Consider the following 144,179-nt stretch of genomic DNA (forward strand, 5'->3'; position numbering starts at 1 on the left):
CCCTGCTGGCTCACATGATCCTTACCCACCAATCAGACTAGCCCTGCTGGCTCACGTGATCCTTACCCACCAATCAGACTAACCCTGCTGGCTCACATGATCCTTACCCACCAATCAAAAAGCACCCCATGCCAACTGTCAAATCCTTCAACCATTAAACTGTCATAACTGTCAAACCACCCCCGGCTGTATGAATATGCAGAGCTGTTCTTCAATAAACGGGCATTTTCTCCGACGGCAAGCCTTGATCGTTCTTTCGTTGGTGCCAAAACCTGAGAGAGGGAATGCCTTGCTGCTCGAGGGCCCCCTCTCTTGAGGCTTGCCATCCTCGTCCATTTTTTCAAGCACTGCTGCTACTCACACACACCGGCTCTTCAGTAGGTGAGTTTCCCTATCGAGTATCCAACTCCAGACAGGCTATATGCCAGGGCTTTGACCATGATCGTCCAGCAAACCTCTGACACCCAGTCTGGAGGAGAGAACACACCCCACCATGACCTTCATGGTCATGGTAGATTCTCTGGAGCCCAGTTATAACCCGACTGGGATTATAATATTCAAGATGGCATACAGAGTAGGGACCGATTCTCCGCATGTATTATTGCTGGTCTCAAAACAGCGGCACGTAAGGCTGTCAATTTCCAAAAATTACAAGAGACCCCATTGGAATTTTTGGATCAGCTTATGAAAGCCCTTCAGCAGTAACCTAGATCAAAGAACCCCAGATGGCCATCATGTCCTTATCACACATTTCCTCTCGCAGAGCTACCCCAACATCCGGGCCAAACTAAAAAAGCTCAAACAGGGCCCTGCCACCCCCCAGACTGAGAAATTTTAGATGCTCACCCAGGCCCTGAAGGGTGCTTTGTTGGGTCACCACCCATCACCGAACCGCCCCCCACCCCGGGTGCCTGCTTCAAGTGTGGCAAGGAGGGACATTGGGCCAGGGCATGCCCTGCACCACGCACTTCACATACTCCATGCCCTAAATGTCAACAACAAGGTCACTGGGGCTCTGACTATCCTAGATCCCATAGGAGGCCTATGGCCAGGGAACCCTCCGACCTTCTGGGCATGGCAATTGATTGGTGGTGCCTTGGGTCCTTGTCTCCGGCCATAACAATCAATAGACCAGAACCCAGGGTGCAGATTCAGGTGGATGGATGCAAGGTTGAGTTTCTCCTTTGACACCAGGGCTACCTTCTCAGTCCTGACAGAATTCTGGAGGCAAACAGTGCCATCCACCTCTCCTATTGTCAGGGTAGGAGAAAAGACCATCTATCCAAGAAAGACTCCCCTATTACTCTGTTCCATAGACAACTTCCCATTCCCTCAGACATTCTTAGTTATGCCCCAATGTCCAGTTCCTTTGCTCGGCCAAGACATTTTCTCTAAATTCAATACAACAATCAACATACAGGCTCCTGGCATCAATCAGGCCCCAGAATTGGCCTTTTCATCTTTTCTGGTCCTTTTGGCAGAAGACTAGCCATTCTGCTCCACTTGTGAGGCTGACATGAAATACCATACTAACCTGGTTGACCCGATTGTATGGGATACCCACACCCCCTCCACCATTTCCTGCCCACCAGTTAACATTCATTTCAAAGATCCTAACACCTTCTCCAATCAGGCTCAATACCCCCTGTTCACAAAAGCTCTTCTGGGCCTACAACATATTATTAAGGAACTTCTTAGCAAGGGGTACCTCTATCCTGCTCATTCCCCTTAAAATACTCCCATACTAGCGGTAGAGAAGCCCAACAGGTCCTATTGCTTAGTTCAGGACCTACGACTCATCAACACCTCCATTAGACCCATACATTTTTTGGTTCCCAACCCATACACTCTGCTGTCTCAGATCTCCCACACTGTGACCCTTTTCTCGGTCATAGATTTAAAGGATATCTTTTTGCCTTTAACCTAGACTGTCTTTCCTCAGGGATTTTGAGATAGTCCACACCTCTTTGGACAAACCTTGGCTTTTGACCTCCAATCTTTTCACCCCCAGTGCCCCAAATCCACCCTCTTGCAATATGATTATCGTCCTGCAAATCTCTTTGCCCACCTGCGGGGAGGAAAGCACCCCACCACAGCCTTTAAGGTTATGGTGGCCCTCAGGGACTCCTTCTTTGGGCAAATTTGAAAGTCCTAGTCCTCTCACTTTAAGACTCAGCCACTGGAGAAACACTTAATCTCCCCTTCCTCTCCCCTCTTTCTGGCACTGGGAGTATCCGGCCTCTCCACGAGGGGTCCTGAAAAGTCTTGGCCAAGGTCGCCAACTGCTCCAGCTCCGGCCAGGATGAGAGCTTTGACTGTCAGGATTTGGTGACTACCAATCTCTGCAGCTTCAACCTGCCACTTAGGCACTCCTGATTTTTTTGGCTCTAATGGGGACACCACTTTTGCCAATAAATCAGTTTCCTCCTTCTCTGTGTCCTCTTCCCTCCTCCTTACATGGGTAATGTGTCCTCTCTGCCAGTCAACTCTTCCCTACAATGCCTCTTGGATCAATATAGCACCCAGGCCTGGCCCACTTATTCCTTAGACAAGCAAAGCACATCTGGGACATCAGGACCCTTTTTGGGTCCCTGGATCCCTCCATTCTAAGGGATCTCTTCCAGGCTTTCTTCCTGCTCCAATCCAATCCTGCTCTCTGCACCTCTTGCAAACTCTTCCTTCCCGTCCAAAGGGCACTCAACAAATGACAGTGTTCTCCTACTTAAATTCTTGGCCTTAAAGAGATATCAGTCCTCTCCACAAAAGGCCCAAATAGCATGTATCTAGGGTTCTCTATCTCTCAAGGGGAAAAGGCCATTACAGTAGACAGAAAACAGCTTATTGTGTCTATACCTACACCAAAGACCAAAGATGGCTCTCCTTCTGTGTTTGGCTCTGTACTTCAGGGCCTGGGTTACTTTTGAATTTCTCCCTCCTTGCCAAACTGCTATATAATCTGGCCAAGGGCCCCCAAGATGAAGCCCTACTCTCAGAAGTAGGGAAGCTCTTTAAAAAGGCCCTCCTCTGGGCATCCGCCCTGCATCTCTCCAACCTCTCCCGACCCTTCACACTCTGTGTAAAAACAGGGACAAAGTCAGGGTGTTCTGGGTCAGGAATATGGCCCACATTTGCACTAGTGGTCTACCTATCCAAACAGTTCAACTCTCCGTCAGGGGCTGGCCCCCATGCCTCAGAGCCCTAGGAGCGGCCCATGACCTCCAGAAAGAAGCACACAAGCTTACCTTTGGCTCCCCACTAACCATCTCATCTCATCACCATCTAAAGGATTTCCTCACTTACAAGGGACTACAGTCACTTCCTCCTTCCAGGGTTCTATCCCTCTTTATCTCTCCTTGAAAATCCCTCCCTCTCTTTTCATCCCTGCTCTCCATTAAACCCTGCCTTCCTCCTCCCATCTTCTCCCTCACAAGATCCCGTCCACAAATTCCTGGAGGTATTAGACATGATTTTACCTGCTATACCACAATTTCTGATGGAACCCTGCCCTCTTTGGACCTCGTCTGGTTCTCAGATGGTAGCTCCTTTATACACGAAGGGGTTAAAGTGGCGGAGTATGCTGTCATTTCCCTCTCATCCTTCATAGAAGAAAAACCTCTCCCACCCAATACCACCAACCAACAAGCTGAACTCATAGCTGCCACAAGGGCATGCAAGCTAGCAGAGGGAAAAACCCTCTCCCTAAAGAAAGGGGGCTATTGACCACCAGAGGGACGGCAGTCATTAATTCTACACTTATTTATGGCCTACTACAAGCCTCCAGGCTGCCTTCCCAATTCGGAATAATCCATTGCAAGGCTCACCAAACTGACTCCTCCCTTACTACTATGGGGAATTCCGAGGCCGATTAAGTGTCTTGATCAGCCACCCTACAGAGCTTTACCTCCTCTCTGCTACTCTTCATTACCACCAGGGATTGTCTCAAAGATCTCCAACAACTCTTCCAGTTTCTTCACTCTCTATTCCATTCTAGTCCACAGAGCCTCACTACTTTCCTTTACTCCTTGGTCACCCTTTTCCACACGATAAGACCCTCCTACAACACATCACTTCCGCTTGTCAGATCTGCCAGAGAACCAATATCAATACTCCATTAAAACCTAAACCTTTCCCTTCTCATCAGGCCTGCGGTCATACCCCAGCTGCAGACTGGCAGATTGATTTCACCAACATGCCCTGAGTAGAAAACAAGCCTTTCTCACTTCTAACAAGCAGGGCCCTATGGTAGTTGACTCACATAATCCCCCATTTCGGTATGCCCACTTCTATCCAATCAGACAATGGCCCAGAATTCACCTCACAGATAACTCAGGGACTGGCTCACACGCTATCACTCCCTTGGCATTTCCATTGCCCTTACCACCCTCAGGCTTCTGGAAAGGTTGAAAGGACCAATTGGACCCTTAAAGAGACCCTCACCAAGCTCTCCATGGAATTAAGCCTGGACTGGGTCAAGGTGCTCCCCTTGGCTTTATTGCCCATTAGAGCCTTGCCAAAGAAGCTTTCTAATCTCTCACCTTTCAAAGTCATGTATGGCCATCCCCTCATTCCTCCCGGACTGCCTACAGAACCCCTACCCATCTCTGAAACCTATGCCCTGCCCCTCCTCTTCCATCTATGCTCTGAACTCTGGCACTCTCAAGACTGGCTCCTTCCTGACCCCAGTCTTTTTCATAATCCTATCTCCTTAACACCTGGTCAACTTGTTTACTATTGCCCACCAGGGGAAAAGCCCCCTCTAAAACCAAAATGGGAGGGTCCTGCTCAGGTAACTATGTGCTCTCACTTGGTGGCCAAACTCAAGCTAATAACCAACTTACCCGTTGGATTCACATTTCCGGGCTTAAGCCCGGCGCTTTTACACCTTCATCAGAAGAGCCAATGATCGTCACCTGTCAGGCACTTTTACACCTTCATCAGAAGAGCCAATGATCGTCACCTGTCATTAGGTACTCTTGTCATCCCTCCCCACAAGATCCCTCAAGCTCTGCCTCTCCCATATCTCCGTTCTTAGCCCAACACCTGAGGATGTTCCATAAATGGGTTCTCCTAATGCTCCCTTTCATTTCTGGCCCCTCGTGGGTCCTTTCTTCACCCTATATCTGGAATTCAAAGCAAGTGACCCTAAGGGCCCCCTCCAGCCAGACACCCTTCTCTTCCTTACAGAACCCCTACTTGCTTAGATCTGGCCAGTAGTGGTACCATTGTGTGTTGTCCTTCTGACAAACCACTTAGGTGTCCAGAGCATGGTGACCCCTGAATAAGTGTGATCATAAGAGAGTACTTTACCTGTTGCTTTTGGGCATAAGGAGGAACATGTGTGCCTTGTTTACCCTCCCAGTTTTATAAGAATTTCAAGTATCAGTATTTAAAGTTGACGTGTTTCACATAAAACCTGGAGAGATCTACTGCTCTCAAAGAGAAATAGGGTAACAATGGGCCACCATCCCCCCGTGGCCACCTTCGAGAAAGGCAAAGAGAGAAGCGAGCTGGTACACCCAGTTAGGAGAAAGTTTGAAGAGCAGCCTTAATAGAGAGGGGAGGGAGCAAGATTGGACTAGGAATGAAGAGTGGAATTGAGGGTGTTAGGTGCAGGACAGGCTGGTCTGCAGGGCATGCCAAACAAAGTTAGCTGCAGGATGACCTGGCTTCTCAAACCCTCTGTCTGGTTCTTTATCACCTGTTTGCTTCAAAACCAAATGCCCAAGCCCCTGCTCAAGGCTGATCACTTAACTCGCCTTGTGCCAACAAAGCAGTTTGCAGACCCTGAGACCCCATTAGATTTGGGCTATAAAAACTCCCTGTGCCTGTTCCTTCCCTTTATCATAAAGTTCATTCAGACTCAGGTGGGTCAAAATTTTCTAATGAAGCTTTTAACCAGCTTCTCCTCAGGAATTACCAACTCCTGGCTACTGATGAAACCTCCAGTGGAGACCTATGCTGAATGGACTGACATCATCATGGATCTGTGGTGGCAAGGTACCTTGTTGATACTGTGGTAGTAGGAGCAAATGTGACTCCATTTTGTTTTATGACTTCATCCTGTAAAACAACCATGTCAAGTAGAAGAGTCATGACTGGAGCAAGATGTTCTTTTCCTTTTGGTATAGAAACCTTTAAGAACATGGAACTACCTAATGGGGTATTGTTTCTGTAACTAGGGTAACGGGGCTCTGTTTCTGTAACTGGGGTGACTGGGATAACTGTGATTGGTTAGGCTCCCCTCCACTTGACTACATTGTCCCGCTTCTGTAACCGGGCTTGCTTGCATTGGCTAGACCCCCCAAACATCCCTTTTGCAGTTTTCAGGTTATAAGGAGTGCCCTTGCAATTGTTCGGGGACTTATGTTCTGGTCAGCCGCCACCGGTGTGCTTCAATAAAGGCTTGATTTGATTATACATGAGTGGTCTGGAAGTCAGTTTATGAAACCCTGGGACAAAGCTTTAACTATAACAATACCAGTCTTGTCTGCCCTCCTGTTGGGGCTCCTTACTTTCCTCCTCCCATGCGGCCCCATCTCAACAGGAAGCAGCCAGAATGAGTTGACACCCACTCTCATTTAATAACAAAGAGGGGGGGAATGTTGGGAGTTGCCCCAGCTCCAAAGACTAACTTCCCCAAACCCCAAGAAGAGACATCCAATGGTGAGCCGTGGTGGCTCACATAATCCTGCCATCCAATGGTAAGCCCTGCTGGCTCACATGATCCTGCCATCCAATGGTGAGCCCTGCTGGCTCACATGATCCTTACCCACCAATCAGACTAGCCCTGCTGGCTCACATGATCCTTACCCACCAATCAAAAAGGACCCAATGACAACTGTCAAATCCTTCAACCATTAAACTGTCATAAATGTCAAACCACCCCAGCTCTATAAATATGCAGAGCTGTTCCTCAATAAACAGGCATTTTCTCTGAAGGCAAGCCTTGATTGTTCTTTCATCACCTCTGATCATTCTTGTACTGTTTAACACATGAGCTTTTGGGAAATACCTCATATCTAAACCATAACAGTCAGTATTCATTCAAAAGAATGAAGTATCTCAAACAAATACCTCCACTTCTACATTTGGTACATTATTCAAAATAGCCAAGACCTGGAATCCACCTAAGTACCTATAAACAGATGAATGGATAAATAAAATGCAGCACATATACACATTGGAACAGGATTCATCCATAAAAATAGATGAACTCCTGTTCTAACCAAATGGATGGAACTAAAGGTCATAATGTTAAGAGAAATTAGCAGATAGAAAGACAAGTGCCACATGACTTCTCTCCTGTGTGAAATATAAAAATTTTAATTTCATCAAACTGAAGATTCAAATATGAGGGATGAGTTGGTTTGGGGGAGAGAAAGTTGGAAAAATGTTGGCCAAAGAATACATATTTCCATCAGATAAAGAGGAATAAGTTCATGAGCTCTACTGTACAACATGGTCAATACAGTTAATAATATACTGAATCTTCAAAAGTACCAAGAGTAGATATTAAGCTTATTAAGTAGATATTAAGATTGTCATTCTGCACCACAAATTATAAATCCATAATGTATATGATGATAAGCTATATTTAGTCATTCATATGTACCTATATATGATATGTACATAGGAATATGCGCATATAGACATATATAATTGAAATGTACATATATACTCAGAACATTATGGTTTAATAAATGAATACAACTTTTTCTGTCAATTTAAAAAGGTAGTCCACCAATCAAGTCTGGGAGCCTCAAGATCAACTGGGTATTAGTTTCAAATGCACAATCTCTGGGCCACCCTGACCTCCCTGATCATAATCTACATTCAAACAAATCCCCAAGTGATTCATATTTGCATTGACTTTGGAAAACTTCTGGTCTAGAAAGGATGTTTCTCAACTCCCCATGTTGACCTCTGTGTGAGGGAACCCTGTGGTGTGGCCTCCTGTGCACTGGGAAAGGATGAGTGACATCCTTGGCTTCAGTCCACAGTCAAGACCCAAAGTGGTGGGTAGGGCTGGACAGTCCTTCTGCACAAAATGTGAAAGTGATGACTAACTGTAAAATATAAAACAAGGTCTCCATGGGGCAGAATCAGAGAAGAAAATAGTTTATTTTTCCAGTGACACCAAAAAGTTTGTGAATTATATTAATTTGCACCAGAAAAGGGAGAAGCAAAGTAATTTGATGCACCAAGAAATATCAGTTTTATAGATTTTCCCAAGAGTGGAACATAGTAAAACAACTGAAAAGAGTCAGAAAATCCTTACTGTGCCTAGTTGGAGCCATGAGTGGGTCAGAGATGGTGTCCGTGAGTCCAGCACAGCACAGGGAGATGGACTCAGGCTCTGAGCTGCCTGCCTGGGTCCTGGGAGGACGTCCCCTTCAGCACCACCATCACTATCTCCCAGGAGCCGTTCAATGCTGGACTCATCACAAGGGTTGCCAGGAAACCCTTGTGATGTCACAGGACCTGAGCCAATGAGGAGCAAGGTGATGGTCACAATGGCAGCTATCTGTGGAGCATCTGCTCTGGGCAGGTCATTTCCTGTGAGCTTTAACCTTAGTTCACACAGAAATTGAAGGGGAAATCTACCAAGTATGTCTATAAGGAGGCTATGTTTGTAAGTTTGATTTCCTGTCACAAGGGAAGCCTTCAAGAGGCTGGTGTCAACTTATTTAGGCAGAAGCCAAGCAAGAGAGTCCAGCCTCTGACCACCTAAAATCAGAACTGAGGTTATGGAGGCCTTCATGGTGGAGAAGGCCTTGGAATGCCTGCACTTGGCTCTATACTGGACCACAGCCTCAGTGCTAATTAATGGAACCACCATGTGACCCTGCAGTCTCACCACTGGAAATGGTCATCCAAGAAAATGAAGGTGGCATCTCAGAGACTTCTGCACTTCCATATCACTGCAGCATTGACCAGAGTAGGCAGATATGGAATCCACTTAGTTGTCTTTTCATGGATGGATGGATAAGAAAACACCTTATGTATACTCAGGCGAGTATGGTTAAACCATAAAAATGTAAGAAATCCTGTCAATTGTGGCAGCACAGATGGAAATGGAAGTCCCTAAATAAGTAAAATTAGAGAGACAGAAAGACAAATGCCACATATGGAATCTCACATGTAGAATCTAAAAACACTGATTTCATGGAAATAAAAAGAGTGAAATGCTGGTCACCAGGAACTGATGTGGTTTGTGGGGTTGTGGGAGAGAGATTTTGGTCAAAAGATCTGAGGTTCAGCCAGACAGGAGGAAGAGTTCAGAGTTCTACAACTTGGTGACTCTAGTTACCTACAGAATCTTTAACAATACTGAGTGGATATTGAGTGTCTCACCACAAAATATAACAATTATGTGAAGTGATGCACCTGACAGTTAGCTGAATTCAGTCACTGCACAATGCATGTGTTCATGAAAATGTTCTGCATAGGCCATAAACACAATTTTCCTGTGTATTTAAGAAGAGTTATCCACCACCAAATGGCAGCCTCAATGCCAACTGGGAGCTCTTAGACAAACACAATCTCACCTCACTGACATGCCAAATCACAATCTGCATTTCAACCAGATCCCCAAGTGATTCACATTCACACTGAAGTTGGAAAGATTCTGGTCAGAAAAGTGTGTCTTAAACTCCCCACCATTGACATTTGAGCTAAACAACACCTTGGTGTGTGGGGTTCTGTGCTTTGCTGGACACTGAGGAGCATCCTTGGCCTCAACCTGCTAGGCACAGTAAAAATCCCAAGTTGTAACAACACCAAACTTCCTCAACCTTTGCCACTTGTCTCCATCATCTTGCCTGGTGGAAGACCAGTGCCCTGGAGCAAGAGAACTGGAACGCCAGGAGGAAAGCTCCTTCTTACTCAGTTCATAATTAGAGGCAGATCTGTTAGCCTCTGGGCCTCATTTATACAGAAGTAAAAAAAATTAATCCTCGTACATCTGTAAAAATGAAATGAAGCAATCCTTGTGAGATTTTAACTTCAGTCTATGCTGCACACACTCAAGAATATCTCTAAATATATCTCTAATAATTACCTAATGTTTTATAAATGAAGGCATAAATGACCATTTTTAACTTGATATCCAAGCATGAAACTCATAAGTGCTTTGAAAAAGCATCATGAATCCAAGGTTTCTGGCAAATTCCCATGACTTTAACAAATGAAGACAGTTTTCTCCCTTGATGAAGAGGGAATAGCAATTTCCTAAAGATAATGGGAAATGTGCCCCTCTACAAGACCGTGCTTGGGAGATCCAAAGCCAAGTAGCTCAAACATTTGAGGGAATTGTAGCTAAGGGTTGGGCACAAATGCTAAGAAGTTTGGACTTCTGGAATGTGGAGGATATTATGGACAAAGAAAAGCAAAACCTAGTTTCACCTAATTGCTCTGATCTACTGGGAACATAGAAGGAGCAGGAACATTTTCCTTGCTGCTCACAACAATGTCCCCCAGGGAAGTCAAGTGCTCAGGGGAAGGAGTTAGGAAAGGACTGAACCTAATGAGCAGAGACAGGGAGCTACGTGTAGAGGCCCTGATGTTGTCCCTTAGAGCAGGCAATCGCAGGCTGAGCAGAATGTGGTGGCTTGTTCTGGAGTCCTAAGTCTGGCTCGGGGGCAAGGGCTTCCCTCTCCTGCTGTCTTGTCAGGGGACAAAGCTTCAGTCTCCACTCCACCATCAACTAGGCAGACTCCAGACTTCCACAGGAAGACCTTCTCAGAGACACCATCCATGTGAGTCTCAGACCTGGTAGGTCCTGCAGGAAATGTTCAGCAAGAACAGAAGCTGACAACATCCACCCAGCCAGCCCAGAGCTGAGAGAGCTGAGTGGTGACTCACTCATCTGCAACTGGTTAACATTTTAAAAAAAGAAGCATCTCACAGACTCTCAATGCTTAGATCACTGCTGACAACATATAACGGGAACAGAGTCCAATTGGACAAGACTGGAAAAGTGTATCAAGTATTTTCCTTAAAATGAGAACATATCCAGGGAGCTCCCCAGTAGCAGGTTGGGCAAAATGAGTCTCAGGGGTGGTAGGTTGTGCAGTGAGCTGAGGGCATTTCTTTCTTTAATTTAAGCCTGAAGAGTATTCAAGCCACTTCTGTATTCATTACAAAGGCGAGACTAATGGGCTGCTCACAAATACTGCCTTGCCACCCTCCTTCAGGGACACACATCTCACAGTATCCTCTCTCATGCTGGGTGGTCACTTGAGTGAAATAGTTTTTATTTGATGGGTCAAAAGAGAAAATTAAAGGGCTTTATTTTGCAGTTCTTTCCTTACTGCCCAGGGTAAGTACATTTTTTAGCTTGTTAGCCTTTTTCTTTTGGTTTGCAATTGGAAATACTTTGCTTTTGTGGGAACTGGGCATCTTTATATTCTGCATTCAAAGAAAGAATTGAAAGTTATTTTCACTAAGATTGCTGCTTGCCATTGAGCTCTTTATATATGTCTTGAAATTTAGAGTGGGAACATGTGAGTTTATGAATTTCATGTAGCCAAATCTAAGAGTTGGTCACACTGCTAATCCACCCCACCACTGCTTTTTATATTTAATCTTCCTCTGCCTGATCTGTAATAATCAAGTTCCTTTTTTACCATTTTCATCTAATTTCTTATCTTTTTTCCTTATTATTCCCTTTTTCCTTGGGGTGGTTCTATTTTTATGAGTAGCAACACCCTTTCACCTCTTGTGGAACATATTTTCAAGTGAAAATCAACTGTGTCTTTCTCAGAAGCCCGTGTTTCATACACAGGAGTTTCATTACGTCTACAGAGATGTCCTCTCTGCACAGTTGGAATAGGCACCTGGGCTCACAGATTTACTGCTGGGGATAGGTGGGAAGATGCAGGTAGCACTCCTGGCCCACGTGTGTGGTGGGAACTCATGAAGGGAGCGTTGGTGATGCTCTAACCATGGTGATTACTCACTCCATCATTCTTGCCATTGTGTCCAGTGTCCTAAGAACATTTGGATCCACTTATGTTTTTGTAGGTTGAAATTATAACTTGGAATACCACTTCTTTCACTGCTCCTAAAAAAGTATTTTTTATTATTTTATTTCCAAGTATTTGTCAGTCTTGAATTACTCATGATGTTGGTTATTTTAGTTATTTTTTAAATTTTTTTATTCTAATTAGTTACACATGACAGCAGAATGCATTTCAATCCATAGTACACATATAGAGCACAATTTTTCATATCTCTGGTTATACACATTCATGTCTTCATATATATACTTAGGGTAATAATGTCCATCTCATTCCACCATCTTTCCTACCCTCATGGCCCCTCCCTTCCCCTCCTTCCTCTTTGCCCTATCTAGAGTTTCTCCATTCCTCCCATCCTCACTGCCCCATCACTATTATGAGTCAGCATCCACATATCAGAGAAAACATTTAGCATTTGGTTTGGGAGGATTAGCTATCTTCACTTAGCATTATATTCTCTAAATTCATCCATTTACCTGCAAATGCCATGATTTTATTCTCTTTTAATGAAGAGTAATATTCCATTGTGTATATATACCGAAATTTCTTCATTCATTCATCTACTGAAGGGCATCAAGGTTGAATCCACAGTTTAGCTATTGTGAATTGTGCTGCTGTAAACATTGATGTGGTTGTGTCCCTGTAGAATGCTATTTTTAAGTCCTTTGGATATAGACCAAGGAGTGAGATAGCTGGATCAAATGGTAGTACCATTCCAAGTTTCCCAAGGAATCTCCATACTGCTTTTCCATATTGGCTGCCCAAATTTGCAGTCCCACCAGCAATGTATGAGTCTGCTTTTTTCCCCACATCCTTGCCAACACTTATTGTTGTATGTATTCTTAATAGCTGCCATTCTGACTGGAGAGGGATGAAATCTTTCAGTGGTTTCGATTTGCATTTTCTAATTGCTAAATATGTTGAACATTTTTTAATATATTTGTTGATTGATTGTATATCATCTTCTGAGAAGTGTCTGTTCAGTTTCTTGGCCCATTTATTGATTGGGTTATTTGTTGGGTTTTTTTTTTTTTGGTGTTAAGATTTTTGATTTCTTTATATATCCTAGAGATTAGTGCTGTATCTGATATGTTTGTTGTAAAAATTTTCTCCATTCTGTAGGCTCTCTATCCACCTTATTGTTTCTTTTGCTGAGAAGAGCTTTTTAGTTATAATCAATCCCATTTATTGATTGTTAAATTTAATTCTTGTGCTATAGGAGTCTTATTAAGGAAGTCAGGCCCTAACCCTAATCCAACATCATGAAGATTTGGACCTAGTTTTTCTTCTATTAAGCACAGTGTCTCTGATTTAATCCCTAGGTCCTTGCTCCACTTTGAATTTTGTGCATAGTGAGAGATAGGGCCTTAATTTCATTTTTTGCATATTTGTTTCCAATTTTCCCAGCACCACTTGTTGAAGAGGCTATCTTTTCCCCGACATATGTTTTGGCACCTTTGTCTAATATGAGATGACTGTATTTATGTGGGGTAGTCTCTGTGTCCTCTATTCTGTACAAGTCTATAAGTTTATTGTCTACAATTTTATTTTGGTACCATTTTTGTCACTATTGCTCTATAATAATATTGCAAGTCTGGTATAGACTTTCCACCTGCTTCACTCTTCCTGCTAAGATTTATTTTAGCTATTCTGGGTCTCTTATTTTTCCAAATAAATTTCATGACTGCTTTTTCTGTTTCTATGAGGAATGCCAATGATATTTTGATTGAAATTGCATAAAATCTGTATAGGGCTTTTAGTAGTATGGTCATTTTGACAATATTATTTCTGCCTAACCAAGAGATTGGTAGATCTTTCCATCTTCTAAGGTCTTCTTTAATTCCTATCTTTAGCATTATGTAGTTTTCATTGTAGAGGTCTTTCACCTCTTTCATTAAGTTGATTCCTAAGTATTTTTATTGAGGCTATGTAAATGGAGTGATTTTTCTCATTTCTCTTTCAGAAGATTTGTCACTGATAAACAGAAATGCCTTTGATTTATGGGTGTTGATTTTATTTCCTGCTACTTTTTTTAAGGAGTTCATTCCTTAAAATAAAAAAGTCAACAAATAAGTGACCTAACATTACATTTCAAAGATCTTAAAAAAGAACAAATCAACACCAAAAGCAGTAGAAGACAAGAAATAACTAAAATCAGAGCTGCAAACCAATGAAATTGAAACAAAAGAAACAATTGAAAAAATTGACAAAACAAAAAGGTGATTCTTTGAAAAAATAAATAAAATTGATACATCATGCTAACAAAGAGAAGGACAGAGAAAAATCAAACTACTAACATCCATGATGAAAAAGGAAATATCATGATAGAAACTACAGAAATACAGAAGATAATTAGAAATTATTTTAAAAATTTGAATTCCAATAATATAGAAAATATTTAAGGCATCAACAAATTTCTAGAGTCATAGGATTTGCCCAAACTCAATCAGGATGATATACACAAGTTAGACTGATCACTTTTAAGCAATGAACTAGAAGACGCCATCAGAAGACTACCAACCAAGAAAAGCCCAGGATCAGATGAATACAGAGCTGAGGTCTATATTAGTTCTTTTGATGGAAGTTTTATTTTAGTATTGTTTTACTTCAATGTACTTCTTCCTCTCTAACCTCTCCTTTGTGGACATCTGCTTCACCTCCACCACCATCCCCAAGATGCTGGTGAACATCCAGACTCAGACCAAGGCCATTACCTATGCAGGCCGCTTCATACAGATTTACTTTTTTATATTATTTGTTGAGTTGGACAACTTCCTCCTGGGTGTGATGTCCTATGACGAGTATGTGGCCATCTGCCACCCCCTGCACTGCATTGTCATCATGAACCACAGGGTCTGTGGAGTGCTGGTGCTGGCATGCTGGGTCACAAATGTCCTGAATTCCTTACTAGAAACTTTAATGGCATTGTGGCTGTCCTTCTGCACAGACCTGGAAATCCCACACTTTGTGAACTGAATCAACTGGTCCTGCTTGCCTGCTCTGACACTTTTCTTAATGACACAGTGATGTATTTTGCACCTTTGGTATTGGATGGAGGCCCCCTCATGGGTATCCAATACTATTACTCCAGAATAGTGTCTTCCATGAGTGCTACCTTATCAGCTCAGGCAAATTATCAAGCATTTTCCACATGTGTGTCTCACCTCTTCGTGGTTCCTTATTTTATAGCACCTTCCTGGGGGTGGAGGTTAGTTCTGCTGTGACCCAAAACTCATGCTCTACTGCCACAGCCTCAGTGATGTACACAGTGGTCACCTCCATTCTGAACCCCTTCATCTACAGTCTGAGGGATAGAGACATCAAGAGAGCTCTGGAAAAAAATTCAAGATAAAACTATAAAAGGGCCCATATTGTTGGGTCTGAAAGATTTTTTGGATCACAGAGCTCAAAGCCTCAGGGCAAAAAATTACAATATTTTCATCTGATTTTAGAAGGACAACTTGTTCCTTCTATTCATTTTCTGGAGTTTCTCTTCCTTTGATCTCAACTTCCCTATGAAAATTATAAAGCACACCCTGATAAGCTTTCTGTTCCCTCTGAGATATGAACAGTGTTCCTCTTAACCACTTGCATACTTATTCAAACTATTTTCAATCCTGGATAGAGATATTGGAAATTCCCTTTCATCTCACAGGATGACATGCATTTCTGAAAACTATTTTTTCCCATGATGGATCATATGGAGTAATTTTTTATTGATACTAAACCACACAGTCGTGCATGGTACTCCTGTGGGGGAAATGCATTTGACAGTTAAGACGGCCTGTGTAATAATCCTATACTGGAGGGAATCCCACAGCATGGCTTTGCCCTGTGGGTCCCTCATGCCTCCGCAAGTCCCCATCTCAGCTGCTCTTCCTGATGAGGCAGATTCCAACAGACCAGTGAGCTTCATGGCTGAGCACTGGCTTTTCTTCTCACCATTGGGATTCTTTTCTCTTGCCCAGCTTGGTGTCCACAGCCTCTACCATAATCACTGCAAAGCTTATTTTCATGTATTTATTTTGTTTTTTTCCAAGTTCAAAGACTTTATTTTTTTTATTGGTTGTTCAAAACATTACAAAGCTCATGACAAATCATCTTTAATACATTTGATTCAAGTGAGTTATGAACTCCCATTTTTACCCCAAATACAAATTGCAGAATCACATCAGTTACAATTTCACATTTTTACATAATGCCATATTTGTGACTGTTGTATTCTGCTGCCTTTCCTATCCCCTACTATCCCCCCTCCCCTCCCCTCCCATCTTCCCTCTCTACCTCACCTGTTGTTGTTCAGTTCTCTCCCTTGTTTTTCCCTCCTTTCCCCTCACAACCTCTTATATGTGATTTCGTATAACATTGAGGGTTTCCTTCCGTTTCCATGCATGACTCCACTTGACGTCTAGATGGAAAGAAAAACTTAAAATGAAAGTTTGGTTACTTTGGTCTCAGAAGCAGAGAGGACATTAAATATGATGAGACAAATCTCTACATTACACATTGTATTGCTATGTAAAATATGTCTTTTCACCTGGCAAATACAATCACGGAGGTGTGGTAGGTTGGTGTTTGTGTATCAGGGGTTTGATCGTTGAGGTTAGTCGGCATTTTCTAGGTTGCACTATTGAGTCATTGATGTGTTTCTGCTTCAAAATGTCTAGTGCTGCCTAGAAATATTAATCCTTCCATTGTTCTAAGTGAAATATTTTCCCCTTTCTGAAATTTGCCACAGCAATACAAGTGCAATACCCGTATGCTCCAATATGTGTGTCTTCAGGCTCAGAATGACTTCAGTCCTCAAGATCAAAGGATGGCTCACAAGGGAGCTTGATTCCTGCCCTTCATGTGATTTCTGGCCACAGGCTTTCCTAGGAACATGAATGATCTTTTCCTGAGTCAGACTCAGAAAATCCCAACAGGTAGGTCCCATAGGGTAATAAAAAAAACTTATTAAACCATTTGCATTGAGGACTGCTTGTTTCTTTGGTATTTGTTCTGATTTTAAAGACAATATTCACAGTTGGATATAAAAGGTGGGGTAAAGTAGTCACAGGTTGCAAAGATGAGAGCTTGGACACCTGTGGCGGACTGTCCTTCTGTCCATCACATCCCCCACTTACCCAGCACCTCTGACCTAGTGAAGCTCATGCCAACACACACACACACACACACACACACACACACACACTAACATGCTTCTCACCTTGCCAACTTGCTTGAATGGGGAACCCAGCAAACTTCTGTGAAGAGGCAGATAGTCAATGTCTTGGGCTTCACAGGCCACATGGTCTCTCACAGTGACTCAGCTCTGCCATGAGGGTGGCGGCATCATAGATACCAAAGGAGCGGGTGTGGCTGTCTCCCATCGAAACTTTACTTATGGAGACCAAAATTTGAACTTGATGCAAAACCACAGTGAGATGCACTGCACACTCCAGAATGAACATAGAGAGGCAAAGACTGCAGAATCCTCCTTGGAGGTGGAATCCAGAAATGCTGGTGTCTGGGGAGTAGAGAGGAGACTAATGGTTACCAGGGCTGAACAGGGAAGAGGAAGGGTAGTGAAGGTCGTCAACAGGCACAAAGTCACAGTTAGGAGGAATGCTTTCTGGTGTTCTGTTGCATACTAGAGTGACAAAAGGTAATCATAAAGTAATTTTGTAAATCTAGAATATTTTGGATAATCTCAGCACAAAGAAGTGATATATGTTTAAGGTGATGCATGTGTCAATTACCCTAAAGTGATCATTACACATTATTTTTTAATATTTATTTTTTTAGTTTTCAGCAGACACAACATCTTTGTTTATATGTGGTGCTGAGGATCAAACCCGGGCAGCACACATGCCTGGCAAGCGCGCTCTCACTTGAGCCACATCCCCAGCCCGATAATTACACATTATTGACAATGGGTGTCAATAAGTAATATTAAAAGTAACAATTATTTAAAAGAAAATAAAAATATTGGTGAGGATGGGGAGAATTTTGAATCCTCATACATTTTTCATGGTCCGGCCAGTGTGGAAAACAGTTTGGCAGTTGCTCAGAAGGTTAAACATAGAATTATCACACCACACAGCAACTCCACCGCATAAGTGTGCACTCCAGAGAATAGAAAACTGGGTCTCAAATAGATGCTTGTATACTAATGTTCATAGCACATATTTAGTGCTGAGTTGCTGAGGCCGGCTTTATACTTCCAATCCTCCTGCCTCAGCCTCCTGAGCCATTGGGACAAAGACAAACTTATATGTTCTTAACTGAAAAAGAAAAATGAATGGCAAATAAATACACAGCAATCAAGGAAACTGAAATTAATTTTTTAAAAAGGAGCTAAAATTTCAAGCATTAGTTTAGGAAAAATCTACCAAATTGATTATATTCAATAGTTGCTAGACCAGGGGTGAAATGGATATTCCTATATTGTAGGCACTAGAGAAAACCTACATAGACATTTTATTCAGCAATTTGGTACCAGTTATGAAAATTTAATCTGGATGTACCTAAGGCCCAGCAATCACACCTCTTTTAACATATGTCACATTAAACAATCCCATGTTCACAGAAAGCTATTTATAAGGTTTACTGCAGTATATTTGCAAGAGTGAAAAATTTCACTACATATAAGCAACCATCAATAAAGGATAGCAAAATGAATAGGATATATCGGTATAAATTTTAAAAACAGGATACACCTGTGCATGATATAGCTCTTATGCACATATTGAAAAGATCTCCACTATTGCCCCCCTGCTATAGGGCATAAATGCATTCTACTGTCATGTATAACTAATTAAAACAAATAAAAAATTAATTTAAAAGAACCTCTAATGCACGAAGTTGAATAGGAAAGGCAAGTTGAAATATAATCCATATGGTATTATCAAGTTAATATCTACAGTATAATATTGTATCTTTCTATAAATGCAAGGTGAAGAGCCTGAGTTTAGGAGCAATGATTTTAAACATAACAGCGCCCATTGGTAACATGAGATTTTTTTTCAATAGTACATATAATTATTAATATTATTTCATTGTTACAAGAGTTGGCTTAGGGCTTATAAGGGAGAGCACACATCATATTCATAATAGATGAGACTTCTGCCTAGCAATATAAAATTGAGCCAGGAAACAATACAGAATTTGGTATAACCTGGGGATGGGGACATTCAAACTTACAATGTATGGATTTGTCATTATATTCCCCACAGCACACTAGTAACTTAACAATAAAGACTGAAAAGAATAAGATGTCTACCAGGTATTTGAAAGAATAGTTTAATTTTTCACAGCAACTACCCATTTTTCTTTCAGTGTGATTATGAAAGATAAATAGAGAAGTATACTGCTAAAATTTATAAGGAACAATAGTAGTGTGGGGACCAGGTGGCTCTGTGGGAACTGCCTTCTCAGACTTTCTAAGTGTGAGTGTTGGGAATGCAAAGTCTTGTCTCAGGCTGGGGACACAGTGCTTTGGTGGAAAGGAAATGGTAAGACATGAGCTTACATAGACTCTCTCTCTCCCTGCCCTGGAGGAGAGTCACGTTTGGGCTGTTTGACTTCTCCTAACCCCATCTACTGGAGCCCTGAGTTCTATATTTAATCATGACCCTTGTTTTCATGTAAGTTACACAAGTAAGTCTAGGGATAGGTAATAAATAGATAAGTCTATTCATTCTGAACCAAGGTCCTTATGCAGAAGAAGACCATGAGAATGATCCTTCATGCTTGAGGCTTCTAATGTACAGTGTCCCACCTTCCTGTCTCAGAAGATGTGAGTCACCCCCAGGAGATCTTCAGCACGATTATTACCCAAACTAAGCAAATATTTGGAAACAAACCTCTGAGTTCTGAGAAATTCACCAGGGAACTGATCGGAGGAAGAAAGCATCCAGACTGTGATTTCCTCTCTGTGGTCAACTTCATCACGAGTCATATTTAAACTGGAAGCATTCTGAACTCCAACCAGAACCAAACGTCCTCCATCACTGGGCTGGCTGGTCTCGACACCATGAGGAGCGGATGTCTAAGACTGGTCCACGGTAAGTGGAATCGTGACCATGTGACAGGCAAAAAAGGGACCTAGGAGCCACCAGCAAGTCCTTTGCTTATTTCTGCCTAGTTTTCTCACTGTCCCTGTAAAGGAGAGCAGGGAGGGTATTTTTAAAAGATATCAGCTCTTTTTTTAAAAAATTAAATTCTCAAAGGAGAAATTTATTCCTAGAAAGTTACTCTTAGTAAAAACTTTGGGACTTAGCAGAGATTTTTCATTATATTCCCCACGTGCAGCAGGGTTCTCCAGATAAATAAACCAATAGGGCACTATACAGAAAGAGGGAAGGATGATTATTTTAAGGATACGCTCATGCAGTTGTAGAGGCTGAGAAGACCAGACTATACTGGGTATGTGGCAGGAGGGAGACCAGGGAAGAGGTTGAAGAGTGGAGACTAGGAAAGAGGTACAGAATCCAGACTAGGAAGAGGTGGCAAAATGGAGACCAAGAAAAGGGGTAGAATGATGGAGACCCAGAAAAGAGGTGGAAGGATAGAGACCCAAAACAAGATGACAGGATGGACCAAGAAAGAGGTGGCAGGATGGAGGCCCAGGGAAGAGGTGACAGGACGGAGACCCAGGGATGAAGTGCCAGGATGGAGACAAGGAAAGAGATGACAGGATGAAGATCTAGGGAATAGGGGTCAGGATGGAGACACGGGGAACAGGTAGCAGGATGGAGACCAAGGAAGAGGTGGCAAATTGGAGACTCAGAGAAGAGGTGGCAGGATGGAGACCAGGGAGGAGGGAGCAGGATGGAGACCAGGGAGGAGGTGGCAGGATGGAGACCAGGGAAGAGGTGGCAGGATACAGACCAGGGAGGAGGGGGCAGGATGGAGACCAGGGAGGAAGTGGCAGGATGGAGACCAGGGAGGAGGTGGCGGGATGGAGACCAGGGAGGAGGGGGCAGGATGGAGACCAGGGAGGAGGGGGCAGGATGGAGACCAGGGAGGAGGTGGCAGGATGGAGACCAGGGAGGAGGGGGCATGATGGAGACCAGGGAGGAGGGGGCAGGATGGAGACCAGGGAGGAGGGGGCAGGATGAAGACCAGGGAGGAGCTGATGTCCCATCTCAGGTCCAGAAGCAGTCTGGGCCAGAACTCCGTCCTCCTCCGGGGGCCAGTCTTGGTCTCTTAGGGCCTCCATGGGTTAGATGAGCTCCACAGGAGAGGGGATTCTGCTTTCCTTGCATCTTCACATTCAATGGGGCCTCCTCTGATGAAGGCCACATGGCAATGTTTAGAGCCTGACCAGCTGTCCAGGCAGCGCATTAGATAAACTGACCAGGAAGGAACCACCAATACCCCTAGACTTTATTTTAGGGATTGAGAACCAGACTCTCTTTGACTCCTTGCCTGTCTCTCTGTTGAACAGCAAGAGGCTCATGTACCTAAGGCCCCACTGATTGAGGAGGGTCCCCAGGATGTGCCCTGGGAGGGGGCAGCTGCTGAGAGGCAGGAACAGCAGGAGGAGGCCCCCAGCCTGAGCCCAGCACCTGCCCACAGCACTTTCCTGTTGGGGGGTAATAGGGCACCACGGGGTCCCAGGACAGGCCGTGGGCTGACAGTGGTGGTGGCAGATGTGGCTCTCAGGTGCTCCAGCCACAGCTGCAGGCCAGGTGGCTGGTGTGGTGTGTGTCCCTGAGGAAGGGGACAGGGCCAGAGCACCTGAGAGACCAGGCAGGGGACCTGAGAGAACAGCTGTCCCTGACCCTCCCTTCCCACCTAAAGGTCAGGGATGGTGGTAAACACCCTGACACACTGGGGTTTGTTCCCATGTGACCCTAGGACGTGGGTGTCATCTTGTCCCCACTCCACAGAAAGGGAAACTGAGGCAGGGCAGTGAGGCAGCCTGCCTGTGCTCCAGGGTCTGACCAGGGCCACCAGGCTCCAGTCCCCCACCCACAGGCCAGGAGAGCCACGGCTGGAGCCCAGAGTTTGCCAGGCTCAGCCCCTTCCCATCCCCCAGACCCTCTGGGAGGCGCCACCTGGGTCCCTCTGAGGAGTGGACCAGGTCCGAGCCCAGGAGGGTCCTCAGCCCCTGCCCTCCAGTGCATCACCTCCAGCCTCCTCTTCCTGCTGGGCCCGCTGACCTGCCCTCTCTGTGTCACAGGGCTGCTGTGTGTCCTGCTGAGTCTCTCCAGAGCCGGAGCCTGGGACTTTCAGCGTGAGTGTGTGGGGAGCAGCGTGTCCACAGCCAGAGCCTGGGAGGGGCCCTGCACCCCAGCCCAGGGAGGAGAGGCCTGGGCATGGAGGCTCAGGGCAGCTCCCCACATCCTGGGATCCTCTTCTGGGGACCACATTGCCCCCTCCCAGCCTCTGACCAGTCTGTGCCCCTACAGCCTGTAACCCCTGGTGCCCTCGTAACTCAGAATGTGTCAACGCCACCGCCTGTCGCTGCAAGCCGGGGTTTGCCTCTTCATCTACAGAGATCTTCACCAACCCCCTGGTCACCTGTCATGGTAAAGAGGCTTGGGTGGGGGGGGCAGAGGCACATCAGAGATTGTCTAGCAGGTGTGAGTCCCTGGGCTAGTCTCCAACTCCAGGGGAAGAAAGGGGGAGAGGTGGAGAGTCATAAGGAGGGAAATGAGATCCAAAGTGTCATTTCCCAGTGTCAGTGGGGGTCATGGGTAAGGGTCAAGGGTTAAAAAGCCTTTGACCTCAAGGCCATCATCAAAGACAGAAAAGAGAAAGGAAATAGTAAGATGGCAGAGAGACCAGGGAAATGCACAGAGAGGACCTGGGCCTCAGGAGTGGGTCTAAGCCTGCCCTTAGGTCTGGGATGCTGACATTGAGCTTGCTCTGGTCCTTGCCATGGTCTGGCCTGACACCATGATTCCCAGGAGGAGTAACTTCCACACATGAGCAGGATTTGCCTCCTTCCAGGAGAAGGTGGTTAGGCAAAGAAAGCTGCTTCCAGCATCCATGGGGCCAGGTGGAATCCAGGAGTGGGTGGGCAGGAGCCAGGACCCATCCCGGGAGATGCTAGTGCCAAGGACACAGAGAGAAAAGGGAAAGTGCATGAATGTAGGAGGTACACAGGGCTAAACTGGGGATCCAGGAGACTCTGAGGACCCAAGGTCCCTATGGGTGCACATTGTGCCATGTGTACATACCTTGGCCAAAGGATCCAGAGGGCTGTATGGAAAGATCTGGGTCCTGGGAAAGGAACAGGGATTCTGACGGGAGGCTCCAGAGGGTCCTGGGAAGCAGCAAAAAACTACCTGGGAGACATATTTCTGCAGCCTCACAACCTGCGTCAGTACAGGGAAGGCCTGGGACACACCAGGGCTTGCACACTCCTCGAAACACACACAGGAGTGTGGGTCACTGGGTGGCAGCACCGCAGCCCAAGCAGGGCACTAATGGGGGAAAAGGGGGTGGAGATCTGTTTGTGGAGAGCACTGGTCCTGGCTTCAGCAGGAACCAACCCCTCTCTCTATGTCCCCAGATATGGACGAGTGCAGCTCCGGGCAGCATAAGTGCCACCGCTCCACCACCTGCACCAACACCTGGGGGAGTTACTCGTGCCAATGCCGCCCAGGCTGGGAGCCAATTCCTGGGAGTGTCAATGGCTTCTACAACAATATCTGCAAAGGTACCCAGCCCTCCCTGACCCCAGAAACTCCCCCACCCCACACACATATGCACACCCACGTGCACATGCTCATACACACCCAGGCACGCACACCTGTACTCCTCCTAATGAACCACTGTCCTGTCCCCGCAGTCATGCCCTTCTTCACCAGGCCTCTGCCCCCTGGAGTCCACAGCCAGGTGAGCGCCCCAGCCAGGACAGGGAGGTGGGGATCCCTGGGGCAGCACCCTGTCCGCCCCTTGGCCCTGAGTTTCCGACTCACCTGTGACCGCCCCCCCCATCTCACCTCCCCAGAGTCTCTCCCGTTTCTTTGAAAAAGTCAAAAATCTGCCCAGGGATTTAAAGTCAGCCATGGCCAAGGACACCATCCAGGTAAGGGCAGGATCCAGGGGAAGCAGGTGGAAACCTCCCACAGAGGGAGGAGGGCAGCTGTGGTCTGGGGGGAGGAGACAGGCCCGAGCACAGTGGGGTCCTGCTCTGAGCTGGCCACTCTCCCAGGACAGGTGGAAGCGGACACTGGGAGACACACACACTGTTGGACACCCACATGCACTGTCTGTCCTCTTGCTCTGATCCTGGTCTTTGTCATCCTTGACAGTCATGAACCAGAGCTGACCTCTAAGGAGCAAGGGCCACCCAGGATGTCCCAAACCATGCTCTCTCTATCCCTAATTGGACAGTGTCTGGGTCTGTTCTCTGGGGCTGAGTGGTCAAAATCTTTGTGTGGTGTTTCTGGCCCAGTTCCACCTACTCTGTGCCCCCATCCCTCCAGGAGATCATGCAGGAGGTGAATGAGCTGCTGGAGACCCCTGGGGACCTAGAGACCCTGCCCCCCTCACAGAAGCACTGCGTGGCCACTCACCTGCTGACAGGCCTGGAGAGTGCTCTGAGAAACCTGAGCAGGGGTCTGCCTGAGGGGACAGCAACCTTCAATTATTCTGCAGGCACAAGTAAGTCTCTGGCTCTGCACCAGCCCCTGTTCCTTGCCTCATTCTCTTCTGATCCCACTAGAGCTGAGCAACCACACTGTGTCTTTGCTCTCTGCTCATTTGCTGTCTGTTCTGAAATCAAGAAGTGTGAGTCCTCCACCTTTGTTGATCTTTTCAGCCATGCTTTAACTACTTGGATCTCTTGCAATGCTATGTTAGTTTTTAGGTGAGTTTTCCATCTAAGCAAATTATAATGTTAATGGGCTGTTGGGACATTGATAGGATGACATTGACCCTGTAGATTTCTTTGGAGAGTGTTTCCATCTTACCAATATAATGTTTCCCAATCCATGAACATGAGGTATCTTTCCCTTCATTTAGGGTCTCCTTTCAAAACCTTCAATCGTTCTCTATGTACAAATCCAGAGTTTCTTAGTTAAATTGATTCCTAATATTTGGTTACAGATTGTTGTATCTGTGTTCATAAGCAATAAAGTCTCTTCTTGTGACTTCTTTATCTGCTTTGGGCATAGGAGTAATATTGGCCTTCAGGAATTACCAGGTGGTGTCCCTCTTCTGTTATTTGAAAGAGTTTAAAACTAATTCATGTTCATTCTTCCCTATATGGTTGGTGAATTTCACAATCAAGACCATCTGATTTCAGATGTTCATTTAGGAGATTTTTCATTTTTGCTTCAATCCCTTTACCCATGATAGGTCTCTTTAGATTTTCTACTTCTTCTTGAGTCAGTTTTAGTAGTTTCTGCGTCCCTAAGAATTTCATCTAAGTTTTCTAATTTGTTGGTGCACAATTGTTCCTACAGTTACAATTCTTCATAACTTCAGATTTCATATACATGTGTGTATGCACTCATGTATACACTATATATATATATATATATATATACATACACACACATATATGAAATCTGAGGTTACAAAAGATTATATACATATACATGTGTCTTTATATACACTTGAATATATGTGTGATTATAGTAAATGGGAAGTTAAAGAAACACATGTATATAATGTGACACATGTACATATACAATATTCACATATACACATATATATTCCTAACATATCTCTTCTTCTTCCCATGACTCAGAACTGTCCCTAGAGGTACAGGAGCGAGGAGATGGCAATGTCACCTTGAGTCTGAATCAGGCAAAGATGCAGCTGAACTGGAGTCTGGCACAGGAATCTGATCACAGAGGTAACATCTGAGACGGGGAGAAGGTGGATGTCCACCACACACCAGCACCATACTGTTTGGAAGAGGCCTCAGGGTGGGAAAAGATGCCAAAAATACAGAATTCAAGATTAAAGGATGATGTGGGTGGGAAGAGGTCACTAGAAGAGCGTCCAAAGGGGAGGTTCTGGGGAGTGATGGGGCCACATTCTGTTGTGTGCACCTGTGAATGTGGAGCAGCAAGTCCCACTATTGTGTATCATTATAATACAACAATTCAAAAGGGGGGAGGCCATGTAAGGAGAGGCCCTGGAGGAGACACTGAGACTCACCCGTGGCCTCGTCCTGCAGGCCCTTCTGTGGTGGGCTTGGTCTCCACCCCAGGGATGGGCAAGCTGCTGGCCAAGGCTCCCCTGGTCCTGGAGCTTGAGAAGCAGGTGGCTCCCCATGGTACACACAAGGACTCACTGCTGACAGCCTCACCTGTCCTGCTCTCGGATGTCATCTCAGTCTTTTTGAGCAGAAAGGACACCCAGAACCTCAGCTCGCCAGTTACCTTCACCTTCTCCCATCCTGTGAGTGTGGGGGTGTGGGAAGAGCCCCAGGCCCAGGCACACCTTTGTTGTCTGTCTTAACCTTGAGATTCGGTGGGACTCCCTACAGGTGCCCCCCATCTAGGAAATTCAACCCTTCCCAAGCCAGCCCTAAGGGGTCCAAGCACAAAAAGACCAGCTCACACCTCTGTTCTGTTCCTACAGCTGGTGACCTCTGAGCCAAAGCGTGAAGTGCTCTGTGTCTTTTGGGACCATGGCCAGAATGGATGTGGTCACTGGGCCACTGCAGGCTGCAAAATATTGGGCACCAAAGATGGCAGCACCACCTGCCACTGTACCCGCCTCAGCAGCCATGCAGTCCTCATGGCCAGCTACAACGTGCAGGTGAGAGGCTGCCTTCATCATTGACTGCTGCAAAACAGTTTTATGCAAATGTTGCTGCTTAAGTAAAAACAAATTTGTTATATCACATTTCTGTGGGTCAGCAACCCAGCACAGGGGGGATAGGTTCCTTTCACATGGTCTTACAAGGCTGAAATGATTGCATTGCCCAGGGCTACAGTCTCACCTGGGACTCACGGCCTTCCTCCCAGCTCCCTGGTTGCAGGCAGAATGCAGTTCCCTTCTTTTAGCAGCTTTCAGCAGGGGACCACACTCCCTTCCTAAGAGCCACCCACATTTCCTTCTCATATGATCTCTTGTAGGCCTTCTTCACCAGGCCTCTGCCCCCTGAAGTCAACAGCACGGTGAGCCACCCCAGCCAGGACAGGGAGGTGGGAATCCTGGCATGGCCAAGCATCCACCCCTTGGCCCTGAGCTTCCCACCCACCTGTGACCCCTCATCTCACCTCCCCAGAGACTCGCCCGCTTCTTTGACAAAGTCAACAATCTGCACAGGGATTTCAAGCCAGTTGTGGCCAACGACACCATCCAGGTAAGGGCAGGATCCAGGGGAAGCAGGGGGAGACCTCCCATAGAGGGAGGGGGGCATCGTTGGTCTGGGGGAAGGGGGACAGGCCCAAGCACAGTGGGGTCCTGCTCTGAGCTGGCCACTCTCTCAGGGCAGGTGGAAGCGGACACTGGGAGACACACACACTGTTGGACGCCCACGTGCACTGTCTGTCCTCTTGCTCTGATCCTGGTCTTTGTCATCCTTGACAGTCACGAACCAGGGCTGACCTCTGAGGAGCAAGGGCCACCCAGGGAGTCCCAAACCATGCTCTCTCTATCCCCAACTGGACAGTGTCTGGGTCTGTTCTCTGGGGCTGAGGGGTCAAGCTCTTTTTGTGGTGCCTCTGGTCCGAGTCCACCTGCTCTGTGCCTTCATTTCTCCAGTGGATCATGCAGGAGGTGGATAAGCTGCTGGAGACCCCTGAGGACCTGGAGACCCTGCCCCCCTCACAGAAGCACAACGTGGCCACTCACCTGCTGACAGGCCTGGAGAGTGCCCTGAGACACCTGAGCAGGGCTCTGCCTGAGGGGACAGCAACCTTCAATTATTCTGCAGGCACAGGTAAGTCCCTGGGTCTGCGCCACCCCCTGTTCCTAGCCTCCTCCTCTTCTGATCCCTCTAGAGCTGAGTGGCCACACTGTACCTCAACGTGACTCACATAAATAATCACAACAGTGAAAAAGGCAGAAAACCACAAATAGTACACATGTAGGTAGCAAAATACAAACAGATTCAAAAAGCTAATGTGGAAGAATACAAATGAATCTTTTTAAGTATGCTATGTTTCCTTGTGAAAAAATTCACATAACATAAAATTCACCATTTAAGTTCACCATTTATCATTCACCAAAAAATAAAATATATAAATAAAATCCACCAGTTCAACATTTCAGTGGAATCAAGAACATTCACAAACTAATGCAGCCATCACCTTCGTTTCTAAGACATCTTTCTCCAAAATCAAAAAATATGCCTCAGCTTTCTTCACTCATTCCTCCCACCAACGCTAACATCCACTCACCTGCTTGCTGTCTTAATGGAGTTGCCTGTTCTACCATTTTGTAAAAAGTGGTGTGACCTGTCCGCCTATCTTCTTTCACCTAGAATAATGCTTTTGTAAGCAGAGTTTAGAAAGAATTTATGTTCATCTGTCCCTATATGATTATTGAAATTCAGCCATATGGAATTGGTGAAAATCTGATCTTTCATGTTCATTTAGGAGGTTTTTCATTACTGATTCAATCTCTTTAGCTATTATAGGTCTCTTCAAATTTTCCACTTCTTCTAGAGTCAGTTTTTGTAGTTTCTGTGTCACTAAGAATGTGCCCATTTCATCTCAATTTTCTAATATGTTAGTGAACAATTGCTCCTACTGTTACAATTCTTCATAACTTCAGATTTCATACACATGTATGTATGCACACACATGTATACACAACACATATATACACATACATATAAAATCTGAAATTACAAAGGATTATATATATATATATATATATAATATATATGTATGTGTACACATGTGTGTCTATATATACACATATACATGTGTGTGGTTATACTGAATTGGAAGTTACACATAGGTCCTTGATATATGTGATATGCACATGTATATATACAATATCTATACACACACACACACACATATATATATATATATATATATATATATAATATATATTCCTAACATAACTCTTCTTCTTCCTGTGACTCATAGAACTGTCCCTAGAGGTACAGAAGCAAGGATTTTGCAATGTCACCTTGAGTCTGAATCAGGCAAAGATGCAGCTGAACTGGAATCTGGCACAGGAATCTTGTTACACAGGTAACATCTGAGATGGGGAGAAGGTGGATGTCCACCTTACACCAGTACCATCCTGTTTGGAAAAGGCTTCAGGGTGGGAAAATATGTCCAAGGATGTGAAAAAATACAGAATTAAAGACTAAAGGGTGATGTGGGTGGGAAAAGATCACTACAAGAATGTCCAAAGGGGAGGTTCTGGGGAGTGATCGGGCCACATTCTGTTGTGTGCACCTGTGAATGTGGAGCAGCAAGTCCCACTATTATGTATCATTATAATACAACAATTCAAAAGAGGGGAGGCCATCTAAGGAGGAGGCCCTGGAGGAGACCCTGAGACTCACCCGTGGCTCATCCTGCAGGCCCTTCTGTGGTGGGCTTGGTCTCCACCCCAGGGATGGACAAGCTGCTGGCTGAGGCTCCCCTGATCCTGGATCCTGAGAAGCAGGTGGCTCCCCATGGGACACACAAGGACTTGCTGCCAAGAGTCTCGTCTGTCCTGCTCTCAGATGTCATCTCAGCCTTTTTGAGCAGCAACGACACCCAGAACCTCAGTTCGCCAGTTACCTTCACCTTCTCCCATCCTGTGAGTGGGGGGTGGGAGACCATGGTGTGGGAAGAGCCCCAGGCCCAGGAACACCCTTGTTGTCTATCTTTACCTTGAGGTTCAGGGGGACTCCCCACAGGTGCACCCCACACAGGAAAGCCAGCCCTTCCTGGGTCAGCATCTCTGAGCACAGGAAGACCAGCTCACACCCCTGTCCTGTTACTACAGCTGGTGACACCTGCACCAAGGCATGAGCTGCTCTGTGTCTTCTGGGACCACAGCCAGAATGGGAGTCACTGGACCACTGCAGGCTGCAGGACAGTGAGCACCAGAGGTGGCAGCACCACCTGCCACTGTACCCACCTCAGCAGCTTTGCCATCCTCATGGTCCACTATGATGTGCAGGTGAGAGGCTGCCTTCAGCATCGATTGCTGCAAAACACACTTATGCAAATGTCGCTGCTGAAGTAAAACAAATTTATTCCCTCGCAGTTTCTGTGGGTCAGCAACCCAGCACAGGGGGATGAGTTCCTTGTACAGATTCTAAAAGACTGACATGATCACATCAGCCAGGGCCGCAGTCTCTTCTGGGTCTTGCAGCCCTCCTCCAGCTCCCTGGTTGCAGGCAGAGTCCAGTTCCCTTCTCTTAGCAGCTGTCAGGGGGGACCACACTCAGTTCCTAAGAGCCACCCACATTTCCTCTCCTATGACCCCTGGTCGGCCTTCTCACAAAACACCAGTGTTCCCATCTGAAAACCAGCATGAAAATGTCCCTTATATAGAATCCCTCTCAAGTTTTGAATCTGTTTTCCCAGGAAGAGTCCAGATGTTTAAAGCAATTGCCTGATTACACCAAACCCAGAATAAACTCCCTAATCTAAAAGTCAACAGATCGAGACCCAAATTTCACCTGCAAAATCCCTCTACAGCAGCACCTAGTTTATCAGAGAATTGAAGAATTAGAAGGAGGTTAGTGTAACAGCAGGGGGTGGACATAGGAAGACCAAGTTAGAATTCTGCTTACCACCAGGGTCTGTAAGTCAACCATGGTCAGGTTTCAGGTTTACAAAAAAGGAAGGTCTGGTGAAGGTGGAGGCCAGAGGGGGTCAGGGGAGTCAGGGAGGATGGCTGGACTGGGGGCTGTTTACCTCCTCCTCTAGCCAGGGGAGTGGACACTTCTGCTTCCCCAGGTTCAGACTCTCAGGTGAGCCCACTTATGGGCATTTACTGTGAGCACCTGTGACCATGAGCATGACAAGGATCTCAGCCCAGAGCTTTTTATATATTATGGAAATTAGATTTTGCCTTTACATCACAAGTTCTCAAAATTCAGCACATGTTAATATCACTTGGAGGACTGTTTATTTTTAAGTGCTTTCTTAGGAAACAATTTCTAATTTTTAGATATGTTTCAAGAACAAAAATAAAAGAAATAGATCAGATACTTGGTTAAAGGAAGAAAGTTAATGATGATGGTAACTTAAAATTTACACTTTCCCACCTATTTCTCCAAGTCCTCTTAAAACCGTGAGAAAATGAAAAGAGAACCCCCCACCCCATTATTCTTTATCCAGAGGCATCTATTTTGAAAGTTTAACCTTCATTTCATTTATCAGGTGTCATTTTTCCCTCTGCTCCTCCTCTGTCCTGCCTCCTAATTTCCCAATTTTGTCTTTACACCAGAGTCTCAAATGTAGGATGCATAAATGTCACCTGCAGGGTTTGTACTTTGTTTTCAAACATTTTCTTTGGAAACCATTTCAAATTTACAGATATGTTGCAAAAACAAAATCCACACAAACAACATCTGTGTGCACTTCATCCAGATGCACCTGCTTTGAATTTTACCTTCATTATTTACCATTTGTACATTTCCCCTCCCTCTTTCCTCTTCTCTCCTCTTCCCCTCAATTACACTGAAAAAGAACTGATGGTGGGCTTTTAAATGTCCTTATGGCTTTAAGATGACTTTCAGAAAGAAGTGGGGGAAAGGTGAATTTTAAGCTACTGTTATCATTCATTTTATTTTTTTAACCAAGTTTCTAATTCTAACTTCACAGGAATTTATGGCCAGTAAGGAACAGGCAGAGCTGGACTGAGGCCAGGGGTGTCTGGGATGGGAGTTTAACACCTGGACACTGAGGTTCAGGTTCTGCCCTGTGGCCTCGTAAACAGGGACAGAGGGACCTTCAGCATGAGCTTCACACACATACACACACACACACACACACACACACACTTACATATCAACATACCACCTTTCTGTGCCCCAAAGTCAGGAATCCTCCTTGACTAAGGACTCTACACATCCGGGCCCTTCTAGCCACTTAGCTGCTCCATTCAGAAAACCTAACAGTCCAACCTTCTGAACCTAGATCCCCTCCCCGATCAGCTTCACACCTAGACCTGGTCCCTCTGTTCCTGAATCTGCTGCACTAAATGACACAGATAGCGGAGGGGTTCCTACCCCAGAGCAGGGCACGTTGCTCTGAAGGCTCCTCCCTCTGCCCTAGGACAATGACCCTGTGCTGGACTTCATCAGCTGCGTGGGGCTGGGCGTGTCGCTGCTGTGCCTGGTCCTGGCGGCCCTCACCTTCCTCCTGTGCAGAGCCATCCAGAACACCAGCACCTCCCTGCACCTGCAGCTCTCGCTCTGCCTCCTGCTGGCCCACCTGCTCTTCCTCACAGCCATCGACAGAACCCAGCCCAAGGTACACAGGTGTCCCTGCCCCGCCCGCCCAGGGGTGCTGAACTCAGGAGCCAGGTCCCAGGGCTCCTAATCAAACAGCCTGGGCCCCGGGGAAGTCCAGAGGAGGTTAATGCCCATTTCACATTGAAGGATTCAATGAGAAAATGAACCCTCTTTACAACCCCATCACCTACATCTCTTGTTGCTTAGCAACAGGGCTTGCATCCTGGGGAAGTTCCTTCATTAGGGGACCCTTAGAATGAACTGACACAAACTCTAGATGGCATCCATCAATCACTGGACGTGGCCTCCTGATTCAATCAGGAGACACAAAATAGGCGATGGGGCTGGCGTCACGCAGCACCCCATTTTACAGTAGACATTTTATACCAGGAGAAAAAGGAGGTTCTACTGAAATTTTAAAATGGTTCATTGAGTCCTTTGTTTACAAAATTCCTATTTGGTTCATTTTTATAATCTGGATTTAGTGAAATCATCCTCCACTTCCTGTATCTCCTCCAAGTTCATTCCTCACATCTTCTTTTAGCTCGTTCAACATTTTAACTAGGAGCTTTCTAAATTCTTCTCCAACATTTCCTCTGCTGTCGTGCCTACAGAGTCAGTTGTTGGATTGCTGTGGGCTGTGTGGTTTGCTCCCTTGCTCTTTTCGGCTGCTTCTAGGTCTGCCCAACTTCTGGGTTGATTATCTTCTCTGCTTTGATTCAAGAAATTACTTAATGAGCTTCTGTCTCTTAAGAGCCCAAGGATGGGTGAATATCCAGCTACTGATACTGTCATTCAATGTGCTCCCACAGCTGTTCCCAGAATCAGCACCATTTGGAGAGAAGATTCTAAACCCTGTGAACTACAGTCACTTCTAAAATAATGTGAAAAGCATAGAGCAGTAAATGCATAAGCCGCCACATGATCATTGGTTGCCATTTGTAAGTAGTAGGTCCTGCTGGTCATTGTGTGGGCCTGCTTTTTGGTAACCAGCATTGCAGGGGGTTTGTACACAAGAGCATCACCACTGCTGCATGAGGAACTCCCCAGGGACCCCCTGGGAGGCTGTAACGTCACTGGGCAGCAGGACCTCTCCAGCTCTGCTGTGATCTATGGGAGCACACACGCAGCCCATGGCTGAAGCACCACAGTGTAGCACCTGGTGCACAGCAGAATCCCTCTCCACAGGGCGCAGGGGGCGTCCCGGGCCATGCCCAGACCCTGACGCTGCCCCGGGGTCTCTCTCCTCCCCAGGTGCTGTGCGCAGTCACCGCAGGCGCCCTGCACTACCTCTACCTGGCCTCCTTCACCTGGATGCTGCTGGAGGGGCTGTTCCTCTTCCTCACCGCGCGGAACCTCACTGTGCTCAGTTCCTCCAGCAGAAACAGGCTCATGAGGAGGCTCATGTTCCCTGTGGGCTACGGGGTCCCAGCCACCATTGTGGCCGTGTCTGCAGCAGCCAGACCTCACCTGTATGGCACCTCTACTCGGTAAATACTCACCCCACTTGTCCTTCTCCTCTCGAGCATGTCCACGGTCATCACTTGAGCCAAAGTAGCCTTTTGAGTATTTCAGAGCTTAAGCAGTAGAGTGTACTGTGACATATCACACATACAGGGAGTCTGGCTTACGTCCTTGTGGTTATGTGTGGTGTGGAGTGACTCTGGTCGTGGATTCCTACATGAACACAGCAAAGTGATGTTGTTCTCTCTCTTGCTCAGCTGCTGGCTCCGTCCAGAACAGGGGTTTATGTGGGGCTTCCTTGGACCTGTCTGTGCCATCTCTTCGGTGAGTAATGTCATCAGAGTTCCTTCCTATCCATCTGAGGGTCAGTAGAAGCACAGGATATTAAGGATGGTGACAGAACAGGAATACTCCTGGATTGTTATGGGTTGCATTGGGTTTTCCAAGATTTCTACATCTACAAATTCTAACCCTATTGTCAAATACTAAAACCCACTCAGGTGCAGAATTGATGCTGCAAGGGTTAGAATGGAGAGAGAACAGATTTAAATTTTTATTCAGTAAAAATTTTCCATGGGGAATGGGGGTGTAGCTCAAGGGCAGGGAGCTTGCCTGGCATACGCTAGGGTCTGGGTTTCCTCCCCAGGACTGCAAAAGAGAAAAGAAAATATTAATAAACCTCCTGCGATTTCTTTTGGTAAAAAGAAAGAGAAGGTAGAATCCATTCTGATACAATTATACAAGCATGGAATATACCTTATCTAGTTAGGAGCCCATTCTCGTGAATGTACATGATAGTGGGATTCACTGTGATGTGGTCATATATGTACACAGGAAAATTATGTCAGGTTCATGCTGCTGTCTTTCCTCTGTGGTTTCTTGAAGGTCAATATGGTTTTCTTCCTGATGACCCTCTGTATTGTGAAGAGCAAGCTGTCCTCCATCAACAGAGATGTGTCCACCCTCCAGAACACGAGGTGAGATGGACCAGAGGACATAGATGACAATGATGCCCAAGAGCAGAGCTATGTGCCTGAACAGCCCCTTATGTCCCTCCTCTGGGGCTTCTGAGTGGCCCACAATTAAGAAATGCAGCTGCGCTTCTATGGCTGCCATCTCAGACTCAGGGCTCTGCTGCTTACTCCAGTTGATCCTCCATGGGGCAGGGTTGTTCCTTCACTCAGCATCTTGTGGAAAATTCATGCTCTTTCTTCTGGGTTCCTCAGGTTAACCTTTCAAATTTTTGCATATCATCATTTACTTGTATTAGACACTTGAACAGAGCATACGATTAATGAAATCAGAACTTTTGCCCTGTATTTATTTCTGAGATACAGTCTCACTATGTTTCCCAGGCTGGCCTCCAATTCCTGGGCTCAACTAATCCTCTTGCCTCAGCCTCCTGAGTAGCTGGGGCAACAGGTGTGCACCCCCGCTCCCAGCTTCTCTTTGTGATTTTTTATGTCCAAGCCCTAGCACGGGGCAACCTCAGTAATGCTGGATTAATGAAATTAGGGATCTTCATGGAACATCGTAAAACTCTTTGAAGTAAGCTGTCCTGGGTCCAAGTCAAAAAGCTATCCTGGCCCCAAAATGGCATTTCTACTGTCGAGTATCATTGAGAGTAAAGATCAGAGTTCAGTCCAATAAATCGCTTACAGGGAATAGTAGATGCATTCAGGGTGGAGAGAGGAATAGCCTGATTTTGTTGTGGGTGCATTATAAGCCTCCATTCTCCCCCAAACTAGGGTGCTGACATTTAAAGCAATGGCTCATCTCTTCATCTTGGGCTGCACCTGGTGTCTGGGTGTCCTGCAGGTGGGCCCCATTGCCCCCGTCATGGCCTACCTCTTCACCATCGTCAACAGCCTGCAGGGCGTCTTCATCTTCCTGGTGTACTGCCTCCTCAGCCAACAGGTACCCCTGCCCAGCTCCCACCCATGCCTCCCCACCCACACCCCTCTCTGTGAGCTGACCCAGAGCGTGGGTTGCCTCTGCAGGTCCAGGAGCAGTACAAGAAATGGCTCAAGAGGATCAGGAAATGGACAACTGAATCTGAGTCCTACACTCTGTCTAGCAAGGTTGTGTCCGACACTTCCAGACCCAGCACGGTAGGGTCACTCCCTGATCCCAGAGCTCATGTTCCCTGGTATTGGCATCATTTCTCTCCTCCTGTCCACAGACCATGCTTCCCCTGCCTCCTAGACTCCACCATCATGCCTGCCTGTGCGCTCACCTTACATGATTCTCTCTCCCTCCCTCCTCTCCACCTCCTTCCCACTTATTATCATTGTGTACCCACCCTTATCTGAGTCTCCTAAAGACCCTGGTGATGACCTTAGGCTCACCTGGACAATCCAGGATGATTTTCTCATCTCAAGATGCTTAACATGCATGATCCCACTCATATGTGAAATGCAACATTGATCTCATAGAAACAAAGAGAAGAACAGTGGTTCCCAGAGGCTGGGGAGGAGGGGGTGGGAAAAGCTTGATCAGCAGGTACTAAGTTACAGTCAGGAGAAAGAAGCTCTGCGGTGTGTCGCACAGTAGGGCCACTAGACCACAAAGTGTGCTGTGCCTTTCCAACAGCTCTGAGGGGCTGGGGGCCAATCCGTAGGAGGCACTTGCCTGGCATGTGCAAGGTCCCGGGCTCCATCCCAGCACCAAGTCTCTTTAAAAGACAAAGAAAGGATTTTCAGAGTTTTTACCATAAATAACTAATGCATGTTGGAGGAGAAAGTTATGTTTCACCTGATGTAAACACTCACACTGTAGACAGGCAGGGAAACAGCACATTGTACATTAATATGTGCCATCTAAATAGATTTAATGTAAACTTAGATTTTTAAATCTTTAACATAAGCCTACTTGAGAAGTTCCTTTTCCAGGCATGGTGACACTCACAGGCTGTGGGATAAGGGTGTGGACGTCTGTGGGTCATTATTTTGTCTATCACACCAATTACGTACGTTGGCTTTCTCTCTCATGGAGCTGTCAAAATCTGCCTCATGTTGTAGATAATTTAATAGATTCACCACCCCCTCCCTCCACCACAGCCGTAGGAATTCTGTTCACATTGAGGAAAACAAACAGGACTTTTTGTCTAGAAAATAGGAAGCCATCAGATGGGGAAATTCAGGTGTTTCTACCACCTTGGGCACTAGACGGCTGTGTTGGTTCCCTGATGTCATTTTATCTTCCAATGTCTCCTTAAACTGGGCATCTCCAGGGTTTGAGTTATTGGAGTATCTTCCTCTCATTTTGGAATCCCTCCCTTGGCTCATTTAATAAATACAAAACATTTGTCTTGTAATCAGCTCTGAATAATTTTCTGAAACACAGCATTCATAAGGCTCGAGTGAGGTTGCCCATGGAAAACACTAGAAGTGTGTCGAGCTTCCACAGACGCAGGAATAAATAACTCCCTGGGGACAGGGAAGATATGGAAAGAGAATTCATCACTCCTTCCTTTAGTAGTAGGTGATGGGCAATAGATAACAGTGGCAGCCTTTCCTTAATGTTCTTCCTGCTCTCAGACAGAAGCCAACACAAACCCTGAAGTGGGGAGATCAAATCCAATCAGATCCATCTCTTTTTTTTGGCAGAGAGGTACCAGGGATTGAACTCAGGGGCTCAACCACTGACTCACATCCCACCCCCACACTGTATTTTATTTAGAGACAGGGTCTCACTGAGTTCCTTAGCGCCTCACAGTTACTGAGAATGGCTTTGAGCTCATGATCCTCCTGCCTCAGCCTCTCAAGCTGCTGGGATTACAGGCAGGGACCACCATACCTGGTTCACATCCATCTTTTGAAAGATACATTTTTTGTGCGTTTTTGCAGCACATTTACCTGCTCTTGTCTTCTGTAACTTAAGGGTTAGGAGATAAGGAAGATGAGACTTCTGAGAAAGACCAAAATCAACAAAAATAAATCCAATGTAGCCTGTTGGTCAAGCCCTAAGAAATCCATCAGGCAAGACAATTTTGGGATTGAAATCTTCCTTTGAAATGTGTGTGTGTGTGTGTGTGTGTGTGTGTGTGTGTGTGTATTTTTGTGTTTGTACGAGAGAGAGAGAGAGAGAGAGAGAGAGAGAGAGAGAGAGAGAGAGTAAACCCCATAAACATATATGGTTATTATTTGCTGACTAAACATTTCAAAACTAGGGAGCAGGATGGTGGATAAGATCTGCCAGTGGTCATCCCCCAGGCACAACAGTTTTAACAGATATAATTTTAAAATTCCCTGTGTATATTTGAGGTGTGCCACATGAATATAGGATACATACAGAAAATAAAATGGTTACTGTAAAAAAGCAAATTAACTTATCCACCATCTCATATTCCTTTTTATAAACCAAGCAATTAAAATATATATAACCAATTCTTCTTTCCTTTGTTAAACGAAACTTGTAAGTTACTTTTCTACAATCTTATATGTCATTTTTAAATAATTATCATTCCAGACTGATTAGAAAGACCATGAGCTACAGCCTCCTTCCCCATGGACACTCTGAACCGCCACTGGGTCACTTTTTAGCCATTAGGAAAGGACAAAGTCTCTGTGCTGTGTGTTTCAAGAAATCCATGGTGTTGGCCATCTGAAGGGATTCATGGAGGACATGATTGACATTCAACTCCTGCAGAACCTGAAGTCTGTTCATGCCCGACATGGTGCTGAGCAAACTCAACATCCAGATGCCATCTGCAGCCCAATTCCTCAGTTTCTCTGTTAAAAGTACTTCTACTGCCCCCTCTTCCTATGAGGCCTCTTCCATGCAAAAATTCTAGAAGCAAGAAAACCAGCCTCCCACAATGCTCACATCCACAACCTTTAAAAGGACTTGAATGTGCTTTAAACTTTTTAACAAAAAAAAAAAGAAGAAAAGAAAACATAAAAGGTTTGTATGGAAATATTGCGGTGTCTCCAAGGAAGATGGCATGCCCTATGTGGGATTTGGACTTTTCAGGATGTGGAAGGCTCCCAAGAATGCTGTATTCCACTTAAATCTTTCATACCGGTGAAGTCGTGGCCAAATTGCCAAGAAAATAGATCCCCAATAATGTCATGACAGATGTGTTAGTGAAATCAGGAGGAGGAGATAAGACTGAGCAGACAGGGAGATGGGCCTGGGTCACTTCCTGGGCAGTGAGTACAAACAGCACCTGCAGATAGTTGCTAAGACTCTTACAAAAAGGCTATTTTTAAGCCAGGACCTATGTGACTCTGGTCCTTGCCTCTCCACAGAAGAAAAAATGCTTGATGGATATTTTGACTGGACTGAAGGCTGCATGGACACTGCGGGCCATGCCAGAAGTGGGCAGGGGGTTGACTTCCTTAAACCTCTAGATCTATATAAACCCCTAGACAACAGCCACACTTCAGTGTCCCTCTCTGGGACCCCTCCCTCTTGGGGAGCTCCGCTTTCTATTTCTCTAATAAATCCTGTTACTTTGCTCTCAATCTTGTGTCCATGGAAGTTTCTTTTTTAAATATATGAGAGAAAGAACCCAACCCCACACTCTGTGCTACATTAGTAATAATATTGTTTTCATTCCAAAAATAATTTAAATCAGAATTTTTTGCCTTAAATAAAATCCATTAAATATGTTAATCCTTCCAATTTTCTAAATAAAATGCAGATACATATTTTTCCAAATGCAAAATGTTTATCTCTGGTTCATGAGTTTTTGAATGAATCTTTGCTTTTGACATTTTTTAAGCCTTTAGGCAATGGGATAGGTCACTTTTGCAATAGGAAATAGCCAAAGTGTCTCAAGGATCATCATGCCTCTCTTCACCACAACATCACAAAGCATGAAGTGTTTATGTAAATGGACATGCTGTTTGTGTCAGTTACGGATTTGTACTCCAGTTAAATAAATAAAAGCACCCACATTCTCTCCTATTCTTTCCTCATAACCAATGTCTTGTGTTAGTACGAAACATATTCTTTTCATGTAAGAAGAACTGGTTTCACCTGCTGGATGTAAAAATATGAGACACATGCTAACAAGTATTCTGAGAACAACCCAAATGTTTACACTTCCACAAACCCACAGCTAACTGACGAGGGGCCACTGTAGGAATGAGACGCTGACAAAGGCAAGCCACCTTTCCTGATGTTCTCGTTGCCACTGTGTGTCCTTTTGTGCACAGCAAGTGAGGAGCTGTGCCTGAAGGCTTTCTCACACTGATTGCATTGGTAGGGTCTCCCCGAGGTGTGGGTTCTCACGTGCACAATGAGGTGTGAAGACTGGCCGAAGGCTCGCCCACACTCCTGGCACGCATAGGGCTTCTTGCCGCTATGAGTCCTCGCATGTTTCCTGAGGGACGAGGGCTCACTAAAGGCTCGTCCACACTCCTGGCACTGGTAGGGCTTCTCTCCGGTGTGAGTCCGCATGTCACTCTTAAGGGTGGACAGACGACTCAAGACCTGACCGCAGGTCGCACACTCATACAGCTTCTCCCCCGTGTGGATTCTCTTGTGCACGTTCAGGTGTGTGCTGGTCCTGAAGGGCGTCCCACACTGAGTGCACTCATAGGGTTTCTCTCTGGTGTGAGTCCGCAGGTGCGTCTTCAAGGACGAGTGTTCCCTGAAGGCTTTCCCACACTGGCTGCATGCGAAGGGCTTCTCTCCAGTGTGAGTTCTCACGTGGCTCCGGAGAGATGAGGGCTGGTTGAAGGCTTTCCCACAGTCCTTGCATGCACAGGGCTTCTCTCCTGTGTGGTTTCTCTGGTGCAGAATTAGGTTGAAGTTCCTGGTGAAGGTTTTCCCACACTGACTGCATTCAAAGGGCTTCTCTCCGGTGTGAGTTCTCAGGTGTCTTCGCAGATTCGAGGAATACTTGAAGGCCTGTCCACATTCTTGGCACTGGAAGAATTTCTCTGCAGTATGAGTCTTCTCGTGCCTGAGAAGGTCAGAGCTGTAGCGGAAGGACTTTTCACACTGGTCAGATGCATAAGTCTTATCCATGCTGCGGAGTTTTTCAGGTGTGATTAGGTGAGTGTTCTGGAAGAAGGACTTCCTGCTCTCTTGACATTCATGGGGTGAGGGGTCCCTCCAGAAGGAATTGTCTGGTCCTGAAAAATTGGTCTATAGTATTAAAGGGTTTCCCTGGCTCAGTATATTCACAGAGATCTTCTCCAGGCTGTGGTTGCTCCTGTCGGTTAAGGAAAACGTGAAGACAAAGCTTTATCACACTCAGAGATCATGTTCCCCATGGAAGTTGAATTCAGGAGAAAGTCAGTCCTACATCTACTCAGAGTTCCCTCGAGAGGCACAGGGTGGACACTCTCCAACAGAGCTTTTTTCATTACTTTCCTAGGGATTCTTAGAGGATTTTTGAATTGTTTAAGCAAAATTAAGTTTTGAACACCCAATACCTGCATGCAATCTGTGAAAATGGTTACTGAAGGACACTCTGAAGATTCAAGGGTTTCTTTCCAGGGCTGGGGATGGAACCAAGGGTCTTTCAAATGCTAAGTCCATGTACTATCATCTTCACCTTGGCACCAAGACACAAGTCTTAATCTACATTTAAAGTTTTCTCCAACTTATGACATTCACTGACTTAAGAAAAAAAATGATTCCTCCTGGGAAAGCACCCTTTGCCACCAATCTCTCTCTCCGCTCTTAGGCAGCTTGTCTACCCTATGGCAACCACAGACTTGTCCTACTATAGAGATCCAAGAGTAACCCCTTGAGAATCTTATCTGTTTTGTGTCAATGGAAAAAATCCCCACAGAAATATCTTGGCTAGGAATTGATTCTTGGGGTTGAAGTGGAGGTTCTGAAATGAATTAGGTAATAAAAGAATTAAAAATAGAGAAAGAAACTCTGGGATCAAGATGACAAAAAAGCATAAAAAGGCTTGTGTGGTTTATTTTTCAATATTGATCCCAAACATAGGAAGACTATTGCAAAGAGGAAGAATGTATCAGAGAGCCAAGAAAAATTACCGGTGGCCTTTGACTATGTGCAGAATTATGTAATCACAGAACAAGGGATAAGAATCATAGACAATATGCTGAGAAAAGATTCCATGAAGACTGGAACTGACACTAAAGGGAAATATTAGCAAGAATGTATAGTGGGGAGGTGCGGATAAAATACATGCATAAAAGTAGTAAATATGAAGAGGAGGAGGGACAAATATTTCTACCAAATCAGAGGAAAGTATTAAAGTTAAAAAGGAAAGGTTGATTTTCTAAAGGAGCTCAACCTAACATCCCTCTCATTCAAGGCACTGAGAATGTCCCCTGTTGACAATTTCCAACTCTTACGCCCCTTTTCCTCCTAGAGCTGGTGCTCACCAGGTCTGCCTGAACTCACCTAAACAGGTCTCTGGGAAGACTCCTCTTTCAGGGCTCCACAGCTCCTCTCTTTGCTCCCAGGGGTACAAAGTACTGGGTTTGCCTAGTTCATCTCCTGCTTGTGGGAAAGAAGATGCCTAGTAAGGTAAGACCATGCCCTACCATGACCCAGAAGTCCACTGACATCCCAAAGTCCTTGAGGTTCTAGAAATTCATGCCTGAATCCTGAGGGACACAGCTAAGGTCTTTCACTAATGAACAGAATCCCAGCCTCCTCACTGGGACATAAAGGACAGGGGGATCCCTGGTCCCAAAACTAGGGCCAGGCTCAGAGACATACTTGAGAATCCTGGAAGCTTTTAATCATGGAGAGATAAAGCAGAGGACAAATATTCACCTCCATGGGGAGGTAACATGAGCATCATGAGGACGTCTGGCTGGTCTGTCTGCCTCTGGATCTCCCAGACCTCCATTCAATTTGTTGAACCCCGTTGCTTGGAAGAAATTCTATGGACCATGGATGCATTCTCCTTGCATTTTTTGAATTTCCTAACTTACTGCTTTCTTATATTTTTCTGTAGTAATTACAGATAGACTTCTTTACCTTTGGGAAAATACAAAGGTGAACAGAGCAGATGAAGTCTCTGCTCACCTGTATCTGGTTTTATCAGGTCATAGACTGAGAACAGAGAGATAAATGTGTTCTAGCACAATGCCCCCAGCCATGGGAAGGGAGCAAAGGGACAGGAGGGTCATGACATGTGCATGGGTTTGTGGAGAACAGCTGGGGAGACCTCTGCTGGTTGGCTGAAGGCCAGAACCAGGGCCAGAGGGCACCTGTGGGCTTTGTTAAAAAAAATCAAAATCCAAACCCAAAAAATAATAAAGAAAAGATGCCACATGAGAGAAGTGAGGAAGAGGACTCCTCAGCCACCAGGTCAAAACCAACTGGTCAAGGAGACCTGGAAGAGGCACAGGAAACCCAAGAGGCCTTCTATCATATAAAACCATGACAAGATTCTATTGTACTTTTGGGGAACATTTTCTAAATTGTTAATTTATTCACCTTCATCCTTTTATATTTGGATCATTTCTATATCACTTTGAAACCATAAAAACATCTCTGTTTCTGGCTTTGGATGTGTTTATTTCTGCTCCTTTCTTATTTTGCTGGGCACCCAGGAGACAGGGCTGGAATGCTGCTGGAACCAAGGGAGCGGTTTCCTCCTGTTGGTCTCTCAGGGACCCTGAGCTTATTACCTCACCCCTCCACCCCGTGTCCATTTCATCCCACTACTTTCCTGTCTATTGACATCTTTCTCCATATGTGTGTTTCTTTAAATGCAGGGTGTAATCTAGCAATATGTAACAGTATTTGCCCTGTGTTTATTTGTCCAGCGGAAGCATGCAAAATGAACATTCTGGCTGACATTTCTACATTAGGAGAAAGATAATTTGATCTCTCCAGCTTGTATTGTATACACTAGGAGTCTAACAGTGTGGTGTGAAGGTCAGAGGCCACAGGGATGACAGTGTGATGTGTGTGCATATGTGCCGACCTCAAGGCAGGGCACTGGGACTCAGATAGGCCAGGGTGATGGTCATAGAACATAGATCAAGTCAACACTGGCTGAGAAGCACTTGTTTGAATTTAACAATAGCAACGTATTCTTGCAACATTGATATCATAGTGAATTGATGAGAACAAATATGAAAGGCATAGAAAGTACAAGTAGCACGATACCATTATGAAATATTGTGCATCCTTTGAAATACTTAAACTGCATGGAGTTAGTTGTCTGCAGAAAGTCCACAGGAATTATGGAGTGAGAAGATAAGGGGGGATAAACTAGAAAAGAATACTGCACCACTGCAGAGAGCATTTATGATGTGCATAGGACTGTACTCATGTGTTTGCATAAAAGTATAAGAGCATGTGTGTATGCATAATATAGAAAGAAAAGCTTTAAAATAGCCTGAGAATTTATAGAACAGAGAATGGCAGCATAAATTGAAGTAGATAAGTATAGTGCTTTTTTCTATAAGGCATGAGACTATGGTTTTATTTCTATCTTAAAAGTTTATTTAATACCCAGACATCAATTTATTCACCATGTTTTAGTTTTTGTTTTCTTTGGCAGGGCTGGGTCTCAAGCCCAAGGCCTTGTGTATGCTAGCCATGCTCTATACAATTGAACTTTAGCCTGAATTGATACACAATACCTGTACAGGGTACAGTGTGAGAAATCAGTATAGATATTCAATATGCAATGTTCAAATCAGAATAATCAGCATTTCCTTCTCCTTCAATATTTATTAATTTTCAGTGTTGGGAAACTTCTAATTTTTCTCTTCTAATTCTTTATAAGAATACATAATTAAAAGATGGTCTACTGTTTTGAAGTAATTTTATGTTTTTCCTATAAATATAAAATTATGGCTATAAAAATACAGAATAAGATGAGCTTTAGTCACTGTCCTGTGAACATCAGGATTTATGGCTCTTATGTTTCTACCCACCAATAACTTCCTCCTCACTCTCCTCCACACTTCCTCCCCTCTGCTGAGCACACATTCTACATTTCACTATTTAATTTGTTAATTTTATCATTTTTATTTGTATATACGCATTGTGCATATTAATGGGACTCATGTCACTTTTCAGTACAAGCATACAGCTCACACTGATTGAAACAAAATTGAATGAAAATCAAATAGAAAAATTATGAAATATTAATGATTTAATAATATCAACTCGGGTTCCTAACTCAAGAGTAAACTGCCAAAAACTCATAAATATTAAACTATGAAGGAAATCCTCCACAGTGTACAGTGGTAACAATACTGAAATTCTGAATTGGCTTTATATAAAGGTAAGTGTATCCTAATACACATGATATAAATAGGACGAGCTTTAATCAAAGGGGAAGGAAGCTCGAATGCCTTCCCAGGTAGGGCTGAAGCCAACGCCTCTCTGGGAAATGTACCTAATCACAAAAAGCTAAGGGTCACAGTAAGCAACAACAGACATGTGAAAACAAGTTGGAAATACACAAAAAAAACCACCACCAGAGATGCACAAGAACAGTGAAGCAAGAACTCACAAGTAAAGAATACCAATTGCTGTGCTCTTTCAGAAATAAAGTGGGAACATAATCCAACTGACAGATTGGACTACACAAAGTCCATAAATTTTCACACATTCCCCACAAATATCTCTATACACACATGAAACAAATAAACTAAAAGGCAATCAGGAAGTTTGGGGTGAGGGCACTCCAATACTTTATAAGAATGCCTAAGAAAATTGGAAAAATGTCACCTGTGTCTCCAGGGAGACATTTTGCAATACAGAGGTAACTGGCTACCAACCCCCACAAATATGCCACCTCACAGATATTGCAAAGTAATACTCTTAGACATATCTATAATCAGCTGTGACATAATGCTTTTCTGTGTGAATATCAAAGGGAGAGACAATACTATCAGAAGTGTGTTCATGAACTTCTGTTGCAAGATAATACTTGTAAGATCCTTAATATGGATGCTTGCCAACAATACACAAACATACTATTATTGTAAGAAAACACATTTTTGAAAAGCCCTAATCTGACTTCTTGTACCTCCACAGTTGAAGCCTGTTCCTCTTGCACAATGGTAACAATACTGAAATTCTGAATTCACTGCAAAGATTCTTGGGTCTCTGTTCTTTCTCTGGAAGCTCTGGACGCCTCCCTCCCATCCTTTCTTCAGCCTCTGTTAGCTCCATTTCATGGTCAGCAGAGAACCCTGTGTTAACCAGTGCAACATTCACTTCTCTGCAAAGTGTTATGAATCAATGCAGCCTGTGAATAAATCATCCATCAGGACAGCAAGTGGCCACAGCAGTGCGGCTCCTGGCTAGTTCAGCCTGGCCCTAAACTGACCTCAGCTAAAGTGTCTTGGGCTCTATTCTCCCTTCTGATCTCCTTCAGTGTCCACTGAGATCTCAGACTCACCTGGAGACCAGCTCTGGGAGGAAGGTCTCTCTGTGGAAGTTCAAGGTCCTGCCTGGGTGGGCTTGATGATGACTGAAGATCTGTCCTCAGATAACACAGCAGGAAGGAGTCAAGTGCTGAGCATACTGAAGACCTCAAACGACACCACCATGTCCTGTCCAGCACAGGGCTATTCACTGAGGGACCACATTAGAGCAGAGAGCCACAGCTCCCTAAATCTGCTCATTAGCTCATTTCACTCTTATTCCCCCGAGGGACACTGGCCTGGAAAGACAGGAAATTCTTCCTGCGGATTCTCTGTTCCCAGGAGACCCATTTATAACACAGAGAACCTAGTTTTTATTGCTCCTCCATGGATTCATCTGCTGCCTTCCAGGGGTCCAGCCTCCTAGAATACCCCCAGAAAATGGTCATGCCCTCTTTACCAAGGGTGAGCATTATGTTCCCATGGTATAAAGCCTTGGACACTAAACTTCTTGCCTTCATGGTCCTTTCCCAAAGAATCAGGAAATTTATAGGTTTTTTTACATTTTTATTTTATTTGTTCTTCTTAGATATACATGACAGAAGAATGTATTTTGGCATATTATACATTCATGGAGTATAATTTATCCTAATTAGGATCCTATTTTGCGGTTGGTGGTGGGGAGGGGAAGAATGGAAGTCCACTGGATTAGACAAAGTGTAATGAAAGGAAAGGAGGGAGAGGGGAATAGGAAGGACAGTAGAATTAATCGGAAATAAATTTCCTGTCCTTGTATTTGAATACACAACCAGGGTAACACCACCTCATGTACAACCAAATTTATAGTTTTAACATACTTTAAGAGCTTTTTAAAAAAAATATTTATTAAGAACAGATGAACTTAGTTCTTTACTCTGCACCATAACCCGAGATTAGCACCTGATAAGAATAGTGCAATTTCATATTTTCTAAACTCTATTCCATGAAGTCTATTTTGTGTAGCGACACCACTGTGAACTCCATCTCCACTGCAGAAACTGGGCTGACATGTGATATTACATTAAGGAGAAATGGGACCTTCATTTCAATTCTGACATGATGTTTCCGCTTCTCAAAATATGGGCATCTCGAATTCAACTAACTACATATATTTTTCCCTTAGGGATATTGGCAATGTGTGCAGGGTGTACTAACCAACCAGGATAGTTCCCAACACAAATAACTACATTGACCCAAAATTTCAGTAGTTAGAAGGTGATCAAAATGAATTCTCAACCAACTTCATTATGTAGAAGAATTACCAGGGATGTGATTTCCAGGGCAAATTTTGGGGTTATGGGTCTCCTGAAACTCTGTATTTCAGCAAGGTCCAGAGTAATCCTGGTTCTGAAGGTCCTGGTCCGTGGACCTAACTTGGAGTAGCAAGACTGTGAAGCTCTGTGGAGTCTGGTGTAGGTAGTTTTACATCCTCTCCTCCCAAATTGTCTTTGTATGTTATTCTGAAAGGAAATGCATCCACTCACTTTAGAGATTGTAATGATTCCTTTTTTCTGTTATTATTATATATTCTCTTGTATTACTGGGGAGTAAAGCCAGAAGGAACCTATCAGTGAGCTACACGACTTTACCATGCATTTATCTATTTATTCACTTATTTATTTATTTTGAGCCAGGTTTCTCCCTAACTTGCCCAGGATGGCCTCAAAACTGCCACCGTCCAGCATCAGCCTCCAAGTCACTAGGAATAAAGGTGTGCACCACCATTTCCAGCCAAGAATTCCATACAAGGGTTCTTGAATGACACTAATGTAATTCTGAAAAAGACATTTTACTAGGCAGAATAATTATCTCCTCAAGATGTCTATAAACTAACCCAAAGAAACGTTGGATATGTTACATTAAAAAATAAATTATTCCATTCCATTTTTAATGATTTATTCATACATTATAGTTATACATTATATTAGTACATTAGAGTGATATATATTACAGTGGTGCTCATTTTGACATACTCACGCACACAGAATATAATATGCTCCATCTCAGTCCCCAGGACTCCCCTTTCCTGGCTCTCCTCCCTCCTCTATTCCCCTTCCTGTACTCCAGTGGTCTTCTTTTATTTATTGATTGTGTTTTTAGTTGGAACCTTATACATAAACATGAAGCTGGAACTCACTGCAGTGTGTCCATGTGTGTGCGTGACACACTGGGGTCTATCTCACTATGCAGTACCCCCTTTCACCATCCCTCCTCTCTCCACCTCCAGCTCCTTCCTTGACACTACTGTTCTCCCTTCTAGTTTCAAGAGATTCCCTTTCTATTCCTCATTTCTCTCTAGCTTCCACATGGGAGAGAGAACGTTTGACCCTTGACGTTCTGAACCTGGCTTGTTTCATTTATAACCATGTTCTCCAGGTCCATCCACTTACCAGCAAAGTCCATGATTTAATTTCTCTTTGTGGATGAATAAACTCCATCATATGTATATATACCATATTTTCTTTATCCATTTACTGTTGAATTTTTAAGACCTTAATAACTTGTAACAAAATGCATTAGCATACTAAAGACAAATGTTCAAGAAAAGTAGTTAAAATGCTGACACACACAGGAACAATAATGCAAAACAGAGAAACTGTGGCCTCAGATTTTGCTCAAGCACAAATTGCAAAATTGTTCTCAGGTGCCCAGTGCTGCTGTTTCCATGAACATTGTAAAAGACATGACTATTTTAAGAATGAAACAGAAAAGAACCTAAATCAATACAAGATATGTCAGGTGGGAAGAAATCATTTGTAAGAAACTTTGTCTCTCTGTGACATAAATGTTTCCTGTTTGGAAGAAAAGGTGAGTAGACAAAGTGCAAAACCTGTTGCCTGTCAGAGAAATCAAGAACCTGGGTAAAGAGAGCAGTTACACTGCACAGAGGTCAAAACCAGAATCATGTAACCTCCAGGAGGTAAACTGAATGAAAGGGTGTCACATTCACAGTCATATCAAAGATCCACAACTCTGGCTCTGAGGCTTTGCTGCCTGCAGTCCTGGGCATGTGCTCCTGAACCTCAGGACAAGAGTCTTTCATAATTTCCCTCCAGAGAGCCTTAACAGGGCTCCTTTCATATCCTTATTCCTCAGACTGTAGATGAAGGGGTTCAGCATGGGGGTGACCACCGTGTACATCACAGAGGCTGTTGCACTGGAGGGTGAGCTCTGGGCTGAAGCAGAACTGAGGTACACACCAAAGCCTGTGCCATAAAATAAGCAGACCACAGAGAGGTGAGATGCACAGGTGGAGAAGGCTTTGTACCTGCCCTGAGCTGATGAGATTGCACAGATGGAGGACACTATCTTGGAGTAGGAGTAAAGAATGCCAGTGATGGGGCCACCTCCCAGTAGCACAGTTACAAAATACCTCACCAAACCATTAAGAAAGGTGTCAGAGCAGGCAAGCTGAACCACCTGGTTAAGTTCACAGAAAAAGTGGGGGATGTTTATGTCTCTGCAGAAGGACAGTCTCAAGACCATTAAGCTTTGCAACAAGGCATGCAGGACACTCAGGATCCAGCACACTAGAACCAGAAAACCACAGAGCCTGGGATTCATGATGACAGTGTACTGCAGCGGGTGGCAGATGGCCACATACCTGTCATAGGCCATCACAGTCAGGAGGAAATTGTCCAACTCTACAAAAATAAAGAAAAAGCACATCTGGGTGATGCAGCCTGCGTAGGAAATGGCCTTGTTCTGTGTCTGGAGGTTCACCAGCATCTTAGGGATGGTGGTGGAGGTGAAGCAGATGTCCACAAAGGACAAGTTGGAGAGGAAGAAGTACATGGGCGTGTGCAGGTGGGAGTCTGAGATGGTGGCCAGGATGATGAGCAGGTTCCCCAGCATAGTGACCAGGTACATGGACAGGAAAAGGCCAAAGATGAGGGGCTGCAGTTCTGGGTCCTCTGAAAATCCCAGCAGAAGGAATTCTGAAATTCTTGTATTGTTTCCTGGTTCCATGACGGGGTGTCACTACCAGAAAGAGAATAAATACATGACTATTCTTCACACATATGGACACTACAGATATAATTAAATGTTACAATTTTTATTTTCCAATAAAGAAATTTTTTTCTATTGTTTCTGGTCTTGTTCCCTAGGGCTTCCCTGTCACCATTACTGTTTATAAATTCCCATCTCACTCTAAGTCTTCTCCCCAAGAGCTCATGCAGTATCTGTTTAAGTAAAAATGATTTCTTACCATGGAAGAGCACTTGGGGAGTGCTGGCCACATTCCAGGCACTGCTCAGGCCTCAGCAACAAAAGCTCCTACATCCCAATGATGGGAAAAGAACATATGTAGATAGACGAATCACAGGTCTGTTTTTTCTTTTTGCAGAGGGTATGGCCTATATTTGCATATGCGTATTTCTATTTTCATATGCATCTCATATTGTACATTTTAAATGCATGTGGTCCTTTAAGTATTAATTATACCTTAACAATGCTATTCAAAAAAGAAATCAAGATATATCATAAACATAAGTTCAAGGAGCCCAGGAAAACAAAAGAACATACCACCAGAGAAAGTAAACAGGAAGTGCTTTTTAAGAAAGAAAGACAGAGAGAGAAAGAGTGTTATGCTAGGTGTAACTTCACACATTTTCTGTTCTTGTAGGCACTCTACACTAACAAACACCCCACCCCTGGGGCTTCTTTTTCATGGTTTTCCAAACTAAAAGAAAAAAGAAAATTAAAGAACTGAAAATCATATTATACACATGCAGAAAATACCACATGAAAAAAAAATAGTAATTAAATTGATCAAGACTTTGCACACTAGAATATAACTTATACTGTTCCGTTGACAACTGGCAGGTGATAAACGCTCAGTTATCCCTGGTTGAATGAACCAGAAATGAAGTCCAGTGTATGTGAACACTTCAAATAACATAGTTATGACCCCTTCCTTTTTGACAGCAGAAAATGTATCTGGACACTGCTCAATGTCCCCTGGAGCACAAATATCATTTGTGACTGAGAACCACTTTGAAACTAATCATAGCAAAGTATTTTTTGCAGCACTGATGTAATAGTAAATCAATGATTAAAAAAATAAGAAAGACTACCAAAAGCATGGGTATCACAGCCCCATGGTAAAATATTGTGCATTCTCGGAAATATGTAAAGGGCATTATCTTAGTTGGTTTGAAGGAACTCAGTAGGCATCTTTGAGAGAGAGGGAAAGAGGGGACAAGCTACAAAAGACCCCAGAACTAAACAGAGGGCATGTGCAATGTGCATGGGAGCCTTCCTGCATTTGTATGAGCTTGTCAGGATGCAGAGTATAGGAAGTAAAGCTTAAAAGTAACTAAGAACTTCTAGAAAAACAGTGACAGTGCTAGTAATTTTGGTATAATATAGTTTTTTAATTTAATGCAATGACTTTATGGATTTTCTTTTTGTTTCCAATTTTTATTTAATATCTCACTTTGATTATTAGTTAGTTTTCTATTGAGGGGGCCTTGCTTTTATGTTTCTTATTTTTATTTGCATCGCTGGGGGTCAAACACAGGATGTTGTACATAATAAGCAAGTATTCTGCCTGAGCAGCACCTCAACCTGTTTTTTTAACAGACTCAAAATAACTGTACATACAACAGGGAGAGTGTGAACATTCAATACATATATGCAACAGAGAATGCTCAGATCAGGATAATTAGCATTTCCCTCTCTTTAAACATTTGTCAATTCTTTGTTTTGGGAACTCTCTAACTTCATTTTTCTTCTTTTTCATAAAATGTGTGTTATAAAGCTAGTGTAATATTTTGGAGTAATTTTAAGTTTGCTTCTTATGATTATAAAATTTGAATGTAAAAATGTGTGAGAAATGGATTTGGACTGCAAATGTCCCAACGTGTGCTGGGACAGGGGGCCCCTTTCTCCTCTGACTGTGGACTGCTGTGGTTATCAGGCCTCCCTGGCTCCTCCCCCTGCCTTTCCTGCCTCTGTTGACCACCAGCCTAGATTTCCACCCCAGTGAGTCTTAAATTTTCTCCTATTTTTTGATTAAAAATGCCCTCTGTACATGTTCACAGGGTTCCATGTCACTTTTCAATACATTCATTCAGCAGGCACTGATTGAAACAAAATGGAATGAAAAATATAAAACAGGAAAAGATGTAAAATAGGGATTATTTAATGACATGGGGTTTGAATTTAAGATTAAGTTAACAAATGTCTAAAATAATACAAAATCAAGGAAGTCCTATAACTTTCATGGGTGTGTAAATATGTAAAGTTTTAATATTTTTCATACAAAAAAATATGTGCATTAGAATATTATAAAGACAGAATGAGCTTGGATCAAGAGGGAAATAAGCATGAAACCCTTTCAATGATACCTTAAGGTGACGCCTTTCTGAGCAATCATCTGATCAGAAAAAGACCAAAGACACAATAAGCAACACAGAATCAAATGTGACCTAGCACTAGGGATGCATGAAAATATTCAATATCTTTTTATTTAAAGCAAAGATTGAAAAAATATTAGTCACTCAATTTCACACAAAAAAGCAAAGTACAAATACAGCTAATTGATAAAATTGAATTAACAAATGCATCAGTTTTCACCATGAAAATAGGCTGTGAAAAAAAAGAAAGAAAGAAACTCCAATAATCTCCTATACAGAATACAAGGGGCTGGGCATGATGGTGCACCCCTGTAATTTTAGTGGCTCAGGAGGCTGAAGCAAGAGGATGGCAAGTTCAAAGCTAATCTCAGCAATAGCAAGGTGCCAGCAAATCAGTGAGACCCTGTATCTAAATATAATACAAAATAGAGCTGGGGATATGGTTCAGTGGTCAAGGGCCTCTGAGTTCAATTCTGGTACTAAAAAATAAAGAATATTGGGGGGTCAGATAAAACTTGCTAGTATACAACAGAGAAACTGGCATAGATGTTGCAGAATAAGAAGCACATGGCCAACAAACTCACATACATATTCAGGCTTGCAGATATATGAACTATTACAAAGTAAGGCTCTTAGGTATGTCTCTATTCACCTCGTAAATTATTTTGTTAATGAGATTACAGAAAAAAACTTTAAAATGTATGTCCCATGAACATTTGCAGTGAGATAATCTTACTCAGGAATTGTCGACACTACATAAATATAATCAAATATTTCTCATCTTAAGTGCACATGCATCAAAATACACCCTAACTTCACAATTTCACCCTCCACAGTTTAATCCCTATTCCTCTGCTCTCTTAATTGCAAAGATCCTTTAGCTTCTGTTCTTTCTCTGGGAGCACTGGACGCCTCCCTCCCTTCTTCTCTTCAGCCTCTGTTAGCACCACTTCATGTTCAGCAGTGAACCCTGCGTTAACCAGTGGAATGTCCACTTCTCAGCTAAGTGTTATGTATCAATGCAGCCTGTGAATAAATCACCCATAAGGACAGCAAGTGGCCACAGCAGCCCTGCTCTGGGTTAGCTCAGCCTGGCTCTCCCCTGACCTCAGCTATAGAGTTGTGGGTTCCATTCTCTCTGCTGCAATCCTGCAGTGTCCACTGAGCTCTCAGACTCACCTGGAGACCAACTCTGGGAGGAAGGTCTCCCTGTGGAAGTGCAAGGTCCTGCCTGGGTGGGCTTGATGGTGACTGAAGCTCTGTCCTCAGATAACACAGCAGGAAGGAGTCAAGTGCTGGCATCCTGGGCAGACTGAAGACCTCAAAGATACCTCCACGACCTGTCCAGCACAAGGCTGTGCACTGAGGGACCACATCAGAGCAGAGAGCCACAGCTCCCTATATCTGCTCATTAGCTCATTTCCCTCTTGTTCTCCTTGGGGACACTGTTCTAGAAAGACAGGAAATTCATCCTGCTGATTCTCTGTTCCCAGGAGACCCATTTGTAGTCCAGTAAACTTAGTTTTTATCATTCCTCCATGGATTCATCTGCTGCCTTCAGGAGGCACTTCATCCTTCCTGTGACCCTAAGTGTTTTCTGAGTCTCACGCTGATGAGCTCATCATGACCAGAGCTCATGTGTCTTAAAGCATGGACTCAGGCTGGGCAGTAAGCACCTGGTATCCCCAGAAAATAGTCATGCCCTCTTTAACAATGGAAAGAGTTGGGTTCCAATGTATAAAGCCTTGGGCATTATACTTCCTGCCTTTGTGACCCTTTCCTATACTATCAGGAAATTGTCCTTTTGATACCAGCTAAGACCTCCCTTTCAGTCCTTCATTTAAAAATGTTTATTAGGAAGATATGGGATTGGTTCACTTTATCCATCATACTCTGAGCTTAATTCCCAACAGGAACCAGAAAACTTCATTTTATTGAACTCTATTCTATTGAGTCTATTTTATTTAGTGATATTATTATGACTTCCGTCTCCATGGCAGAAAATGAGCTTACAAATGCTACAGCTTGAGGAGGGATGGGACCTTCATTTGAATTCTGACATGATGCTTTCTCTTCTCAAATATAGGCCTTTGGTTTTCATCTACATATATTTTTCCCCTGGGGATAATTAACAATGTCTGAACAGTGGTACTAACCATTTACAACACCCAGAGCAGCTCCCAACACAAATAATTATCCTGCCCCCAAATGTCTACAGGGAAGAGGTGATCAAAACCCATTCTATACCTATATCATCATGCAGAAGAATTACCAGGGATGCAAGTTCAGATGCAAATTATGAGGCCATAGTACTCCTGTGGTTGCAGAAACTCTGCATTCTAACAAGGTGGTCCTGGTACTGCAGGTCCTTCTCTGTGGACCTCTTTTCGAGCAGCAAGGCTGTGATGCTCTGTGTAGGTAGTTTTAGGTTTTCTCCCCTTAGTATGTTATTATTTTTATTTATGTTATTATTTGCCCTTATATGTTACTATTTTGTGTATTTTCTGAAGGAAGATGTTCACTCGCTCTAGAGTCTGTATTGATTTCTGCATATTGTTGTTGCTGTTGTCATCATCATTATTATCATTTTGTGGTTTTGAGGATTGAACTCAGAGGTGGTCTACCACTGCACAACATGCCCTAACTCTTATTTGTTTATTCATTTAGCCGGGTCTCTCTAACTTGCTCATGCTGGTTTCACAATGACCATCCTCCAGCTGCAAGCTCCACACTCTTGGTTTAAAGCTGTGCTCCACCATGCCCAGCTGTAATTCCATACAAGGGCTCTTGAATGACAACTAATATCATCCTGAAAAAGAAATTGTAGTAGGTGTAAAAATGATCTCCAAGGGTGTCTTGATCTAATCCAGGGAACTTTTAAATATGTCAGCTTGAAATTTTTAATTTATCTTTAAGACCCCAATAACCTGTTACAAGAAACACTACAACACTCAGTCCAACTCATCAAGAGGAATAGTTAAAGCATTCACACACACAGGATTGACCATGCAAAGGAGAAACACTTCACTGTCACATTTTCCTCTACTAAAAATTACAAAACCCACCTCAGGTGCCCACGGACAGAGCAACACACATGAATATTTTTCAGTAAAACAAAAAGAAATTAATCAATACAATATTTCAAGAGGGAAGAATGATTTGTAATACTTAATCCCTCCTGTCCCATGACACCAGTGGGCATTTACACAGGTTTTTGGTCCAATATTTAGAAGAATTTAGAAAATCAAAAGAAGTGAGAAACTATTGAATATCAGAGAAACCAGGAAGCTGAATGAAGGGAGTTGTTAAATGGTAGAGAGAGGTTGAAATCAGAGCAATGAATCTGCAGGAAATAAAACAGAAGGTAGAAGCTTTACATTCCCAAACTCATCAGAAACCCCAACTCTGGCTCTGAGGCTTTGCTGCCTGCAGTCCTGAGCATGAGCTTCTGAACCCTCCTACAGTTTCCCTCCAAAGAGCCTTCTCAGGGCTCCCTTCACATCCTTATTCCTCAGGCTGTAGATGAAGGGGTTCAGCATGGGGGTGACCATGGTGTACATCACAGAGGCTGTTGCACTGGAGGGTGAGCTCTGGGCTGCAGCAGAACTAAAGTACACACCCAGGCCTGTGCCATAAAATAATAAGACCACGGAGAGGTGAGATGCACAGGTAGACAAGGCTTTGTACTTGCCCTGAGCTGATGAGATTGCACGGATGGAGGACAGGATCTTGGAGTAGGAGTAAAGGATGCCAGCGAGGGGGCCACCTCCCAGCAACACAGATGCAAAATTCATCACCATGTCATTCAGAAAGGTGTCAGAACAGGCAAGTTGGATCACCTGGTTCAGTTCACAGAAAAAGTGGGGGATTTCTGAGTGTGTGCAGAAGGACAGTCGCAACACCATTAAGCTCTGTAACAGGGCATGCAGGACACTCAAGATCCAGCACACTAGAACCAGCAAACCACAGAGCCTGGGATTCATGATAACAGTGTAGTGCAGTGGGTGGCAGATGGCCACATACCTATCATAGGCCATCACAGTCAGTAGAAAGTTGTCCAACCCTACAAAAATAAAGAAAAGACACATCTGGGTGATGCAGCCTGCGTAGGTAATGGCCTTGTTCTGTGTCTGGATGTTCACCAGCATCTTGGGGATGGTGGTGGAGGTGAGGCAGATGTCCACAAAGGACAGGTTGGAGAGGAAGAAGTACATGGGCGTGTGCAGGTGGGAGTCTGAGATGGTGGCCAGGATGATGAGCAGGTTCCCCAGCACAGTGACCAGGTACACAGAGAGGAACAGCCCAAAGATGAGGGGCTGCAGCTCTGGATCCTCTGAAAATCCCAGAAGAAGAAATTCTGAAATTGTTGTATTGTTCCCTGGTTCCATGTGGTGGATATGCCTACAAAGAAAAAATAAATAATAGGACATTTTTCACACATATAGACAACACTGATTTGATTGAAATGGAAGAATTTAGCCAGATCTGGTGGCACATACCTGTAATTCCATCAGCTCAGGAGGCTGAGGCAGGAGGAGTGCAAACTCAAGGCCAGCCTCAGCAACGTAGAAAGGCCCTATGCAACTTCCCAGGACCCTGTCTCAAAATATAAAACCCTGCAGTGTGGCTCACTGTGCCACTGGGTTCAATTTCCATTACCCCCAAAATAAATAAATAAATAGAAATGAGACAATTTCTAGTTTCCAGCCAAGAAATTGATTTATATTTTGTTTCTAGGTCAGATCATCCTCAGATATCCCTCGTGCCATTACTGAGTAAGAATTTCTGTCTAACTCTAAGCTTTTATCCACAGCGCATGTTTTGTATATTTTTAGTGAGAAATTACTTCTTACCATGGAGGAGCACATGCAGAGTACTGGCCATGTTCCAGGCACAGGTTAAGCCTCCTCAACCAAAGCTCTTACATCCCAATGATGGACAGAGCACATCCATACAGAGGCAAATCACAGTCTATTGCATTTTGGTGCTAATCACATATCACATGTATTGGCAACAGTGCCTCCTCACTGAATTATATACATTACTCCATGTGGTCCTTTAAATATTAATTAAAACTCAATAAAGTTGTTTTAAAAAGAAATAATCAAATAGCATGCCTGAGGGTGAAGCAAACATGAGAAAAACAAAAGCAGGTACAATGTCGATTAAAGGTTCTGTGTGTTTGTGTGTGTGTGTGTGTGTGTGTGTGTGTGTGTGTATGTGTGTGTTGTGAACTCTTGGCCTTTTCTGTGTTTGCAAGTGCTCTACACTAACCAACATCCTGAACCACTGGAGCTGCTATTTTCATGGTTTTCCAAAAAAAAAGAAATTGAAAAAGAACTGAAAAAAAATAAAAAGATGATATACAGCACTTTAAAAATATCAGCATGAAATAATCATTAAATGACAAAGACTTTTACACACTAGAACATAGCAGATAATGTTCCTATGAAATTGTTGCAGGTGATAAGTGCTCAATAATTTCTTAAGAATGAATTTAGAATGATGTTTAGTGTGTGTGGACATTTCATATAACACAGTTAAATATCCATCTGATAGGAAAATACTAGATCACAGAATAAATCCTTATAAAATGGCCATCTGTCTCAGAGAAGATGAAGTTGATCTCCTAGCTCACACATTTACCAATAATAAGACACATTAAAGACCTCAGTGTAAAAATGCAAAATATATTTGAGATGAAAATGTATTTGACATTATATATAAAATCTATACTGAACCATTACATTGTAAGGCAAGAAATTCAGGTATAAAATGGTAATCACATATCATTAAATTCAATATGAAACTACTTAATAGTCAAAAATTACCCCAATAGTCAGTGGAGGAACAGTAATTGTAACATACCTTGAAATGCTGATAATGGTAGAAAAATAGGCAGAGATCAATCCTAGGGAGATCAAAATGGTGATGATAAGATCAAAGATTAGCTCCAAGCTGTGAAGAAAACAGCAAGATATCACTTTCACACCCTTCTGCCTTGGAAAAGACCCTAAAGAGCCCTTAAACTGGTGTGATTGGAATTTTCAAACTGAAAAGATGAACTCTCTGAGGTGGTGGGAGACAGGTGACTTGGTACCATGTCCTGGTGAGACATGCTGCAGACAGGGATGAATATTAAAGGTGAACATATTCTTTTACCCAAGGCTTCGTAATATTCTCGCTGACAACATTCTGCTATGATCACTCTTGGAGACAGGGCTGCCCTGTACATTGTAGGACATTTAGAAGCATCCCTGACCTCTCGTGAGAGGAAAAAAATCTTTGGACACCACCCAATGTCCCCTGGGGCACAAATATCACTCATGATTCAAAAGCCACTTTGAAATTAACAGTAGCAAAATATTTTTGCAGCAGTGATGTAATAGTAAATCAGTGTTAAAAAACATAAAAAAGACAACCAAAAGTATGGGTATCACAGCCCCATTGTGAACTGCTTGGCATCCTTTGATATATCTAAAGTGCATTATGTTGGTTGATTTGAAGGAACTCAGTAGACATCTTTGAGGGCGAAGGGAAGAGGGGACAGGCTAGAAAAGACCCCAGCATTAAACAGAGGGAATGAATGCTGTGCACAGGAGCCTACTCCTGCATTTGTATGAAGGGTTATGAGCTTATCAGGATGCAGAGTATAGGAAGAAAAGCTCAAAAATAACTAAGAACTTCATAAAAACTGAATTACAGTGATAGTAAGCTTAGTGTAATTATTGATTTTATCTAATGCAATGAGTTTATGGATTTTTGTTTTGTTTCTAATTTGATATAATATCTCACATTGATTATTGATTTTTCTTTGCAAATGTCTAAAGGTGACACCTTTCTTTCATTTTGGCTTTTGGCTTTTTTTCCATTTTGTTTTGTTTTGTTTTACTTTGCTTTGGGTCTTTTTGCAAGGCTGAAGTTAAACCTAGGAACTTTTACATGATAAGCAACTGCTCTATGGACTTCAGCATGACCCTAGGTTTTTTTAACTGACACAGAGAAGCTGTACCCACTAGCAGGGCCTCATGTGATCATTCAATATCTGTATGCAACATAGAATGCTCAAATCAGGGTCATTAGCACTTGTTCCTCCTTAAACATTTATCATTTCCTTGTGTTCGAGACTTTCTAACATTTATGAAAAACGTGATATCAAAAACTAGCATAGTGTTTTGTAACTAATATTACGTTTTCTTCTTAGGGTTATAAAATTTTGGACATAAAAATGTGTGATAAATGGTTTTAGACTGCAAAAATCCCACTGTGTGCTGGGACAGGGGCCCCTTCCTCCTGTGACTGCTGACTGCTGCAGTTACCAGGCCTCCCTGGCTCCTCCCAGTGCCTTTCCTGCCTCTGCTGACAACAGCCTACATTCTACTACATTGAGTCTTAAATTCTCTCCTATTTTTGCTTAAAAATGCCCCCTATACTGGTTTACAGGGTTCCATGTCACTCTCAGTACACTCATTCAGCAGGCACTGACTGAAACCAAATGGAATGAAAAAATCTAAAACATCCATGGGAAAGATGTAAAATATGAGTTCTTTAATGATATCAACATGGGTTAAGAATTCAAGACTACGTTACCAAATGTGTAGAAAAAAATACAAATGAACTGCTTATCGTGAAAATATGTAAAGTTTTAATATCTCTCATAAAAATATGTACATTTAAATAGGCTCAACAAAAATAAAATGAGCTTGTGTCAAGAGAGAAATAAGCATGAATGCCTTTTAATGTCTAAAAGTGATACCTTTCTTAGCAATGCATCAGATCAGAAAAGACAAAAGACACAGTAATTAACACAGAGATGTGAAAACAAGTTGGAAATGTATATCTCAGGTGATGTAGCACTAGGGGTGCAGGAGAACCTCCAATACCATTTTTTATTTAAAAGGAGGACTGAAAAATAAAAATCTTAATCACCCACAGCTTGAGAACAAAACAATGAGCAAGCAAATACAATCAATTGATAGACTAGAAAGTACAAAACTCACAAATTAGCAAACAGTCCCAATCAAAACATCTCTACTCTAGCCTACATGAATATAGGCAGGATGTGGAAGAAAAACATCCAATAATCTCTTTAAAAGTATGTATTGGAAAACAGTGCAGGGAGGACTCCTATCAAGTACATCACAGAGAAAACGACACAACCCTTTGCAACACACAGGAAATAGCTAACACACCAAAGGGATCCTCAGCCTCACAGGTTTTAAATCATTCGACAGTAAAGCTATAGGCATATCTCTAATTGCCTGCAAATTATATTTTTCAATGTTACTATAGAGAAAAGAGTACTTTAAATCTGTTACCCATGAGCTTTTGTGGTAAGATAATTTTTGCAAGATCTTACTCAGGATTTTTGTAAATAATAAGCAAACAGAATCTGCATGACCTATGTGATTCTCCAAAGTGAACAATCAACACAATTAGAAATTATACCCCGTTTATGTATGATATATCAAAGTGCATAAATTCATTCTATTGCCATGTATAACTAATTAAAACAAATAAGATTTTAAGAAGTTTAAAATGATTATATTGGAAACAGTGGGTGGGGGAATCCTATCAAGTACACTATAGAGAAACTGGCAAAGCCCTTTGCAACACACTAAGAAACAGGTAACAAATAACGGGCATATTCAGCCCCAAAGATGTTCAAATCGTTCTATGGTAATGCTCTAGGCATATCTCTATTCACCTGTAAAATTATATTTTTCAATGTTACTGTAGAGAAAACAATACTTTAAAATTTATGTCCCATGGACTTTTGTGGTAAGATATTTTTTGCAAGATTTTTACTCAAGATCTTTTTATTCCTCTACTCCTTCAATTGCAAAGATAATCGGACCTCTGTTCTTTCTCTGTGGGCACTGGACGCTTCCTCCAATCTTCTCTTCAGCCTCTGTTAGCTCCATTTCATGGTCAGCAGTGAACCCTGAGTTAACCAGGGCAATGTCCACTTCTCAGCAAAGTGTTATAAATCAATGCAGCCTGTGAATAAATCATCCATCAGGCCATAGCAACCCTGTCTGGGCTAGCTCAGCCTGGCTCTCCCCTGACCTCAGCTATAAACTCGTGGGTTCCATTCTCTCTGCTGCAATCCTGCAGTGTCCACTGAGCTCCCAGACTCACCTGGAGACCAGCTCTGGGAGGAAGGTCTCCCTGTGGAAGTGCAAAGTCCTGCATGGGTGGGCTTGATGGTGACTGAAGATCTGTCCTCAGAAAACACAGCAGGAAGGAGTCAAGTGCTGGCATCCTGGGCAGACTGAAGACCTCAAACATACCTCCACGTCCTGTCCAGCGCAGGGCTGTGCACTGAGGGACCACATCAGAGCAGAGAGCCACAGCTCCCTATATCTGCCCATTAGCTCATTTCTCTCTTGTTCTCCTTGGGGACACTGGTCTACAAAGACAGGAAATTCATCCTGCTGATTCTCTGTTCCCAGGAGACCCATTTGTAGTCCAGTAAACTTAGTTTTTATTATTCCTCCATGGATTTATCTGCTGCCTTCCAGAGGCACTTCATCCTTCCTGTGACCCTAAGTGTTTTCTGAGTCTCACGCTGATGAGCTTATCAGGACCAGAGCTCATGTGTCTTAAAGCATGGACTCAGGCTGGGCAGTAAGCACCTGGTATCCCCAGAAAATAGTCATGCCCTCTTTAACAATGGAAAGAATTGGGTTCCAATGTATAAAGCCTTGGGCATTATACTTCCTGCCTTTGTGACCCTTTCCTATACTATCAGGAAATTGTCCTTTTGATACTAGCAAAGAGCTCCCTTTCAGTCCTTCATTTAAAAAATGTTTATTAGGAAAAGATGGGATTGGCTCACTTTATCCATCATACTCTGAGCTTAATTCCCAACACGAACCAGGAAACTTTATTTTATTGAACTCTATTCTATTGAGTCTATTTTATTTAGTGATACTATTATGACTTCCGTCTCCATGGCAGAAAATGGGCTGACAAATGCTACACCCTGAGGAGGGATGGGACCTTCATTTGAATTCTGACATGATGCTTTCTCTTCTCAAATATAGGCCTTTGGTTTTCATCTACATATATTTTTCCCCTGGGGATAATTAACAATGTCTGAACAGTGGTATTAACCATTTACAACACCCAGAACAGCTCCCAACACAAATAATTATCCTGCCCCCAAATGTCTACAGGGAAGGGTGATCAAAACCCATTCTATACCTATATCATCATGCAGAAGAATTACCAGGGATGCAAGTTCAGATGCAAATTCTGAGGCCATAGTACTCCTGTGGTTGCAGGAACTCTGCATTCTAACAAGGTGGTCCTGGTACTGCAGGTCCTTCTCTGTGGACCTCTCTTCAAGCAGCAAGGCTGTGATGCTCTGTGTAGGTACTTTTAGGTTTTCTCCCCTTAGTATGTTATTATTTTTATTTGTTATTATTTGCCCTTATATGTTACTATTTTGTGTATTTTCTGAAGGAAGATGTTCACTCGCTCTAGAGTCTGTATTGATTTCTGCATATTGTTGTAGATGTTGTCATCATCATTATTATCATTTTTTGGTTTTGAGGATTGAACTCAGAGGTGGTCTACCACTGCAAAACATGCCCTAACTCTTATTTGTTTATTCATTTAGCCGGGTCTCTCTAACTTGCTCAGCCTGGTTTCACAATGACCATCCTCCAGCTGCAAGCTCCACACTCTTGGTTTAAAGCTGTGCTCCACCATGCCCAGCTGTAATTCCATACAAGGGCTCTTGAATGACAACTAATATCATCCTGAAAAAGAAATTGTAGTAGGTGTAAAAATGATCTCCAAGGGTGTCTTGATCTAATCCAGGGAACTTTTAAACATGTCCACTTGAAATTTTAATTTATCTTTAAGACCCAATAACCTGTTACAAGAAACACTACAACACTCAGTCCAACTCATCAAAAGGAATACTTAAAGCATTCACACACACAGGATTGACCATGCAAAGGAGAAACACTTCACTGTCACATTTTCCTCTACTAAAAATTACAAAACCCACCTCAGGTGCCCACGGACAGAGCAACACCCATGAATATTTTTCAGTAAAACAAAAAGAAATTAATCAATACAATATTTCAAGAGGGAAGAATGATTTGTATTACTTAATCCCTCCTGTCCCATGACACCAGTGGGCATTTACACAGGTTTTTGGTCCAATATTTAGAAGAATTTAGAAAATCAAAAGAAGGGAAAAACTATTGAATATCAGAGAAACCAGGAAGCTGAATGAAGGGAGTTGTTAAATGGTAGAGAGTTGTTGAAATCAGAGCAATGAATCTGCAGGAAGTAAAACAGAAGGTAGAAGCTTTACATTCCCAAATTCATCAGAAACCCCAACTCTGGCTCCGAGGCTTTGCTGCCTGCAGTCCTGAGCATGGGCTTCTGAACCCTCCTACAGTTTCCCTCCAAAGAGCCTTCTCAGGGCTCCCTTCACATCCTTATTCCTCAGGCTGTAGATGAAGGGGTTCAGCATGGGGGTGACCATGGTGTACATCACAGAGGCTGTTGCACTGGAGGGTGAGCTCTGGGCTGCAGCAGAACTAAAGTACACACCCAGGCCTGTGCCATAAAATAAGAAGACCACGGAGAGGTGAGATGCACAGGTGGAGAAGGCTTTGTACTTGCCCTGAGCTGATGACATTGCACGGATGGAGGACACTATCTTGCAGTAGGAGTAAAGGATGCCAGTGAGGGGGCCACCTCCCAGCAACACAGATGCAAAATTCATCACCATGTCATTCAGAAAGGTGTCAGAACAGGCAAGTCGGATCACGTGGTTAAGTTCACAGAAAAAGTGGGGGATTTCTGAGTGTGTGCAGAAGGACAGTCGCAACACCATTAAGCTCTGTAACAGGGCATGCAGGACACTCAAGATCCAGCACACCAGAACCAGCAAACCACAGAGCCTGGGACTCATGATAACAGTGTAGTGCAGTGGGTGGCAGATGGCCACATACCTATCATAGGCCATCACAGTCAGGAGAAAGTTGTCCAACCCTACAAAAATAAAGAAAAGACACATCTGGGTGATGCAGCCTGCGTAGGTAATGGCCTTGTTCTGTGTCTGGAGGTTCACCAGCATCTTGGGGATGGTGGTGGAGGTGAGGCAGATGTCCACAAAGGACAGGTTGGAGAGGAAGAAGTACATGGGCGTGTGCAGGTGGGAGTCTGAGATGGTGGCCAGGATGATGAGCAGGTTCCCCAGCACAGTGACCAGGTACACAGAGAGGAACAGCCCAAAGATGAGGGGCTGCAGCTCTGGATCCTCTGAAAATCCCAGCAGAAGAAATTCTGAAATTCTTGTATTGTTCCCTGGTTCCATGTGGTGGATATGCCTACAAAGAAAACATAAATAATAGGACATTTTCACACACATAGACAACACTGATTTGATTGAAATGGAAGAATTTTGCCAGATTTGGTGGCACATACCTGTAATTCCATCAGCTCAGGAGGCTGAGGCAGGAGGAGTGCAAACTCAAGGCCAGCCTCAGCAATGTAGAAAGGCCCTATGCAACTTCCCAGGACCCCGTCTCAAAATATAAAAGCCTGCAGTGTGGCTCACTGTGCCACTGGGTTCAATTTCCATTCCCCCCCAAAATAAATAAATAAATAAATAGAAATGGAACAATTTATAGTTTCCAGCCGAGAAATTGATTTATCTTTTGTTTCTAGGTCAGATCATCCTCACATATCCCTCGTGCCATTACTGAGTAAGAATTTCTGTCTAACTCTAAGCTTTTATCCACAGCGCATGTTTTGTATATTTTTAGTGAGAAATTACTTCTTACCATGGAGGAGCACATGCAGAGTACTGGCCATGTTCCAGGCACAGGTTAAGCCTCCTCAACCAAAGCTCCTACATCCCAATGATGGACAGAGCACATCCACACAGAGGCAAATCACAGTCTATTGCATTTTGGTGCTAATCACATATCACATGTATGGGCAACTGTGCCCCCTCACTGAATTATACACATCAACTCTATGTGGCCCTTTAAATATTAATTACAACTCAATAAAGCTGTTCTAAAAAGAAATAATCACATAGCATGACTGAGGGTGAAGCAAATATGAGAAAAACAAAAGCAGGTATAATGGAGATTAGAGGTTCTGTGTGTGTGTGTGTGTGTGTGTGTGTGTGTGTGTGTGTGTTGTGAACTCTTGGCCTTCTCTGTGTTTGCAAGTGCTCTACACTAACCAACATCCTGAGCCACTGGAGCTGCTATTTTCATGGTTTTCCAAACAAAAAGAAATTGAAAAGGAACTGAAAAAAATTTAAAAGATGAGATACAGCATTTTTAAAATATGAGCATGAAATAATAATTAAATTGACAAAGACTTTTCACACACTAGAATATAGCAGATAATGTTCTTATGAAATTGTTGCAGGTGATAAGTGCTCAATTATTTCTTAAGAATGAATTTAGAATGATGTTTAGTGTGTGTGGACATTTCATATAACACAGTTAAATATCCATCTGGTAGGAAAATACTAGATGGCAGAATAAATCCTTATAAAATGGCCATCTGTCTCAGAGAAGATGAAGTTGATCTCCTAGCTCACACATTTACCAACAATAAGACAGATTAAAGACTTCAGTGTAAAAATGCAAGATACATTTGAGATGAAAATGTATTCGACAGGATATATAAAATCTACACTGAACCATTACATTGTAAGGCAAGAAACTCAGGTATAAAATGGTAAACACATATCATTAAATTCAATATGAAACTACTTAATAGTCAAAAAATTACCCCAACTGTCGGTGGAGAAAAAGTAATTCTAACATACCTTGAAATGCTGATAATGATAGAAAAATAGGCAGAGATCAATCCTAGGGAGATCAAAATGGTGATGATAAGATCAAGGATTAGCTCCAAGCTGTGAAGAAAACAGCAAGATATCACTTTCACACTCTTCTGCCTTGGAAAAGACCCTAAAGAGCCCTTCAACTGGTGTGATTGGAATTTTCAAACAGAAAAGAGGAACTCTCTGAGGTGGTGGGAGACAGGTGACCTGGTACCATGTCCTGGTGAGACATGCTGCAGACAGGGATGAATGTTAAAGGTGAAGATATTCTTTTACCCAAGGCTTCTTAATATTCTCGCTGACAACATTCTGGTATGATCACTCTTTGAGACAGGGCTGTCCTGTACATTGTAGGACATTTAGAAGCATCCCTGACCTCTCGTGATAGGAAAAAAATCTTTGGACACCACTCAATGTCCCCTGGGGCACAAATATCACTCATGATTCAAAAACCACTTTGAAATTAACAGTAGCAAAATATTTTTGCAGCAGTGATGTAATAGTAAATCAGTGTTAAAAAACATAAAAAAGACAACCAAAAGTATGGGTATCACAGCCCCATTGTGAACTGCTTAGCATCCTTTGAAGTATCTAAAGTGCATTATGTTGGTTGATTTGAAGGAACTCAGTAGACATCTTTGAGGGAGAAGGAAAGAGGGGACATGCTAGAAAAGACCCCAGCACTAAACAGAGGGAATGAATGCTGTGCACAGGAGCCTATTCCTGCATTTGTATACAGGGTTATGAGCTTACCAGGATGCAGAGTATAGGAAGAAAAGCTCAAAAATAAATAAGAACTTATATAAAAACAGAATTACAGTGTTAGTAAGCTTAGTGTAATTATTGATTTTCATCTAATGCAATGAGTTTATGGATTTTTGTTTTGTTTCTAATTTGACATAATATCTCACATTTATTATTGATTTTTTTCCTTTGCAAATGTCTAAAGGTGACACCTTTCTTTCATTTTGGCTTTTGGCTTTTTTTCCATTTTTTTTTTTTGTTTTGTTTTACTTTGCTTTGGGTCTTTTTGCAAGGCTGAAGTTAAACCCAGGAACTTTTACATGATAAGCAACTGCTCTATGGAATTCAGCATGATCCTAGATTTTTTTTAAGTGACACAGAGAAGCTGTACCCACTAGCAGGGCCTCATGTGATTATTCAATATCTGTGTGCAACATAGAACGCTCAAATCAGGGTCATTAGCACTTGTTCCTCCTTAAACATTTATCATTTCCTTGTGTTCGAGACTTTCTAACATTTATGAAAAATGTGATATCAAAAACTAGCATAGTGTTTTGTAACTAATATTACGTTTTCTTCTTAGGGTTATAAAATTTTGGACATAAAAATGTGTGATAAATGGTTTTAGACTGCAAAAATCCCACTGTGTGCTGGGACAGGGGACCCCTTCCTCCTGTGACTGCTGACTGCTGCAGTTACCAGGCCTCCCTGGCTCCTCCCAGTGCCTTTCCTGCCTCTGCTGACAACAGCCTACATTCTACTACATCGAGTCTTAAATTTTATCCTATTATTGGTTAAAAATGCCCTCTATACTGGTTGACAGGGTTCCATGTTACTTTTAAATACACTCACTCAGCAGGCACTGATTGAAACCAAATGGAATAAAAAAATCTAAAACATCCATGGGAAAGATGTAAAATATGAGTTGTTTAATGATATCAACATGGGTTATGAATTCAAGACTATGCTACCAAATACATAGAAAATAATACAAATGAACTGCTTATACTGAAAATATGTAAAGTTTTAATATCTCTCATAAAAATATGTACATTTAAATAGGCTCAACAAAAATAAAATGAGCTTGTGTCAAGAGAGAAATAAGCATGAATGCCTTTTAATGTCTAAAAGTGATACCTTTCTTAGCAATGCATCAGATCAGAAAAGACAAAAGACACAGTAATTAACACAGAGATGTGAAAACAAGTTGGAAATGTATATCTCAGGTGATGTAGCACTAGGGGTGCAGGAGAACCTCCAATACCATTTTTTATTTAAAAGGAGGACTGAAAAATAAAAATCTTAATCACCCACAGCTTGAGAACAAAACAATGAGCAAGCAAATACAATCAATTGATAGACTAGAAAGTACAAAACTCACAAATTAGCAAACAGTCCCAATCAAAACATCTCTACTCTAGCCTACATGAATATAGGCAGGATGTGGAAGAAAAACATCCAATAATCTCTTTAAAAGTATGTATTGGAAAACAGTGCAGGGAGGACTCCTATCAAGTACATCACAGAGAAAACGACACAACCCTTTGCAACACACAGGAAATAGCTAACACACCAAAGGGATCCTCAGCCTCACAGGTTTTAAATCATTCGACAGTAAAGCTATAGGCATATCTCTAATTGCCTGCAAATTATATTTTTCAATGTTACTATAGAGAAAAGAGTACTTTAAATCTGTTACCCATGAGCTTTTGTGGTAAGATAATTTTTGCAAGATCTTACTCAGGATTTTTGTAAATAATAAGCAAACAGAATCTGCATGACCTATGTGATTCTCCAAAGTGAACAATCAACACAATTAGAAATTATACCCCGTTTATGTATGATATATCAAAGTGCATAAATTCATTCTATTGCCATGTATAACTAATTAAAACAAATAAGATTTTAAGAAGTTTAAAATGATTATATTGGAAACAGTGGGTGGGGGACTCCTATCAAGTACACTATAGAGAAACTGGCAAAGCCCTTTGCAACACACTAAGAAACAGGTAACAAATAACGGGCATATTCAGCCCGAAAGATGTTCAAATCATTCTATGGTAATGCTCTAGGCATATCTCTATTCACCTGTAAAATTATATTTTTCAATGTTACTGTAGAGAAAACAATACTTTAAATTTTATGTCCCATGGACTTTTGTGGTAAGATATTTTTTGCAAGATTTTTACTCAAGATCTTTTTATTCCTCTACTCCTTCAATTGCAAATATAATTGGACCTCTGTTCTTTCTCTGTGGGCACTGGACGCTTCCTCGAATCTGCTCTTCAGCCTCTGTTAGCTCCATTTCATGGTCAGCAGTGAACCCTGAGTTAACCAGGGCAATGTCCACTTCTCAGCTAAGTGTTATAAATCAATGCAGCCTGTGAATAAATCATCCATCAGGCCATAGCAGCCCTGCTCTGGGCTAGCTCAGCCTGGCTCTCCCCTGACCTCAGCTATAAACTCGTGGGTTCCATTCTCTCTGCTGCAATCCTGCAGTGTCCACTGAGCTCCCAGACTCACCTGGAGACCAGCTCTGGGAGGAAGGTCTCCCTGTGGAAGTGCAAAGTCCTGCATGGGTGGGCTTGATGGTGACTGAAGATCTGTCCTCAGAAAACACAGCAGGAAGGAGTCAAGTGCTGGCATCCTGGGCAGACTGAAGACCTCAAACATACCTCCACGTCCTGTCCAGCGCAGGGCTGTGCACTGAGGGACCACATCAGAGCAGAGAGCCTCAGCTCCCTATATCTGCCCATTAGCTCATTTCTCTCTTGTTCTCCTTGGGGACACTGGTCTAGAGAGACAGGAAATTCATCCTGCTGATTCTCTGTTCCCAGGAGACCCATTTGTAGTCCAGTAAACTTAGTTTTTATTATTCCTCCATGGATTTATCTGCTGCCTTCCAGAGGCACTTCATCCTTCCTGTGACCCTAAGTGTTTTCTGAGTCTCACGCTGATGAGCTCATCATGACCAGAGCTCATGTGTCTTAAAGCATGGACTCAGGCTGGGCAGTAAGCACCTGGTATCCCCAGAAAATAGTCATGCCCTCTTTAACAATGGAAAGAGTTGGGTTCCAATGTATAAAGCCTTGGGCATTATACTTCCTGCCTTTGTGACCCTTTCCTATACTATCAGGAAATTGTCCTTTTGATACTAGCAAAGAGCTCCCTTTCAGTCCTTCATTTAAAAAATGTTTATTAGGAAAAGATGGGATTGGCTCACTTTATCCATCATACTCTGAGCTTAATTCCCAACACGAACCAGGAAACTTTATTTTATTGAACTCTATTCTATTGAGTCTATTTTATATAGTGATACTATTATGACTTCCATCTCCATGGCAGAAAATGGGCTGACAAATGCTACACCCTGAGGAGGGATGAGACCTTCATTTGAATTCTGACATGATGCTTTCACTTCTCAAATATAGGCCTTTGGTTTTCATCTACATATATTTTTCCCCTGGGGATAATTAACAATGTCTGAACAGTGGTATTAACCATTTACAACACCCAGAACAGCTCCCAACACAAATAATCATCCTGCCCCCAAATGTCTACAGGGAAGGGTGATCAAAACCCATTCTATACCTATATCATCATGCAGAAGAATTACCAGGGATGCAAGTTCAGATGCAAATTCTGAGGCCATAGTACTCCTGTGGTTGCAGGAACTCTGCATTCTAACAAGGTGGTCCTGGTACTGCAGGTCCTTCTCTGTGGACCTCTCTTCGAGCAGCAAGGCTGTGATGCTCTGTGTAGGTACTTTTAGGTTTTCTCCCCTTAGTATGTTATTATTTTTATTTATGTTATTATTTGCCCTTATATGTTACTATTTTGTGTATTTTCTGAAGGAAGATGTTCACTCGCTCTAGAGTCTGTATTGATTTATGCATATTGTTGTTGATGTTGTCATCATCATTATTATCATTTTTTGGTTTTGAGGATTGAACTCAGAGGTGGTCTACAACTGCAAAACATGCCCTAACTCTTATTTGTTTATTCATTAAGCCCAGTATCCCTAACTTGCTCAGCCTGGTTTCATAATGACCATCCTCCAGCTGCAAGCTCCACACTCTTGGTTTAAGCTGTGCTCCACCATGCCCAGCTGTAATTCCATACAAGGGCTCTTGAATGACAACTAATATCATCCTGAAAAAGAAATTGTAGTAGGTGGAAAAATGATCTCCAAGGGTGTCTTGATCTAATCCAGGGAACTTTTAAACATGTCCACTTGAAATTTTAATTTATCTTTAAGACCCAATAACCTGTTACAAGAAACACTATAACACTCAGTCCAACTCATCAAGAGGAATACTTAAAGCATTCACACACACAGGATTGACCATGCAAAGGAGAAACACTTCATTGTCACATTTTCGTCTACTAAAAATTACAAAACCCACCTCAGGTGCCCACGGACAGAGCAACACACATGAATATTTTTCAGTAAAACAAAAAGAAATTAATCAATACAATATTTCAAGAGGGAAGAATGATTTGTAATACTTAATCCCTCCTGTCCCATGACACCAGTGGGCATTTACACAGGTTTCTGGTGCAATATTTAGAAGAATTTAGAAAATCAAAAGAAGGGAAAAACTATTGAATATCAGAGAACCAGGAAGCTGAATGAAGGGAGTTGTTAAATGGTAGAGAGTTGTTGAAATCAGAGCAATGAATCTGCAGGAAGAAAAACAAAAGGTAGAAGCTTTACATTCCCAAATTCATCAGAAACCCCAACTCTTGCTCCGAGGCTTTGCTGCCTGCAGTCCTGAACATGGGCTTCTGAACCCTCCTACAGTTTCCCTCCAAAGAGCCTTCTCAGGGCTCCCTTCACATCCTTATTCCTCAGGCTGTAGACGAAGGGGTTCAGCAGGGGGGTGACCACGGTGTACATCACAGAGGCTGTTGAACTGGAGGGTGAACTCTGGGCTGCAGCAGAACTAAAGTACACACCCAGGCCTGTGCCATAAAATAAGAGGACCACAAAGAGGTGAGACGCACAGGTGGAGAAGGCTTTGTACTTGCCCTGAGCTGATGACATTGCACGGATGGAGGACACTATCTTGCAGTAGGAGTAAAGGATGCCAGTGAGGGGGCCACCTCCCAGCAACACAGATGCAAAATTCATCACCATGTCATTCAGAAAGGTGTCAGAACAGGCAAGTCGGATCACCTGGTTACATTCACAGAAAAAGTGGGGGATTTCTGAGTGTGTGCAGAAGGACAGTCGCAACACCATTAAGCTCTGTAACAGGGCATGCAGGACACTCAGGATCCAGCACACCAGAACCAGCAAACCACAGAGCCTGGGATTCATGATGACAGTGTAGTGCAGTGGGTGGCAGATGGCCACCAACCGGTCATAGGCCATCACAGCCAGGAGGAAGTTGTCCAACTCCACAAAAATAAAGAAAAAGCACATCTGGGTGATGCAGCCTGCGTAGGTAATGGCCTTGTTCTGTGTCTGGAGGTTCACCAGCATCTTGGGGATGGTGGTGGAGGTGAGGCAGATGTCCACAAAGGACAGGTTGGAGAGGAAGAAGTACATGGGTGTGTGCAGGTGTGAGTCTGAGATGGTGGCCAGGATGATGAGCAGGTTCCCCAGCACAGTGACCAGATACACAGAGAGGAACAGCCCAAAGATGAGGGGCTGCAGTTCTGAATCCTCTGAAAATCTCAGCAGAAGAAATTCTGAAATTCTTGTATTGTTCCCTGGTTCCATGTGGTGGATATGCCTACAAAGAAAACATAAATAATAGGACATTTTCACACACATAGACAACACTGATTTGATTGAAATGGAAGAATTTTGCCAGATCTGGTGGCACATACCTGTAATTCCATCAGCTCAGGAGGCTGAGGCAGGAGGAGTGCAAACTCAAGGCCAGCCTCAGCAATGTAGAAAGACCCTATGCAACTTCACAGGACCCTGTCTCAAAATATAAAAGCCTGCAGTGTGGCTCAATGTGCCACTGGGTTCACTTTCCAATACCCCCAAAAATAAATGAATAAATAAATAGAAATGGGACAATTTATAGTTTCCACCCAAGAAATTGATTTATATTTTGTTTCTAGGTCAGATCATCCTCACATATTTCTAGTGTCATTACTGAGTAAGAATTTCTGTCTAACTCTAAGCTTTTATCCACAGCGCATGTTTTGCATATTTTTAGTGAGAAATTACTTATTACCATGGAGGAGCACATTTTGAGTACTGGCCATGTTCCAGGCACAGGTTAAGCCTCCTCAACCAAAGCTCCTACATCCCAATGATGGACAGAGCACATCCACTCAGAGGCAAATCACAGTCTATTGCATTTTGGTGCTAATCACATATCACATGTATGGGCAACTGTGCCTCCTCACTGAATTATACACATCAACTCCATGTGGCCCTCTAAATATTAATTACAACTCAATAAAGCTGTTTTGAAAAGAAATAATCAAATAGCATGCCTAAGGGTGAAGCAAATATGAGAAAAACAAAAGCAGGTATAATGGAGATTAGAGGTTCTGTGTGTGTGTGTGTGTGGGTGGGTGTGTTGTGAACTCTTGGCCTTCTCTGTGTTTGCAAGTGCTCTACACTAACCAACATCCTGAGCCACTGGAGCTGCTATTTTCATGGTTTTCCAAAAAAAAAAGAAATTGAAAAAGAACTGAAAAAAAACAAAAAGATGATATACAGCATTTTTAAAATATCAGCATGAAATAATAATTAAATTGACAAAGACTTTTACACATTAGAATATAGCAGATAATGTTCTTATAAAATTGTTGCAGGTGATAAGTGCTCAATTATTTCTTAAGAATGAATTTAGAATGATGTTTAGTGTGTGTGGACATTTCATATAACACAGTTAAATATCCATCTGGTAGGAAAATAATAGATGGCAGAATAAATCCTTATAAAATGGCCATCTGTCTCAGAGAAGATGAAGTTGATCTCCTAGCTCACACATTTACCAATAATAAGACATATTAAAGACTTCAGTGTAAAAATGCAAAATACACTTGAGATGAAAATGTATTAGACAGTATATATAAAATCTATGGTGAACCATTGCATTGTAAGGCAAGAAACTCAGGTTTAAAATGGTAAACACATATCATTAAATATAATATGAAACTACTGAGTAGTCAAAATTACCCCAATTTCCAGTGGGGGAACAGTAATTGTAACATACCTTGAAATGTTGATAATGATAGAAAAATAGGCAGAGATCAATCCTAGGGAGATCAAAATGGTGATGATAAGATCAAAGATTAGCTCCAAGCTGTGAAGAAAACAGCAAGATATCACTTTCACACTCTTCTGCCTTGGAAAAAACCCTAAAGAGCCCTTCAACTGGTGTGATTGGAATTTTCAAACAGAAAAGAGGAACTCTCTGAGGTGGTGGGAGACAGGTGACCTGGTACCATGTCCTGGTGAGACATGCTGCAGACAGGTCTAGGTTAAAAGTGAAGATATTCTTTTACCCAAGGCTTCTTAATGTTCTCACTGGCAACATTCTGGTATGATCACCCTTTGAGACAGGACTGTCCTGTACATTGTAGGACATTTAGAAGCATCCCTGACCTCTTGTGATAGGAAAAAAATCTTTGAACACCACCCAATGTCTCCTGGGGCACAAATATCACTCATGATTCAAAAACCACTTTGAAATTAACAGTAGCAAAATATTTTTGCAGCAGTGATGTAATAGTAAATCAGTGTTAAAAAACATAAGAAAGACAACCAAAAGTATGGGTATCACAGCCCCATTGTGAACTGCTTAGCATCCTTTGAAATATCTAAAGTGCATTATGTTGGTTGATTTGAAGGAACTCAGTAGACATCTTTGAGGGAGAAGGGAAGAAGGGACAGGCTAGAAAAGACCCCAGCACTAAACAGAGGGAATGAATGCTGTGCACAGGAGCCTACTCCTGCATTTGTATGAAGGGTTATGAGCTTACCAGGATGCAGAGTATAGGAAGAAAAGCTCAAAAATAAATAAGAACTTATGTAAAAACTGAATTACAGTGTTAGTAAGCTTAGTGTAATTATTGATTTTATCTAATGCAATGAGTTTATGGATTTTTGTTTTGTTTCTAATTTGATATAATAGTTCACATTGATTATTGATTTTTCTTTGCAAATGACTAAAGGTGACACCTTTCTTTCATTTTGGCTTTTGGCTTTTTTTCCATTTTGTTTTGTTTTGTTTTAATTTCCTTTGGGTCTTCTTGCAAGGCTGAAGTTAAACCCAGGAACATTTGCATGATAAGCAACTGCTCTATGGACTTCAGCATGACCCTAGGTTTTTTTAACTGACACAGAGAAGCTGTACCCACTAGCAGGGCCTCATGTGATCATTCAATATCTGTGTGCAACATAGAATGCTCAAATCAGGGTCATTAGCACTTGTTCCTCCTTAAACATTTATCATTTCCTTGTGTTCGAGACTTTCTAACATTTATGAAAAATGTGATATCAAAACTAGTACATTGTTTTGTAAGTAATATTACGTTTTCTTCTTAGGGTTATAAAATTTTGGACATAAAAATGTGTGATAAATGGTTTTAGACTGCAAAAATCCCACTGTGTGCTGGACAGGGGACCCGTTCCTCCTGTGACTGCTGACTGCTGCAGTTATCAGGCCTCCCTGGCTCCTCCCAGTGCCTTTCCTGCCTCTGCTGACAACAGCCTACATTCTACTACATTGAGTCTTAAATTTTCTCCTATTTTTGATTAAAAATGCCCTCTATACTGGTTGACAGGGTTCCATGTTACTTTTCAATACACTCATTCAGCAGGCACTGATTGAAACCAAATCAATGAAAAAATCTATAACATCCATGGGAAAGATGTAAAATCTGAGTTCTTTAATGATATCAACATGGGTTATGAATTCAAGACTACGTTACCAAATACATAGAAAATAATACAAATGAACCGCTTATACTGAAAATATGTAAAGTTTTAATATCTCTCCTAAAAATATGTACATTTAAATAGGCTCAATAAAGATAAAATGAGCTTGTGTCAAGAGAGAAATAAGCATGAATGTCTTTTAATGTCTAAAGGTGACGCCTTTCTTAGCAATGCCTCTGATCAGAAAAAGACAAAAGACACAGTAATTAACACAGAGATGTGAAAACAAGTTGGAAATGTATATCTCAGGTGATGTAGCACTAGGGGTGCAGGAGAACCTCCAATACCATTTTTTATTTAAAAGGAGGACTGAAAAATAAAAATCTTAATCACCCACAGCTTGAGAACAACACAATGAGCAAGCAAGTACAATCAATTAATAGACTAGAAATTACAAAACTCACAAATTTGCAAACAGTCCCAATCAAAACATCTCTACCTACATGAAAATAGGTAGGCTGTGGAAGAAAAAACATCCAATAATCTCTTTAAAAGTCTGTATTGGAAAACAGTGCAGGGAGGGCTCCTATCAAGTACATCACAGAGAAAACGACACAACCCTTTGCAACACACAGGGAATAGCTAACACACCACAGGGATCTTCAGCCTCACAGGTTTCAAATCATTCCACAGTAAAGCTATAGGCATATCTCTAATTGCCTGTAAATTATATTTTTCAATGTTACTATAGAGAAAACAGTACCTTAAATCTGTGCCCCATGAACATTCGTGGTAAGATAATTTTTGCAAGATCTTACTCAGGATTTTTGTAAATAATAAGCAAACAGAATCTGCATGACCAATGTGGTTCTCCAGCGTGAACAATCAAAAAAATTAGAAATTATACCCCATTTATGTATGATATATCAAAGTGCATAAATTCATTCTATTGCCATGTATAACTAATTAAAACAAATAAGATTTTAAGAAGTTTAAAATGATTATATTGGAAACAGTGGGTGGGGGACTCCTATCAAGTACACTATAGAGAAACTGGCAAAGCCCTTTGCAACACACTAAGAAACAGGTAACAAATAACGGGCATATTCAGCCCCAAAGATGTTCAAATCGTTCTATGGTGATGCTCTAGGCATATCTCTATTCACCTGTAAAATTATATTTTTCAATGTTACTGTAAAGAAAACAATACTTTAAAATTTATGTCCCATGGACTTTTGTGGTAAGATATTTTTTGCAAGATTTTAACTCAGGATCTTTTTACGCCTCTACTCCTTTAATTGCAAAGACAATTGGACCTCTGTTCCTTCTCTGTGGGCACTGGATGCTTCCTCCAATCTTCTCTTCAGCCTCGGTTAGCTCCATTTCATGGTCAGCAGTGAACCCTGCGTTAACCAGTGCAATGGCCACTTCTCAGCTAAGTGTTATGAATCAATGCAGCCTGTGAATAAATCACCCATCAGGACAGCAAGTGGCCACAGCAGCCCTGCTCTGGGCTAGCTCAGCCTGGCTCTCCCCTGACCTCAGCTATAAACTCGTGGGTTCCATTCTCTCTGCTGCACTCCTGCAGTGTCCACTGAGCTCTCAGACTCACCTGGAGACCAGCTCTGGGAGGAAGGTCTCCCTGTGGAAGTGCAAGGTCCTGCATGGGTGGGCTTGATGGTGACTGAAGATCTGTCCTCAGAAAACACAGCAGGAAGGAGTCAAGTGCTGGGCAGACTGTAGACCTCAAACATACCTCCACGTCCTGTCCAGCGCAGGGCTGTGCACTGAGGGACCACATCAGAGCAGAGAGCCACAGCTTCCTATATCTGCTCATTAGCTCATTTCCCTCTTGTTCTCCTTGGGGACACTGGTCTAGAGAGACAGGAAATTCATCCTGCTGATTCTCTGTTCCCAGGAGACCCATTTGTAGTCCAGTAAACTTAGTTTTTATTATTCCTCCATGGATTTATCTGCTGCCTTCAGGAGGCACTTCATCCTTCCTGTGACCCTAAGTGTTTTCTGAGTCTCACGCTGATGAGCTCATCATGACCAGAGCTCATGTGTCTTAAAGCATGGACTCAGGCTGGGCAGTAAGCACCTGGTATCCCCAGAAAATAGTCATGCCCTCTTTAACAATGGAAAGAGTTGGGTTCCAATGTATAAAGCCTTGGGCATTATACTTCCTGCCTTTGTGACCCTTTCCTATACTATCAGGAAATTGTCCTTTTGATACTAGCAAAGAGCTCCCTTTCAGTCCTTCATTTAAAAAATGTTTATTAGGAAAAGATGGGATTGGTTCTCTTTATCCATCATACTCTCAGCTTAATTCCCAACAGGAACCAGGAAACTTTATTTTATTGAACTCTATTCTATTGAGTCTATTTTATATAGTGATACTATTATGACTTCCGTCTCCATGGCAGAAAATGGGCTGACAAATGCTACACCTTGAGGAAAAATGGGACCTTCATTTGAATTCTGACATGATACTTTCACTTCTCAAATATAGGCCTATGGTATTCATCTACATATATTTTTTCCCCTGGGGATAATTAACAATGTCTGAATTGTGGTACTAACCATTTACAACACCCAGAACAGCTCCCAACACAAATAATTATCCTGCCCCCAAATGTCTACAGGGAAGAGGTGATCAAAACCCATTCTATACCTATATCATCATGCAGAAGAATTACCAGGGATGCAAGTTCAGATGCGAATTCTGAGGCCATAGTACTCCTATGGTTGCAGGAACTCTGCATTCTAACATGAGCAAGGTGATCCTGGTACTGTAGGTCCTTCTCTGTGAACCTCTCTTCGAGCAGCAAGGCTGTGATGTTCTGTGTAGGTAGTTTTAGGTTTTCTCCTCTTAGTATGTTATTATTTTTTGTTTATGTTATTGTTTGCCCTTATATATTATTATTTTGTGTACTTTCTGAAGGAAGTTGTTCACTTGCTCTAGAGTCTGTATTGATTTCTGCATATTGTTGTTGTTGTTGTCGTCATCATCATTATTATCATTTTGTGGTTTTGAGGATTGAACTCAAAGGTGGTCTACCACTGCACGACATGCCCTAACTCTTATTTGTTTATTCATTTCGCCGGGTCTCTCTAACTTGCTCAGGCTGGCTTCACAATGACCATCCTCCAGCTGCAAGCTCCACACTCTGGTTTAAAGCTGTGCTCCCCCATGCCCAGGTGTAATTCCATACAAGGGCTCTTGAATGACAACTAATATCATCCTGAAAAAGAACTTGCAGTAGGTAGAATAATGATCTCCAAGGGTGTCTTGATCTAATCCAGGGAACTTTTAAATATGTCCACTTGAAATTTTTAATTTATCTTTAAGACCCCAATAACCTGTCACAAAAAAAACACTACAACACTCAGTCCAACTCATCAACAGGAATACTTAAAGCATTCACACACACAGGATTGACCATGCAAAGGAGAAACACTTCACTGTCACATTTTCCTCTACTAAAAATTACAAAACCCACCTCAGGTGCCCACGGACAAAGCAACACCCATGAATATTTTTCAGTAAAACAAAAAGAAATTAATCAATACAATATTTCAAGAGAGAAGAATGATTTGTAATACTTAATCCCTCCTGTCCCATGACATCAGTGGGCATTTACACAGGTTTTTGGTCCAATATTTAGAAGAATTTAGAAAATCAAAAGAAGGGAAAAACTATTGAATATCAGAGAAACCAGGAAGCTGAATGAAGGGAGTTGTTAAATGGTAGAGAGAGGTTGAAATCAGAGCAATGAATCTGCAGGAAGTAAAACAGAAGGTAGAAGCTTTACATTCCCAAACTCATCAGAAACCCCAACTCTGGCTCCAAGGCTTTGCTGCCTGCAGTCCTGAGCATGGGCTTCTGAACCCTCCTACAGTTTCCCTCCAAAGAGCCTTCTCAGGGCTCCCTTCACATCCTTATTCCTCAGGCTGTAGATGAAGGGGTTCAGCAGGGGGGTGACCACAGTGTACATGACAGAGGCTGTTGCACTGGAGGGTGAGCTCTGGGCTGCAGCAGAACTAAAGTACACACCCAGGCCTGTGCCATAAAATAAAAAGACCACGGAGAGGTGAGATGCACAGGTAGAGAAGGCTTTGTACTTGCCCTGAGCTGATGAGATTGCACGGATGGAGGACACGATCTTGCAGTAGGAGTAAAGGATGCCAGCGAGGGGGCCACCTCCCAGCAACACAGATGCAAAATTCATCACCATGTCATTCAGAAAGGTGTCAGAACAGGCAAGTTGGATCACCTGGTTACGTTCACAGAAAAAGTGGGGGATTTCTGAGTGTGTGCAGAAGGACAGTCGCAACACCATTAAGCTCTGTAACAGGGCATGCAGGACACTCAGGATCCAGCACACCAGAACCAGCAAACCACAGAGCCTGGGATTCATGATGACAGTGTAGTGCAATGGGTGGCAGATGGCCACCAACCGGTCATAGGCCATCACAGTCAAGAGGAAGTTGTCCAACTCTACAAAAATAAAGAAAAAGCCCATCTGGGTGATGCAGCCTGCGTAGGTAATGGCCTTGTTCTGTGTCTGGAGGTTCACCAGCATCTTGGGGATGGTGGTGGAGGTGAGGCAGATGTCCACAAAGGACAGGTTGGAGAGGAAGAAGTACATGGGCGTGTGCAGGTGGGAGTCTGAGATGGTGGCCAGGATGATGAGCATGTTCCCCAGCACAGTGACCAGGTACACAGAGAGGAACAGCCCAAAGATGAGGGGCTGCAGCTCTGAATCCTCTGAAAATCCCAGCAGAAGAAATTCTGAAATTCTTGTATTGTTCCCTGGTTCCATGTGGTGGATATGCCTACAAAGAAAAAACAAATAATAGGACATTTTCACACACATAGACAACACTGATTTGATTGAAATGGAAGAATTTAGCCAGATCTGGTGGCACATACCTGTAATTCCATCAGCTCAGGAGGCTGAGGCAGGAGGAGTGCAAACTCAAGGCCAGCCTCAGCAACGTAGAAAGGCCCTATGCAACTTCCCAGGACCCTGTCTCAAAATATAAAAGCCTGCAGTGTGGCTCACTGTGCCGCTGGGTTCAATTTCCATTACCGCCCAAATAAATAAATAAATAAATAGAAATGGGACAATTTATAGTTTCCAGCCGAGAAATTGATTTATCTTTTGTTTCTAGGTCAGATCATCCTCACATATCCCTCGTGCCATTACTGAGTAAGAATTTCTGTCTAACTCTAAGCTTTTATCCACAGCGCATGTTTTGTATATTTTTAGTGAGAAATTACTTCTTACCATGGAGGAGCACATGCAGAGTACTGGCCATGTTCCAGGCACAGGTTAAGCCTCCTCAACCAAAGCTCCTACATCCCAATGATGGACAGAGCACATCCACACAGAGGCAAATCACAGTCTATTGCATTTTGGTGCTAATCACATATCACATGTATGGGCAACTGTGCCCCCTCACTGAATTATACACATCAACTCCATGTGGCCCTTTAAATATTAATTACAACTCAATAAAGCTGTTCTAAAAAGAAATAATCACATAGCATGACTGAGGGTGAAGCAAATATGAGAAAAACAAAAGCAGGTATAATGGAGATTAGAGGTTCTGTGTGTGTGTGTGTGTGTGTGTGTGTGTGTGTGTGTGTGTGTTGTGAACTCTTGGCCTTCTCTGTGTTTGCAAGTGCTCTACACTAACCAACATCCTGAGCCACTGGAGCTGCTATTTTCATGGTTTTCCAAACAAAAGAAATTGAAAAAGAACTGAAAAAAAATAAAAAGATGATATACAGCATTTTTAAAATATCAGCATGAAATAATAATTAAATTGACAAAGACTTTTACACACTAGAATATACCAGATAATGTTCTTATGAAATTGTTGCAGGTGATAAGTGCTCAATTATTTCTTAAGAATGAATTTAGAAAGATGTTTAGTGTGTGTGGACATTTCATATAACACAGTTAAATATCCATCTGGTAGGAAAATACTAGATGGCAGAATAAATCCTTATAAAATGGCCATCTGTCTCAGAGAAGATGAAGTTGATCTCCTAGCTCACATATTTACTAATAATAAGACAGGTTAAAGACTTCAGTGTAAAAATGCAAAATAAATTTGAGATGAAAATGTATTTCACATTATATATAAAATTTACACTGAACGATTACATTGTAAGGCAAGAAACTCAGGTATAAAATGGTAAACACATATCATTAAATTCAATATGAAACTACTTAATAGTCAAAAAATTACCCCAATAGGCAGTGGAGGAACAGTAATTGTAACATACCTTGAAATACTGATAAAGATAGAAAAATAGGCAGAGATCAATCCTAGGGAGATCAAAATGGTGATGATAAGATCAAAGATTAGCTCCAAGCTGTGAAGAAAACAGCAAGATATCACTTTCACACCCTTCTGCCTTGGAAAAGACCCTAAAGAGCCCTTAAACTGGTGTGATTGGAATTTTCAGACAGAAAAGAGGAACTCTCTGAGGTGGTGGGAGACAGGTGACTTGGTACCATGTCCTGGTGAGACATGCTGCAGACAGGTCTAGGTTAAAAGTGAAGATATTCTTTTACCCAAGGCTTCTTAATATTCTTGCTGACAACATTCTGGTATGATCACTCTTTGAGACAGGGCTGTCCTGTACATTGTAGGACATTTAGAAGCATCCCTGACCTCTCGTGATAGGAAAAAAAATCTTTGGACACCACCCAATGTCCCCTGGGGCACAAATATCACTCATGATTCAAAAGCCACTTTGAAATTAACAGTAGCAAAATATTTTTGCAGCAGTGATGTAATAGTAAATCAGTGTTAAAAAAAAATAAGAAAGACAACCAAAAGTATGGGTATCACAGCCCCATTGTGAACTGCTTGGCATCCTTTGAAATATCTAAAGTGCATTATGTTGGTTGATTTGAAGGAACTCAGTAGACATCTTTGAGGGCGAAGGGAAGAGGGGACAGGCTAGAAAAGACCCCAGCACTAAACAGAGGGAATGAATGCTGTGCACAGGAGCCTACTCCTGCATTTGTATGAAGGGTTATGAGCTTACCAGGATGCAGAGTATAGGAAGTAAAGCTCAAAAATAAATAAGAACTTATGTAAAAACTGAATTACAGTGTTAGTAAGTTTAGTGTAATTATTGATTTTTATCTAATGCAATGAGTTTATGGATTTTTGTTTTGTTTCTAATTTGATATAATATCTCACATTTATTATTGATTTTTTTTCCTTTGCAAATGTCTAAAGGTGACATCTTCCTTTCATTTTGGCTTTTGGGTTTTTTTCCATTTTCTTTTTTTTTTGTTTTGTTTTGTTTTACTTTGCTTTGGGTCTTTTTGCAAGGCTGAAGTTAAACCTAGGAACTTTTACATGATAAGCAACTGCTCTCTGGACTTCAGCATGACCCTAGGTTTTTTTAACTGACACAGAGTAGCTGTACCCACTAGCAGGGCCTCATGTGATCATTCAATATCTGTGTGCAACATAGAATGCTCAAATCAGGGTCATTAGCACTTGTTCCTCCTTAAACATTTATCATTTCCTTGTGTTCGAGACTTTCTAACATTTATGAAAAATGTGATACCAAAAACTAGTATAGTGTTTTGTAACTAATATTACGTTTTCTTCTTAGGGTTATAAAATTTTGGACATAAAAATGTGTGATAAATGGTTTTAGACTGCAAAAATCCCACTGTGTGCTGGGACATGGGGCCCCTTCCTCCTGTGACTGCTGACTGCTGCAGTTACCAGGCCTCCCTGGCTCCTCCCAGTGCCTTTCCTGCCTCTGCTGACACCAGCCTACATTCTACTACATTGAGTCTTAAATTTTCTCCTATTTTTGATTTAAAATGCCCTCTATACTGGTTGACAGGGTTCCATGTTACTTTTCAATACACTCATTCATCAGGCACTGATTGAAACCAAATCAATGAAAAAATCGAAAACATCCATGGGAAAGATGTAAAATCTGAGTTCTTTAATGATATCAACATGGGTTAAGAATTCAAGACTACGTTACCAAATACCTGGAAAATAATACAAATGAACTGCTTATAGTGAAAATATGTAAAGTTTTAATATCTCTCCTAAAAATATGTACATTAAAATAGGCTCAATAAAGATAAAATGAGCTTGTGTCAAGAGAGAAATAAGCATGAATGTCTTTCAATGATGTCTAAAGGTGATGCCTTTCTTAGCAATGCATCTGATCAGAAAAAGACAAAAGACACAGTAATTAACACAGAGATGTGAAAACAAGTTGGAAATGTATATCTCAGGTGATGTAGCACTAGGGGTGCAGGAGAACCTCCAATACCTTTTTTTATTTAAAAGGAGGACTGAAAAATAAAAATCTTAATCACCCACAGCTTGAGAACAACACAATGAGCAAGCAGATACAATCAATTGATAGGCTAGAAAGTACAAAACTCACAAATTTTTACATAGTCCCAATCAAAATATCTCTACCTACATGAAAATAGGCAGGCTGTGGAAGAAAAAACATCCAATAATCTCTTTAAAAGTCTGTATTGGAAAACAGTGCAGGGAGGACTCCTATCAAGTACATCACAGAGAAATGGACACAACCCTTTGCAACACACAGGAAATAGCTAACACACCACAGGGATCTTCAGCCTCACAGGTTTCAAATCATTCCACAGTAAAGCTATAGGCATATCTCTAATTGCCTGCAAATTATATTTTTCAATGTTACTATAGAGAAAACAGTACCTTAAATCTGTGCCCCATGAACTTTTGTGGTAAGATAATTTTTGCAAGATCTTACTCAGGATTTTTGTAAATAATAAGCAAACAGAATCTGCATGACCAATGTGATTCTCCAACGTGAACAATTAAAAAACTTAGAAATTATACCCCATTTATATATGATATATCAAAGTGCATAAATTCATTCTATTGCCATGTATAACTAATTAAAACAAATAAGATATTTTAAGAAGTTTAAAATGATTATATTGGAAACAGTGGGTGGAGGAGTCCTATCAAGTACACTATAGAGAAACTGGCAAAGCCCTTTGCAACACACTAAGAAACAGGTAACAAATAACGGGCATATTCAGCCCCAAAGATGTTCAAATCATTCTAAGGTAATGCTCTAGGCATATCTCTATTCACCTGTAAAATTATATTTTTCAATGTTACTATAGAGAAAACAATACTTTAAAATTTATGTCTCATAGACTTTTGTGGTAAGATATTTTTTGCAAGATTTTTACTCAAGATCTTTTTATTCCTCTGCTCCTTTATTTGCAAAGATAATTGGACCTCTGTTCTTTCTCTGTGGGCACTGGACGCTTCCTCCAATCTTCTCTTCAGCCTCTGTTAGCTCCATTTCATGGTCAGCAGTGAACCCTGCGTTAACCAGTGCAATGTCCACTTCTCAGCTAAGTGTTATGAATCAATGCAGCCTGTGAATAAATCACCCATCAGGACAGCAAGTGGCCACAGCAACCCTGCTCTGGGCTAGCTCAGCCTGGCTCTCCCTGACCTCAGCTAGAATCATGGGTTTCATTCTCTCTGCTGCTCTCCTGCAGTGTCCACTGGAATGAATGAATGAGCTCCCAGACTCACCTGGAGACCAGCTCTGGGAGGAAGGTCTCCCTGTGGAAGTGCAAGGTCCTGCCTGGGTGGGCTTGATGGTGACTGAAGCTCTGTCCTCAGATAACACAGCAGGAAGGAGTCAAGTGCTGGGTTCCTGGGCAGACTGAAGACCTCAAAGACACCTCCACGTCCTGTCCAGCACAGGGCTGTGCACTGAGGGACCACATCAGAGCAGAGAGCCACAGCTCCCTATATCTGCTCATTAGCTCATTTCTCTCTTATTCCCCCGAGGGACACTGGCCTGGAAAGACAGGAAATTCTTCCTGCTAATTCTCTGTTCCCAAAAGACCCATTTATAGTCCAGTAAACTTAGTTTTTATTGTTCCTCCATAAATTCACCTGCCTTCCAGAGGTCCAGTACCCTGATACTTCAACCTTCCTTTGACCAAAGTGTTTTCTAAGTCTGACCCTGATGAGCTCATATTGACTGGGGCTCATGTGTCTTCAAAGCATGGACCAGTGGTAGGTAATAAGCTCTCATGCCCCCAGAAGATAGTCATGTCCTGTTTAACAAAGATGAGCGTCACGTTCCTGTGGTCTAACGCCTTGGGCATTACACTTCTGGCCTTCACGATCCCATCACGATCTGGAAATTTATACTTGTAACACAAGAGCTCCCACTAAGTCTCTCATTTTTGAAATATTTATTATGATGGGGTGGTTAGTATTTTGTTTTGTCTTGTTTTCTGCACCATAGCCTAAGTTTAACACCTGATAGGAACTGGGCAATTTCACTCTTAGTGAAGTCCATTCTGTAAAGTCTATTTTATGTGTTAGAATGAATTACAACTCCACTGAAGAAACTGTGCTGATGAATGTTAGACGTCAAGTAGGATCGGCCAGACATGGTAGCACACACCTGTAATCCCAGGCACTCAAGAGCCTGAAACAAGAAGACCATAGGTTCTAGGCCAGCCTCAAAATACACATATTTTTTATAAAGCACGAATGGGACCTTCATTTGAATTCTGGCTGATATTCCTAGTTCTCAAGCTCTGAGCCTGAACATCTCAACTAGAGATAATTTTCCTTAGCAATGTCAGAAGTGGGTGCCAATCAACTATAACACACAGGAGAGATACCTACCCCCTAAATGTCAGCAGAGAGGAGGTGATCCAAGCCAGTTCTAGACCAACTTCGTTATGCAGAAGAATTACCAGGGATACAAGTGCAAATTTCTGAGGCCGTAGGTCAACTCTGGTCCCAGGAACTCTGCATTCTAGCACGGCCAAGGTGCTCCGGTACTGCAGGTCCAGGTCTGTGGACCGTGCTCTGAGTAGAAAGGCTGTGATGGTCTGTGGGAGTCAGGGGTAGGTAGTTTAAGTCCTGTGCTGCCAAAGTGGGATTTCTACTTGATTTTGAAAGTAAGTACATTCACTCCCCGGTGCCACAAAAGAATAAGAACAATGTTTAGTCATTGTTATTCTTATTATTCTTTTGTGGCACCAGGGAGTGAATCCACAGGTGGCCTAACACTGGGAAGTTTTGTTGGTTTGTTTGGTTTTTTTGTTTTGTTTTTGTTTCGAGCCAAGATTTTGCTAACTTTCCCAGCCTGGGCTCAGAATTGCTGTCCTCAAGATTCAGTTTGGGATTCAGGTAGTTGGGATTAAAGGTGTGCACCACTATGCCCCACCAATAATTTAGGCAAGGGATCTGGAATGAGAACTAATGTAAATCTGAAAAAAAGAGTATTTTTGTAGGCAGAATAATGATCTTGAAAAGAAGTATAGACCCTAACCCATAGAATTTTTGAATATGTTGGCTTAAAAACAATTTTTCCAAGCTCCATTGATATGCTATACACTATACTTGCATTATAAAGTAGAAATTATCAAGAAGAGCCTTTTTCTTTTTTTAAATATTTTTATTAGTGCATAAAAGTTGAACATAATACCTGGGCTCATTCTGACGAGTCACACAGGCATGGAAGACAATGTGCTTCACTTCAGTCCCTGGTATTTTTCTTTTCCCTCCCTTCTTTCCTTGGCCACTTCCCTTTCCTCTACTTTACTCGTCTTCCTTCTATTATTTGTAGCTTTTAAAATTATTACTGTATAAAAATACATAAATGTAAATTCATGGTGGTATATTCATATGCGCACATGGCATCAATTGGTCGATTTCATTCAAACATTCTTCCCTTTTCAAGTACCGATACACAAACAAATGATAATGAGCTCAGGCGACCTTCTACTACAAGTTACAAAAATTGCCTTAGTTGTGAAAAGCAGGTTTTCCACAAAGACATGACCATGATTTCATACAGCAAAAGAACATTAACCATCACAATATTTATCATGTTGGAAGACATAACTTACAAGATGTTTTTTGCAAACCCATGAGAGAAATGGGAACTTTTAAATATTTCTGGTTCACTATTTGTAATAACTTTTTAAAAATCAGAAAAACAAACCAAAAAAGAATGTTGGCTTTCACAGAGTACAGTGAGCTTAGTAAATTTTGTTTGGTTATAATTGTATAGAGAAGTTAAAATCAGATCATGGAAACTTCAGAAAATAAACAGCAGGAAGATGTTTCACATTCACAATTGAGTCAAAGAATCCCAACTTTTGGCTCCGAGGCTTTGCTCCTGAAATCAACGGCAGGCAAGATCCCCTGCTATACTTTTCTACCAAAGAGACTTTTCAGAGCTCTCTTCACATCCTTATTCCTCAGACTGTAGATGAAGGGGTTCAGCATGGGGGTGATCGTAGTGTACATCAACGAGGCTGTTGCCTTGGAGTGTGAGCTCTGGGCTGCAGCAGAACTGAGATACACACCCAGGCCTGTGCCATAAAATAGGGAGACAATGGACAGGTGAGACGCACAGGTGGAGAAGGCTTTGTACTTGCCCTGAGCTGACGAGATTGCTCGGATGGAGGAAGTTATCTTAGCATAGGAGTAAACGATGCCAGCGATGGGGCCAATAACCATCAGCACAAGTGCAGAATCCATCACCACCTCATTAAGGAAGGTGTCAGAACAGGCAAGCTGGACCACGTGATTAGGTTCACAGAAAAAGTGGGGGATTTCTAAGTGTGTGCAGAAGGACAGTCGCAACACCATTAAGCTTTGAAACAGGGCATGCAGGACACTCAGAATCCAGCACACCACAACCAGCAAACCACAGAGCCTGGGATTCATGATGACAGTGTAGTGCAGTGGGTGGCAGATGGCCACATACCTATCATAGGCCATCACAGCCAGGAGGAAGTTGTCCACTTCTATAAAAAACAAGAAAAAGCATATTTGTGTGATGCAACCTGCATAAGTAATGGCCTTGCTCTGTGTCTGGATGTTCACCAGCATCTTGGGGATGGTGGTGGAAGTGAGGCAGATGTCCACAAAGGACAGGTTGGAGAGGAAGAAGTACATGGGTGTGTGCAGGTGGGAGGCTGAGATGGTGGCCAGGATGATGAGCAGGTTTCCCAGTGCAGTGACCAGGTACATGGACAGGAAAAGCCCAAAGAAGAGGGGCTGCAGTTCTGGATCCTTCGAAAATCCCAGCAGAAGAAATTCTAAAACTCTTGTATTGTTTCTTGTTTCCATGTGATCCATGTGACTACTATGAGAAAAACAGATATAACTATTCTTCACACATATGGACACTACTGATATAGTTAAGTGTTGGCATTTATATTTTCCAATAAAGAAAATGAATTCTGTTTTGTTTCCAGGTCCGGTCATCCTAGGCATCCCTAGTGCCATTACTGATTAGGAATTCCCACCTCACTCTAACCTTTTCCACAAGAGCTCATGCATTGAATAGTTTTAAGGAGAAATTACTTCTTACTATAGAGGAGCACAATTGGAGTGCCAGCCGCATACCAGGCACTGTACAGGCCTCAACAACAAAAACTCCTTTATCCCAATAATGGACAAAGAGCATATGTAGATAGTCAAATTACGGTTTATTTCCTCTTTGTTCTGGGGGTATGGCCTATATTTGCATATGCATACTTGCATTTCCATATGCATAACTCATCTTGTACATTTTAAATGCATGTGGTCCTTTCAGTATTAATTATATCTCAGCAAAGTTGTTAAAAAAGAAATTGTTGTATGTCATGCCATAAAAGAAAGGTGTCTAAGAAAACACTTCTTGCTTTCCTCCTCCACGCCCTTCTGTCAGGATATGGATGTTGCCTCACTTGGGGCCCAGAGTCAACCTTCTATAAACTAACACCTCTAACACCCATAAAACCATGAGCACTACATAAATTTTCCTCCTCTCGAATGGGTCTTGTGGTCATAGCAGCAAAATACCTGACAAAATACAGTGAATTAAAATAAACAAGCTGCCTATTACCTCTGATGGTTGAGTTGCCCTGTGTATTAAAACAACCACTTGGAACATATGAGGAACCACTTGGAACATATCCTCTAAGGACAGCACACACGCAAACACACTTAATACCACTACTACTCAGCCTCTGACCTTCTCACCACCTATTAGGTGACTTGTGTATACATTGCAAGCTGGATGGAGCAGACTATCCATCCCCTAATACAGAAATGGTAGCCAGAAAGTCCATTTTGTAATCCTCTTTTGGATAATGAAACATGGGACTAAATTTTCTTAGATTCTGTTCTGCATTTAAAGACACACGGGGGGCAGGGGGGAGAAAGATGTCAACAAATACAGACAGGAAAATAGAGAAATGACACGGACAGGGGAAATGGTGTAGTAAGTCTCTCTCTCTCCCTGAGAGTCTAACAGGAAGGGAGCTCTCCCGTGGGTCTGGTGGGATTCCAGCACAGGTTCTGTCTCCTGGAAGACCTGCAAAAATAAGGAAGGAGCAGGAGAAAATTGCCCAAAGTCAAGAATAGTGTTGTATTTGTGGCTTCAAGTACACTACACGAAAATGATCGCAGACAAAAAGGGGAATACATTAAAAACTCTCAGGAGATATATAAAAAGTACAACAAACATTTGGCATGTATTTGGATGAAAGAGAATATTCTAGTTTTTTCCAAAAGTTATTTGACCAATCAACTGTAAAATGGAAATGGTCACAGGATGATGAAGCAGATCCCTTTCTCACTTGGCTTATAGGGCATCTTTCATCTTTTCTGTTTTGTTTTGTTTTGTTTTGTTTGGGGGGGGGCTTGGGGTCTTAATGTCTCATCTGGCAAATCCCATGGGTACACTCTAGCCCTTGTGATACAAGATCCAAATAGCAGAGACCTTGTGGATTTATTCACCTTTGTGTTTCCTGAACAGGATGCAAAGTTACGTAACAACTAACTTTTAAAAATGAGACTTTTATTAATTCAAAGAATGCAATGAGGATGAAACCAGGTTCAATGCAGTCATTTAAAAAAACATGCTATTAAACAAATGGAATGGAGCTTCAGACACTCACTGAGCAGGGCCACAGTGGGGCTTAATGACAGAGCACTTGCCCAGCACGCACCAGCCTCTGGGTTTGAGCCCCTGCACCACAAACAAACAAAACAAAAAAAGAACTGGGAAAGGGTATCAAATGGTAAATTAATATATCAGTGTGAGTTAACAGTTAATTCCCAAAGACTTTGACACAGTGGACTATAACAGACAACATTCCCTTGACATTCTGACAGGTGATAAACACTCAGTTATCCCTTGAGTTTTGAGTGAATTGGGAATGAAGTCTGAGTGTATGTGAGCATTTCACATAACACAGAGTTAAAAACTATGCAGCAGCAAAGGATTACATGGTGAAATAAACACATACAAAATGACCTTTTGTCTGGGAGAAGATGAAGCTGGTCTCCTACCTCACACATTTACCAATAATCAGACAGGTTAAAGACCTCAGGGAAAAAATACAAAATACATTTGAGATGAACATCTGGACATTATATATGAAATCTACAGTGAGCAGCAAATCAGACACAGGAACTCAACAGTAAGAAGATTGACAGACACATGAAACGAAATAAAACTCAAAACCCTTTAATGGTCAAAAAAAGTGTCCTGATAGTCAGTGGAGGAACAATAAGTGGAAAATGACTTGAAATTCTGATAATCTTGGGCAGATGCTAACAACAGGGAGATCCAAATGGGGATGATAAGAATGCAGATTAGCTCCAAGACAGTTGTGCTTTAAGAAAACACCAAAATATCACTTTCTCACACTTCTGCCTGGAAAAAGACCCCAAAGAGCTCCTACACTGAAGGCATCTGAATTTTCAAACAGAAAAGAGGAAATCTCTGACGCGATGGAGGATCTGTGGCTTGGGACCATGCCTTGGAGAGACATTCTGCAGACAGGGATGGCTGCTAAAGGTGAAAATATGCTTTTACCAAAGGCTGCTCCATCTCCTCACCTACAACATCCTGGTCACATTATTCTCCCGGGTGGAGGCTGTTCTGTGCATTGCAGGATGTTTAGCAGTATCCCCCAATCTCTCATGACCCCTCCCCTGTGGACAACAAAGAAAAACCTCTCTGGACACTGCTCAATGTCCCCTGGGGGACAAATATCACACATGGTGAGAACCACTCTTTGAAATTAACAGTAGCAAAGTACATTTTCAGCATTGATATAATAGTAAGCTAATGAAAAAATAGGGAAGATCACCCAAAAGACTTCTTCCTTCGATGTAACTTTATACTGAAATCTACATTATCCAGCCTCCCGTTTCCCCTCGACCTACCTTTCCTAACCTTGGCTGACCACCATGCTGCATGCCATTAAACTAACCTTTACATATTTTCAACATTTGATTAAAAATGCACTCTTTGTACATATTGTTGGGGTTCCATACAATATGTCAACATATTCATTCAGCAGGCACTGACTGTAAGAAAATCTAAAATACCTAGAACAAAGAAATAAAATAGGAATTATTTAACAAAATCAACATGAGTTACTTATTCAATATTAATTTGTCAAACACCTGGAAATAATAGAAAAATGAAGGATGACCCTGTAATATGGACTCAGGTATTAATATGTAAAGTTTCATTACCTGTCATATAAATACATATGAATTAAACTATGCTTAATAAAGTGGGGTAAATCAAAAAGGAAATAAGCATGATTACCTTCCACATGGTGGCTAAAAGTGACAACTTTCTAAATAATGTATCTTATCTCCAAAAGACCCAGTAAGCAATTAAAGATGTGAAAATGAGGTGATTAACATCAAAATTGGCTTAGCAATAAATGTGTACACAAGAATGCTTTGATTTAAACCAAGGACTCAAAATGAAGAATATTAAATTAATCATTCAATGCTTTCAGAAAAAAAGAACAATGTGCAAACAAGTTGCAACCAATTGACCCTACAAAATTCATAAGTTTTCACACACTCCCCACAAATATATTTCTACCTACATTAAAAAAAAATAAATAGCCAACAGGCAGTGTGTAAATACACTGTTTTAAGAAATACATTAGAAAGCAGGGAAGACATGCCCCCACCAAGTGCACAATAAGACAGTTGCATAAACACTTTGCAATGTACAAGCAGCTGGCTACCAGACCCAGAGGTGTTCAGCCTCACAGGTGCTCAAACCATTGCAAAGGAAGGCCATTACGCATACTTGTATTCACCTGTGAAATAATATTTTTGTGTGAATACTCAGAGAAATGATACATTAAAATGTGTGTCCCATGAACTTTTGAAGTAAGATATTTTTTCTAAGAACCTTACTCAGGATCTTTGCCAATAATACACAAACATAATCAAATACTTCTCATCTTAAAAACAAACACACCCAAAAGATACCCTAACCTAACTTCTTGTCCCTCCACAATTAAAGCCTATTCTTCTTCTCTCTTAATTGCAAAGATCCTTGGACCTCTGTTCTTTCACTTGGAAAACTGGACACCTCCTCCCATCTTCTCTTCAGCCTCAGATAGCTCTATTTCATGGTCAGCAGTGAACGCTGCATTAACCAGTGAACCCTGCGTTAACCAGTGCAATGTTCACTTCTCAGATACGTGTTCTGAGTCAATGCAGCCTGTGAATAAATCATCCATCAGGACAGCAAGTGGCCACAGCAACCCTGCTCTGGGCTAGCTCAGCCTGGCTCTCCCCTGACCTCAGCTATATAGTCGTGGGCTCCATTCTCTCTGCTGCTCTCCTGCAGTGTCCACTGAGCTCCCAGACTCACCTGGAGACCAGCTCTGGGAGGAAGGTCTCCCTGTGGAAGTGCAAGGTCTTGCCTGGGTGGGCTTGATGGTGACTGAAGCTCTGTCTCCAGAAAACACAGAAGGAAGGAGTCAAGTGCTGGGCAGACTGTAGACCTCAAAGACACCTCCACGTCCTGTCCAGCACAGAGCTATGCACTGAGGGACCACATCAGATCAGAGAGCCACAGCTCCCTATATCTGTTCATTAGCTCATTTCCCTCTTATTCCCCCGAGGGACACTGGCCTGGAAAGACAGGATATTCTTCCTGCTGATTCTCTGTTCCCAGGAGACCCATTTATATCCCAGGGAACCTAGTTTTTATTGCCCCTCCATGGACCCACCTGCCTTCCAGAGGTCCTGCCTCCTGGCACGTCATCACTGCTTTGACTGACAGTGTTTTCTGAGTCTCCCGCTGATGAGCTCACCTAGGTTTGAGCTCACAGATCTTGAGAGCCCAGATCTGTGTTGGATACAAAGCACCTGATATCAATAATCAGGCCTCCTCTAACAAGGGGGAGAATTGTCTTCCCCTGGTGTAAAGCCTTGGCCATTACTCTTCTTACCTTCATGATACCAACACTATCAGGAAATTCATACTTATAACACAAGGGAAGAGCTGCCATTAAGTCTGTCATTTTGAGATATTAATTAAGATGAGATGGTTAGTTTATTTGATTTTACACACTGTAGCCTAATGCTAACACCTGATAGGACCTGGGAAATTTCACTTTTACTGAAGTCTATTCTATGAAGTCTGTTTTATGTGTTAGTACAATTATGAACTACATCTCCACTGCAGAAACAGGGCTGACAAATGTTTGACATCAGGTAGGGACTGGCCAGACAAGTTGGCACACACCTGTCATCTCAGCCACTCCAGAAACCAAGGCAGGAAGATTATAATTTCTAGGCCATCCTCAGCAATTTTTACAGTCCCAGTCACAAAATACAGATATTGTAAATAGTGTAGGAGTGGGATCTTCATTCGAATTCTGGCATGATACTTCCAGTTCTCCAGCTCTGAGCCTATCGTTCTCAACGAGAGATATTTTTCCTTGACAATGTTGGAAACGGGTGCCAATCAACCATGATGCACAGGAGAGATCCCTGTCCCCAAATGTCAGCAGAGAGGAGGTGATCCAAGCCAGGTCTAGACCAACTTCGTTATGCAGAAGAATTACCAGGGATGCAAGTCCAAATGTGAATTCTGAGGCCATAGGTCAACTCTGGTCCCAGGAACTCGGCATTCTAGCATGACTAAGGTGCTCCTGTGAGGCAGGTCCAGGCCTGTGGACCGTTTTTTGCATAGAAAGGCTGTGATGGTCTGTGAGAGTCAGGTGTAGGTAGGTTCAATTCCTCTCCTCCCAAAGTGGGCCTTGGATGTGATTTCAAAAGGCAGTGTACTCACTCACTTTATCAACTATAACATTTCTGTTTTGACATTGCTAGTATTGTTATTATTTTGTGGTAGCCAAGGTCTTGCTAACATTCCCTGCCTGGGCTCCCTAAGGTTTCAACCTGGGATTCAAGTAGTTGGGATAAAGGTGTGCACCACTTTGCCTGGTGAATAACTTATGGGGATCTAGATTCTAACCCATAGAACTTTCGAACGTAACAGCGTAAAAACAATTTTTCCAAACCCCAATGATCTGTTGTTAAGTACACTTGAATATTAAAGTAAAATTAAAAACAAGAGCTCTTTTCTTTTTCAAATATTTTATTAATGCACAGAAGTTGTGCATGACACTTGGGTTCATTCTGACATGACACATATGCATGGAAGACAATTTGTTCCACTTCAGCCCCTGCTATTTTCCCTCCCCTCCCTCCTTTCCTGCTTCCTTTTCCTCTACTCTAATTGGTCTTCCTTCTATTATTTGTAGCTGTTTAAACTATTTCTAGATAAAGGTGAAATTCACAGTGGCATATTCATATGTACACACAGCATAAATTCACCAGCTTCATTCTACCATTCCTCCCTTCACAAGTACTGACATACAAACAAATGATAAAGCAAACTGTGACCTCAGATGATCTTCTATTATAAGTTGCAAGAATTTCCTGAGTTCTGAAGAACAGGTTTTTCCACAGAGACATGACTATGTTTTCATAGAGGTAAAGAAACATTAATCAACACACATATGTCATGTAGGAAGACAGTAAATAGATTTTTTTTTTGCTAACCCATGAGAGAAATGGGAATTTTTAAATATTTCTGATATGTTGTTTGGGATAACTTTTGGAATAAATTTATAAAATCAAGACAACAAAGCAAAAAATTGTTGGATTTTAGAGCATGCAGGAGGTTACTAAAGTGAATTGGATATCCCTGTATAGAGAGGTTGAATTCCATGAAACTTCAGAAAATAAATAGAAGGGAGATGTTTCACACTCACAAACTAATCAAAGAATAACAACTTGTGGTTCTGAGGCTTTTCTCCTGCAACCAAAGTCAGGTCCTACTGAAGCCCCAGGGCAAGAGGACCTTCTATAGTTACCCTCCAAAAAGATTTTTCAGAGATTCTTTTATGTCCTTATTCCTCAGACTGTAGATGAAGGGGTTCAGCATGGGGGTGACCACAGTGTACATCACCGAGGCTGTTGCACTGGAGTGTGAGCTCTGGGTTATTGCAGAACTCAGGTAAACACCCAAACCTGTGCCATAAAATAAGGAGACAATGGACAGGTGAGATGCACAGGTGGAGAAGGCTTTGTATTTGCCCCGAGCTGATGAGATTGCACGGATGGAGGACATGATCTTGGAGTAGGAGTACAGGATGCCAATGAGGGCAATAGAAGCCAACAAGAGGGCAGTAAAATCCATCAATTTGTCATTAAGAAAGGTGTCAGAACAGGCAAGTTGGACCACATGATTAGGTTCACAGAAAAAGTGGGGGATTTCTATGTCTCTGCAGAAGGACAGTCGCAACACCATTAAGCTATGTAACAAGGCATGCAGGACACTCAGGATCCAGCACACCACAACCAGCAAACCACAGAGCCTGGGATTCATGATGACAGTGTAGTGCAGCGGGTGACAGATGGCCACAAACCTGTCATAGGCCATCACAGCCAGGAGGAAGTTGTCCAACTCTGCAAAAACCAAAAAGAAGCTCATCTGGGTGATGCAACTTCTGTAGGTAATGGCCTTGCTCTGTGTCTGGATGTTCACCAGCATCTTGGGGATGGTGGTGGAGGTGAAGCAGATGTCCACAAAGGACAGGTTGGAGAGGAAGAAGTACATGGGCGTGTGCAGGTGGGAGTCTGAGATGGTGGCCAGGATGATGAGCAGGTTCCCCAGCACAGTGACCAGGTACATGGACAGGAAAAGGCCAAAGATGAGGGGCTGCAGTTCTGGGTCCTCTGAAAATCCCAAAAGACAGAATTCTGATACTCTTGTATTGTTTTCTGGTTCCATGGAGTGGATATAACTACCAGAAAGAGAAAAATAACATATGAACACACAGATGAACACTGCTGATATGGTTAAAATGTTACCTTTTATATTTCCTTCCAGGACTGGATTTCTACACTTTGCTTGTGGATCTGTCCTCTTAGGACATTCCTGGAGCCATTACTGAAGAAGAACTCCTGTCCTGCTCTGATCCTTTTCTCTAGCAGGTACATTTATTCCATACTCTTCCAGAGAGTACTGAATAACAAAAGCTCCTACATCCCAATAATGGGCAAAGAATTATATGCAGATGAATAAATCATAATCTGTTGCCTTTTGTGCATATTCTTGCACATGTGTAAACTCTCCAGATTGTACACATTAAACACGAGTGGTTCTTTGAATATTAATTATGCCTCAAGAAAGCTGTTTTAAAAAACAATCTTGTAGCATGTCTGATGGTGAAGAGACATGAAAGACATGAAGCAGTGCTGGGGATGAAACCCAGGGCTTCCTGTGTTGTGAGCAGGTGCTCTACCATGGATATGCACCCCCAAGACCTAGTGCTGCTATTTTTTAAGTCCAGGTAAGATCAGCAGAGAATGTAACATTGGAACAGAGACCTCAAGAGGGTGGTGCAGGAGGCAGGAGGTCATCTGCTGAGGTTTAGCAGAGAGAATAGTCAGTGCAAAGGGCCTGAGACAGGAACTTGTTTCAGGTGTTCAAGGGCCTCAAAGAGCCACTGTGAAGAGGCCAATAAAAAAGAGGTATGTATGTGTAAGTGTCTTTATATAAATAGCTTTATAATTGGCTACCTGATGATAAAAAAATATTGCTCATTTACATTGCATCTTACATTTTGATAACACATTTTAAACTTTCACTGAATTTGTATGTAACTCTCAAAAAAAGAGGAGGAGTGACAAGGTACGGTGTCAGAGGACACTGAGGAATGAGGTGGTCTCTCTGCTGGGGCTGAAACTTCCAGACACCAAGTGACCTTCATCCCCATTATGTAAACTGTTAATCTTGTTGAAAGGCAGCCTGGGAAATGAAATGGACAGGCTACTTATGCCACCAACGTCACATCATCGGAATCGCCTTGGAATAGGCGTCCATTGCCCTGCCCTGAGGATGGCGCATGCACACACACACACACACACACACACACACACACACACACACACACACCACATCACTGCTGTGGCCTCTGACCTCACCACACTGTTAGGCTCCTAGTGTATGCAGTGCAAGCTGGCCAGATCAGATTAACTGTTCCCTGATGCAGAAATGGCAGCCAGAACGTCTTCCCGTAAACCTCCTGTTGAGAAGTAAAGATGGAGAAAATACCGTTACAGTTTGCTAGATTATGTTCAGCATTTGAAGAACATGAGGGAGGGGGTGGGAGAGAGAGAGAGAAAGAGAAAGCCCAACAAATACAGAGAAGAACAGAGAAACGAAGTGGGCATTGGTGGCTGGGGACAAGGCAATGACCTCGGAAGGCCCCTGAGAGACTGAAAGGAAGAAAATGCTCCTTGATTCTGGCTCCAGGCCAGGGCCCAGCCCCTGCAGGTCCTGCAAAAATAAGAGAAAGAAATGTATCCAACGTCAAAATAGTGATGTATTTATGGGTTCCACACCTTATAGAAATATGACCCCACAACAAAAATGACCAAAGGTAACAAGTTAACAATTCCTCAAAGGATAGGCAAGGGACCACAAGTTCACCATAGTTTACATGGAGCTGAAGAATCTGGTTTTCCTGCACCTGTCCCCTATTTGACTGGTTTGGAAATGGCCCAAATGGACAAGCTGGGCCCCTTTCTTGCTTTGCTCATGTGGTATCTTTCCTTGGTTGCTCTTGGATTTAGGGATTTAATCTCTCTTTCTACTTTTTTTTTAATCCTATAGGTACCTCCAGCCCTGGTTCTGCTCCTTGTTCAGCCTGAAAATGTGGTGACAATTCCACCCTGATCTGTCCTAATACAATCCTGAGGGCACTGTGCCATGACATGTGTGTACTGCCGTCGTCAATCTATGCTCCTGTCATTCAAGATGCAAATCAACAGAGACGCGCCCCTTAGTAACCTTTCCATTTTCAGAAAGGTTTGCAAAGTTAGGTTCAGTGACACAAACAAGTGTAAGAAAGTGAGAGACTGAGTGTAAATACAAGGAGGATGAAGCCAGACTCACCAGGGTTGTTTCCAAAGAACTGTGTTAAGCAAGATTGAATGGAGCCCCCAAAATGAACTAAACCAGGGGTTGGGAGTGAAGCTCTGTGGTGGGAAACCTGCCTCGCATGCATGTGGGGGGGGGGGTGCTGGGCTGGATCCTCTGCTCTGCAGAAGAATAAAAAGTAACAGTTAACTGACACCAGACAGAGAACAGTAAAATGTTCAGGATTTAAAGGTGGATTAATAGTTACACGGTCAAAGGCTTTGACATCTTAGAATATGGCCTACAATGTTCCTGTGATACTCTGGCAGGTACTGAATGCTCCATTATCACTTGGGAAATGAATCAGGATTGAGTCTGAGTGTATGTGGACATTGCATCTATGACAAAGTTAGTGAGAAAAGTTAGATTGTTTAGAAAAGTTAGAAAAGTTTAGATAAATGGCTGAATGGAAGAAAATAATATTGGACCCCTCCCTCATACATGTTAACAATAATCAGAGAAGTTAAAGACCTCAGTGCAAAAAATATGAAATTCATTTTAACTAAACACCTAAAATTATATGTAAAATCTCCAGTGAGCAAAATCATTAAGGCAAGAAACTCAGGAGTAAGACGAACATACGACACTAAATAAAATATACATTTTTATGATCACATGTGTCATCCCAAAAGTCAAGTAAGAAACAATAGTTTGTAAAAATCAGTCAAAATATTGACACTGGTAGAAAAATGGGATGGTAACAATAATAGGGAAATCAAAATGTTGATGAAATATACAAATATTCGCTAAAAGTCAGTAAAAGTTCAAGAAAACAAGAATCATTTTTTTCACATCCTCCAGCCACAGAAGATCTGTTCCACTGATGAGGGTTGGGATTTTTAAACAGAAGAAAAGGGGAACCCTAATTTGGTGGCAGCAATGTGCCCTTATGCCAGGTATTGGGAGCAATCTGAAGACAGCCATAAATAGTAAAAGTGCAAGTATCTTTAACACAAGGTCCCTCCATCTCTCCAATATTGACACCTGGGACAAGTGATTCTTTGAAATGGGGGCTGTCCTGTGCACTGTGGGATGGTGAGCAGCGTCCTTGACCTCTCATGACCCCTCCCCTGTATGAAAACCAAAAATGTCTCCACTCCTTGCCCAGTGTCCCCCAGGGGACAAGTAACACTCCTGCTTGAGAAGCACTCTTTGAACTTAACATAGCAAGATATTTTCGCAGCATTTGTATAATAGCAAATTAATGAGAAAGACTATGAAAGTCCATCCAAAATATGAGTAGCACAGCCTCATTGTGCAAAATGGCACATCCTTTGAAATGTCTGACTTGCATGATGTTAGATGGTTTGCAGGAAGCTGCTAGGAATTATTGAGTGAAAAGGGAAGGAGGGATAACTTAGAAAGCATTCCGCACTAAATACCCAGAGCATTGATGATGGGCACAGGATCTCATTCAGACATTTGTATTAAAGGTGTATATGAGTGTAGGCCAGCCTAATAGAGAGAGAAAATGTGTTAGAGTGAGAAATGATACAATGGAGAAGGATTGTATTGATTAAATTAGTGTAAGAGTAGCAGTTTTTTCCTTTAAAGTAATGAGTTTGTGGGGTTTATTTTTTTATTTTATACTACATCACATCAATTATTTTTTTTTATGTTGGGTTTCTGTTTTGGCATTTTGTCTTCTTTTGCAGTGCTGGGGACCAAACCCAGGGCCTTGCACATGCGAGGCAATCGCTCTACCACTGAAGAACATTCTCAGGACAGTTTTTTTTTTTTTTTATTGACACATGACAGATGTACAGGTACCCGGAGGAGTGTGATAATTAAATATGTGTACACACAGGTGATTATCAAACCAGGTAATGATCATTTCCCCTTCCTTAAACATTTATCAATTTTTTTTGTGTTAAGAAACTTCAAAATCCTTTCTTCTAATTCTTTATGAAAATATACAATCAAATACTCATCCAACCTTTTGTAAGTAATTTTATGATTTTATGATAAAGATCATGGACATAAAGATACCTTGTTCTGACCTGTAATCCTCCTCCTGCTTCATACATCACCAGGATTTATTCCTCCTGTGTATCTGTGTACAGGTGCCCACTGTGCAACCTTCCTCTCTCACCTCTCATCCTACTCTTCCTGATTTCCGTGACCATCATTCTACCCTTGATGATTTTTTTAAAATAGTCTCTAATTTATTAGCATGAACTTATGACCCTGTTAACAGGGTCCAGTGTCATATTTCAATACACGTATGCTGCATTCACTGATTGAAATAAAACTGAAGGAAAATATAAAGCATCTAGACGAGCAGACATAATATAGGAATTACTTAATGATATCAACCTGGGTTACTAATTCAAGACTAAACTGCCATAGACTTGGAAATAACAGTATTCTGAAATCCATGAAGGTAACAGTATCTAAAGTTTTAATTTGCCTCATATAAAAATACGTACTCAGCCAGCCACGGTGGCACACGCCTGTAATCCCAGTTGCCTGGGAGGCTGAAACAGGAGTATCATTGAGTTCAAAGCCAGCCTCAGCAACAGCAGGCACTAAGCAACTCAGTGAGACCCTGTCTCTAAATAAAATACAAAATAGGGCTGGGGATGTGGCTCAGTGGTCGAGTGCCTCTGAGTTCAATTCCCAGTAACAAAATATATATGGGTGTGTGTGTGTGCGCACGCGCTGGATACCCTTCCTAACAACTGAATGAGCTTTAATCATATGGGAAAGAAGCATGAATGCCTTCCCAATGAGGGCTGAAAGTTTTGCCTAAGAAAGCTTTCTAATCAGAAAAAGGCCAAAACACAATAATCAATAACAGAGATGTGGAAACAAATTGAAAATATCAGCAGAAATGTGCACAAGAACCTTCATGATCTTTCTTATTTAAAGAAATGATCCACAAGTAAAGAATATTAAATTACTAATTAAATTAATACCTCAACTTTTTCAGGAAAAAAAGCAACGCACATACATAATATGATTGATAGATTTGGCACACAAAATTCACAAATCCTTACACGTTCCCCACAAATATCCCTATACATGCATGAAAAAATCTAAATGGGAAACAGGCAGTTTGTGAAAGAAAAAAAATCTTCAATACTTTGCAAGAATATTGCAAAAGGCGGTGGGAGGTGGCTAATTCTTCCACCTCCATATACAAGGGCAAGGCTTGCTTAGACACTTGGCCATACAGCAGTAACTGGCTACCAAACCACAGATACATTCAGCCTCACAGGCATTCAAATATCTTCAAAGTAAAGACAGTAGGCATCTCTCTATTGACCTATGAAATCATGTTCTTTAATGTGAATGCTCCAGGACAGAAATAATACTTTAAAAAATATTTGAACTCCTGTTCTACTGAACTTTTTCTACAAGATAATATTTGCAAGCTCAGGATCTTTGTCAGCAATATATAAGCATCATCAAGTGTGTCAACTTTATCTCATCCTAAACACAAACACAATAGAGTTCTAACTTCACTTCATGTCCCTCCATAGTTAATCCCTATCCTCTCTCTTGCCCTTCATTGCAAAGATCCTTGGACCTCTGTTCTTTCTCTGGGAGCACTGGAAGCCTCCCTCCCATCTCTTCAGCCTCTGTTAGCACCATTTCATAGTGAAAAATGAACTACATTAATCAGCCCAATGTTCACTTCTCATATAAGCATTAAATGAGAAGTTATGCAAAATTATGACAAAATCATCAGGACAGCAAGTGGCCACAGCAACCCTGCTCTGGGCTAGCACAGCCTGGCTCTCCCCTGACCTCAGCTATAGAGTCTTGGGCTCTATTCTCTCTGCTGCTCTCCTGTAATGCCCACTGAGCTCTCAGACTCACCTGGAGACCAGCTCTGGGAGGAAGGTCTCCCTGTGGAGGTGCAAGCTCCTTCCTGGGTGGGCTTAGTGGTGACTGAAGCTCTGTCCCCAGAAAACACAGCAGGAAGGATTCAAGTGCTGGGTTCGTGGGCATACTAAAGAGCTCAAAGACACCTCCACGTCCTGTCCAGCGCAGGGCTGTGCACTGAGGGACCACATCAGAGCAGAGAGCCTCAGCTCCCTATATCCGCTCATTAGCTCATTTCCCTCTTGTTCCCCTGAGGGACACTGGCCTAGAAAGACAAGAAATTCTTCCTGCTGATTCTCTGTTCCCAGAAGACCCATTTTTAGTCCAGTGAACCCAGATTTTGTTTCTTCATGGACCCACCTGCCTTACAGAGGTCCAGCTTCCTCGCAAAAGATTGAGCTCATCTTGGTTGGATCTCATGGGTCTTGAGAGCAGTATCTGTAGTGGGCACCCCTAAAATTTGTCATCCCCTCTTTTTTATTCTAATTTGTTATATATGACAGCAGAATGCATTACAATTCATATTATACATATAGAGCACAATTTTTTATATCTCTGGTTGTATACAAAGCACAGTCACAGCATTTGTGTCTTCATACATGTACTTAGGGTAATGATGACCATCTCATCCATCTTTCCTACCCACATGTGCCCTCTCTTCCCCTCCCTCCCCTTTATCTAGAGTTTGTCTAATCCTCCCATGCTCCCCACCAACCCCATTATGAATCAACTTCCTAATATCAGAGAAAACATTCGGCATTTGATTTTTAGGGATTGACTAACTTCACTTAGCATTATTTTCTCCAACTCCATCCATTTACCTGCAAATGCAATGTTTTTATTCTATTTTTAATTTTTTTTGTAGTTGTAGATGGACAGAATGCCTTTATCTATTTGTTTATGTTTTTATGTGGTGCTAAGGATCGAACCCAGTGTCTCATGCATGCTAAGCAAGCCCTCTGCCGCTGAACTACAGCCCCAGCCCAGATTTTGCTCTTGTTTAATGCTGAATAGTATTCCATTGTGTATATATACCACATTTTTTTATCCATTCATCAATTGATGGGCATCTTGATTCCACAGTCCATGTGAGTGGTATGTTTTTTTCTCAACCTTTCACTTCAGTCTGTGGATATCTTTTCCTATGAGATGAGTCTCTTGGAGGCAACATATTGTTGGGTCTTTTTAAAATCCAATCTGCCAGTCTATGTCTTTGGATTGGTGAGTTTATGCCATTCACATTAATGGTTATTATGGATTCATGATTTGTATTCCCAGTCATTTTTGTTTATTTTTGGTATTTGACTTGGTTTCTCCCCTTATTAGTTTTTTTCTTTAATGTAATACCTCCCTCTGATGCTTTTCATTGTTGTTTTCATTTCCTCTTCATGGAATATTTTACCAAGGATGTTCTGTAGTGCAGACTTTCAAGTTGTAAATTCTTTTAACTTTTGTTTATCGTGGAGGGTTTTTATTTCATCATCAAATCTAAAGCTTAATTTTGCTGGATATAAGATTCTTGGTTGGCATCTATTTTCTTTCAGAGCGTGGTATATGCTGTTCCACAATCTTCTGGCTTTGAGGGTCTAAGTTGAAAAATCTGCTGAGATACAAATTGATGTCCCTCTATATGTGATTTCTCTCCCTTGCAGCCTTTAAGATTCTATCTTTATTCTGTATGCTAGGCATTTTCATTATAATGTGCCTTGGTGGAGATCTGTTGTAATTTTTTACATTTGGTGTCCTATAAGCCTCTTGTGTTTGATTTTCCCAATTCATTTTTCATGTTTGGGAAATTTTCTGATATTGTCTCCTTGAAGAGATTGTGCATTCCTTTGGTTTGAAACTCTGTGCCTTCCTCTATCCCAATAACTCTTAGATATGGTCTTTTGATACTGTCCTATAATTCTTGGATTGGAATTATGGAACAATGGTTCTAGTTCTCAAACCATTTTTCCCAGCTAAAGATATTTTTCACCTGGGGATATTTGGCAATGTCTGAAGGGTGGTACTGACCATCACAGTGTACAGGACAAGTCCCAACACAAATAATCATTCTGCCCCCAGATGTCAACAGTGAAAAAATTAAAAAAAAGATCAATTTCCCCACACATAAGAACTGCCAAGTCTTCAAGTTCAAATGTGAATTCTGAGGCCATAGTTCTGCTATACATCCAGAGGCTCAGCATCCTAATGACATCCCTAGTGGTATTAGGGTTAGAGGACCAGGTCCATAGGCCACTCTGAGTAGCAAGCCTAGGATCCTGTGTTAGCATCAGGCTGCAGCTCAGTGGTAGAGCATTAGCCTCACATTTGCAAGCCCCTGGGTTCCAACCCCAGCACCCAAAATGGAAAAAATCTGAAGTGTGGTTGGTCCTAGGTCTTCTCCACCATGAGTCATCTTTGCATGTCATTTTGAAAGAAAATTGTATTCCTTGCTCTCAAGGATGTCCCAGATTTTGTTTTCAATTGTTTTTATAAAGGGCCTTAGGTGACATTAGCTAATATACTTTTGAAAAAGACTTTGAAGCAGAAAGAATATTGGGCCTCCAAAAGAAGTTCTATTACATGTGAACCTTCTCTGTTTCTGTGTATTCAACTTTGTTTTTAGATTCCACATAGGAGAGAAATCATGGAGTATTTCTCTTTCTGGATCTGACTTGTTTCATTCATCATAATGTCTTTCAGTTTTTAGTCTGTTCTTCCAGTTTCTTGAAATGGGACATTAGGTTATTTGAGACCTTTCCTTTTTTTAATGTAGGTGTTTATTGTTTGATGATACAAATTTTAGAAATTTTCACACATTTCCTTATACAAACATTTCTACATATAGATGCATACTGGGACTAAGCAACAGCATCAAAGGGGGTGAAAAGTGCTAATTTTTTCTATTAAAGAGTGCAATAATGTTACATAGGAATCAAAACACTCTAACCCCAACGCAAAAAAATAAGTAAAAGATTGCAGACAATTTGCAAGAGAGAAATTCAATGGCTAACAAGCCCACACATGTTTTTCAACCTCACAGGTCATACATGATGTAATTGCAAAGTAGAGCTCTCTAGCACAACCTTTTTCACCTAATAATGAAAAAAATCTTTCATGTGAATACCTAGTGTGAGAGAAGATACAATGAAATCTACGTCTCATGAACTGGTATCACAAGGTAGTATTTCCAAGCATTCTCTTGGTCTGGAACTTTCTTGTCAGTATGGAAACATAGTCAAATATACCCCGTCTTTAAAATTTAGAAGATGGGATCTCACATCTCTGCATATTCCTCCATATCTAATACTCTATTTCTCTACTCCCCTTAATTTCAGAATTTCTGGTATTCTGAAAGTTCTACTTCTGCTGGAAGCTCATTATGTCTCCCAAACCCTCATATCATTGCACTTCTATTACCATTACATCATTGAGGCCCCTGCCTTGTTGGGTTCAACGTTGACTTCCTTTTTCAGCATCACTAGTAAATGTGTTAATGAATCAAGCAAGAAAACAAAGGACCACAACTGTCCCCCAGATCTGTGCAAAGCTGGTTCGCCTCTCAGCTGACTGTAGGTGAACAGTCTCAGCCTCCCTTGCCACGGGTCCTCTCCTCAAATGTTTGGCGGGCTCTCAGACTCACCTGGACAGGATGGCTCAGAGTGTGTTTTTTGTAGAAGTGAAAACTTCTCCCTGCTATGAGGGAAAAGGCACACTCATACACAGCTGGTGGGACTGCAAATTGGTACAGCCACTCTGGAAAGCAGTACGGACATTCCTCAGAAAACTTGGAATGTCCATACTGCTTTCTAGAGTGGTTGTACCAAAAACCATTTGATCCAGCTATCCCACTCCTCAGTCTATACCCAAAGGACTTAAAATCAGCCTACTACAGTGACACAGGCACATCAATGTTTACAGCCCAATTCACAATAGCCAAACTATGGGACCAACCTAGGTGTCCTTCAACAAATGAATAGATAAAGAAAATGTCGTATATATACACAATGGAATGTTAGTCAGCCATAAAAAAAAGAATGAATTTATGACTTTTGCTGGTAAATGGATGAAGCTGGAGATTATTATGCTACATGAAATAAGCCAATTCCAAAAGATCAAGGGCCAAATGTTCTCTCTGATATGAGGATGCTAACACAAAATAGGGGAAAAGAAGAATAGAGGTTGTTGACCAGCACCTAGGCTGGTTCCATAACTTGGCTATTTGTGAATTACACTGCTATAAACATCAACCTGTCTGTAGCACTATAGTCTGCTGACTTAAGTTCTTGCAGATAAATACTAAGCAGTGGGACGCTAGGCATATAGTGGTTTCAGTCCTACTCTTTTGAGGAATCTCCATACTGCTTTCCAAAGTGATTAAGTGGTTGCAGTAATTTGCAGTTCCACTACCAATTTAACAATGCATGAGTGTACCTTTTCTCCACATCTTTGTTAGCAATTTCTTTCTTTCTTTCTTTCTTTCTTGGTACTGGAGACTGAACCTAGGGGTGATCTACCACTGAGCCACATCCCTAGATTTTTTTTTTGAGGCGAGCATTGAACTTGTGAGCCTCTCAGGTGACTGGGATTATAGCTGTGTACCCCCATGCCCAACATCACCAGCCATTTTTTGTTACTTCTATTCCTGGTCATTGCCATTCTGACTGGAGTGAGATGAAATCTTCATGTAGTTTTGATTTGCATTTCCCTGATTGCTGATAATGTTTAACATTCATTCATGTATTCATTGGCCATTTGTATTTCTTCTTCTGAGAAATGTCTGTTTAGATCATTTCCCATTTCTTGATTGGGTTATTTGTTTTTTGTTTGCTTTGTTTGTTTAGTTCTGTATTTATTCTGGATACCAATCCACTGTCTGAAGCGTAGCTGGCTCTAGTGTCTGAAACGTGATCAGGCCCAGTTGAAGAACAGGGCAGAACCCCTGCAAGGCAGCTGCAGCTTGGGAGTGCAGGGTCTGGCAGGATGAGAGAGGGCACAGCTCCTCTCTCAAACTGGCTGGACAGCAGCCAAGTCTTAGGGGTGGGGGGAGGAGAGAGATACAGCCACATCACCCATTCTAAGATTCCCCAGTAGGAGTGACATCAGAGGTAAATGGTGCTGGTGCCCTCTGTGGAGCAGGCTGCTAGCAATCACCATGGTTCCTACCAAGGCTGATACCAGTAGCTTCTGCTTTTCTTTGTTCCTAGCATCTCTTGGCATCTTAAGCAGGTCAATATACCAGCAATACCTTCTATGTGAATATCTTCTCTTTTTCCTCCACTGCATTGTTGCAGATGTTTCCTGGGATGTTATGGTGTGTAGATAGTTGTCTCAACCTGGTTTTATGTGGAATGATGAAGCTGGTATCTCCTCTACCATTCTGATGATGTCATTCTTGAATGATCTTCAAATTTGTTCAATGATTACATTCAGGATAAATCAAATGTGGTATATATGCACAATAGAATATTACTCAGACATAAAGAAGAATGAAATTACAGTATTTGCAGGTAAATGGATGGAACTGGAGACTCTCATGCCAAGTGAAATAAGCCAATCCCAGAAAACCAGAGGCAGAATGTTCTCTCTGATACATGGATGTGAACTCACAACAAGGAAGGGTAGGAAGGGAAGAACAGAAATTGGATTAGACAAAGGGGAATGAAGGGAAGGGATGGGATTAGGAAAGACAGTAGAATGAATCAGACATAACTTCCCTTTCTTCATATATGAATACGTGACCAGTGAAACGCCACATCATGTACAACCACAAGAATGGGATCCTAATTGGAATGGATTATACTCCATGTATGTATAATATGTCAAAACATACTCTACTGTCTTATATATCTAAAAAGAACAAATTTTTAAAAATGATTGCATTCAAAAATGTAGTAGACATCATTATCCAAAGTACATGTATGAAGACATGAATTGGTGTCAACATACTTTATATACAACCAGAGATATGAATTGCTGTATATGTGTAATAAAATTGCAATGCATTCTGCTGTCATTTATTTTTTAAAAAAATCAATTTAAAAAAACAGTATCACTTAAAATAAAGATCAGAGTCCCAGGAGCCTGTGGGAGTCTACCAAGACATTCAGCCTTCTTTTCTGATTCTTCTCCTGCTTGTTTTCCCCAAGACAATTTTACACATGAAAATAATGGAATGTGTATCCTTGCCCAAAGGCTAAAATGGAACCACAGACCTGGTGCTATGATCTACAACAGCCAGAAGAGGGAAGTGAAGTGTATAAGAAGAGAAAAGACATGGTTAAAATAAGCACATACCAGTCCTCAAAGAACACTCCTTCCTGGTCTGTAGACCATGAAAACATTCATCTAAGTGGATCTCAAACAGAAATCACTGCATAGTGTCCTCAGTAATGTTCTTTCTTTGGCTCTAAAGAAGGATTTCATGGGGCTGTTTCCTGTAATGCACCTTTGTAGAGACTGATGCCTACGTGTCCTATGTGAGTGAGGAACGGACCCTCCTGAGGGGAAGAGAATGGGCAGTGAACCCAGGGGTACAGCATGGACCAGGCAAGTGCTCCAACTCTTGAACACCTGGGCATTGGGAGCCCCCAGGGGGTAGCACCTTCTGACAGCCTCACATGTTGGCTACTCCTTCATGCTCAGCACAAGGACATGAAAGGAATGCTTGGTGTCCTACTCTTCCAATTTTGTGGAACTCATTTTTCACAATACGTGGCATGGCCTGTAAAAGGCAGTGCCCTGGAAATTATTAGAAATGGTCCTGACTCTCTGGTTTAGAATACTGAGGACCACACAAGGGACTTGTTGTGAGCCTGATAAGGAAGCTGTGGATTCATGCAGACCCCCACCTGCACAAGCTATTCTCTTTATACTTCCTGGAAGGAACCCTGTCTACACTGCACCTTTGGTAGTGAGGACAGAAACTGTGACAGTGGGGGAGGGGGCTAGGACAGAGGTGTGTGTGGGCTTGGAAACAGTGTCTGCTCTGGTCTGTGACAGACACACTCCGAATCACTTATTAAGGAGGTGCTCGTGGGGAAAGACAAGGATCTACTGAGATCAAGTCCAGGGAGAAAGCAACGCCATGAGCCAGGGCCCCAGGGGTAAGGAAGGTATGTGTCCCAGGGATGCAAAACTGGCTGCATGCAAAATTATCTTTCTAGTTTGGTTTTCTCTTCATGGAAACTCAATTGCTCAGAGAATAGAGTAACAACGTAACAATTAATTTAATGTTAAATTACTATTTCCGGGGCCTGGGAGAATTCAACCTCCCAGGCCCTAGAAATTGTAAATATGCCCCGTGATCCTCTCAACTAGAGCTCAGCTCTGCCAGGAATGAGAGGCTTCACCTGGACCTTGAAGAGCCCTCATGCCTTCGCCACCTCCTGGCCTTCAACAGAGCTGAGCTGACCCTCATCATCCAGAGAAGGAGGAGCAGGAGCTCACCACCCCTAGGGCGGCTGTTGTGGGAGCAGGTAGGAGGCAGCACAGGCCTCACAGAAGGAGACTTGGTGGCCCAAGTGGGGACATTGCAGTGAGGTGGGGCCCTCACTTAGAGCTGTCTGTGTGCTCAGCTCCTGTCTCTCTGCTTCTCTCCCTCCCAGCGTGGGCCACTTCTCTCCTTTCCACTATCTGTCAAGAGTCGTTTTCCTGGAACCACCACAAGTACCTTCGTTCTCCTTCATCAAACATTTCAAACACTTATTACCCCTTTTACATTTTCCTTTATACATCTATAATACTGTCTCACCTTTTCCCAGCAAAAGCACAACATTTTCCATGACTTATAATTAAGGCCTTACAGATCAAGGATATTAACTTTTGTCAATTCCACAAATTATTCTTGCATCATATTTTCTCGTTCACAATTTTTAGTTTATAGATGCAATTACTGGTCTTTACTTCCCCTATGTCTACAATAGACCTCATGTTTAGAAAGTAACTCTACAAAGGTTAGATGTCTTCCATGGATAAGTTCAGATGAGACATTTATGTTGTCCTCACATTTATGTTGTCCTCAGATATTTGGTGTAGTCTCTTGTTCCACGTCTAATGTTTAAGATGTCTTCGGAAGTTAAAAAAAAAAAGTTATTTGATAATTTGGAGATGGATTTAACATTGTATTTTCTAAAAAGTTAAATAGTCATTAAACACTTACTTGTATCTTTACAAATCCCCTCTCCTAAGCACCCAGAAATTTTAAAAATGATAGTGATTTTTACATTTATATATTCAATATGAAAAATGTTAACATGACAGGTAACATCACTTTACCATCATTTTTAGGGTTATCCCCTAAAAGGAAAGAAAGAATAATAGATATCCTAAATCACCCCACAAATTATAACAAGTTTTTGGAATTTAGAGCCAATAACATAAGATCTAGAAAAAAAATAGTTGTCATAAGTTATTATTATTTGAAGAATGTGAATATATTTTTGGCAAACCATTAAGGTAAAATTTAACATTTTAGGAACAAGACACTTTTTAATACAGAAAAATCTAAAGCTTTAAGAATACCAAAACAACAGCAGAGAGATAATGTAGGTGCATGATGTTCTTAATGACATTAAAACTTTCACACTCTAAAACACTTTTAATAAGAAATAATTGGAACATATAACACAGTACATAAACATAAATATACAAATTGAGCATGCCTTCAAGGCCATTTCCAGATGGTGCAATATTTTTTTATTTGTCCATGGACCTTTATTTTATTTAATTGTATGTGGTGCTAAGAATCGAATCCAGTGTCTCACACATGCTAGGTAAGTGCTCCACCATCCCCAAGGCTCTCAGGAACATCCATACTCACAGCTAAGGGATCACCTTTGCTGAGCTACAGCCCCAGCTCGGTGCAATATTTCAATAGGATAAGAATCAGATGATGCAAAATGTGCTTAAGATTCATCCTTCCATTTAGAAACTCTAGGATTTCTATATTTAGAAATTCCAGGGTGGTTGGATTTACACAGAGAAAGTAGTAATTAAAGGGAAATCTATAAAATAATAACAGCAGTGGTTACCCATATGTTTTAGCACAAGGAGTGCCCAAGGTCCAGAGGACGTGAGGTGCGGACATTACAGAAAGACAGCACCAATGAGCCTTCCGGTGGTGGCTAAATCTGCCTAGAGTTAGGGATTTCCCATTTCCACACGGTTGGGCAGAACACACCAGAGCAGCCATCAGGATGTTGGGGAGGGGAGGACTGTGGAGGGACGCAGCAGATGCTGGAGCTGTGGTCACCAGGGTGCTGGGGAAGGGAGGACTGTGGAGGGATGCAGCAGATGCTGGAGCTGTGGTCACCAGGGTGCTGGGGAAGGGAGGACTGTGGAGGGAAGCAGCAGATGCTGGAGCTGTGGTCACCAGGGTGCTGGGGAAGGGAGGACTGTGGAGGGAAGCAGCAGATGCTGGAGCTGTGGTCACCAGGGTGCTGGGGAAGGGAGGACTGTGGAGGGACGCAGCAGATGCTGGAGCTGTGGTCACCAGGGTGCTGGGGAAGGGAGGACTGTGGAGGGAAGCAGCAGATGCTGGAGCTGTGGTCACCAGGGTGCTGGGGAAGGGAGGACTGTGGAGGGAAGCAGCAGATGCTGGAGCTGTGGTCACCAGGGTGCTGGGGAAGGGAGGACTGTGGAGGGACGCAGCAGATGCTGGAGCTGTGGTCACCAGGGTGCTGGGGAAGGGAGGACTGTGGAGGGAAGCAGCAGATGCTGGAGCTGTGGTCACCAGGATGCTGGGGAAGGGAGGACTGTGGAGGGAAGCAGCAGATGCTGGAGCTGTGGTCCACAAAAGAGCAAATGCATCACTGTGCAGAGAGACTTGTTAAAGTGCAGACGGCAGCTCCACACCAGGCATCAGGTCCAGGTGATTCAGATGTGGAAATGCACATACCTAGGGAGTTCCCATGGGGCTGAGGTGGTTGTCCCACAGAGCACCTTTGGAGATCGCTGACCTTCAGGTTGTTTTCCTTTGTTTTATTTTATTTTGTTGCAGATTGAAATGGTAACTACAGCTTCTTATCAAAAAAAATTCAATGATTAGACAAAATGCATACTTTCTTAAATTTCCTGGATCCAAATAAAAGACAGTGGGGTAATCCTGCAGAGCACCTGTTGGGAGCAAATTTTGAGTTCCTGTTCTCCCTCCTTCTCTGGAAACCCAGAAATCCCATGGAAAGAGAAAACCAAACAGGAGCTGGCAACTTCGTCCTCCTGGGATTCACAGACGACCCTGACCTGCAGTCCCTCCTCTTTGGCCTTTTCCTGTCCATGTACCTGGTCACTGTGCTGGGGAACCTGCTCATCATCCTGGCCGTCATCTCAGACTCCCACCTGCACACACCCATGTACTTCTTTCTCTCCAACCTGTCCCTGGCTGACATTGGCTTCACCTCCACCACCATCCCCAAGGCTCTCAGGAACATCCAGACTCACAGCAAAGAGATCACCTTTGCAGGCTGCATCTCACAGATTTATTTTTTCGTTTTGTTTGGATGCCAGGACAATTTGCTCCTGACAGTGATGGCCTATGACCGCTTTGTGGCCATCTGTCACCCCTTGCACTATATGGCCATTATGAGCCCACGGCTCTGTCTGCTCATGGCTCTGGGGTCCTGGTTGGTCAGTGTCCTGGGTGCCCTGCCAGAGACCTTGACCGTCTTGAGGCTGTCCTTTTGCACAAATGTGAAAATCCCTCATTTTTTCTGTGATCTTCCTGAAGTTCTGAAGCTCGCCTGCTCTGACATACTCATCAACAATGTAGTGGTGTACACTGTTACCATCGTCCTAGCTGTTTTCCCTCTCAGTGGCATCCTCCTCTCCTATTCTCAGATTTTCTCCTCCATCCTGAGGATCTCATCAGCTGAGGGGAAATACAAAGCCTTCTCCACCTGTGGGTCTCACCTCCTGGTGGTCTCCTTGTTCTATGGCACTGGCCTTGGGGTCTACCTCAGTTCTGCTGCTACACCATCCTCTAGGATGAGTCTCATGGCCTCAGTGCTCTACACCATGCTCACCCCCATGCTGAACCCTTTCATCTACAGTCTGAGGAACAGGGACATCAAGGTGGCCCTGGGGAGAGTCCTCAGAAAGATAGTGCCTCTCAACTAAGGGTCTTTTGCATGAACCTCTTGATCAGCGTTGTGCATGATTCTGAAGACCAGATACCCTGGACCCCTTCATCCAGTACTTACTCTACTTCTGCTTTTAATTTGAACTTTTTCCTTGGGTCTTCCTATTGGGTCTTTCTGGCCCTGGTAACCATTCATATATTTACATATTAGAACACCCTTTTCACTTTCTAACTTATAATCTTAACATTCTGTGATACAATGTGACATTTCTTCAGTCATGTGCACCAACATCTAGGAGGTTGTTTTGAATTTTTATTAACACATAACAATTGGCATATTTATAAGTACAGTGTGATAATTTGACAAACTTAACTAATGTGTATGATCAAATCTATGATTTTTTCCATCTCCTTAAATATTTCAAAATTGTTTGAGTTGGGAAGCATTGAGCTCCTCTTATTCTTTGTAAAATATATTTAAAAAATCTCTGGACTATAGTCACCCTTCAATGCTATAGAATGTTAGAAGTTATTGTCTCTGTCTACTTGTACCTGGGATCTCATTATTCAACCACCCTGCAGCCCTTCCTTTCTCTCCTTCCTAGCCCCTTGCAACATCTACTCAGCTCTCCACTCCTGTAGAATCAACTTCATCAGTTTCTATGTTTGACCAAGAATATGCTATATTTATAGTTTTCTAATTAAATGTTACAGCTTTGCATAACCCCAGAAGTGGAGGGATGTACACCTACAGTATTTTGGAAATGTTGCCCCGATTGCATACTCATTTACAGAGAGGTTTTCTGAGATGGAGAAAATAAAACTAACTCACAGTGTTTCTGCTCTTGATCTGACTCATTTTCCTCTCAATCACACCAGTCAACTCTGTTGGATTTTCCTACTCACCACAATATGGATTCCTTGACTATCAAAATGATATCTACTTTTGCAACCAAGATGCCTAATGGAGTTCTTGGTAAAAAAAAAAAATTGGTGCTCAGTAAATCTTTGTCAAATAAAAAGAAAATCATGGGCTGGGGATGTGGCTCAAGTGGTAGCGTGCTCGCCTGGCATGCGTGCGACCCGGGTTCAATCCTCAGCACCACATACCAACAAAGATGTTGTGTCCGCCGAGAACTAAAAAATAAATATTAAAAATTCTCTCTCCCTCTCTCTCTCCTCTCTCTCTCCTCTCTCACTCTAAAAAAAAAAAAAGAAAATCATATGAGTGGGTGATTAAATATCAAGTAGAATCTGGATAAAAACAAATTTATAAGTTTAATATTAGATTTTTGAGCTAGAAAAGAAATTAAAAGTTGGTGATATTGATATTAATATCAATATCCGCAACTATTTCACTGTCTTATGCACATCGTCACATTGCTTTTTTCCAGTAAGTCCTTTATGGGATGTATTAGTCCATTTTCCATTGCTGTAACAAAGGACCTGAGGCTGGGTACTTTATACAGTAGAGACGATGATATAGGTCCTGGTTTTAGAAGATGAAATCCTAATAGTACAGCCCTAGCTTTCAAGTGACTCTCTAGTTGTATCATTATGGTAGGAGTCATGGCCAAAGCATGTGCACAAAAAAAGAGATCACATGGGAAGATAGAAGCCAGAGAGCCTGGAGGGGAATCTTGCTCTTTTATAGGACCAAAGTATCAGTAGAACTACACTAATAACTTCTAAGGACAATGACCCCAATGACCTAATTGCCCTGCACTGCACTCCACCTATTAACCACTCTGCCCCTGGCCAACATCACCACACTGAGGACCAAGGTTCCAACATATGAAGCTTAGGAAGACACACTTCAACCACACCCAAACCATAGCATGCAATCAGAAGCACTTTCTCCTGTGTTCAGATAAGGAAGTAAGAGTTACAGCAGCCAGGTCATTTGCTGAAGGTCACAGATGTGGTAATGAGACTAAACCCCAGGGATGGCTAAATGAGGATTCTTGCACAGGTGTGATCTTAGTTCTTTCAAGTGAAACTCTTTTAATGACAATAGTTAAGCCTTAGAGGAAGTGGGAGTCCTTTGACCTAAATTTCCACTTCCAGAATTCCACTTTCCAGTAAGCACAGTTCTGTCTCTGGACACTGCAGCCTTAGAAATAAACCAAGCCCTGGAGGAAAGGTCTACTGACTCGCCCGTCATTCAGTCCCGCATCCCTTAACGGTGGCGCTGTGTTCTGAGAAATGTGTTGTTAGTCTCATCTTTGTGCAGACACCACCGAGGGCTCTTACAGGAAGTGCGATGGCTACAGTGTCACTGGGACTGACAATGTCAGGAGAGACGACCCTCACGTGTGCGGTTAGTTGTTGTGGAAAACGTCGCCATGCAGGGTGAAACTGTATTTCCACTTCCTTTGAACCTAGTGAAGATGGGTACATTTTCACATTAGTGTTCATTCTTTGTCCTGCTTTATTGATGTGTAACTGACCAAGACACTGAATGCATTCAAGGCATACAATGTCATAACTTGATATGAGTAAACACATCATGTTGTAATTTACTTCCATTTTTTTCTTTCTCGATTTGCAGCTTACCTGCTTGGATCAGTCACGATACTAGAGATTTTTTGTCTAATTGTCATAAAACAATTTGATATGTCTGCATTGCATTGTAATGCACAATATGTTCTAAATATGTTCCTTAGATAACCATTTGTTCGTAGTTTTCTTTATTCATTTAACTACATGTGCTTAACATGCTTGAATCCATCAATTGTGTTGTCAGTTCTATTGCTTTCGTTTCTCCTCCTTCTGGGTTTATGCTCAGAGGGTTGATTCTTACTCTATTGTAGAAGTTAACTGGTACTTCAGATTTCCCTCCAGCTTCATTTGATTATGATGCATTAAGATGAGAACTCACTTGATTTTACTTCCAATAATTAATTTATGATCCAAACATCCAAACACCATTTATTTCAAATTCCTTTTTTCCTGCATTGATTTAGATACTACTCTTTATAATAGCTTCTCATCTTATTGGACTGCTATTTTATTATTCTGGTACAGTGATCTCTCTATTTAGTTCTAAGCCAAGTTCACAATACCTGGATGAATACAGATTTTATTTCATTTTTTTTCATAAAGAGAAGGACAAATTTACCTCTTTACTTCTCTTTTTTAAAATGGCCTTGCCTGGTTACTCTTTGTGGGAAACATGGCTGAGCTGCCCTTCTGATATTTGTGCTCTTCTTTTGGCTTAAGAGCAGAATGTGAGTTTGCTTGCAGTGGTGAGGATGGATCCCACCTTAAAAGCCAACAGAAGCCCTATCACGTCTCTTCATTTCCTGTTGCTGAGGGAACCATTCCAGCAAGTGTGGTAGCTGAAGAACACCAATTCATCAGCTCACATTTCAGGAGACCCAAGTCCAAAATGCATCTCATGGTAGTAAAATGGAGGTGCTGCAGGGCTGTGCCCTTCAGAGGCTCTGAGGAGGAACCCCTCCCCTCTCCTTTCCTGACTTCCAGAGGCCGCCTGCATGCCTGGGCTCACTGCCTTCTCCATCTTCACAGCCAGCTGTGGCTGATGAACCCCACACAGCACAACCCTCAGGCACCCACTTCCCTGCCTCCCTTTGCATATCGAAGGATCCTGTGGTTACCGTGACTCGGCCAGATCATTCAAGATCCTCTCCATTATAAGATTTAATTCCTTTTTTCTCTGAAGCCTAATAAAGTCACCGTCTCCAGGAATCAGGACAAGAGCCTCTTTGCAAGGTCGTTATTCCAGCTGCCTTGTTATCCAACACACTTCCACCCAGAGTCATGTAAGCTGAAATGCGTTAGGTGGAGCTTCTAGGAAGAGAAGTGTTTTCCTCATTTGAAAAACAAAATGATACACGCACACACAATGTAGAACTCAAGAAGCCAAACACACACATAAAAACAACCACACACTGTAGATTTCATTACAGAAAGTTTTTTAAGAGAGAGAGAGAATTTTTTAATATTTATTTTTCAGTTTTCGGCGGACACAACATTTTCATTTTTTATTTTATGTGATACTGAGGATCGAACCCTAGTGCCCCGCGCATGCCAGGCAAGTGCGTTACCGCTTGAGCCACATCCCCAGCTCACAGAAAGTTTTTTTAATAGCAAAGAATAATCCATAATAAGACCACCGTGAAGCCGCTCTCCTTCCTGGATGCTTTCAGGAGGGACTTTCAGGTTAGAGCAGCTGAGGCCATGAAGCGACCAGACTTGAGACCAGGCTTGTACACAATTCAGGCAAGACACTCTTTGACTTGGAGATGGTGTCAACCAAAATTCCAGATTTTTGTTGATTGGGTCAATGGGCCAAGAACAGCTGATTTCTTCACCTCTGCTGAGGTTTTTGCAGGACACATACAGGAAATGCAAAGAATAGGAAAGCCAGCTCTTTCTTTTTCCCGTTTCTCTTCATTGAGGGAGGCTATGCAGGAGCCAGCTTCTAATTAATTATCACTATCTAACAATTAATAGTGACCCTATGAAGACACACTGTTACCATTGCCCTTATTTTACAGGTCAGGGAACAGGCCCAGGGACCTGGTAATAAATCACAAAGTCAGCATCTAAATTAGGGGTAAAGTTACCCTCAGACCCTGTGAACAGTTGCCTCATAATCTCACACAAGACTAAGCTGTCCATAGAGGAAACCCTCAGTATCATTTCAGTCACAGCCACGAGGTCCTATGAAAAACAGGAGCCACCAATCTGCAGAGGCTGCTGACCACCTTGGCCCCAGGAAGTGACTGGAATTGTGTCCTTTCCCCTCCTATCTCTGTCTAAATAACACCATTGTCCAAGGAGCCAATCGTACAGGACAGTGGTAGTCTGCATTTGACTGGTTCAAAAAAGAATCATTAAAGTAAATAAAAATGTAGTAAGTCAGCTCCTTCTTCACGCTAGGCACATACCAAGTGCAAGTACTCAGTAGCTTGAGTGACAAGTGGCCGCCACCTTGGGCAACACCGACAGAACATCTGTACCATCGCAGAAAGTTCTATCAGTCATTGACACAGTAGTTTTTACAATGCAAACACCTGCTCCTATGGGGTTGTGAGGATGGTTGCAGGTTATGGTGCAGCTATTCTGGCAACTAGGAGGGTGTTTCTGCATGATGCCTATACAGCTCTGTCACCTGAGGCCAGAGTTGATAAAGATGCAGGGTGCTGTGTAAGGCCACATGGGCAGAGAGGGTTGATAGGTCTTCAGTGGGGGTGGCTCTGAACTCCTCCTAATCTTCTTCCCTCCCAGGGAGGGAGTTGAGCCTAAGGGTACCCCTCTTGACACTGATCTGACTTGCAGACTGTCTCCTGGTAACAGATCATGGGGACCTGGGAGTGGCCATGAAGCTGAGACCTGAGTCACAGGCATGCACATGGGGAGCACAGCTCTGGAACCCAGGGCAGCACTGGCACTGATGCAGGGTGGCTGGATGCAGGCACCTCCACGGACACACTGGTAACATTGTGCCAGACCTGGAGGATGTGAAGCAGCCGACAATCCAGGACCAGAAGCCCAGGCCTTACAGAAGCTCTGGGATCCCTCAGGGAACAGTTCTATGCAGCTGACATGCAGCCCCGCACACAGTCACGTGCACAGAGACCTTGGCTCTGAGCATCCGAGTGCCAACTCTCTCACCGTGACAAGGTCCAGTGACTGAAATGTGGTGGTGCCCAGGTCAACCACAGGGTGGGTTCTGCAGGGTGGACTCCTAAGGGGCAGCTGGAGTCAGGGCTGTGCAGAAGGGGAGGGGACATCTCCTTTCCAAAGTGGCTCAGTAGCGGCCAGTTCTTGGGGGAGGAGGGCTCCCCAGTGGGAAGGGTCACAGGTGAAGTCAGGAGCAGAGGTGCTGTTGTGCTCTCTGCAGCAGGTAATAGTCACCATAGTTCCTACCACATGGGTGAAACCAAACCAATAGCCTCTGCTTTTCTCCTCCTCCTTCTCCTCCTCCTCCTCCTTCTCCTCCTCCTCCTCCTCCTCCTCCTCCTCCTCCTCCTCTTCCTCCTCCTCCTCCTCCTCCTCCTCCTTCTTCTCCTTCCTATCCAACAGTATCTTTAATCCACCATGTGGCTCACATTTCTTAATGGGCTCTTGGGTCCTCCTTGGGCTTTTCTGCTTCGTAGAGAACTTTCTCTGCCTGGCTTAGGTGAGCTGGTGAAGGCTGGGTCTCCTGCTACACCATCTTGACCATCTCATGCCTGAAAGACATTCACAAACTAGAAGAGTGTCCAGTGATTCCTCCACTCAAAACCCAGGATCACTAACAATAAGTCACCCTTCCCAGTCACCTGAGAGGAGTCTGCCTGAGAAGGGCCTGCCTCCCTCTCTGATTCACATCCTAGTTCTTTAACCTGAATCATGTGCACACATGATAGTGATGTGTTGAGGCACTATTCCAAAATTCCAAATAAAATTTCAGGTCCTTTTGAAGCAGACAAAGGATTTATTCTGGCCTAGGACAAGGTTGCAGAGAGCAGACAGTTCTGCAGCCCAAGACACTGAACACGGGTGAGAGGGCCACTTAAAAAAACAGAAAAACCACAAAGGAGGGAGGCAGGAGAGACAAATACAATCATAAGACACATTTCATAAAGTGGGAAGTACTGAGTTGCATCCTCAGAATTGGTACCTCCTGTACCCACTCAGGAAGCAAGCTGGCGTCAGCTCCATAGTTTAAAGACATTGTGGTCAGGATGCAAACGGGTGAGGGTTTCCGCTTCTATGCGGGTGGGCTCAGGAGGAAAGGGGGGCCCATTCTGCACAGGGTGAACTGTCTGAGCAGAATGAGATCAGCCGACTTAACTTTTATCAGCCCATAACAGATGGACCACAAGTCCTTGCACAGCTGCTAAGGTGGAGCCACAGACTTGACCCTATAATCTACAGTGTCAGAAGGGAGAAGGGAGACTATGTATAAAAGTACTCCAGACATTACTAAAATAAGCACCTATGAGTTCTCCCTAGAGCAAGCATTCCTGATACATGGACAGTGGAAACACCTGGCCACAGTGTTCCTATGCAGGGCTCTATGCACATGGTACTCTGCAAAGTTCTCCACTGATTTTCTTTTCAATTGCTGTGGTAGGTCCTTCCTTCTGGGGAGAAGGTCCCACCCAGTTGCCTGCTCCTTCATGCCAAACATAGTCACCCTAAAGGAATGCTGTCTATCCTCAGTGTCCAGGCATGGAGGATGTGTTATCATTTTTCTAGACTTGTTTTAAAAATGTATGTATAGTATGTCAAAATACACCCTACTGTCATGTGTATCTAAAAACAACAAATAAAAAACAAGTATTAAAAAAACATAACAAACAATTAAAAAACACATTTACCAATGGATTTGAACTCCAGTATTATTTATATCTGGTAGAAATTCTGTACCACTTATAGAAACAGATTTCTAAATGCATAAATGGAGTCACATATTCAATTGGTATTTAAATAATAAAATCAGTAGCCACATTTATCCTTACACCCTATGTAAAGATGTAAGGATAGTGTGTCACAAATAATTAGCACAAAGGCATGTAAAATTCTAGTATTAATATAATAGTATTGACTATTTCTTTATCCTTAAATTTTGCTATTTAAAGAGTTTTACTGTCCCAGAGAATAAAGCTCTAAGTTACATAGGTCAGGTTCCATTCCTTCAATTGTGTCCTAAATGATCAGATCCTTGTTAAGATAAATAGATAGATGATCAATAGACCAAACAGTCTTTCAATTTGGGACATAATATTTTACTGATCACATTATTTGAATTTTGGTTTGGTTGATTTACTGAAAGAAGAAGTTATAATAGCAACTACCTTTCACATAAACAAAAGGATACTGATTCTTTTTAACTAGTTGTAACATCAAGTAATCATATAGACAATGACATAAAACTGTATAACTTCAAAAGAGTATCATGTTTTTCCTTAAAATCCACATGGTCTCTCCAGATTTTCTAGACACTGATGACATAGTATATATAAAAGAAAATAAATTTGTGTACCAAAAAAGGAAAAAAATAAAAGGAAATGATCATTATATTTTAAGTGCATATTCCAGGATACAGCATTGTATGGGTATTATTTATATCATGCATTATTTATTATATAAAAACATGCACACATGGAATAAGCAAAAGACAAAAAAATTTTAAATAGTTCAATGGTTGCAATTGAGTATTTTTAATCAAAAATTTTCAATGCTGAAAAAAAAATTGATGGGGATGTAAAAGTCAGTGTTTTGTGAATTGTTAAAGATGGTTCATACTCTCTGCACTGGAGTACTGAGGACCATGCAGCCAGCGTGTTTAGAAACACATAAAGCTGCTTACAGACTCCTTCCAGTCCAGCCAACCCACTTCTCAAAGCACTTCCCTAACCAGATGCCTAGAACTTCATCTGCACTGAACTTGCGATGGTGAACATAGAAGATTTGCAAGGTCATTGGAAGGGCAAGGTCACTGTAAGAGCTGTGTGTGGAGTTGGATGTGTCCTGTGCACAGCTCCCACTTGAGGTGCAGGACTCACATGGGCTTGGATACTGCCTGCTCATGCCTGGGAGAGACCAAGGAGCTCCATCTCACATTGAGGAAATACTCATGGGGAAGGACAATCATCAGTAGAGATCAAGTCCAGAGAAAAAATGACATCATGTGCCACAGCCCCAGGGGAAGGATAGACATAGTTGGCAAACAAGATGGTCCCAGGGTTGCAAAACTAGGTGCAGGCACAATTACCTTTCTGTTTTAGTTTCCTTGCTCATGGGAATGTAATTGCTCAGAGAATAGACCAATAAGGAAAGAATAATTTAATGAACACTCATGGGAATTCACCCTCTGAGATCCTGGAAATAGCAAATATGCTCCGAGATCCTCTCACCCACAGCTGAGCTCTGCCAGAAATGAAAGAGTTCACCTGGACCTTGAAGTGCACCACGCCTGACGCCTCCTCCTGCCCTTCATCAGGGCTGAGCTGACCCTCATCACCCAGGGAAGGAGGAGCAGGAGCTCACCACCCCTGGGGCTGCTCATGTGGGAGCAGGTAGGAGGCAGCACAGGGCTCACAGGACAAGCCTTGGTGGCCCAAGTGGGGACACTGCAGTCCCTTGCCTTCTCCCCCTCTCAGCTTCTTCTCTTCCTTCTTCTTGTTTCTTCTGTAGCCCACGTCTGAGGATCTCTCACCCTCCTGGTGGCTCTGTTCTCATCTGAGGTCCCAGCCATGTTGGGCACTTTTTGGAACCACTACAAGTGCCTTGACCCTCCTCTACCAAAGACACTTCTTTTTCTTTTATCTATAAAACTGTACTCATTCGTTCATTCATTCCCTCAGGTGTCTCCCTTTGGGCTGGGGTGTGGCTCAGTGGTTAAGCACCCCCGTTCAACCCTCGGTGCTAAATCAATCAATCAATCAATCAATCAATCAAAGCTCTTGTCTTTGACTAACAGAATAGATTATTTTTGCACTCTTGATTTTCTGCAAGTCCCATTTTCTCCTTCAAATGTTTTCAAGGTATACTTCTAATTACTTTTTTTCCTTTTATCTAGACCAAAAAATTCATTCAGAAAGTGCTTCTACTTTCAAAGATTATTTAAATCCATGTATAAATTTGTACTGTTTTTATTGTGTATTTTGCAATTAGCTTCTTTAAACTCCTGTTCCACATAGAATGTCTAAAATTTATTTCAGAACACGATATTAGACGCTACATTATTTTCTGAAATACTTCATAAATCATTATACACTTATTGATACCTTTAAAAATCCTCTATCTAGGAGTGAACCATGCAGTTTACAAGAATAAAAAGAACATATTTAATGTGAGCAATTTAATCTGAGAATGAGCATCACAATACAGGACAAAACCCTGGGGTGATTTCCAAGAAAGAAAGGAAGAAATAGGAAAATTCCGTATCTTACAAGGATCTGGAATTTTAAAACACTACAATGGGAACAAAATAAATATGTTATAAATTAAAATTATCTTAGAAAAATCAGTGCATTAATAAGAAAAACCTCATCACTTTTAAAAATCAAAAGCTTTCTGAATATAACAGCAATGGTAGAGATAAATCATAGAGATGATCATTATTAACAACATTAAACCTAAAATACATCAACTGTTACAAGAAATGAATATAATTTACATTTTCTTTAAAAAAAACTTCAGGAAAGTTTACCCAGACAGGAACCAAAAACTCTAGAGGGAAATTCTTGCCACTGGAAGGAGAAATACAAGCATTGTAATGATGTCAACTTATTCCAATTAATTTAAAATTTTAAGGGATAACTAAGCAAATTCCTTTTTTTTCCTTCCAATAGGGCTGATTCTAAAATCCATCTATGAAAATAAACTCATATCAGAAGTAAAATCATGAAATGAAGATAGTTTTATTTTACATCTAGATCTGACAGCTTGCAAATGATCATTTTTAATCAATTTTTTATATGAATAAGACATGGGAAATAACTTAATTTTTTACAGAGGTAATTTATGGGCTATTCTAACAAGAGAAAATATAAAATGAAATTAAATCCAAACTATATTTGTCCTAAAGAAAATTTAGAAAGAATATAAATGGCCAAAGTAGGGAGGTTGAAAAAGCCGTTTCCATGTGCTAAAATATTTTAATATGGTGTCGGTAGATAAAAAGTGTGTATAAGACTCACCTTTATATTTAGAAACCCTGGGATTCTATATTTGCTTATTTATTTGTTAATTAACTTTTTATTTTGGTACTAGGGATTTAACCCAGGGGCACTTTACCACTAAGATACATTCCCAGCTTTATTCTTTTTTTTTTTTTAAAGAAGTGCTTGCTAAGTTGCTTAGGATCTCACTCTATTTCTGAGGCTTCCCTTGAACATGTGATCCTCCAGTCTCAGCCTCCTGAGTCACTGGGATTGCAGATGTGCATCACCACACATGGCTTAGGATTTCTATATTTTGCAAATCCATCTTTGTTGGATTTGTGTCATGAAAGTGGTAGGACTGAGGACTGCAGTGCAGCAAATTATGTTCCCTGCTGGTATGATTATGCCAAAATGAACCCCAATATTATGCATGACTGTAATGCACTAATACAAAGATGAAAATTCTTAAAATGAAATGCCAATGATGAACACTCACAGGGGATATCGATATTTTTACCAGAAGGAGCAATAAAATAAAGAATGAAGTCCCCATAAAATAAAGAGCCTTCCACTCACAGATGTGCCTGCCTACAGCTAGAAAGCTCGCCTGCCCATGTGCACTAGGAAGAACACCCCAGAGCAGCCACCAGGACACTGAGGAAGGATTGGCTACAGGGATGCAGCAGGCACAGGAGCTGGAGCCTACAAACAGACATGTGCATCAGAATCCCCAAAGGGCCTAATAACCCAGAGGATGCTCCAACCCAGAATCTGAGGCTCAGCTGGTCCTGTGGGCCTGAAGATGCACATTTCCACCAAGTTTCCAGGTGACACCCAGGTGGCTGATCTGGGAACACCGTTAGAGAATCACTGGACTAGAGCCAGTTTTCCTTGGGTTAACGTAGTAACTTCAACTTATCGGCAAAGAGACCCAAAGATAAGACAAAATATGTGATTTCTTGAGTTCATAATGTTTCAATAAAAGATGCTGGGGTCATTCTGGGGAATCCCTATTTAGAGTGAATTTTGAGTTCCTTCTCTCCCTCCTTCTCAGGAAACCCAGAAATCCCATGGAAAGAGGAAACCAAACGGAAACTAGCAACTTCGTCCTCCTGGGATTCACAGATGACCCTGACCTGCAGTCCCTCCTCTTTGGCCTGCTTCTGGCCATCTACCTGGTCACTGTGCTGGGGAACCTGCTCATCATCCTGACTGTCATCTCAGACTCCCACCTGCACACTCCCATGTACTTCCTCCTCTCCAACCTGTCCCTGGCTGACATTGGCTTCACCTCCACCACCATCCCCAAGGCTCTCAGGAACATCCACACTCACAGCAAGGGGATCACCTTTGCAGGCTGCATCTCACAGATTTATTTTTTTATTTTGTTTGGATGCCAGGACAACTTGCTCCTGACAGTGATGGCCTATGACCGCTTTGTGGCCATCTGTCACCCCCTGCACTATGTGGCTATCATGAACCCACAGGTCTGTCTGCTCATGGCTCTGGGGTCCTGGTTGGTCAGTATTCTGGGTGCCCTTCCAGAGACCTTGACCATCTTGAAGCTGTCCTTTTGCACAAACATAGAAATCTCTCACTTCTTCTGTGATCTTACCGAAGTTCTGAAGCTCACCTGCTCTGAAAAGCTCATCAGTAACATAGTGGTGTACACTGTGGCCATCGTCCTGGGTGTCTTCCCTCTCACTGGCATCCTCTTCTCCTACTCTCAGATCTTCTCCTCCATCCTGAGGATCTCATCAGACAGAGGCAAGTACAAAGCCTTCTCCACCTGCGGGTCTCACCTCCTGGTGGTCTCCTTGTTCTACGGCACTGGCCTTGCGGTCAACCTCAGTTCTCTAGCCACACTGCCTTCTAGGATAAGTCTGATGGCCTCAGTGGCATACACCATGGTCACCCCCATGCTGAACCCTTTCATCTACAGTCTGAGGAACAGGGACATCAAGGTGGCCCTGGGGAGAGTCCTCAGCAAGATGGTGCCTCTCAGTGAAAGGGTGGATGCATGTCTCTCCTGAGTCACAGGGTGCACCATAGTGAAGACCAGAGAACCTCACCTCGTCCATCCAACTGTGGCTACCTCTGCTTTGTGTATTTTAGGGCAACTCATTCTTTACATCTTCCTGTAAGGGTTCTGTGTTTGGGATTGGGGTCTCTGATAGCTTCATGGAACTATGACATGGATGGGAAATTTCTGTGCAAAGACACAGAATGCCTGGCTGCTAGGAAAACTTCTGGGCAAAGACACAGGATGACTAGCTGCTATAGCAATGCCCTGCATAAGGAGGCTCTGTGCTAGTCTTATCAGCCTCAGCCTTGATCTCACTCACACAGCTCCTGGGAATAAAGAAACTCTCCTTAGACAACCACAATGTTTCACCCAGCTCCACTGCACCTGAACCTGTCCACATAACAGTAACTTTAAGCAACAGACTTTATCGAGAGCTACACGAAACTCCTAACATTGCACATTGCAACTATAGTAAGTAACTGTGGAATAAGCTGCATAATGTTACTAAATCTATAGGCTGCCTAATGACACAATGAACAATAATGTACTACTGATGCCAGTGACCTAATGTAACCTACTGATATAAATAAAGCTGGCAGATTAGACAAGGAGCATTCTGCCATCTGCTATTCTGCCTCTGCGTCTTTTCTCTGGGTCTCCTTTTTATTTTCCTTACATCTTCCTGTGGGCTCATTCCTACCTAGGTACTGTTCATAATGCGACATACTGGATCACCTGTGAACTCTCTCCACCTCTGAACATTTTTGCCTTGTCCCACAACTGAACTCTGGGGGACGCCACATATCCAACCACAGCACTGCCTTGGATTGTTAGTGAAGATGAGCATATTTTCATGGTTTTATGTTTTACGTCATTCCTGCTTCCCTGAAGTATAGCCAGCAGGGCAGCACATATTCAGGTGACAAGGTGATTGTGTCATGATCTCCTTGCAAATATTCTTTCTGTATGTTTGGCTCACTTCCTTGGATCATATAGCATAAAATATATTTAATTCTAATTGACACTAAGCAGTTAATATATCCACATTGTCATGTTTTATAATGTCTATTGTGGTCTAAATACATTCCCTAGACTTCCATTTGTTTTTTATTTTCTTATTTCTTGAATAACACTTGTTTAACATGCTGGAATTCATCAGTTATGTTTTTAGTTCTATGCATTTTTCAATCCATCTAGGTATATACTCAGAGGATTCATCTATATTCTCCTTTAAAGACCACTACAATTTAAGATCTTTCCTACAACTTCCTTTTATTATTATTTTTGGCACTTAGAGAGAAACTTCATTTTGATCAAATAAATAATACTCTTGACTAAATAAATAATAATCCAAGCACCATTTATTTCAAAATCTCTTCCTTGGCACTGATTTTGATACCACTTATATATCTCTTAAATGTATTAGATTTGTATTTTCATATGGTACTTAATTAATATATTTATGTGGAGAGGAGCCAAATTCACAATGTCTAGATGAATACAGATTTATACCTGACTTCATAATAAGATAGACAACGTTCCAGGATAAAAAGGGGACACCATAGAGCATTTCTTGAACCTGTTGTTTTAATTTCCTTCCTCTCAAAATAATCCCTACGCAAGTGGTACGCTTTGTGGTGGCATATTCTCCCACCTTCACCATATAAACGTATTTCAAACATAAAACTTACTTGGGGATGAGCAAGGCTAATCTATGATAAGAGAAAAATAGGATTCATAATGAAAATTTTACCTTGAAAAGGTATAGCCCACTATTTTATTTACTAAATTATTCTAAATATATTTGATTAAAAAAGAAAATGTGAGGTGGCCAGGTACCACTCAAAATTTATAATTTTAATAATTCTTATAAAGCAGAAGGGGCTGGTGTCCTCTGTGGTGAGGCTGTTAGCAATCCCCATGGCTCCTACTACATGGGTGAAACCAATAGCCTCTGCTTTTCTCCTTTGTTCCTAACCATCTCCTGGCATCTCCATGACCCTTTCCAAGTAAATATTGTCCTGTTTTTATACACCATGTAGCTCACATTTTTTAATGAGACCTTGGGGTTGACTGTTTTATAGGTAACAGACTCTGTCTGGCTTAGGTGAGCTGGTGAAGGCTGGGGTCTCCTGCTACACCATCTTGATGATGATGTCATGCCTGAAAGACATTCACAAAATAGAAGGCTGTCCAGCGATTCCTCCGTTCCCAAACCCAGGATCACTAACACTACAACACACACGCCACAGTCACTTGGGAAGAGTCTACCTGAGAAGGTCCTGCCTCCCATCCTAAATTCTTTTACCTAAATCAGGTGCACACCTGAGGGTGTTATGCCATCAGTCCTTGCACAGCTTTTAAGGTAGAACCACAGACTTGGCCCTTTGATCTACAAGATCAGAAGGGAGAAGGGGGACTATGTATCACAACACTCAGGACCTTGCTAAAATAAGCACATATGAGTTCTCCCTAGAGTAAGCATTCCTGATTCATGAACAATGAAAACACTTGGCCACATTGTTCCCAAACAGAGGTCACTACACCTTGCACTCTGTGAGCTCTCCCGTGATTTCCTTTCTCTGAATTCAACATTCGATTTCAACAGGCTGTTTCCTATTGGATGCTTTTGTAGAGACTAGTGTCTCTGTCCAAGTGTGAGAAAGGGATGGCTTCATCCTGAGAGGAGGAGGATGGGAAGTGGATCCAGGGACACAGCATGGACCAGGTGTGTGGCAACCCTGGAACACATGGGCGTCAGGAGTCCCATGGTAGAAGGCCTTCCCTTCTGATGAGAAGCTTCACACTAAACAGAGTCATCCAAAAAGAATGCTCTCTGTCCTACTGTTATCACTTTCTGGAATTTTTTTAAATGCTTGATTTGTGGTGTAAAGATCAGTGCCTTGTGAATTGTTAAAGATGGTCCATACTCTCTGCCCTGGAGAACTGAGGGTCATGCAGCCAGCTTGTTTGGAAACATAGAGATGTGGATGCCTACAGACTCCTTCCTGTACAAGTGACACACCTCTCAATGCACTTCCCTAACCAGATGCTTGGAACTTCATCTGCACTGAACATGCAATGCTGAACATGGAAGCTTTGCAAGGTCCTTGGAAGAGTAAGGTCACTGTAAGAACTATGTATGGGGTTGGATATGATCCTGGGCATAGCTCCCACTTAAGGTGCAGGACTCACATGGGCTTGGATATGCCTGGTCATGCCTGGGAGAGACCAAGGAACTCCATCTCACATTTTTTAATTTATTCTAATTTGTTTTATATGACAGAAGAATGCATTTCAATTCATATTACACATATGGAGCACAATTTTTCATGTCTGGTTGTACACAACATAGAGTCACACCATTCGTGTCTTCACTAATGTAATGATGTCCATCTCATTCCACTGCCTATTCTACTGCTAGCCCCCTCCTTTCCCCTCCCTCCCTTTGCCCTATCTAGAGTTCATCTATTGGTCCCATGTGCCCCCCATTCCCATTATGAATTAGCATACTTATATCAGAGAAAACATTTGGCATTTGGTTTTTGGGGATTGGCTAAATTCACTTAGCATTATATTCTCCAATTCTATCCATGTACCTGCAAATGTCATGATTTTATTCACTTCTATTGCTGAGTAATATTCATTCACATTTTCTTTATCCATTCATCTACTGAAAGGCATTTAGGTTGGTTCCATAGTTTAGATATTGTGAATTATGCTGCTGTAAATATTTATGTGGCTTCATCCCTGTAGTATGCTGTTTTTAAGTCCTTTAAGTATAAACCAAGAAGTGAGATAACCAGGTCAAACGGTGGTTCCAGTCCCAGTTTTCCAAGGAATCTCCAAACTACTTTCCAAATTGGCTGCACCAATTTGCAGTCCCACCAGCAATGTATGAGTGTGCCTTTCTCCCCACAACCTCGCCAACAATTATTGTTGTTTGTATTCTTAATAGCTGCCATTCTGACTGGAGTGAGATGAAATCTTAGAGTAGTTTTGATTTGCATTTCTCTAATTGCTAGAGATGTTGAATATTTTTTCATATATTTGTTGATTAATTGTTGTGTCATCTTCTGAGAAATGACTTTCCAGTTCCTTTGGTTATTTGGTTTTTGGTGTTAAGATTTTTGAGTTCTTTATATACCCTGGAGATTAGTGCTCTATATCAACATCATTCCAAGTGGAGAAAAATTGAAAGCATTCCCTCTAAAAATAGTAACAAGGCAGGGATGCCCTCTTTCACCACTTCTATTTAACCATAGTTCTTGAAACACTAACCAGAGCAATTAGATAGATGAAAGAAATTAAAGGGATACAAATAGGAAAAGAAGAGCTCAAGTTGGCACTATTTACCAATGATATGGTTCTATACCTAGAAGACCCAAAAATTCTACCAGAAAACATCTAGAACTCATAAGTGAATTCAGCAAAGTAGCATGATATAAAATCAATGCCCAAAAATCAAAGACATTTCTGTATATCAATGACAAACTCTCTGAAAGGGAAATGAAGAAAACTACCCCATTTACAATAGCCTCAAAAAAAACTCGGGAACAACTTAATGAAAGAAGTAAAAGTCCTCTACAATGAAAACTACAGAATGCTAAATAAAGGAATTAAAGAAGACCTTGTAATATGGAAAGATCTCCCTTGTTCTTGGATAGGCAGAATTAATATTGTCAAAATGACCATACTACCAAAAGCACTATACAGATTTAATGCAATTCCAATCAAACTCCCAATGACGTTCCTCATAGAAATAAAAAAAAGCAGTATGAAATTCATCAGGAAAATAAGAGACTCAGCTAAAGCAATCCTTAGCAAGAAGAGTGAAGCACGTGGCATCATTATACCAGACTTAAACTGTACTACAGAGCCTGGTATTGGCATCAAAATAGACTTGTAGACCAATGGTACAGAATAGAGGACTCAGAGACAAACCCTCATAATTACAATTATCTTATATTAGACAAAGGCACCAAAAACTTATATTAGAGAAAAGATAGCCTTTTCAACAAATGATGCTAGGAAAACTGGAAATCCATATGAAACAAGATGAAATTAAACACCTATCTTTCACATGCACAAAACTCAACTCAACGTGGATCAAGGATCTAAGAATTAAACCACAGACTCTATACTTAATAGAAGAAAGAGTAGGCTCAAATCTCCATCAGATTAGGCCCCAACTTCCTTAATAAGACTCCTATAGTGCAATAATTATAATCAAGTATCAATAAATGGGATAAATCCAAACTAAAAAGCATCTTCTCAGCAAAAGAAACAATCAGTGAGGTAAATAGAGAGCCAACAGAATGGATGCAAATTTTTATCACATGCACATCCATCTCACATTTGAGGAAATACTCACAGGGAAGGACAATAATCAGTAGATTAAAGTCCAGAGAAAAAAAACACATCATGATGATTTTTTTGCATGGGATACCACCATGGCAGAGAACTGATGTCAACAAAATGCAGTGGAGGAGATAACTTCATTGAAACTAGCGGCGACAAGTGTGTAACCCCCAGCCCCCTCCCTCCACACAGCGGGGAAACCTTAAGGGCCCCTCCCAGATCTCCTGTGAGTGCGATAGTCAGACTGAGGGAATCAGGAGTGGCGTGGGACCCGCGGCGGCTACTGCTCCCACCAGTGCTGAATACTGAGGTCTCTTGCACCAGCTATTGGGGGCATGGCTAACGGAGGGTAAGCAAAATTCGCTGAAGGTTCTCAGTCCCAAGCTCCACAAACTTAGGGTCTGAGGGAATGGCAAACAGGGAGAGTGTGCCCAGTCGTTCAAGAAAATAGGGCTCCCGGGAGCAGCAGACCTGGCATGTAGCCAGTATTGTGGTGAGCGTCACCGATGAGCAAGGCCTGCTGGAGGAAAAGTGGGGAAGTGACCATACACAAGACAAGGCCCTAGGCACTCAGGATTGGAGACCCTCCCAGTCTGGGAGGAGGAGCTGCTGCACAGTGATTGTCCCGATGCATTGAGAGAAGAAGCTTGGCCCGGTGGGCACAGCTCCACCTACAGGAAGAGAAGTTAATCAAACTCTAAGACTGCATTTATTAATTTTTTTTTAATTTGGGTTTTTTTATTTTCATTTTTTTATTTTTTTAAATTTTTTAAAAAATTTTTTTATTTTTTTTTAATTTTTTTTATTTTTTTTAATTCTTTTTTCTTTTTTATTTTTTTTCTATTTTCTTCTTTTGTCTTTTCATTTCTTTTCAATTTCCTTATTCCCCCTTCCTTGAATTCTACCTGCTTATTCTCATTCTGTTTAGTGACTTCTTCCCTTCCCTTCTAATACCTTTCCTCCCAAGCATCAAATAAATTTATAGGAGTAAACAGTAACTTAGCAGTCAAACAGAACAAGAAGTAACATGAGCATCATGAAAAAGGAAGGAAGAAAAGGAGTACAAACAATGCAGGACAGCCTAAATATTCAGGAGGACCTAGAGTCATCAGAAAAATGGTCAAATAAAGAACTCAAGAAATACCTTAGACAGATGGAATGGAACCTTAAAGAGGATATGAGACAGCAAATTCGAACAGTGAAAGAACACATTGAGAATGATTTACATAAACAGATAAAAGAAACAAAAAAGCATCTTTATCAGGAGATAGAGATTATTAAAAAATCAAATAATAATTCTAGAAATGAAGGAAACTATAAACCAAATTAAAAACTCAAATGAGAGTATCACTAACAGAGTGGAACAAGTAGAAGCAAGAACATCAGATAATGAAGACAAAATATATCATCTTGAAAAGAGTCTAGACAACTCAGAAAGGCTGGTAAAAAATCATGAGGAAAACATGCAAGGGTTATGGGATAACATAAAAAAACCAAACTTAAGAGTCTTTGGGATAGAGGAAGGTATAGAGGCTCAAACCAAGGGAATGAGCAACCTGCTGAATGAAATAATTATAGAAAACTTTCCAGAAATAAAAAAGGAAACACATATACAAATTGTAGATGCATACAGGTCACCGAGCATACAAAATCACAGTATACCAATGCCAAGACACATTGTTATGAAGATATCCAATATTCAGAACAAAGAGAAAATATTAAAAGCTACAAGAGAACGGAGGCAGATTACATTCAGGGGTGAACCAATAAGGTGAACAACGGATTTTTCATCACAGACGCTGAAAGCGAGAAGATCCCGGAACAACGTATTTCAAACACTGAAATACAATAGATGCCAGCCAAGAATTTTGTATCCAGCAAAATTAAGCTTCAGGTACGACAACGAAATAAAAATCTTTCATGATAAACAAAAGTTAAAAGAATTTGCAGCCAGAAAACCAGCATTGCAAAGCATCTTGAGCAAAACACTACACGAGGAAGAAATGAAAAACAATAACCAAAACCAACAGTTGGAAGTGCCTCAGTAAAGGCAGAGGGTGAGGGGAAAAGCTATTCATGGAAAAATAAACTAAATTTTTAAAAAAAGATAAATAATCAAACATGGCTGGAAGTACAAATTATATATCAATAGTAACTCTAAACGTTAATGGCTTAAACTCTCCAATAAAGCGACATAGGCTGGTAACATGGATTAAAAAAGCAAATCCAACAATATGTTGCCTCCAGGAGACACATCTGATTGGAAAAGACATACACAGGCTGAAGGTAAAAGGTTGGGAAAAAATATACCATGCACACGGTCCTCGTAAGCAAGCAGGGGTGGCCATCCTCATATCGAATAAAGTCAACTTCAAGACTAAGTTAATCAAAAGGGATAATGAAGGACATTATATACTGTTAAAAGGAACCATTCACCAACAAGACATAACAATTATCAATATTTATGCATCAAATAAGAGTGCTGAGACGTTCATAAAACAAACTCTCCTCAAGTTCAAGAATCAAATAGACCACAACACAATAATTATGGGTGACTTCAACACACCTCTCTCACCATTGGACAGATCCTCCAAACAAAAGTTGAATAAAGAAACTATAGAATGCAATATCACAATCAATAACCTAGACTTAACTGACATAAATAGAATATACCAACCATCATCAAGTGGATATACTTTTTTCTCAGCAGCACATGGCTCCTTCTCAAAAAATAGACCATATATTATGCCATAGGGCAACCCCCTTTAAATATAAAGGGGTGGAGATAATACCATGCATTTTATCTGATCATAATGGAATGAAACTGGAAATCAATGATAAAAGAAGGAAGAAAAAATCCTGCATCACATGGAAAATGAACAATATGTTACTGAATGATCAATGGGTTACAGAAGACATAAAGGAGGAAATCAAAAAATTCTTAGAGATAAATGAAAACACAGATATAACATATCGGAATCTATGGGACACAATGAAAGCAGTTTTAAGAGGGAAATCCATCGCCTGGAGGTCATTCCTCAAAAAAAGAAAAAAACAACAAATAAATGAGCTCACACTTCATCCCAAAGCCCTAGAAAAGGAAGAGCAAAACAACAGCAAATGTAGCAGAAGGCAAGAAATAATTAAAATCAGAACAGAAATCAACGAAATTGAAACAAAAGAAACTATTGAAAAAATTGACAAAACTAAAAGTTGGTTCTTCGAAAAAATAAATAAGATCGACAGACCCTTAGCCATGCTAATGAAGAGAAGAAGAGAGAGAACTCAAATTACTAACATACGGGATGAAAAGGGCAACATCACAACAGATACTACAGAAATAATAATTAGGAATTGTTTTGAAAACCTATATTCCAATAAAATAGAAGATAGTGAAGACATCAATAAATTTCTTAAGTCATATGATTTGCCCAGACTGAGTCAGGAGGATACACACAATTTGAACAGACCAATATCAATGGATGAAATAGAAGAAGCAATCAAAAGACTACCAACCAAGAAAAGCCCAGGACTGGATGGGTATACAGCGGAGTTTTACAAAACCTTTAAAGAAGAATTAATACCAATACTTTTCAAGTTATTTCAGGAAATAGAAAAAGAGAGAGCTCTCACAAATTCATTCTATGAGGCCAACATCACCCTGATTCCAAAACCAGACAAAGACACCTCAAAGAAAGAAAACCACAGACCAATATCTCTAATGAACCTAGATGCAAAAATTCTCAATAAAATTCTCGCAAATAGGATACAAAAACACATCAAAAAAATTGTGCACCATGATCAAGTAGGATTCATCCCTGGGATGCAAGGATGGTTCAATATACGGAAATCAATAAATGTTATTCACCACATCAACAGACTTAAAGATAAGAACCATATGATCATCTCAATAGACGCAGAGAAAGCATTCGACAAAGTACAGCATCCCTTTATGTTCAAAACACTTGAAAAACTAGGGATAACAGGAACTTACCTTGACATTGTAAAAGCTATCTATGCTAAGCCTCAGGCTAGCATCATTCTGAATGGAGAAAAACTGAAGGCATTCCCTCTAAAATCTGGAACAAGACAGGGATGCCCTCTCTCACCACTTCTATTCAATATAGTTCTCAAAACACTGCCCAGAGCAATTAGACAGACAAAAGAAGTTAAAGGCATAAAAATAGGAAAAGAAGAACTTAAATTATCACTATTGCGGCTGACATGATTCTATACCTAGAAGACCCAGAAGGGTCTACAAAGAAACTATTAGAACTAATAAATGAATTCAGCAAAGTGGCAGGATATAAAATCAACGCGCATAAATCAAAGGCATTCCTGTATATCAGTGACAAAACTTCTGAAATGGAAATGAGGAATAACACCCCATTCACAATATCCTCAAAAAAAATAAAATACTTGGGAATCAACCTAACAAAAGAGGTGAAAGATTTATACAATGAAAACTACAGAACCCTAAATAGAGAAATAGAAGAAGATCTTAGAAGATGGAAAAATACACCCTGTTCATGGATAGGCAGAACTAACATCATCAAAATGGCGATATTACCAAAAGTTCTCTATAGGTTTAATGCAATGCCAATCAAAATCCCAACGGCATTTCTTATAGAAATAGATAAAGTAATCATGAAATTCACATGGAAAAATAGAAGACCCAGAATAGCAAAAGCAACTCTAAGTAGGAAGTGTGAATCAGGCGGCATAGCGATACCAGATTTCAAACTGTACTACAGAGCAATAGTAACAAAAACAGCATGGCACTGGTACCAAAACAGGTGGATGGACTAAATGGTACAGAATAGAGGACACAGAGACTAATCCACAAAGTTACAACTATCTTATATTTGATAAAGGGGCTAAAAGCATGCAATGGAGGAAGGATAGCATCTTCAACAAATGGTGCTGGGAAAACTGGAAATCCATATGCAACAAAATGAAACTTAATTCTTTTCTCTCACCATGCAAAAAAGTTAACTCAAGATGGATCAAGGAGCTTGATATCAAATCAGAGACTCTGTGTCTGATAGAAGAAAATGTTGGCACTGATCTACATGTTGTGGGGTCAGGCTCCAAATTTCTTAATAGGACACCCATAGCACAAGAGTTAATAACAAGAATCAACAAATGGGACTTACTTAAACTAAAAAGTTTTTTCTCAGCAAGAGAAACAATAAGAGAGGTAAATAGGGAGCCTACATCCTGGGAACAAATTTTTACTCCTCACACTTCAGATAGAGCCCTAATATCCAGAGTATACAAAGAACTCAAAAAATTAGACAATAAGATAACAAAAAATTCAATCAACAAATGGGCCAAGGACCTGAACAGACACTTCTCAGAGGAGGACATACAATCAATCAACAAGTACATGAAAAAATGCTCACCATCTCTAGCAGTCAGAGAAATGCAAATCAAAACCACCCTAAGATACCATATCACTCCAGTAAGATTGGCAGCCATTATGAAGTCAAACAACAACAAATCCTGGTGAGGATGTGGGGAAAAGGGTACTCTTGTACATTGCTGGTGGGACTGCAAATTGGTGTGGCCAATTTAGAAAGCAGTATGGAGATTCCTGGGAAAGCTGGGAATGGAACCACCATTTGACCCAGCTATTACCCTTCTCAGACTATTCCCTGAAGACCTTAAAAGAGTGTACTACAGGGATACTGCCACATCGATGTTCAAAGCAGCACAATTCACAATAGCTAGACTGTGGAACCAACCCAGATGCCCTTCAATAGATGAATGGCTAAAAAAAAAAAATGTGGCATTTATACACAATGGAGTATTACTTGGCACTAAAAAATGACAAAATCATGGAATTTGCAGGGAAATGGATGGCATTAGAGCAGATTATGCTAAGTGTAGCTAGCCAATCCCTAAAAAACAAATGCCAAATGTCTTCTTTGATATAATGAGAGCAACTAAGAACAGAGCAGGGAGGAAGAGCAGGAGGAAAAGATTAACATTAAACAGAGACATGAGATGGGAGGGAAAGGGAGAGAAGAGGGAAATTGCATGGAAATGGAGGGAGACCCTCATTGTATACAAAATTACATATAAGAGGTGGTGAGGGGAATGGGGAAAAAAACAAGGATTGAAATGAATTACAGTAGATGGGGTAGAGAGAGAAGATGGGAGGGGAGGGGAGGGGGGATAGTAGAGGATAGGAAAGGCAGCAGAATACAACAGTCATTAGTATGGCATTATGTAAAAACGTGGATGTGTAACCGACATGATTCTGCAATCTGTATACGGGGTAAAAATGGGAGTTCATAACCCGCTTGAGTCTAATGTATGAAATATGATATGTAATGTAATGTTTTGAACAATCAATTAAAAAAAGAGAGAAAAAACCCACATCATGAGCCAACGGCCCCAGGGGAAGGATAGACTTGGCTGGCAAACAAGATGGTCCCAGGGATGCAAAACTGGCTGCGTGCACAATTACCTTTCTAGTGTTGCATCATAATTTATGGAAACTCAATTGCTCAGAGAACAGAATAATAACGTAAAAATTAATTTAATGACAATTCAACCTCCCAGGCCCTGGAAATACTCATATGCCCCGTGATCCTCTCACCCACAGCTCTGCTCTGCCAGGAATGAGTGACTTCACCTGGACCTTGAAGAGCACTCACGCCTTCGCCTCCTCCTGCCCTTCAGCAGAGCTGAGCTGACCCTCATCACCCAGGGAAGGAGGAGCAGGAGCTCACCACCCCTGGGGCTGCTCATGTGGGAGCAGGTAGGAGGCAGCACAGGGCTCACAGGACAAGCCTTGGTGGCCCAAGTGGGGACACTGCAGTGAGGAGGGGCCCCTCACTTAGACCCATCTGTGCAGTCAGCTCCTGTCTCTCTCGACTTCTCTCCCTCTCCGCTTCTTCTCATCTCACTCTCTTTACTTGAACCCCGTTCTGAGGATCTCTCACGTGGCTGATGAATGACCATCTGTCAAGCTTTTCCCAATAGCCAGTTTCACTATTGTTCTGGCACCACTAAAGGGGTCTGTGTTCTCCCCCATCAGAGAGGCTTCTTTTTCTTTTATGTATAAAACTACTCCTTCTTTCACTCAATAGCTCCTTGGGTATATTCTGTGGCCAACACAAGTCCAACTATACATCTTCTGACATCAAGTTATTTATTTTTTTGTCTCAGTTTCCATACTTATAAAATAATGATCAAAATAGTGTTCACTTCATAAGAACCACGTTGGGGTGAAGTTAAAGTAAATCAGGTATAAAAAACAATAATACTCGAACAGTTAGTAGGGCATACACCTGTTTGTTATTATCATTGCATTATTAGAACCTATTTGTTTACATCATATAAAAACAGCAGTGATGATGAAATGAATCAAGGTGTATAAAATATAACACAAGTGCTGAACACAGGCAGGTCCTCAAGTAATTATACATATTAATCTCGCATTTGTTGTGTGTTTGTAAGGTTTTGGTCCCCATTCTAGGTGTTGTAGATTTCATTAACATTTGGAATGTTGGACCTTGAAGAGCACTCATTTCTACTGCGTGTAGAAATGCAAATTTTTGCTGCTCTTGCTGACTGTTTTATTTTTTTGAATAAGTTAGATGAGTGCAAAAGCTACAGAGAATACTGAGGCTTCTCTGTTAGAACTGAAAATGGAAATTCAGAACTAGAGAGAAGCAATATTTGCCAAAGATCTCAAAGTGCTATCTGCCCTGTGCCACCTGGAGTGGCCTCTGCTTTCTACACATTGGCTTTGTGTGAATGGCCTTAGTAAACTCACACCCAGTTACAGTAAGTTCACAGCTACCAATCTGTCATCTGCAGCCACTCCATCCTCCATAAACAATGACATCTTGCCTCTCTTTTGTTTCTTACTGATGCATTATGGTTGTGCATAGGTGGGATTTGTTGGTTCATATTCATACATGCACACGATGTAACAACAGAAAAAATTTGGCCAAGATCATTCCCCAATAGACATCTTGCCTTTTCCATATTCAGATCTCTGGTGCCTTTTTCTCCATCTATTGCATTGGTTTGCATTTCCAGGCTGCTGACAAATAATTGGTGGTGACAGACTTAGTTTTCTTTTTTATTTAAAGAAGAATTCTGCTTCTGCGCCCACCTAAAGGTCCTGCCAGGTAAGTCTTATAATTTATTGGTTCTTTCCGTGGTTGTTGATTTATTATCCTCCATCAACTTTGAACAATTCCTAGAAATAAGTTCTACTCTGGGACAGAGTATTTTATTTTATTTATTTTTTTATTTGTTCTAATTAGTCATACATGACAGTAGGATGCATTCTGACACATCATACATAAACAGAGTACAACTTCTCACTTTTCTGATTGCACATGATGTAGAGTCACACAGCTGGTGTAATCATATATGCACATAGGGTAGTATGTCCAATTCATTCTACTCTCCTTACAACCTTCATGCCCTCTCCCCGCACTCCCCTCTGTCTAACCCCAAGTACATCTATTCTTCCCTAGCCCCCACCCGATTACTATGAATTACCATATGCAATTTAGAGTTTTAAGAAATATTATCTTGTAAGTTTGAGCATTTCCTTACCTCTGTGTTCATTTTCCTCATTCCTAATTCTAGACATTTCGATTCATCTTTGTCTTCTTTAAGAGTTTTACTAGTGCATTGTAGTTTTACATAATAAAATGGGGCCATTTTACATAATCACACATGATGGAAATTTATTTGCTCTAATTCAAACCCTGCTCCTTCCTCCTCTTGTCTCCTTTTATCCATTTCATTTGATGTCTGACTTTTTCTAGTTGTGGATGCTATAGAATTTGTTCTGGAATTTGTAGGGTTTTTCTATTCTAGGATCTTTCTACTTTTTAGTTCTCTAGCTCTGCTTTTACCTTCATTTTATGCTCCTTGCTGCTTTAGTTTTGCCTAGTGGTATTTTTATTTCCAACAATTTTAAGTTTAAAATTTTCTATTTCTTAAGAATAGATGACTCATGTATTCATTTGCAGTCTTTATATGATATATTAAGAAGCAAATCCAAAAGTAACAATGACATCACTACTCCAGGAGATCCCTGGTCATATGCTGGTGACTCTTGTAGAATTTATAAAATGGCTCTTTGCTGATTTAATTTCTGTGGCCCAGAAAGGCAGACCAAGTATGCTCTCATATCAGCACCTGAAATATTACTTCCTTTCCCCATCACAGAATTTGGCATGGTTACTATTTTTGAAAAAGGCCTTCTCAATTAATTCCATGAAAACAGAATCTTATTTTTATTACACTTTTATAAATTAATGATAAGAATGAAAATCTGCTCATTTAATATCCTTTTTACATTTCCTTTAATGAATCTTTAACTCTCTTGACCTTTTTCTAAGCAATGTGTGAATCTTAAATTATAAGTGAGACTTTAGTAATTGAAATACATTATTTGACTAACTAAATAGATTATCTTTGCAATTTTCTACCTTGTGCACTTTTTCTTCAGATGTTTTCAATATAAAGTCCTAACTCGTGAAGTATTTTTTCACTTGTGCAAAAAATGTTTTGGTCAGAATGTTCCTCTACTTTTACAGATTACTCATGCCGATGTAGATGTTTATTTTATTTTTACATTGTATTTTCATTACGTAGCTGCTTTCGTCTCTTGCTTCACATTGAAGTCTTAAAATTTACTTGGGATAATGGAGACTGCATTCAACATTATATTTTTCAAATGGTTAATAAGTCATTACACTCTTACAGAAAATTTTAAAATGCTCCTCCAAAGTATGCAGGAATAAGCAATGCATATTCATGGAATTAAAATTACATAATTTTAATATCATACAATTTAATATGATTCAAGTATCATATTATATGTCAAAACAAAGAATTCCATCTCTTACACAAAACCTTAACAAGGATCTGGAATTTCAAAGCAATAAAATAAATCAAATAACAAGGATAGATGTTATAAAGTGATATTATTTAGTCAAAGTGGATTTTTACAAAAAAATCATGAAATTAAAAGAAAGCCCAGAAAAATTACATGATATATCATCAACACACACACACACACACACACATACACACACACACACATACACACAAAAAAAACCAAACACTTCCTAAATATAATCACAAAAGTGGATATGATATTAAGAATCATCATTCCTAACAGCATTAAGGCTTAAATACACTCAATATTATAAACAAGAAGTGAACGTGATCTACATTTTCTTTTTAAAACCAGAAATATTTTCCTAAAAAGAAACTGAAATGCATGGAGGCAAATTCCTGCTACTGATATGAGAATCTGAATGTTGAAATGATGTCATTTTTTTTCTAAATTAGTTTAAAACATTAAGGGAATCTCTGATAAAATTCCAATAGTATTTTACTTCCAATAGTGCTGATTCCAACATTCATCTACAAGCATAAATTGGAACAAGAAATAGAATTCTGAAGGAAATAATGCTAGGTGACTTTCTCTACTCGACTTTTAAGCACACCATGAAGATGGACAATAATTTACAATATAAATCTGGCAGCCTGATGAATGGTGAGTTTAAGTCAATCATGTATATGCATGTGGCAGAGGAAATACCTGAATGTTTTAAGGGGGCGGATTTAATTTTTTAAAAAAAAATTGATAGACATCACTTGCAGATTATCACAGAAGAAAATATAAACGTAGAATTAACCTTAACTGCCTCCCTTATAAAGAATACTTGGAAAGCAAACGTCCAGAATGAATAAGATTTGAAGAGCTATTTTCCCTTTCATGGATTATTTTAATGTGATTTTTTTAAATGTGTATAAGACTCATTTCTATATTTAGAAACACTAGGATTTCTATAATTAGAAACCCAGTGATTCTTGAATCTATACAGTTAAAATGGTAACTAAAATGAAATAGAAACAAGAATAATAATAACAGAAGATGCTGATATTTCTAGCAAAAGGACCACACACATCCACAGGATATGACCTGTCGAAATCACAGAATACAAGCTCAGTAACACAGAGAGCCTTCCCGTGACAGGCAACCTGCCTGGAACTAGAAGATGTTCATTCCCATGTGCATGAGGCAGAACACAGGAGAAAACCTAGGGACGAAAACTGCTGGGGAATGCAGGCAAGATCTAGAGCCCTGGTTCCCAAACAGGTGTGTGCATCCAAATCCTGACGGGGCTTCTAAACACAGAGAGGGCTGCTTCACACCTAAAGTGTGGGGTCAAGGTAGTCAGATGTGTAGGAAAATGTACATTTCTATCAAGATTCCAGGTAATGCCCAGGTGGCTATTCCTGGGGGCGCCATTTGAGAACCACTGACATACAATCAGGTCTTGATTTGTTTCTTTGGGGGGTAAAAATGGTAACTGAAACGTGTCATTAAAGAGACTCAGTGTTAAGACAAAATGATTTATTGAGTTCGCAAAGTTTCAATAAAAGATATTGGGGCATCCTGGGAAATCCCTCTTTGAAATTTTTTTTTTTTTTTGGAGGCAGGGGGTGTTGACGGTACCAGAGTTTGAATCCAGGGATGCTTCACCACCGATCCACATTCCCAGGCCCTTTTTTACTTTTTTGAGACAGGATCTCACTAAAATACGGAGGCTGGCTTTCAACTTGCATTCCTCCTGCCTCAGCCTCCCTAACCTCTGGCTGGAGTGAATTTGGAGTTCCTTCTCTCCTTCCTTCTGGGAAAACACACCAGCACCATGGAGAGAGGAAACCAAACAGGAGCTGGAAACTTCATCCTCCTGGGATTCACAGATGACCCTGACCTGCAGTCCCTCCTCTTTGGCCTTTTCCTGTCCATGTACCTGGTCACTGTGCTGGGGAACCTGCTCATCATCCTGGCTGTCATCTCATACTCTCATCTGCACACGCCCATGTACTTCCTCCTCTCCAACCTGTCCCTGGCTGACATTGGCTTCACCTCCACCACCATCCCCAAGG

At 41.9% G+C, this 144,179-nt stretch overlaps 13 protein-coding genes across 14 annotated transcripts in view; 4 read left to right on the forward strand and 9 right to left on the reverse strand.

Annotated features, from left to right (window-relative positions):
• LOC144368051 (uncharacterized) overlaps positions 1-336 on the reverse strand; it is a 17,598-nt gene extending 17,262 nt beyond the window's left edge. The window contains 1 exon segment of the mRNA XM_078026230.1: positions 237-336. Within this exon segment, the coding sequence (XP_077882356.1) occupies positions 237-336 (100 nt within the window).
• Positions 337-14,630: 14,294 nt separating this feature from the next.
• On the forward strand, positions 14,631-38,842 carry LOC101968115 (adhesion G protein-coupled receptor E2). Its single transcript, XM_078026236.1, has 17 exons — positions 14,631-14,873; positions 21,454-21,601; positions 22,421-22,540; positions 23,530-23,676; positions 23,809-23,855; positions 23,971-24,048; positions 24,449-24,626; positions 25,717-25,824; positions 26,152-26,387; positions 26,574-26,738; positions 32,171-32,368; positions 33,604-33,839; positions 34,071-34,137; positions 34,699-34,790; positions 35,562-35,730; positions 35,814-35,924; positions 38,750-38,842. The coding sequence occupies exons 1-17, from the start codon at positions 14,631-14,633 to the stop codon at positions 38,840-38,842; spliced, it is 2,436 nt and encodes an 811-aa protein (XP_077882362.1).
• A 1,016-nt stretch (positions 38,843-39,858) lies between these two features.
• Positions 39,859-40,838, reverse strand: LOC106145502 (uncharacterized). The gene has a single exon (XM_040291657.2). It carries the CDS (start codon positions 40,792-40,794, stop codon positions 39,859-39,861), a length of 936 nt encoding a protein of 311 aa, XP_040147591.2. The 5' UTR covers positions 40,795-40,838.
• An 8,250-nt stretch (positions 40,839-49,088) lies between these two features.
• On the reverse strand, positions 49,089-50,105 carry LOC144369655 (olfactory receptor 7A10-like). Of its 2 annotated transcripts, XM_078029821.1 has the most exons (2): positions 49,204-50,105; positions 49,089-49,113 (listed from the first exon to the last, which is right to left on the reverse strand). In XM_078029821.1, exons 1-2 carry the CDS (start codon positions 50,103-50,105, stop codon positions 49,089-49,091), a joined length of 927 nt encoding a protein of 308 aa, XP_077885947.1. The 2 variants fall into 2 exon arrangements, with proteins under 2 accessions (XP_077885947.1, XP_077885945.1); XM_078029819.1 differs by lacking the exon at positions 49,089-49,113 and having other exon boundaries at positions 49,176-50,105.
• A 5,851-nt stretch (positions 50,106-55,956) lies between these two features.
• LOC101974317 (olfactory receptor 7A10) lies at positions 55,957-56,886 on the reverse strand. The gene has a single exon (XM_005336263.2). The coding sequence runs from the start codon at positions 56,884-56,886 to the stop codon at positions 55,957-55,959; it is 930 nt and encodes a 309-aa protein (XP_005336320.2).
• Positions 56,887-63,914: 7,028 nt separating this feature from the next.
• LOC144369681 (olfactory receptor 7A10-like) lies at positions 63,915-64,844 on the reverse strand. The gene has a single exon (XM_078029825.1). It carries the CDS (start codon positions 64,842-64,844, stop codon positions 63,915-63,917), a length of 930 nt encoding a protein of 309 aa, XP_077885951.1.
• Positions 64,845-71,880: 7,036 nt separating this feature from the next.
• On the reverse strand, positions 71,881-72,810 carry LOC144369690 (olfactory receptor 7A10-like). The gene has a single exon (XM_078029827.1). The coding sequence runs from the start codon at positions 72,808-72,810 to the stop codon at positions 71,881-71,883; it is 930 nt and encodes a 309-aa protein (XP_077885953.1).
• A 7,025-nt stretch (positions 72,811-79,835) lies between these two features.
• On the reverse strand, positions 79,836-80,765 carry LOC144369700 (olfactory receptor 7A10-like). Its single transcript, XM_078029830.1, has one exon. The coding sequence runs from the start codon at positions 80,763-80,765 to the stop codon at positions 79,836-79,838; it is 930 nt and encodes a 309-aa protein (XP_077885956.1).
• Positions 80,766-88,203: 7,438 nt separating this feature from the next.
• On the reverse strand, positions 88,204-89,133 carry LOC101957262 (olfactory receptor 7A10). Its single transcript, XM_005333066.2, has one exon. The coding sequence runs from the start codon at positions 89,131-89,133 to the stop codon at positions 88,204-88,206; it is 930 nt and encodes a 309-aa protein (XP_005333123.2).
• Positions 89,134-96,205: 7,072 nt separating this feature from the next.
• LOC101956289 (olfactory receptor 7A17) lies at positions 96,206-97,129 on the reverse strand. Its single transcript, XM_005333133.2, has one exon. The coding sequence runs from the start codon at positions 97,127-97,129 to the stop codon at positions 96,206-96,208; it is 924 nt and encodes a 307-aa protein (XP_005333190.2).
• Positions 97,130-113,314: 16,185 nt separating this feature from the next.
• LOC144368054 (olfactory receptor 7C2-like) lies at positions 113,315-114,253 on the forward strand. Its single transcript, XM_078026255.1, has one exon. It carries the CDS (start codon positions 113,315-113,317, stop codon positions 114,251-114,253), a length of 939 nt encoding a protein of 312 aa, XP_077882381.1.
• An 11,660-nt stretch (positions 114,254-125,913) lies between these two features.
• LOC101955697 (olfactory receptor 7C2) lies at positions 125,914-126,876 on the forward strand. Its single transcript, XM_005333131.3, has one exon. The coding sequence runs from the start codon at positions 125,914-125,916 to the stop codon at positions 126,874-126,876; it is 963 nt and encodes a 320-aa protein (XP_005333188.3).
• A 17,062-nt stretch (positions 126,877-143,938) lies between these two features.
• LOC101955410 (olfactory receptor 7C2) overlaps positions 143,939-144,179 on the forward strand; it is a 963-nt gene continuing 722 nt past the window's right edge. The window contains exon 1 of the mRNA XM_005333130.2: positions 143,939-144,179. This exon is cut by the window's right edge and continues 722 nt beyond it. Coding sequence (XP_005333187.2) covers positions 143,939-144,179 — 241 coding nt within the window.

The sequence above is a fragment of the Ictidomys tridecemlineatus genome, chromosome 2 (genome assembly GCF_052094955.1).
Source record: "Ictidomys tridecemlineatus isolate mIctTri1 chromosome 2, mIctTri1.hap1, whole genome shotgun sequence".
Classification (NCBI taxonomy): domain Eukaryota; kingdom Metazoa; phylum Chordata; class Mammalia; order Rodentia; family Sciuridae; genus Ictidomys; species Ictidomys tridecemlineatus.

Excerpts from the sequence above, each read along its gene's own strand:
- LOC101968115 (XM_078026236.1), top strand. The coding sequence starts at position 14,631 with ATGTACTTCTTCCTCTCTAACCTCTCCTTTGTGGACATCTGCTTCACC. Across the intron at positions 23,677-23,808 it reads CTACAACAATATCTGCAAAG|TCATGCCCTTCTTCACCAGG; the intron begins GTACCCAGCCCT and ends CTGTCCCCGCAG. Across the intron at positions 35,925-38,749 it reads ACACTTCCAGACCCAGCACG|GAAGATGGCATGCCCTATGT; the intron begins GTAGGGTCACTC and ends GGTGTCTCCAAG.
- LOC106145502 (XM_040291657.2), bottom strand. The coding sequence starts at position 40,794 with ATGGATAAGACTTATGCATCTGACCAGTGTGAAAAGTCCTTCCGCTAC.
- LOC144369655 (XM_078029819.1), bottom strand. The coding sequence starts at position 50,105 with ATGGAACCAGGAAACAATACAAGAATTTCAGAATTCCTTCTGCTGGGA.
- LOC101974317 (XM_005336263.2), bottom strand. The coding sequence starts at position 56,886 with ATGGAACCAGGGAACAATACAACAATTTCAGAATTTCTTCTTCTGGGA.
- LOC144369681 (XM_078029825.1), bottom strand. The coding sequence starts at position 64,844 with ATGGAACCAGGGAACAATACAAGAATTTCAGAATTTCTTCTGCTGGGA.
- LOC144369690 (XM_078029827.1), bottom strand. The coding sequence starts at position 72,810 with ATGGAACCAGGGAACAATACAAGAATTTCAGAATTTCTTCTGCTGAGA.
- LOC144369700 (XM_078029830.1), bottom strand. The coding sequence starts at position 80,765 with ATGGAACCAGGGAACAATACAAGAATTTCAGAATTTCTTCTGCTGGGA.
- LOC101957262 (XM_005333066.2), bottom strand. The coding sequence starts at position 89,133 with ATGGAAACAAGAAACAATACAAGAGTTTTAGAATTTCTTCTGCTGGGA.
- LOC101956289 (XM_005333133.2), bottom strand. The coding sequence starts at position 97,129 with ATGGAACCAGAAAACAATACAAGAGTATCAGAATTCTGTCTTTTGGGA.
- LOC144368054 (XM_078026255.1), top strand. The coding sequence starts at position 113,315 with ATGGAAAGAGAAAACCAAACAGGAGCTGGCAACTTCGTCCTCCTGGGA.
- LOC101955697 (XM_005333131.3), top strand. The coding sequence starts at position 125,914 with ATGGAAAGAGGAAACCAAACGGAAACTAGCAACTTCGTCCTCCTGGGA.